Genomic DNA, 144179 nt, shown 5'->3' on the forward strand with positions numbered 1-144179 from the left:
GACATGTAAGAATCCAAAAAAATGTCCAACTTTGGCACCTTGCGGAAATCATATTATGTGTGAAATTTCTGCAATAATAATACTACCTTCAAAATCTCATCGTAATATATACTCAGCTAAACTTCTTACAACTGTGGGAAGTACCGTTTCTGAGGTTTTAACCAGATCGCTGCGCTCTAAAACAGCTAAACGATCTGATATACGCTGTATTATGATCACTGTCCACCGCGATGTTGAATGCTGCCTGTGGCTCAGAGCAGGTGACGCAGTAAGGGAAGTACACTACTAACCATTAAAACTGGTACACCAAGAAGAAATGCAGATTATAAACGGGTATTCATTGGAAAAATATATTATACTAGAACTGACATGTGATTACATTTTCACGCAATTTGGGTGCATAGACCCTGAGAAATCAGTACCCAGAATAACCACCTCTGGCCGTAGCAACGGCCTTGATACACCTGGGCAGTGAGTCAAACAGAGCTTGGATGGCGTGTACAGGTACAGCTGCCCATGCAGCTTCAGCACGATACCACAGTTCATCGAGAGTAGTGACTGGCGTATTGTGACGAGCCAGATGCTCGGCCACCATTGACCAGACGTTTTCAGTTGGTGAGAGATCTGGAGAATGTGCTGGCCAGGGCAGCAGTCGAACATTTTCTGTATCCGGAAAGGCCCGTACAGGACCTGCAACATGCGGTCGTGCATTATCCTGCTGAAGTGTAGGGTTTCGCAGGGATCGAATGAAGGGTAGAGCCACGGGTCGTAACACATCTGAAATGCAACGTCCACTGTTCAGAGTCCCGTCAATGCAAACAAGAGGTGACCGAGACGTGTAACCAATGGCACCCCATACTATCAGGCAGGGTGATACGTCAGTATGGCGATGACGAATACACGCTTCCGTTATGCGTTCACCGCGTTGTCGCCAAACACGGATGCGACCATCAAGATGTTGTAAACAGAACCTGGATTCATCCAAAAAAATGAAGTTTTGCAATTCGTGAACCCAGGTTCGTCATTGAGTACACCATCGCAGGCGCTCCTGTCTGTGATGCAGCGTCAAGGGTAACCGCAGCCATGCTCTCCGAGCTGATGACCATACTGCTGCAAACGTCGTCGAACTGTTCGTGCAGATGGTTGTTGTCTTGCAAACGTCCCCATCTGTTGACTCAGGGATCGAGACGTGGCTGCACAATCCGTTACAGCCATGTGCATAAGATGCCTGTCATCTCGACTGCTCTTGATACGAGGCCGTTGGGATCCAGCACGGCGTTCTGTATTACCCTTCTGAACCCACCGATTCGATATTCTGCTAACAGTCATTGGATCTCGACCAACGCGTGCAGCAGTGTCGCGATACGATAAACCGCAAACACGATAGGCTACAATCCGACCTTCATTAAAGTCTGGAACTTGATGGTACGCATTTCTCCTCCTTACACGAGGCATCACAACAACGTTTCACCAGGCAACGCCGGTCAACTGCTGTTTGTGTATGAGAAATCGGTTGGAAACTTTCCTGATGTCAGCACGTTGTAGGTGTCGATGGTTCAAATGGCTCTGAGTACTATGCGACTTAGCTTCTGAGGTCATCAGTCGCCTAGAACTTAGAACTAATTAAACCTAACTAACCTAAGGACATCACACACATCCATGCCCGAGGCAGGATTCGAACCTGCGACCGTAGCGGTCACGCGGTTCCAGACTGAAGCGCCTTTAACCGCACGGCCACACCGGCCGGCTGTAGGTGTCGCCACCGGCGCTAACTTTGTGTGAATGCTCTCAAAAGCTAATCATTTTCATACCACAGCATCTTCTTCCTGTCGGTTAAATTTCTTCGTGGTGTAGCAATTTTAATGGCCGGTAGTGTATATGGGTGGAGCAGAGGCTAATTGGGAATCGTTCTAGCGACATAAGTGGCGCAAATGCGGAAATCCGCCGACTTAAGCTACTTTAATAATGGCCCAGTGTCTGGGAGCGTCGTAAGCATCGCCTGCTGTCGTAAGCATTTACGGAAAGAGGTTGAAGAATGCTGAAGCCACGAGTAAGCGGCAAGAAGTTCGACGTCAGTATCCCATCGCAGAACATAGGGACCGCTCTCTAAAGCATGATAGGCGGCGATCTGTGACAGATCTGACGGCTAAGTACACTGATGGCGGAGGCACAGGTGTTTTGGAGCTCACCGTTCAGCGCACGGCGTCGAACATGGTGTTCGGCAGCAGAGGACCCCTATGCGTTCCCATGTTGACCCAACAACATCTTCAGTTATGAATACAGTGGGCACGGGATCATCGCGATTGGACCGCAGATCAATGGAATCGTGAAGCCTGGTTGGATGAACCCCATTCATTGTTAAACCAGATCGATGGTGGTGTCCAGATAGCCCGCCATGCAGGAGAACAGCTTCTTGAATCATGCACCTTCCACGGACACAGTTCGGTGAGAGCAGTGTTATGTTGTACGCAGTATTCCCCTGAGTTTCCATGGGACCTGCGGTACTAATCGAGGGAATCATGACACTGTGGGCTATGTGAACATTATTGGGGACTACCTGTAACCCCTCATGCTTGATGTTTTCCCCAGCAGCGATGGCCCTTCCAACAGGATAACTGTCTGTGTCACAAGACCAGAATTGTGTTGCAGTGGTTTGAGGAGCGTGATAGTGAACTTTCATTGATGTCTTGGCCATCAAATTCGGTTTGACTGAATCTGATAAAACCCAATTGGGACGCTATCGGGCGCCAGCTCCGCGCCCACAAACCAACCGCCCACAATTTATGGGAAGTGTGTGACTTGTGCGCCTCGTGCCACAATCCTCTGGAAACCTATCCAGTACTTGTCGACTTCATTCACGTATAATCACTGTTGAATTGCGTTCCAGAGGTGGACCAATGCGCTTTCAAGCAGGTGATCATAATGTTTTGGCTCATCAGTGCATGTTCCAAAGTTTTGCAACTCGTACCGATTTTTGTAGCAACCAGTCCAAGCACTCTAACATTGACCTTTTCAGTTAATAGTGCAGTCAGTACTGAGTAAGAATACTATTTGTATGCGAACTCTTTTATCGCTAAAATGCGCCTATAGATGAGAAAGTGTCAGGCCAGTCTCTAGTTGCCCATCCGTTCCAATAGGTGTCAGGAATGAAACACAGAAAAAATTATGTTTTTTAAAAGTTATGCCACAGTGCCTAAAACGTTTTGCCACTCCAATGGAGATGGTACTCGGTGCAGACTTCATCCATAGCACGCTTCTACAAGCGCTTTTCGGAAAGTAAGATCCGATGAGGCAAATGGAAACCACAGTGAAAACGCGATGAAGCTTTGAACAGATGTGTTGGGCAGCGTCTCTCGTATGGCCGTCGATCGTGTCACATCGCTCATTTCAGTTCTGAGTGCACAGTGAGCACGAGAAGATGCTTAGAACAATAAGGTCTCTCGCCAGGTACGAGGGCCTGGTGTGAGATTTCGCCTGATGTCAGGCAGCCCACAATACATAACTGTCATCCTTCTGCATGACAATTCTCGGCCGCACTCTGAAGGGGCAATGAAGATGATCCTGCAGCATTTCCGATGGGAAGTGTATGATCATCCACAACAGAGCCCGTAATTGACTCTCCATGAGTTTCATCTCTGCTCGCATGAGCTGCTAGCTAAGAAGACATCTGTCTGGCACAGACAACGAGCTGTAGACAAGCGTAGAGAATTGGCAGGAAGCTTCCTTCTATGACAACGGTACAGGAAAGTTGGTACAACGCTATGACAAATGTCTAAATCGGAGCGGCGACTATGTAGAGAAGTAGCTGGAAGGTGTAGCTAACTGTTGCAAATAAAACATTTTTGATTTTCACTGTGGTTTCCATTTTGCGACAGATCGGACCTTACTTTCCGAGTACATCACTGAAATTATCCCATAACCTACTATCTGTACAAAAAAATACCATTACGGTTTTCTGTAGAACTCTTGGAGAGCTATTCAGAATTGCCATCACACAGTAAAACCTCGCTAATCCGACCTCGGATGGTCTGACTCTCCGCTTAGTCCGACCACCCTATTTCCGGTGTTTGTTTATGTACTCGGGTCGCTGCTACAGTCAGGAATGGACTTTTCGATGACTCATCGTCTTAAGATATGGATCAGTAGCAGTCGACCGTTTCTAGTGTGATAATTCGATCACTTTTGGTATGAAAGAACTCGTTTCTAACTGATCATTAAGTGTTATTCTGCACTCTTTTGTTTTATAAATTAGTGTCAGTGTTCTTCTTACGTATTACAGTGTGTAAAACTAAATTTTGGCACCAACTAAACGTAAACATGTGATGCTGCCTTTACCACCGGACATTGTGCCCATTGACATAAGTGAGGTGACATTGTCTGCACACGGGAGCAGAATTAACTGACGACCAAATAATTGACGTTGTAACTCTAACAACCGATGAGAACGATTAAGGTGATGCCAACAACGTAGACAATGACCATACGATTCGAGTATCACATACAAACGCTAAAAATGCATTTGATAAAGCCCTTCATTACATCGAACAAAGCACTACATGTAACCCAATAGACATCTTACAGATTAGGAAATTACTGAATATGGAGCAAAACAAAGGTTGTCGCCTGGTAAGCAAAAGAACATGACATATCTTTTTCGCCCTGATTAACAACAGAAATTTTTTTACCGCGGCCAGACGTTAAACCCTAATCTTCATTCCTTTTTTTATTTTTTACCGCATAATGTCTCATGTTTCACACTGTCAGTAGAATATTGTAAAAATGTATATACGTATGTTAAACTTTCACTCACAGTAACATTATCTTACCGTAAGATACAGATGTGTTTTGCAGTAAGAGCACTACTGTACATTACAGTTTCGTGTAAGATTATTTTTAGTATGTCGGCATTTTCTTTTCATATATTACTGTTTTAACATGGAACAATATTTCAGATGGTATTTCCAGCTGAAATCTGTAGTATATTGTGATATTATGGATCAACAGAAGCGTCCCCCTGATAATCTGATCCTTTTTATCTTACGACAGTGCTGTCGGTCCTGTAGCGAACGAATTAGTGCCTTTCTAATGTATTTTTTCGCTAGATGGCAAATATTTCCTTTTACGATATTACAATTTTGCGCGAGTACTATTATTTTCTACGTAAAATTCTGCAGAACTATTCAAATTTTGTGCAGTGAACTCTAGATATATCATATCTAACAAAAAGTCCGCAAAAATATATATTTCTCGAAAGTCGAGTGCCAACTTCAACAGAGTATGGCACAGAGACCGCGAAGTTAATACACAGCACCACTGGCGTTATCGAGCGAGATGGCACAGTGGTTAGCACGCCGGACTCGTATTTGGGAGGATGACGGTTCAAACCAGCGTCTGGCCATCCTGCTTTAGCATTTTCCGTAGTTTTGCTAAATCGCTTCAGGCAAATGCTGGAATGGTTCCTTTGAAAGGTCACGGTCGACTCCCTTCCCCATCCTTCCCTAACCCGATGGGACCGATGACCTCGCTGTTTGGTCCCCTCCCCCTAGTCAACCAATCACTGGCGTTAATAATTCTAGGGCGAGGGTTGGGGAGGGGGATGTAACGCGTGCTGTCCACATCAGCTAAATGTGCCCAGATATGGCTGTATTGTGTACCCAATGGTAGTCCATACCAGCATGCAGTGTATTGGGTCTGTACGACGGTAGCGAATGCAATCTGGATATGTTTGATCTCCTAGGAAACTCCGCCTCATCTGAACAGGCGACGTAGCGCCAGTACTACGTCCATTGTTGTCGTCGGGCGCAGCACTGTCACCGCGCCTCCCTCTGCTGCTGCGTCAAGGGAAAGCCTCAACAATGGTCGCCGTGCTGACCGTGTGGGTACTTGCCTTGCTGCAAACAATCCCACTTCCAGACTCGAGGTACTGCGCGTTTATAACTAAATGTAGCTACTCACTGATATCCAGTGTGGGCTGTCTACTTATCATACGGCAGCAAAACTTGATAGATATGCTAATGCGGTAATGTGGAACCGATTTGCACTGGGAAAAAATTAGTTCCAACTTTGATCACCAGGTGCAAAACAGGTGATGCGAATGGAAGAATGACGTATAGAAATGTTTCCATAGGTAATAACTAGGAACAGGTTGTTGGCAGAAAATGTCAAACAAGTGAGACAGGACGAATGTTGATTTTATTATAAACCGTTATGGCTTGTCAAAGGATAGCATGGATGTCATACTGTCGTACAGTGTATAGAGCAAGATTTGCAACTGGTGGCCAAATATCAATTTTTTTTCAGTGTAAATCGGTTCCGCACAAACGCATTAGCATATCTACCAAGTTACGTTGCCATACGACAATTACAGCCTACACTGGACCTCCATGATTAGCTGCACTTTAATTATAACCACCCAGTAAATGACATCCCTGTGCCTGCACGACCAGGAGAACCATCTGTCTGTCTTCGCGAGTGCTAGTAGCGCAGGGTCTCCGAGATTTGCACGGTTTTGAGTATGGACCTCCTGAACCCGTGGACACCACGTTCGCACGACATTCGGTGTATCCCGACCAATGAGAGCGGCAGTAATACGGAGTGGTAAACTGTTGTCCCTACTGGCCATACGATCCTGCTGCTGCCAAATTCCCACACGTTCCTCGTTCCTATACGAAGCATAACACCATCTTCTAACGGACAACCAACATTCAAATGCGATTTCTGAATGTGAAACTCACTGTACAGTCTCTCTTAATGTGCAGAACTCCCATTTATACAGTATATGTAGTTGTGCTGGAATACTAATCATAAGCGTCTTCAAGCACTTCATGTCAATCGGACGTGTTCCAACTATGGAGCTTAAACGCAAAGGGATGCAAATTACACAATCGTGATTCTGAGTAAATGAGCTCCAAAGATTGCATCAAATTTAAAATTCTAGGTTCATTTGTTACATTGTGTACAATAAACATTGTGTGCAGTGGCTATTAATAAAGGCATAGGTACAATACCAGAGAAGTAAATTCATAATCGTGTGTTCGGTAATGTTTTGACCAATAATCTAGTTAGCATTTACGTGCACCTGTTGCCAAGGATGTCTCTTATATCTAGAGTTGCTCTCAGCCAAAACTCCAGTTCGGTAGTTTTGATACAGCACATAAATGACGTTGTAAATAATAGGATTACCGACAGTATTGAAGGCATTTATAAGTGTAGGAAAAATAAATAAATGTGTAAGAGAAACTGGGAGGCGACGACTTCTCTCTGTATGCTTGTTTCTTTTGCGCATAATTGGACCGCGCACATCATTCAATGTTAGTCCATTGCGTATTTTATATCCTTACAGAATATAAATTGCAGTTTATAGGTAACAAAGATTGGTTGACGGTGAAACTTCTGCGCTTTTGTGTAAGCAAAGCAATTACTTTTGAACCTAGCGCAGTTTATATACACAAATACAAGAAATTCTTATACTATTAATGTTATTCTGTACTCAATAGAATATTCTTCGTCGTGATCATAAGCAAGAGTTTCCAGTTATTAGTCATAAAACCAGATGTTTGTTCATAACAGAAACCTGTTTTATAAAGGATCAACGAAGTACTGAAGCTATGTTTGACACATTTTTCTTTAGCATTTTTATTTATTTTACCTTTCACTTGAGTAATTTGGAATTTCTAGTGGTATATGATAAACCTGTATCGTTTTATTTCTTATTTTTACAACAACATCACTCTGTTCACGTTACAAATCGACAGTTATTGAATAAAACGTGAATGAAACATTCAAAATTTCAGTTTTACTATAAATACCGTTTATTTTTAAGTAACAGACAGGAGAATAACTATGTAAAACTAAAATGATCCGTAGGTTACACACCCGACCTCACTCAGTTTTTAGACTTTCACTGTTCCCAGTTCCTAGAGGAGTCTAGTAAGATACTGATCCATACGTAAACAAAGTGGTCAATATGAGGTAAGGCCCAATAGGTATGCAACACATGTAAATTACAGGTAATGCGTGTGCGACCTTAACAGATCAAGGCTACTAGGAAAACTACCATAATCTACGCTTGCTTACGATAGTCTATGGTAGCCTAAGGTAGTTTTGCAACTCTGCTTATGTCCCTTTCACTTCATTAACGTCAAGTCTGGAGTGAGCTGCAACAATGTAATCCAATATTTCGTCCATTTTCACGGATTACACTAATCCATTCACGTAACTTTTATTGATTAAACATGTAATGGGGTTACACAGAGAAACATAAATTTCTAAGCAAATCTTAGCACATACACATGCAAATAGTCCCATTTTTTTAATTACGGGAAATGTCTATTTTCAATACCATGTAGCGCCATCAGAAGGCACCACGTCATTAGCAGATTATGTGCCTGGTCCTTCACCTGCTGGAGATCTCCCATACAGTTCGGAAAGAGATGTTTTTGATTTGTGCTCAAGATTTGTATAGAATTGATGGTAAATTGGAAGGAAAAATGGAAATAACTGCTGAAGATTCTGTCATTTCCGTGTTGTTATCGCGTGTAGTGACAGTGCATTCAACTGTATTATCACCGAGCCTGGGCATCCACGGTTAGATCTTCTTAGGTTGGTCGTTCCATCAATGAGGACAGTGTTATGAAAATTCCATAGAGGAGTGGCCTGAAATCAAGAACTTGCGGTCAATGATCTTCAGTGAGGCGTGCTTTAAGAGATAGCTGCAAAGCTGAATGATGTTCTTGTTCTTGTCCCAACCTCCTGCATTGTTACTAAAAGCAATGAGGGTCGTTACAGACTGAGGAAGTTGTTGGAGAATACTTCAGTAAACCATCAGTATTAGCATTTTTGCTGCCTGTCTGTTCTTTTTCTTCATTCTTCTCAATATGTTCACCTCCTTCCAATCTTCCATTTTGATGTTCTGAGTGAAAAACACGCTTATAATCTGCCAAATTCTAATGCACCGAATCACCTGATCGCCCGCATCTCGTGGTCGTGCGGTAGTTTTCTCACTTCCCACGCCCGGGTTCCCGGGATCGATTCCCGGCGGGGTCAGGGATTTTCTCTGCCTCGTGATGGCTGGGTGTTGTGTGCTGTCCTTAGGTTAGTTAGGTTTAAGTAGTTCTAAGTTCTAGGGGACTGATGACCATAGACGTTAAGTCCCATAGTGATCAGAGCCATTTGAACCATTTGAATCACCTGATCGCAACAGTGTACAAAACTTTTGGAACTGTCAAAGAAATGTAGATACACTTGCATCCCATGGCATCCAAAGAGGAAACACTTCTTGTTAAGTAGTTCTTCAAATAACCGCTAGGAAACAGTTCAGATCACCCTGTATACCTATATACGTTTGTCATCGAACAGATGTGTTGTACCACTAAAGAGTGATGCACTTGTCTCTAAACATTCAGTTTTGTTAATTATACCACTAAGCTTCTAACCGCCTCAATTTTAATGACCAGCAGCGCAACTGCAACAGCAAAGAGAGCGTTAGAAATTAGAAAATGGAACGGTTATATGGATATTGTCAGCAAGAACAATCGCACACATTGCACATGCAAACTTGGCATGAGCTTGTGATGTATGTAAATACGATAAAGCTTGTTTGTGTTATGCTATCTTTACACAATTACGCTGACTCGGTGTGAGAAGAAAATTGTGTGTTCTCAGGTCTAATGATGGTTATTATGGACCGAAATTAATAACCTGGTAAAATATTTTGTGGCCTGTAACTGGAATAAATGTATAAATATCTTCCTGCATCACTCTGAATTCTTGCTGCTGCTGCTGTGTTACAAGTCGTGAAACTTATCTCTGCATGGGAGATGCGAAAACCTGTGTCAAGTGTTTTTCCCGCGCTTAGCGCTGGTAGAGAATGGCTGGCTTATCCGACACGTCTAAAAAAAGATGCGGTTGCTTGGAGCACCCGAATAAGAATGTTAAGTAATATAGATGCGACGGAAGCACGACAGGGGAGCCCCAGATGATAAATCGTCTGGCAATCATGTTAGCTATCGGAGATAAGGCGGGGGCACTGGAGAGGTGCGAGGTGTGGTGACAAGGCCTCTCGCACGGAGAAACGCAGCGCTTAACATGTACGTTTCTTTCCCTCCATAACAATTTATCTTGTCCCTGTAAACGAAACGCGCGTTAGCAGTGAATATCGCGGCTGCCTGCGTCCTCGGATCTGGCTTACCGAAAATCTGAAGGTTCATGAAGTATAAATGGAAAAAAGCGTAAATACTTCAGTTAAAGCTGAAAGTTGTGAAAAATGTGATTTGTTCATTAACAGTTAGGATTGGCGCTTACTACGAAGGTGAACTTATTCATTGTTTTTTTTTTTTTTTTTTTTTGATACTGTTCTCTATCGTTCTATCACCTAGCCTCGAACCCAAGGTTACAAAGTTCTAAGGAATTACAGGGCTCGAACGCCCATTATTTGCATGAAGGGATGTAATTTTCATAACGCCGTTTTGTGTGGTAATGTACTCGTATGTTGTGCACACTTGCCTCGGTTCCTCTGTTTATTTTCCCCAAGGGAAACTCAGTCTCTAAGTCAGACATTGCCTGTCATTCACCATGAGCCTTTACTGACCATTTTTCTCTCACGCTCCTTTGATACTGATCTAACTGAAGGTAAATGACACACCTCCAAATTGATGCATCATAATTTACATGCTTCAATGTATATGTAATTTCAGTTCTGGCCACCAGGTGCAAATCTGGCGCTATACACTGTACGACGATATGACATCCACGCTATCCTTTGACAAGCTGTAACGGTTTATAATAAAATCAACATTAGTCCTGTCTCACTCGTTTGACATTTTCTGCCAACATCCTGTTCCTATTTATTACCTATGGAAACATTTCTATACGTCATCCTTCCATTTGCATCGCCTGTTTTGCACCTGGTGACCAAAGTTGGAACTAACTTTTTCCCAGCGTAAATCTGTTCCACATTACTGCATTAGCATATCTACCAAGTTTTGCTGCCATCTGATAATTAGACAATCCACACTGGATCTCAGTGAGTAGCTACATTCAGTTATAACCGAGCAGTACCTTGAGTCTGGAAGTGGGATTGTTTGCAGCAAGGCAAGTACCCACACGGTCAGCACGGCGACCATTGTTGAGGCTTTCCCTTGACGCAGCAACAGAGGGAGGCGCGGTGACAGTGCTGCGCCCAACGACAACAATGGATGTAGTACTGGCGCCATGTCATCTGTTCAGATGAGGCCCAGTTCTGTGTACTGCGTCACGATGGACGTAAGTGTGTGCGCGGAGGTTCCTAGGAGATCAAACAAATCCAGATTGCATTCGCTATCGTCATACAGACCCAATACACTGCGTGCTGGTATGGACTACCACTGGGTACACAATACAGCCAAATCTGGCACGATTAGCTAATGTGGATAGCAGGGGTTACATCCCCCCCCCTCAACCCTCCACCCTCGACATATTAACGCCAGTGATTGGTTGACTTGGAGGAGGGGACAAAACAGTGAGGTCATCGGTCCCATCAGGTTTGGGAAGGATGGGGAAGGGAATCGACCGTGGACTGGCGGAATGTTACGTGATACCACGTTTGTGGCTATTACAGCGCCATCTATCACAAAGCGAAAAAAGTGGTCCAGGTAAAACATTCATATTTCTTTACGTACTACACGAATATGTAATAAAAAATTGGGGTTCCTATTTAAAAAAACGCAGTTGATATCCGTTTGACCTATGGCAACGCCATCTAGCAGGCCAACCATATGGCCATCTGGTTTCCTCCTTCAAGCTAGACAAGTTTCGTTCTTTGTAGTTTTTTCGTTTGATACTTATTTCGTGAGATATTTGGCCCGGTCACTATCAATGGACCACCCTGTATAATCTCCATACACTGGAAGAACTACAGCACAACGTTGATAGCGCTAATAACGCTGCCATCCCTCTGGCTGGGTTGCTATGTAGTTCTTCCAGTTTGCTAGATCATGCAGTGTGGTGCATCGATGTTAATGGTGGCCGTTCCCAGTATCGTCTGTAAAGAGCAATCCTTTTCATGCTCATCAAACAGTGAACTTGTTTCATGTCAAACTTGTAATCATTTTCTGGACCAGTTCCATGTTGGCTATTCCGTATCTGTAAAGTCTCTTGAGCAACAACTATTTTCTTTCGTATGAATGCATGGTGATGATGTTTAGTTTGTGGGGCGCGCAACTGCGCAGTTATCAGCACCCATCGATATTCCCAATCTTTACACAGCCCATCTCGCCTTTTGCACGAATGGTGAAATGATGAGGACAACACAAACACCCAGTCCCCAGGCAGAGAAAATCCCCAACCCACCCGGGAATCGAACCCGGGGCTCCATAATCCAGAGGCAGCAATGCAAGCCACTAGATCACGAGCTGTGGACTGAATCAATGGTGTCTGTTCTTTGGGACATGTTTGAAAGAACCGACACCAAACATTCATATAACTGATTCACCTCGATGGGCAATGAATCCACAACCTTCAGTGTGGATGCACGTTTACGATCGACCTTCAACAGCAATATAAAATTACCGAGCGTGAAGGTTCAAATGGTTCAAATGGCTCTGAGCACTATGGGACTTAACATCTGAGGTCATCAGTCCCCTAGAACTTAGAACTACTTAAACCTAAGGACATCACACACATCCATGCCCGAGGCAGGATTCGAACCTGCGACCGTAGTGGTCGCGCGGTTCCAGACTGACGTGCCTAGAACCGCTCAGCCACACCGGTCGGCTCCGAGCGTGAAGAACATGGACGGGACTACAGACAGGTGGTGCTAGATGGGGGTGTGGGTTGGCCGTGGAGGGTGCCGGAATAGTCCACGCATTTGCGATAAAAACTGTGTCCTGGCGGCACAGTGGTTAATGCAACTGCCTACTATGCAGTTTCCTGAACTACTAAAGTACTCAGTAGTAAAAAAGGGAGAAAGGGATAATGTAGACAATTTTAGACCTATTTCTATGCCATCAGTGTTTGCTAAAGTTATTGAAAAGACTGTGTATGTAAGAACAATTGATCATTTTATATCACATAATTTGCTATCAGATGTACAGTTCAGCTTTAGAAGTCGTTTAAGAAGTGAAAATACTATATTCTCTAGTCTCTGTGAGGTACTGGATGGATTAAACAAAAGATGTCGAACGCTAGGCATGTTTTTTTGTTTTGTTTAAGGTGTTTCTTTGTTTTTATCACAAAATATTGCTCCAGACGTTGGACCATTACGGAATACGGGGAGTGGCTCATAATTGGTTCAACTCTTACTTTAACAACAGACAGGAAAAGGTCATTATTCACAGTGTTGAGAATGGCTGTGATGTGGGGTAAGGTGAGATGGGGAGGGTGGGGGGGGCAGGGATCAGTGTTGGTGCCACTCCTGTTCCTTATTTATATAAACGATGTGCCCTCTAATATTATGGGTAATCCTAATGACACTATCTTGGTAGTAAAGGATATTGTGTGCAACACTGGCTCTGTTTCAGATAGTGCAGTTCATAACGTAAGTTCATGGCTTGTAGAAAATGAACTAAAGCTAACTCACAGTAAGACTCAGTTTTCACAGTTTCTAACACAGAATTCAACAGAATCCGTTGTTTTAATTTCACAGAATGGGCATATGATTAGTGAAACTGAACAGTTCAAATTTCTAGGTGTTCAGATATATAGTAAACTGTCGTGTGAAGCCCACGTTCAGGATCTTGTTCAGAGACTTAATGCTGCCATTTTTACTATTCGAACGGCATCTCAAGTAAGTGATCGTTCGACACGAAAATCAGTCTACTTTGCTTATTTTCATTTGATTATGTCGTATGGTGTAGTATTATGGGGTAACTCTTCTCATTCTAGAAGGATATTTTTGGCTAAGAAACGGTGTAAGTTCGCGAACTCTTGTCTGGGTATTTTGACATATCCCTCTGAGTATGTATATTCTTCACTGTCGTTGCTTGTTAACAATATCAGCTTATTCCCAAGAATTAGCAGCTTTCACTCAGTTAATACTCTGTAGAAATCCAATCTGCATTTGAATCGCACTTCCTTAACTCTTGTGCAGAAAGGCGTGCAGTATACTGCTGCATCCACTTTCAATAAGCTACCACAAGAATTCAAGAATCTTAGCAGTAATCCACGCACTTTCAAATCGAAACTGAAGAGTTTTCTCATTGACCACTCCTATTCTGTTGAGGAGTTCCTTGAAAAATTAAGCTGATTTTTATTGTATTGTTGATAGCGTTTACTTAAACTTATGGACTGACTTTTTTAAGGTCAATGAACGTTTACTTTTATCTGTTATTACGTTTATGTTGTAATTTCATGTACTGACGCGTTGCTCCTCAATTTGGTCCTACGGAAGTAGACGAGTAAATAAATAAAAAAATAAATAAACTGTATCTGAGTTCGTGCTTTGAAGTTATAACCTCTCCCACCTCTTTCCGATACTGAAAAGACAGGAAAAAGAACTCCAAGCGACAAAGATGCAGGGCTCAAGAGAAATCCTAATGCATTTTACATAGAAAACCCTGCGGCACAGAGTTCTTTCCCGTCTCTCATTTACCACGGATATCGGGCGCATTGTACTGTCTCTCGTGCCTGGTAAACACCATCGGTTTGTGATAGGCTACGTTAAATGCCCAGAATTTCGAAATCATGGAAGTTAGGAAACAGAGCAGACTGTCTTGTGGTATACAGGGATACTTTTATCGCATCGACTCTGTGGTACGGGTTATCGTGTCTGCACTTGTATGCAGATAGGCACTTTCCGTAACGGAAATGGGAGGAAAATCTAATATGTTTCATTTGCTGTCAGTGGCGTCACAGTTCGCTAGAATCGTATTGACCTTGAAACTGGCTAAACGCACACTGCCAACCTTAGTTGCGTGATGTTGCCGTAGCAATAAGTAGCCATTGTGAAAACAGTGTTGGTTCGAGCAACAACTATTTTCTTTCATATGAATGCATGGTATGAGGGTAAGGAGTCATTCCAATCCCGGGAGCGGAAAGACTTACCTTAGGGGGAAAAAAGGACGGGTTTACATTCGCACGCACACACACACACACACACACACACACACACACACACATATATCCATCCACACACATACAGACACAAGCAGACATATTTAAAGACAAACTCTGTGACCCATTAACCTGTTACATGTTCGATTATTTTGTAGGTTGTAAGTTGGCTGCTCTGTGAGAAGGAGGAGGCGGGGCTTGTCCCAGCAGCCAATGAGCCACGAGCCGATCGTAACCACTCGCTCCATGCATCTTTCGCTATAGAGTTATCTTACACAGTAGTCTGCCGTTACGCAGTGAAAGAAGCTCTCGCATTAAACTAGGGGACAGCGTCTGAACTCGAATAGAGTAAGTAATAAGAATTAAGTCTGATGCTAGACGTAACATCAAGGTTAATGATAAGTGTTGAGACTGCTTTGTAACAGATGCATCCTGTACACTCAGAATTAACTAGACACTCAATCGAAGTTTCTATCCTGTATACACTGTGCACGCTTTTGAAAACATGTAAAGAGCTGAAACAGGTGAATGAACCGCAGAAGCAGCAACCAACGTATATCGAAGTTTGTTTTTATCTCGATGCGGCTTTTCGTATTAAGCCGGTCGTGGTGGCCGAGCGGTTACAGACGCTACAGTCCGGAACCGCGCAACCGGCGGTCACAGGTTCGAATCCTGCCGCGGCATGGATGTGTGTGATGTCCTTAGGTTAGTTAGGTTTAAGTAGTTCTAAGTTCTAGAAGACTGATGACCTTATAAGTTAATTCCCATAGTGCTCAGAGCCATTTGAACTATTTTTCGTATTAACCATTCGAAATGTATGGAGGACATTTTCTCCTCCTTGTTCTGGTCTGCCGCCCGGGGTAGCCGCGCGGTCAAGGCGTCTTGTCACGGTTCGCGCGGCTCCCCCTGTCAGAGGTTAGTGTCCTCCCTCGGGCATGGGTGTGTGTGTTGTCCTTAGCGTAAGTTATATTAAGTAGTGCGTAAGCCTAGGGACCGATGACCTCAGCAGTTTGATCCCATAGTCCTTACCACAAATTTCAGTTTGTTCTGGTCTAGCAAATATTCGTGCACAATACGTGATTTTATCTTCGGGATACACGCCAGTTTGGTTACTAGTGCTGAGAATTAAATAATCTCATTTTTAATAGATATTGTACATTTCATTAGGGGCCTATTTCGTTGACTAGTAACATGAGAAAAAACATAGCGAACTGACTTACAGCGCCAATGGAAGCTTTTACAAACCGAAAAGACATCTGACATTTTCAGTTTTTAGGACGACAGTAGCGACGCCAAAATATTTTTAAGATTTCATGACAGATGATTATGTTTACACGTGCTACTGTATAGTCAATATAATTATACGCCCTGGCTTCGTCAGACTTTTTTTCTTCTTTTGCGAAGTGGCTGAGTGCCTTCCACTGCCCCTCTCTGGGTGCACCATTCTGCATGTTTTAAACAACTGGGAGGTGCATGGCAGAGGGTCCTTAACACGATACCACAAATTATGGTTTGTTCTCGTCCCAATCGAGCATGGAACGCGCGTAAGATGACGGCTTTCGTGCCTCTGCGAGTGCCGTAATTATTTTAATCTTATCTCTGAGATCCGTATGGGAGCGATACGTAGGGGGACGAAGAATCTCTAGATTCTTCACTTAACAATGGTTCTCCAAAATTTGCAAGTAGGTTTTCGCGTTATAATTGGCGTCTATGTTCATGAGTCTGCCAATCCAAGTTTTTCAGCATTTCCGTGACGCAAACTTACGAGACGTTCTCGTTTCTATAGCCGGGAGGACAAACAACGAGGGACGTGACACCTCGTATTTGCACCTGTTAAGAAAGTTAGGGCAACACGAAAGTTTCTCGGCTGGAATAGAGATTGCGTTGATGCTGCGACATTTTTGATCAGTTGTAACACGTCTTTAAAAAAAATGGCTCTGAGCATTATGGGACTTGACATCTATGGTCATCAGTCCCCTAGAACTTAGAACTACTTAAACCTAACTAACCTAAGGACATCGCACAACACCCAGTCATCACGAGGCAGAGAAAATCCCTGGCCCCGCCGGCAATCGAATCCGTTGTAGTATTTGGTAAACGTCGCACATGCAGAAAAGCCCATTTCTGCGATCGATTTCATAGTACACAGATTCACTATTTGAAAATCACTTGTCGATATTGACTAATTAGTACACTCATCTTTTCGTAACGGACGCTAGTAACAGGCACACGTCTGGTCTGTAAAAGCGATAAGCATCAAATCTCTCACCCGTTCCCCTGCCTGGGTGAAGCAGTTCCACTCGTAAAATGCAATACATTATGTCATCATTTATGGTGAAAAGCCATTTAAGTAATTTTATCAAAGATAAGCAGACTGTAATTTTAAATGATGTCCCTGACAGAATACCAGTTACTGGAATCATTATTATAACTACAGTGCGCAACACAATTAAACGATCACTTCTTTGAACCCCGCAATTGTCTCCTATTGCGATGCAGAAGTTTGAAATTTGGTTCAAAGGTGCCTTCGATCTTCTTCTGTAAGGGTGCAAAAGCGTGGCGCCCTGCAACGCCACCCTTCTTGGGCTCGGCGACGGTTCAAAGAGCAAGGTGTCTACATATCCAAATAGAACGCCAGAGCTCAGAAGATCGTGTGAGATGTAACGTGCATTAACGATTTCACACTGGATACAAACTTCACCACAATTCGGCCAACGCCATTGCGGACGTGTCACAGGATGGGAAGGTCGTTACACGCCCTCTTACCAACATTTCATCCCTTCGTTAAGCCTCTGCGATGGACGTCAGAACCGACGGTTTCCTACGGTTGGCCCAGGGATACGTAGAAACAGAATCAATACGAAAAAAGACCTCAGGAGTTGGCATAAAGCGTATCAATGAAACCAACCTGATACGTTATTTCTATTTTGAACTCCAATTTCCTTAACCTTTATATTAAAGGGAGTGGAAGGACTTGACCCATACAGTGACCATTTCATTTCAGCATATTTAGTTGCATCATAGATAAATCGTTAAGAGAATTACAATCATAAATCAGATAATAATTTCTTTAAGAAACGCCGTTCAGGCAAACTTTACAAACTGCTTGTTATATAAAACCGCAAATGAATTAATCTCTTTAAAAAAAATTAAAAACCCGCCACTCAGGGCAAACTGCTTGTTATATGAAACCACAAGCGAATTAATCTCTCTGCAAACATTTAAAAAACCGCCACTTGGGCCAAGTAAATCATTTAAAATAAACTTTACATCAAATAACCAGGAAATCAATTGTTATTTCCACGTAGATTAAAAACCGCCCCTCCCGGGCGAGATATTAGCAAACAACTTTACAAGGTTATAGACAGTTTGATCAATAAGAACCCAGTTATTTCCCCATCAAAATTGACATACGCCACTAAGGCTGAATTGCACCGCAATTTTAGAAAACGGTTTCAATTAAGACACATTCTTCTAGAAATCCCTCAAAATTCTTAAGACAAATATTTAAACCATTTAACGCCGGCAACCTTGCAGAGCCACCAGAAGTTTTAGAAAACTGCAGCTTATAAAATAACTGAGGCCCGAGATTGTGAGGCCGTGAATTGGCCACGAACTGTGGAGGCGACTGAGTACTTATCTTCGAATTAAGATGTGGACTCCGTTTGTACTTCCATCCCTTTCAGAACACCGAAATCGGAACCAAACAGCACACGCGAGCTCAGACGAAGTCCACCGCCCTTACGCCCGCTAGTAATTTAAAAGGGGAGGCCGTACACTTCGGTGGCCCACTGCTTCCGATCTCTGAAACATAAATCAGAAGCGACAACATTGAACCAAAGAACCCTTCCTTCATCTTAATACTCAAACTTTTACAGAAAACTACTTCGATAAAATTGACAATAATAAAACTGATTTTATTCTTTTAAGCAGAACCACCTACACGAATTATGCAGACGAAACTGGCTCATTAAAACACAAGCATCACATGGAGCACCTCATGTGGGCCTGTAAGGTAGCACACGGCAATCTTTAGACACGGAATATGGATCGTTCGGTAAGGCTGCGCGCACCTATCAATGTTTTAGACACATGCCAGCTGAAGTAAGAACAGTACTATTAAGGAGCGAAGCACACACTTAAGAGGCATGAAATGTCACATCACAGTCCTTGCAACGCTTTGCTGCCTCAAGAGCAATCATTATATTTCACTAATCGTTGGTAGGACTTGAATTACTTGATGCCAGCTGCTGGATCGATGTGGCTAAGACGCCAGACGTTGCTTAGTCCGATAGTAACAGCGTGTTCCTTCACGGAAGCGAGCACATGCATAGCTACACGAGGTTGCCAAGAAGCCACAGCGCCGGCCCGCTGTTACTGACCCCAGTACGATCAAGCGCTTAACTACCGCCTGTACTCAGGTACACCATGCTCGCTGTCGTCTCTCCAACGTCTCGCTAATACGCGCCCTTCCGCCGCTCTTCAGCCGAGTGACACGACAACTAAAACAAGAATAAAATAATACATACATAAGGAGATAAAAAAAGGGGAACATAAAACAGAGTAAGGGGAGAAAATGGAGGCAAAAATACACTGGCATGTAGACGTTCATTGGGGACAGTTAAAAAAGTCACCAGAAAGTTAAAAAACACAGTTGGCGATTCTTAAAACACAGAGAAGACACTGGATGCGCATACACAGGTTAAAAGTTGGCCACAGTAAAAAACACTCCGAAACAACACACTTAAAACCCACTTGGAGCACACACGACGAAGAATAAAACTACCTGGTGGGACCTGCCGAGGGAAAGGTCAGAGAGGATGGAAAAGGAGGGGAGAGCATGTGGCAGCTGGGGAAGCGGCGGGATGAAGAGAGGAGGGGCAACCGTGGGTTCACGAAAGGGCAGGAGACACATGGGGCGGGAGAGGAAAAGGGAAGACAGGGCAGGAGGGAGTGCAGAGACACTGAAAGAAAACACAAGAGATGGAGGGGGAGTAGGAGGGGAAAATCCGCTCAGAAGGAGGGGGGAGGAGAGGGAGCCCTGAGGAGGAGGCAGGAAGAGGGGGTTAGAGTTGGTAGGAAGGGTAGATGTCAGGGCGAAGCTCATCATCCGGGAGGGGTAGACGGTGGAAGTTGTATTGGGAAAGGAGATGGAGGGTGTGGAGATGGAGAGAGGGAGGGACACCCCAACGTTGTTGTTCCTTTTCCCTCCGTACTGCCCGCTATATCCTGAGCCGGCCCAGGCTCCAAAGACAAACTTCTGCCACAGGGAATCGATAGTGCGTAACCAAAGATAGCCCCGCCACGGCTCACACCCCTTCCATAGGGGCGTCCATTTTCATACCTTTCGCTCTCGAAAATGATACTTCACCGTGCGATGTAGAACAGGACAGCTTTCTTGACAAGTTTTGCCAGTGCTAATACCTCCTGGACAACTCAACCCTATTTTAAGCACATCGTGAGGCTGCAATCCCATTAAAGGTCATCTCACTCCTCTGGAGTGTAGTGCGAGCACAAGTTTTGCTTTCGTATACAGGGTGGAGCCACTAGGGACCGTTCAAAATCATTCGGCTCAATTTGAACGTGATCTGATGTAGAAAAAGGTGTTAATAGTTTTTCATCCCTCCTTTTTCGCGCCCTCCTGTGGCGTGTGCACGGAGGGTTGCGCCATTGGCATGCATATGAATGAAATGCCAAAGGGTCCATCTAATACCTCCCAGTTCAGGAACACACTTGGTGCCACTCAAGCACCTTTGCCTTGCGCACTTTAAAAATGTCCCCGTACAGAGATACTCATTCACTGATCACTATCTGCAGGCGAGACAAACAGTCCACTCCACACTAGCGCCTGCTGGCCGCTTGCGAAATCAGAGGTGTGTCGAAAGTGCTGTCCCTCTGGCTGGAGGGTAGATGCATCTCTCTGTTCACCGACCTTTTAAAGTGTCCAACGAAGGTGCGCAGGTGGCACCAATCGTGTTGCCAAACTGGCGGTTCGTAGAAGGATCCATCGTCATTTTACTCACGTGCGTTTCACTGTCGCATCCTCACCGTACACACGCCGCAGGAGGCCGCAAAAAAAGGGGGGGGGGGATGAACACGCATAAACGTCCTTTCCTGCTTCATGTTTCATCGAATGATTTTGGACGGTCCCTAGTAGTTCTGCATCGTACGCCTAAGCACACGCTACACTCTAGAGGGGTAGGATCATGTTGAGTGCGGTTGCGGCCTTGCGATGTCATTAGAAAAGTGTTGGATCGTCCGGAAGTAGTCAGCAGTGACAAAATTTGTCAAGAAAATCGTCCTAGTATACATCGTATAGCAAACTGTCGTTTTCGATCGCGTTTCAGAGAAACTAAAGTGGCATGATGTTGAGGATTATAAAAGAATCAGACTGTGCAAATAAGGAACATTACAAGTACTTGTGTATTTACGTAGTTTCCCTTGTATAGATATGTGAATGCACCAGTAAAACACTGGACTCTATATCTGTACACAGGTCCATTATAAAAATGGATGTGTGTATGTATATGTGTATGTTCTACATCTCCTCCTGAATCACTGGACTAATTTCAACTAAACTTGCTACTCAGATGCCTTATTGTCAGGCAACAATCGCTGAGGGGGTAAGAACCACTAATCCATCAGAGTTCAGGAGATATGATATCATAAACAATGAAATGCGTGAAAACTGCTGCATCATAAACTTATGACTTCTGTGCTACAAACTGTATTCATAATAAATTTTGTAGACAGTATCAACGTATGCCGCTAATTGCGACTACAGAATTAATGTTATGGTACCACGCATAATTCAGGAGGTATGACGTCATAAACAGTGAGATGCTTGAAAAACTACCGCGTTGTGCATGACGTTTAAATTTGTTACTTCTATGTTACTGTATTTGCAATACAATTTGCAGAAAATGCCCACATATGCCACTTAACGTACGCACAAATTATATAATTTTATGACACCTAGGTTGGAAGATATGTCGTAATAAACACTGAGATACGTGAAAAACTGCCGCATTATTTCTTCTTTGCTACTATATCTGTTCGCAAGATATTTCCTAGGCACTAGCCACATTTGCTGCTGAGTGTACATACACGAACATATCACTGTACGATACATAGTTTCAAATGTGACGTCATAAACACTGAAATGCGTGAAGAAATGCCACATCATGCACGAAATTTTAATACATTTATTCTTTACTGCCACGACACTGCTACAGTCGAGTCAACTTACGGAAATCCCTGAAAGCTGGCAGTGCTTTTGACAGCTAGGCGAAAACAATAGCCGTCTACAGAGCAATGAGGAGGTATTGCCATAGAGACATTTACAAAATCGTGCATTAGACATACAAAGCAGCTGCACCCGGTATACAGAAACTATCCAGGAACTTTGTACAACTGTTTCATAATTTCAAAGGTGTTTTCACGAGTGCAAGGAAATGAAATTTTTTAGATACTGATATTACACTACAACCATAGTTCATTTCTTATTTTCGTTTTAAACAGAAAATTGACAGAAAGTAATCTTGGAAATGCTGCATTTCTCAGCAAGTATGGATACAAAGCTTTTATTCACACACTGCACGATACACCTCATAATATATTCTAGTGCAAAATGCCTCTCACAGTCATGGGTATTCGACTCTTCCAGTAACAAAGTTAGCAGCGATCAAATTTGTGGCGGTGTCGCCACAGAGGCCACCACCTGCTCCCCCCCCCCCCCCCCCCCCCCAGGGTGCAGAGCACCGGATGGTGTGCTGTAAGGTCGACATCATCGAGCAGTGAGTGCTGCCAGAACTTGTAGTGGCTGTCTCCTAGATATGGAACACAGATGGTATGGCACGAGCCGTGGTGCGAGGTGATGAGGCCCGCCGTGGCATGAGGTACTGGGGGCTCGAGGAGATCTGCTCCTGCTGTCGATGGTGGTGGGCCATGTGGGGGCAGTGGAGGTGGTGATGGCATAGCCGTGGCTGGTGAGAGGTGTGGAGAGTTAGCTGGCAGGACGATAGTGAGTTCGCCCACTGAAGAAAGCTGGGAGGACACAGCAGTAGACTTTACAGTTGGCAGCAAGTGGAAGGTACACATCAGTTTGATAGTGACTAGCAGGGACAGGGAGTCTTGCCACAACCTCGTCTGGTCGAACTTTGTGGATGTTGACTGTAATAGACACTGGTTCAGTAAGTTGTGAGACTGTTAGGTGTGAGTCATCACAAGTGTCATCTTTCTGAAGAACAATTGGGTCATCCAAAGTGGAGAGGATCCACTCAGGTTTCAGCCTGATGATGGAGACTGTAATGAAAGTACCATTTACATCAGTGTTGATGGAGTGACTACCCCATTTTAACATCCAGAATGGTGTCATTGTGGAGCATGACATACACACAGACTGCAAGGTTCATGTGGATGAGTGGTTTTTGGGCCAAATGTGCAGATAGGGGAGTCATTAGAGAATTACAGATTCTTCATATGCTGCACCAACATGGGGTGTTCCATCAAATTGGGCCTGGGAGTAGGTAGAACGAATTCTTTTGGTCGTGTGAGAGTCCCATTGTAGAGTATTTCTGTGAGCGAGGCATGTAAGTCATCTTTGAACTCCATACAGACGGGGAGGAGCACCCACAGAAGGGACTCAGTCCATGCCACCTTCGTTTTGTCGTGCCATCGTTGCACGAGACCATTGCTTTGGTGATGATACATCTTGGTACGATGGCGGAATATGCTGCAGAACTTACTGAGGGCTCTGAAGAGCTAAGATTCGAACATACTGCCCTGAATGTTGTAGATGGTACCCAGGCAACCAAAACGTGAGAACCAAGCCATAAGAGAGGCTCAGGCCATGAATCCTGCTGTGATGTTTGTGACTAGCACAGCTTCCACTCTGCATAAACTGCGATCAGTCATGGAGAGATCCAGCAAGGTTCAAGTGCATGTGAAGGAAGTGTCCATGCGGTATGTCGAAGTTGCCAAGGAGTGGTTGTGTGTGGTGGCCCACCTTATTGAGGCATGCTGATGTCCGTGCTCGGCATAATGCCTAACGGCTGGGCAAACACAGTGCTCAGTGGCAAGCCAGATTGTTTGTCGATCTCCCAAATGAGTGAGGTTGTGGAGACAGAGATTGGACATTGCATCGATATGGAAAGGAGCAACTGAAGCCTTTGCTGGGACAAGTCTCAGAGGACACTGGCATCTGAAGTAGGAATTGATCAGCGTTCAGCTTTGAGCTGGGAGGAATTGTCATTAAATAAGACAGAAATTGTTGTGGGTTGACAGTCATTAATGAATGCAGACCATTTCATTTCAGAGGCTGTGAGTTTCTTGGGTGGTGAAGAAATGGAAGGATTGCATATCACCTGTCAGCTCTTGCTCCAGGGCTACCCTGATAGCCAAATTACTCGTGTCTGTCGTGATGGTAAGCTGGGTACCTGGTGTAGGGTATTCCAGGGAAACAGGCATCGTGAGACATTCTGTAGAACAATCAAACGCCGTTTGTGTCTCTGTAATCCAGACAAATTTCCGTTTCCCCTTTGTCTGTGGGTCCACAATGACGTCACTGAGGGTTGCTTGAACCTCCATGGCATGCAGTATCAGAGGTAAAACATTGTCGATGCCCAGGATCTGGTGAAGGTCATGGTAGGTTCGAGGTGGTGGCAGCTGGCAAACAGGTTTGGCATGGTGTATAATGTTAGTTTGATCCCATTAGCTCTGAGGGTGTATCCAAGAAATGTTACCTCTGGCTTCCATAACTGCGATTCTTCCTCATTGATAGTCATCCTTGTGTTAGAGAGGGCAGTGAGAATGAGTCTGAGACGTCATTTGTGGCTTTGAGAATCAGTGGAGAAAATTAAGATATTACCTAAGCAAGCATAACAGAAATCAAGCACCCCATAAATAATTCGTTGCCATGCTTGAGCTGCATTTTTGAGTCTACAGGGCATGACAAGAAGCTCTAACAGGCCAAAGAGTGTAATAATAGCCATCTTCATCATCTGGGAGCATGAGGATTTGATAACAGGTCTTTCGGCTATCGATCACACCCCGTGAGTGAGTGCATGAAGTCTTAGATGTTTGGCACAAGGTAGCTGTCATGAATCATGCAGATGGCACCACAGAGCTGGACAGAACCATCTTTCTCAGGGACCAATTTCATGAGAGAGGCTGAAGCACTATCTGAAGAATGAATGATACTGAAGTGCAACAGTTCATACACCGCCATCTTAGCTGCAAAAAGGATAGCAAGCACAAGCTGCCACACACTGTGATGAATGGGTCATATTGACGCAATGCTTCATACCATTCCTGACATGACATCAATAGAGCCTAACCCACAGTGTGTTGTGTGGGAGATTGGAATGTGTTAGCTGAATTGGGAGGAATGGGATGACCCAGAATGCACTGTGGGCAGCTGCTGTCACAGCGGGTCCTGCAAGGCTGCTTCATCAGGCCATGGCAAGCGGATGTACCCAGATGTTGGGGGCATGGTTCGATTGTCCATGGTAGTCACAGCATGTGATAGACATCAGAGTCGCTTGCATGTATAGTAGTGTGAGAGGCTATTCCTTTATTTATTGGCACAGGTCATCGTTAGCAAAGTGTAGCAGCTATGAGTCATAAACAATCACGTAATGGAAGCAGCAACCGAACATGATAATGTTACAATTGATGTGAAACCCATTCTCAGTAGAAATGATCATATAATTCTTGGAGTGCAACTAAGGAGCAAATTTTCGAAACATGTAATGTCACAGAAAATAAAATTTACAGGAGAAGCAAAAAACTTATACTGCAAAAAATAATTTATCAATCTTTTCGAATTTTACACAAAATGCTTATGTAGGGTTGTTGATAAAAATGTGTTTGTTACAGGGTAAATCTTTTCTTTTACTTCCAAGATGTGATGCCTTTTAGACGAATTGTGGTTCGTTGTTTACTATTGGACAATATGCCTTTTGGTGTAAGCTACTGTAGACACAGTGCATTTTGGTTAGTTTTCAGTAACATACAATGGAAAATACTTTTACTTTTTTGAAATTTCCCGTTTTATTGTTCAATACAGCACTTCAATATCAGAAGTAGAAACAAAAACATAAAGGTGCTTCATTTCCAATGGTTTTTCCAAGAACAGGCTCCTCCTCTAAACAATCACAAATAATATCTTGGGCAATGAGTTTTGTACAAGAAATGCTGCTAATATTGTTGGAAAACTTGTGTCTTGTTGTATCTCCAAATTTTTCCAAATCTGAGGATTACTTGTTTAATCCTGTTCAGAGTTGACACTTCAGATATATTATCAACTTTGTATAATTGTATTCACTTTGCCAAGTGGTAAAAAGACACTTAGAAGGATCATTAGAAAAGTCAATAATGTGAGTTTGATGTTCACGTCAGTTACCCTTTTACTATACTGTATTTCTTCAGATGAATCATTTTCTGACCACTGATCCTGTATATAGGCTTCAAATTCTTACAAAGGTTCTTTAACAAAGTATTTCCCAATCTTTCCCTGAAATCGTTGTTTTATTCATTTCTGCATAAACTTCCTGGCATGAGTTTGGATTCAATATTTCTGAAATTTTACAGTGTTTCTTTATACTTGGCCAAAATCTCAGTCCACAGGGAAAAGGGAGTGTCCTTGAATTGGAAAGCAGAGAAATACATCAGTCTCAGGCATGGAGGATTCTCTTCTAACTAAAAAAAAAGTGAAAAACAGTTTAAAAAAATATGCATCCATTCTTTATTATACTCTCCATCTAGACAGAAAAAAGTTTCTACATCTGATTTCAGTATATGTAACAGTCGGAATAAAAAAAATATATATAAAAAAAACAATACTTTAATATTGAAAAGGAATAGAGTTTGGACAGTTGACTGGCTTCACTTCAGTCCACCAGTCTTAAATTGCACTCAGCATTGCTTAATAACACAAATAAAATAAACCAATGGACTTAATGTGGTTTGATTCATTCATACTAGAGGAGAAAATGTTATTGTTGCATCTGCTACTTTTCAAAGTTCTTATTGAAGATTTTAAAACACCTTTTGATGGGATCTGATTGTAGAAGTGTGTACAGTGGGTCAGAAAATATGATTCAATATCAAACTCAAATTTGTCCACCAGTGGACTTTGCACACTCTGAAAAGTTTCTCCTCGTCTGTTGTTGAAAGCAGAAACAGTAGTGTGTAATAGATTGAGTAAAGAGCTGATCAGTGAGAGGGAAAAATTCAGCATTAAGAACAATGAGAATAACTATGGAAACCAAAATGATCTGAGATCTGAGAATAATGAGCTGAACTGTGAGGTCTACATAGTAAGAATAAAGGAACTAAATGAAAACCCAAAATCTGCTGCAGAAGAAGAACCCATATCACTGCAAATAAATCCAAATGCAAAACCAATGATGAACGGCTGCAAATTGACATCTCCACAGTAGACATGAAATAAATAATAATCCAAAAACTGTTGCGGAAGAAGAGTCAAAATCACTAGAATTTAACCCAAATATAAAACCAATGAAGCTGATACATAGCAACAGCTACATATAGGAGCAGGAAAAGCCAAGTGGAATAGTTGCTATGATAATTTCAGTAAACAGAAAGTTGGCACTTCTACATTTGGCCAGTGATTTTCTTTATGGTATGGACAAAGGAAGGAAAAAAGCTGGAAGTTAAACATTAGCAATAAAAAATATGGACATGATAATGAAATAGAGGCTGAATATTTTATAATTATGGAAAAAGAAATTAATTTCAAAATTCTGCAGTACCATTTGCAGTACCTTAGCTATAAAAAATTATAAACATTTACAAATGAAACATATTGAGACAAAATGATTGTAATTGAATATGGATTAAAAAAGAATGAAGTATGAAGTTTCACCATAAAGTATGTTCTTGCAAACTATTTCTGCAGATCAGAGTGTAAGGGTGGGGAAGTAATAATATTTGTCAAAACAGTTGCGAATTCTGATACTAATTTATATACTCTACAAACAGAATTTTCCAATCATTTTGGGCAACTATGTGAAGTATATGGAAGCAGGAACTCAGAAAGGGAAGACAGGAGAGAGAGAGATCCTATAATTTCAACCACAAAATGTTGGGGAAAGAACAGTGGGCAAACACTCTTCAAGCACAAGGAACAAAGGAAAAATACAGTGATTTTCAAGGAATTATAACACATTTCTTCACTATAGCATTTCCAAAAACAAAGACAAAAAGAAAAATTCTCTAAAATTATCAGTGGGTAATGAAGTAAATGACAGAACTGAGTGCTACATTAAGAATAATAAAATGATGGGAGAGTACTGAAATTTTCAAAATGTACCAGAAAAAGTATAGACAATTGATAAAAAAAGGCAAAAGCTAAATTAATAAACGTGATAACTTCAAAATCAACAAATAAAGTGAAAACAGATTGGGATGTAATTAGCACCAAGAGGGGTAAAAAAAATATACACAGAAAAAATGAAAACATCATAGATAAAACAGAAAGTGACAACATCTTGAATAATAACTACATACATACAGTAGAAAACCTAAAATATGGACATAATGGCAAAGGGAGTCATCAGATGACAGTTACAGAAAACCAAAGTCACTAGCTGTTCTTGAAACTAGGAACTAAAGAGGAAGTGGCAAAGGTTATGAAAAAGCTAAAGGCAAAGAAGTCTGCTGGACATGATGAAATGTCAGACTACCTAATGAAGGAGATAGCTTTCCCGATAAAGTATAATGTAATAACCCAAGCACAATATGGATACCAGAAAGGAAGATGAACTTAAACAGCAAATGAATCCTTAACAGAATTCATTAATTCATTGTTCATGTCTTAGATAAAAGGGTGGTAATTCCTAGAGTTTCCCGTGACTTATCAAAGCCATTTGACACAATTAATCATGCAATTCTACTAAAGAAATAACAGAATACTTGTATCTATGTGCTTGCAGCAGACTGGGTACATTCATCTAAGTAACATGAGGCAACAATGTATTTGTCAACAATGTACAGACATATGAAATAAAAATTAGATGTTCTTGCTGATATTATTGCGCTAAATGTGGCTAACAGTTGAGAGATTTGAGATAAACACTTTATATCTGTCGCTAATACAGCACAGCAGCTCATGGGGAATGAGCTAATTATTAATCTGAAAAAAACTTCATGCGTAGTTTTCAACAATAAACAAAATGAGGAACAATTGGATGTATTATTGGATGGAAGGATTGATGCTTCAGTTACGTGTTTAGGTATAATAAGAGATAATGAGCTAAAGTGGAAACAGCAGGTAAAGAACAAGTTAAGCCCAATTCTATATGCAAGATAACAGCTGACTCAGTACATATGTCAAGACCTCATGTGCACTGTCTGTCACAGATTTTTTGACCGTATATGCAATACGGAATCACAGTATACAGGAAAACTACCATCACAGGAATGAAAAGAATATTCAAACCACAGAAAAAAGCATTTAGATTATACTGAAGAAAAAAGCAAAAATAATCTTGTAGAAATTGTTTTGAGGATCTTAATATTTTAACATTTGCATCACTGTAAAATATTCAAGATCACTGTGACTGAATAACAAGATTCCACAAAATTGCATACCAATGATGCCATTTATTTCCATAAGACAAGAAACTGAAAACAGTTGCACTGGCCTTTCATACAGACTAGATTTTTTAAAAAGAATCTTGGTACTCCAGAATCAATACAAGCATTGCCAAGAGAATTATAAAGCATCAAAAGTGAGAAGACTTTCTGTGCAACCCTAAAAAAATTCTATCGTGTAGCAGAGTACACAAGCTGAGATAAAATTGCTTATTTGGCCAATGAATAATGAATTTTAGTACTGAGAAGTGAAGTAACATTAGGGTGACAGAGTACATGAGCTGAGATAAAGTTGCTTCTTTGGCCAGTGAATAATGAATTTTAGTAATGGGAAGTGAAGTAGTGTTAGACTTAACTGTTCTATTGAACCAGTCAGGTACAATCAAAGATGATAATACAACAGAAAATTATATTTTTTAAACCATTACATCATTATGCACTGGTTAACATTACATGTTGTGAAATACTGCATTATACAGGGTGGTCAGAAGTAGTCTGAATAGTTAGTATTGGTGTTGCTGGGTGGGTTGTACTGGGGAATAATTGTTAAGAAAAAAATTTGACACATTGCAGTGTTTCTGGGTTAATTAAGCACTTCAGTTAGCCAATTAGGGCTTTGCACACACAAATTCAAGCTGCTTGCCAGAGACGGTGTCGCCAAATGTGTCCTTTGTTTGGTTTCCTAAAACCAAATGACTGAATACAAAAATTAGACATTGGATGGTAGTAAGGATTGAACTCAGGCCAAAGGCTGAGCAGTCTCATGTGCTACCATCTATGATATGAGAACAACTACATTAATTGTATCTGGTAGGTCACTTTAATTTTTGACTAACTTCATTGCTAATTAATTCAAAAACAGTGCAGTACACTGAAATTTTTCCTTAAAAATTATTTCTCAGCACAACGTACCCTGCATCAGTCTTATATATATTAGATGATGTGCCCTGCATTCCAAGTACAGAGCAGTAATTTATGGGACCAAAAAATTAAAATCACAATTACAAAAATGCAGAATGATGAAATCATCTGTGTCATTTATGCCATGAAAATACAGTCTTCTATTTTGTTACAAATACTACATTATTGCAAGTTCTGATGAATTTGGTATGCCATCTTCATTTTTCCATAGTTTTACAAAATTAGGTCAGTAACTTAACCAAGCTCAACATTGTCCAATCTGTTTATGTGGATGGCAATATACACTCTAAGAAAAAAAATGTTACACCACCAAGGAATTATCTGAATGGGACAGAAATCAGTACATGCTATATATATGTACACACAAACAAATGATTGTATTTAGTCGATTTATTCAAGAGAAAGAGGGTCACAAGTTAAACCCATCAATAAGGGGCTGACCCACCTCTGGCCCTTGTCCAAGCAGTTGATAGAGTTGTTGGATGTCCTCCTGACAGATACTGTGCCAGATTCTGTCCAATTGGGTCATTAGATCATCAAAATCACAAGATGACTGGAGGGCCCTGCCCATAATGCTCCAAATGTTCTCAATTGGGGAGAGCTCCAGAGGCCTTGCTGGTCCAGGTAGGGTTTCGTAAACACAAAGACAAGCAGTAGAAACTCTCACTGTGTCTGGATTGGTAGTATCTTGTTGATATTTAAGCCCAGGATGGCTTGCCATAAAGGACTACAAAATAGGGCATAGAATGCTGTTGACATACCACTGTGCTGTAAGGTTGCTGTGTATGACAACCATGGGGGTCCTGCTATGAAAATACTATGCTCCTAGCTGTTGGGCTACATGACAGGCAACAGTCAGTTAGTATCCCACTGCTGTCCATGGCATATCAGGACACTTCATCAGTCTAGAATCTCAGTGAATGGAGTAGAATTTCTTCAGTGATAAGTCCCAATTCAAACTGAGCCCTGATGACCAGTGATAATATGTCTGGAGATGCCCTGGACAGTGGTGTACCACCAACCTGACTGTTGCCTGCCATATGGCGTAGCAACCAGGAGTGATGGTCTGGGGTGCCATTTCTATTCATAGCAGGAACCCTTTAGTAGTTATCCATTCAGTATACTGCACTGTTTTTGAGCTGTAAGTTGATGATATTCTATGCCCAATTTTGTTGACCTTCAGGTAAGCCACCCTGGGTTTACATTTCAGCAAGATAGTATTCACCCACACACATTAAGAGTTTCTACTGCTTGTCTCTGTGCTTGCCAAATCCTACATTGTCTAGCAATGTCACTGAACATATCAACAATTGAGAACATTTGTAGCATTATGGGCAGGACCCTCCAACTAGCTCAAGATTTTGATTATCTAATGTGCCAGCTGGACAGAGTTTGGGATGATATCCCTCAGGAGGACATCCAACAATTCTGTCAGTCAATGCCAAGCTGAATAACTGCTTGCATAGTGGCCAGAGATAGACCAATTGTTATTGACTTGCTCAATTTGTAAAGCTCTTTCTCATGAATAAATCAAGTTATTCTGAAATTGTGATCATTTGTCTGTTTGTATGTATATGTAACATCCACCAGTTTCCATCCCATTTGGATAACTTCTTTGTGATGCATCTTTTTTTGTCTTAACATGCACAGTGATGGTAAGAATAAATAATTACTGGTAATTTGGTGACATCTGAATGAACACAGCTATGGTTTGGTAGCAACTGACTGTAAATGAATATTGCTTGTCTGTGTCTAGCTTTGGTGGATGCCTACCAGTGACTGCTCTGTGGCACTGACAACAGTGCATATTTACAGAATCATTTAGAAAAGTTTCTACAAAATATTAAAAAAAAGAGCACTCATTTAATAATAATATAATAGATAGGAATTTTACAAGTGCTTCAGCCCCTTACACATCTGGTAATGACATTATTTTGTGTAATTATATGAACAGTGTACAAATAGCTCTAATGCTGGCTTCTGGTTTGATGAGCAGATTTTTGAGAATCACTATTTCCCCCTTTTTGATAATGAAACTACACAAGTTTTTTTTTTTTTGTAGAAACCAGAATGTTGTTTTTTCAGATATTTCCTTCAGTAACAGGTTTACTTAGTAATAGTAATAGTATACATTTTAGCTTCAGAAAAATTAAAGATTTCAATATGGTAATGTTGATTTTTTGAAATGTGTACCATTTGAAATAAGAATAATCTGACCAGTGATATTTCTTAAATGAAACTTTACAAGTATAATAGCCCTCTAATAAATGTCAGTTTTTGTCAAACCTCACATTTCATCACAATGAACTTCTCAAGAGGATAAATGCAACATAATTGTTCATTTGTATGACTATTTATTAAAACATTCTTGTAAGATTGTAGAATGAAGGCTTTCACGACCGGATGACATGGCTGTTGATATACTTTCCGGGATGTGAGGTCGTGGTCCAAGAACTTTTCTGCTCCTTACGTTTCGTCCAGGACTGCGCTGAGTCGGCAAGACTCAGCAGAGCAGCACCTCTGAGGAAGTCCAGCGCAGTCCTGGACGAAACGTAAGGAGCAGAAAAGTTCTTGGACCACGACCTCACATCCCGGAAAGTATATCAACAGCCATTCTTGTAAGATCCATACAAAGTTCAAGTTAATATTACAAAAAGTGAGAGCATAAGCAATTTATGTACATGATAAATATGTTATGCTGTAATTCTGTTCAGTAGTGATATAGCATTTTTAATGTACAGAGTGGGCAAAATAAATTGTTCAGAAAATATGTTTTTCAGTGTTCAAAGTTAGTTTTTTTAAATACTCAGTAATGAACATGTGCTGTGTAATTATGCATGAGCACCATTTTGTACTGCATTCAGCTGGTCACTGCACATGTCTGCTCCCCTGTCTCTCACTCAAATGTGAAATACTTGGGCCATAGTGTGCAGGAAATGTGCATGCACAAACAAGTGATGGGAACTGATTGGTCCATTGAAATCACTATTTCAACATTTTCTGTGATGAGCAGTTCTACAGTTCATTAACAAGGGTCAGTTCCATGTCAGTCTTATAAATATATTCTGGCCCAGTTTTATTATGCCCACCTAGTTGCGATTGTTTGAAACCCAGTTGACAGTATATGACATTTGTTTCTGATGTAGTTTCAGAGAGACAGTGAAAGACATGCCACCAAAATACAAATTATTTTACTTTCCAATCAGAGTTATTGCTGAGCCAATTCGATTCATTTTGGCATATGTTGGTGCTGAATATGAAGATATTAGAGTCGAATGGGCTGACTGGCCAAGTCTTAAACCAGGTAAACCTATGACATATATCCTGCAAATAGCAGTGAGTTTTAGCCTTTATACCAGTGTACTATGCAGTTGTAACATAATGTGTAAATTATTACAAAAGCCATACATGTTGATGTAAACAAATAATTAAAGTTTCATTGAAATAAAAATACACATTTCCTAGGAAGTTACTGTATCTCCATTTATAATAAAATCTTTGTTGTATCAAGATATCAAATCGGACAGTTTCTTGGTGTGTTTCTGCAGCATGAACTACCACACTGCTCCAGGACAAAACTTCAACTTACTCATCAGATCAGTGTGTAAAATGTGGGAGGTGATATAATGCCAAGAAAGTTTCTAAGTTGCAGTTAATATATTGTTGAGATGTGGATCCAGGAGTGAAAAGTACCCCAGATATCAAACCATTGTTTGTTTTTGTTGTCAAGCACAATGACAATTTCACTCCACGAAGTCCCAAATTATGTGCTGATACAAAACAGCTAGAATTAAATGAAAATAAGCAAAATTATCTCAGGAACTTGTCAAATTACCTATCAATGAACTGTTACTAGTGTTCATTATTGCTTGAGGAATTGCCAGATAAGGTTATTTTAGAAATGTTTTTCCAATTATTATATAGATCAAAATGCAGTCATAAATTAATGGGGTAAATGAATTATTATCAAATATCTCGACTGATACGAATTGGGAACAGCTTCAGCTGGGTCAGTTTTAGGAAGTTGTAGATACCAAAGACATCCTTCTTTAGACATTATGAATAAACTTTCAATCAGAAATTTTCTTGACTAAATGGTTATGGTAACTGTCACAGCACTTTTCCCAAGCACTACATTCCAAGGTCTTGTTTCCTTCAGTCAAACTATGATATTGCAGTGCCTGTGTTGTTAAGAAGAACTGTGCAATGTCCATCTAGACATGCATGCATGTCAAAGGAACAGGCACTACAGTGGCTACAGCCATTATGAAAAACATGAAATGTATTCACAGTTGCAAATATAAGCAACCATCAGCTGTATTGCGGAATGACAGCAATTAAAATTTGTGCCATACCAGGATTGAACCCAGATTTCCCCTTTACATGAGCGGTTGCCCTAACTACTTTGGCTGTCCTTCCAACACCTACAGCCAGACCCCCAACTTCCATACGTCATGATTTCTGCATCACAATCTGTACTTGTACACACTTTGTTTAGTTCCCATACAGGAGAGGACATCTTAATTGAAAATTGCTGCCTAATATCAATGGATAAATGCATTCCAGTGACTGTAGTGTTAAGAAGAATGGTGCAATGTCCCTTCAGACATAGAAGAATGGTGCAATGTCCCTTCAGACATGTATGCATGTCCAAAGAAACAGGAATTGTGGTGACTACAGTCACTATGAAATGCATAAAACGTATTCACAGTTGTGAATATGAACAACCATCACCTATATAAGAGAATGATGGCAGTGAAAATTTTTGCCAGACCGGAATTTGAAACTGGGTTTCCAGTTTTATGCCAGTGGTCATTTTAAACCACTTTGGATATCCATGCTTGTCCAAAGGAACATTGCCTCATTTTTCTTAACAACAGAATCACTCCAATAGTGTATTCATCTGCCAATACTGGGCAGCAACTTTCAACTAAAATATCCTCTTCTGCATGGGAATTAAATAGTGTATGTACAAGTACAAGTTGTGACACAGAAATGATGATGTATGGAAGTTTCTGCCTGGTTATCCATGCATGGGTAACCAAACCAGTTAAGGCAACCGCTTGCGTGAAGTGGGAAGTGCAGATTCAGTTCCTTATACAGCTAATGGTTATTTGTATTTGTAACTGCGCACATGTAGCAGCAGCTGCCGAGCTGAGAGGATGCGCAGCAGAGCAGCAGCAGCACTTGTCTGATAAACTGCAAATTAATTTAGTCTTTGTTTTTTGTTCACATGCTTCTGCAAAGAAATGAACTGTACGTGTGTATTTTACTGTGTAGATTAGTGGTTAGAAAATTAATCGTAGTTTTTGTTATTGCATAAATCTTGCGAATATCCATCCTAGTTGGCTTTCTAGTGTAAATTTTCCCATTGCCAGAAACTCTGTCATGCCACTGAGTTTTAATCTTGTGCTAGTAAGCAGTTTAGATCAGTGCATTCTAGTTTGACTATTTATCTCACGCAGTAACTTTATGGCGAACAGGATTTGTAATAACAGGTATCTGTAAATACATCAACATCAGTAGAGAAATTTATTTCTGTTTAATGGCATGTGGTCTCAGAGTACAGTGAGAAATCTGCACAGCAACTTTTAGTGTTACTTTATTCTCCTTCCGTATATTTTCAAACTCAGTAGCGCCATTTGAGACCTGGTATCTATTTTATACACAGTATGATACGGTTAGGGCTGTGCATGTAGTGAGTGAACACAAGGAGAGTTGGCTTCTGTCCATAAACAGCTGGAAGCTGCATTGGCTACCATCGACAAGCTTCTAACTAATGCTCAAAGTTGCGGTTAAGTCGGGGCAGCAGTGACGAGACCTGCGACACATTTGGTGCCACTGGGGTCCCTTGGTGGCTGGGACGTCACTGCGGTTTCCAACACGCAACATCTGACCGGTCCGTCCTCACTCCAGAGTGGGTGGTAGACAGTGGTGGGTTTGCGTATCACTGGGCGGAAGGCAAAAGAGGGAGCAGGCCATGCAGCTGGCTCCCTACATCTTAGCAACAGCTACGAGGTGCTACCCAGTGTTGATGATAACTCTGAGCCAGCACTGGATGTCTCTTCTGTTGGGCCAGCGGTCGATTTTCCTGCCCAGTCTGGACAAGTACAAAGGATGGGTATGCTAGTCATTGGGAGCTCCAATGTTAGGCAGCTGATGGAGCCCCTCAGAGAGACAGCAGGCAAGGCAGGAAAGAATTCCAATGTACATTTGGTATGTTTACTGGGAGGTCTCATCCATGATGTGGAGTAGGCCCTGCTGGAGTCTATCAAAGGCCCTGGCTGCAACCGGCTGCATGTAGTGTCATAAATCAGCATGAATGATGCCTGCCACTTGGGTTCTGAGGCCATCCTTGACTCCTTTTGTGGCTGGCTGATTTGGTGAAGGCAACTAGCAATGCATGCGGCATGCAGGCTAAGCTGTCTATTTGTAGCATCATACCCATGGTTGATTGTGGTACTCAGGTTTGGAACAGAGTGGAAGGTCTAAACCAGAGGCTCAGATGGCTCTGTGATGGTATCGGATGCGAATTTATCGACCTCTACTATCAGGTGCAAAATTGTAGGGTTCCCCTTAGTAGGTCAGGCATGCACTACACACAGGAAGCAGCTGCTAGGTAGTGAAGTACATGTGGTGTGCATATGGGGCTTTTTTAGGTTAGAGAACACCTCCCTTGGGAGTAAAGACTAATTGTCTGTCAAATCAGCCACAGTGACCTCAGAGAATCATGGTCCTCACAGATCAGAGATAGAAAAGATTAATATGATTTTAGTAAACTGCAGGAGTATCCAAGGAAAGGTCCCAGAATTAGTATCGCTTACTGAAGCTTATAATGCACAGATAGTATTGGGAACAGAAAGCTTGTTGAAACCAGATGTAAATGACAATGAAACCCTAAGTTCAGAGTGAAATGTTGATCATAATGATAGGTCAGTCGCCAATGGTTGTTGTTGTTGTTGTGGTCTTCAGTCCTGAGACTGGTTTGATGCAGCTCTCCATGCTACTCTATCCTGTGCAAGCTTCTTCATCTCCCAGTACCTACTGCAGCCTACATCCTTCTGAATCTGCTTAGTGTATTCATCTCTTGGTCTCCCTCTACGATTTTTACCCTCCACGCTGCCCTCCAGTACCAAATTGGTGATCCCTTGATGCCTCAGAACATGTCCTACCAACCGATCCCTTCTTCTAGTCAAGTTGTGCCACAAACTCCTCTTCTCCCCAATTCTATAGAATACCTCCTCATTAGTTATGTGATCTACCCATCTAATCTTCAGCATTCTTCTGTAGCACCACATTTCGAAAGCTTCTATTCACTTCTTGTCTAAACTATTTATCATCCATGTTTCATTTCCATACATGGCTACACTCCATACAAATACTTTCAGAAACGACTACCTGACACTTAAATCAATACTCGATGTTAACAAATTTCTCTTCTTCAGAAACGCTTTCCTTGCCATTGCCAGTCTACATTTTATATCCTTTCTACTTCGACCATCATCAGTTATTTTGCTCCCCAAATAGCAAAACTCCTTTACTACTTTAAGTGTCTCATTTCCTAATCTAATTCCCTCAGCATCACCCAATTTAATTCGACTACATTCATTATCCTCATTTTGCTTTTGTTGATGTTCATCTTATACCCTCCTTTCAAGACACTGCCAATTCCGTTCAACTGCTATTCCAAGTCCTTTGCTGTCTCTGACAGAATTACAATGTCATTGGCAAACCTCAAAGTTTTTATTTCTTCTCCATGGATTTTAATACCTACTCCGAACTTTTCTTTTGTTTCCTTTACTGCTTGCTCAATATACAGATTGAATAGCATCACGGAGAGGCTACAACCCTGTCTCACTCCCTTCCCAACCACTGCTTCCCTTTCACGTCCCTCGACTCTTATAACTGCCATCTGGTTTCTGTACAAATTGTAAATAGCCTTTTGCTCCCAGTATTTCACCCCTGCCACCCTCAGAATGTGAAAGAGAGTATTCCAGTCAACATTGTCACAACCTTTCTCTAAGTCTACAAATGCTAGAAACGTAGGTTTGCCTTTCCTTAATCTTTCTTGTAAGATAAGTCGTATGGTCAGTATTGCCTCACGTGTTCCAACATTTCTACAGAATCCAATCTGATCTTCCCCGAGGTCAGCTTCTACCAGATTTTTCATTCGTCTGTAAAGAATTTGCATTATTATTTTGCAGCTGTGACTTATTAAACTGATAGTTCGGTAATTTTCACATCTGTCAACACCTGCTTTCTTTGGGATTGGAATTACTATATTCTTCTTGATGTCTGAGGGTATTTCACCTGTCTCATACATCTTGCTCACCAGGTGGTAGAGTTTTGTTAGGTCTGGCTCTCCCAAGGCTGTCAGTAGTTCTAATGGAATGTTGTCTACTCCCGGGGCCTTGTTTCGACTTAGGTCTTTCAGTGCTCTGTCAAACTCTTCACGCAGTATCATATCTCCCATTTCATCTTCATCTACTTCCTCTTCCATTTCCATAATATTGTTCTCAAGAACATCGCCCCTGTATAGACCCTCTATATACTCCTTCCACCTTCCTGCTTTCCCTTCTTTCCTTAGAACTGGGTTTCTATCTGAGCTCTTGATATTCATGCAAGTGGTTCTCTTTTCTCCAAAGGTCTCTTTAATTTTCCTGTAAGCAGTATCTATCTTACCCTCGTGAGATAAGCCTCTACATCCTTACATTTGTCCTCTAGCCATCCATGCTAGGCCATTTTGCACTTCCTGCCGATCTCATTTTTGAGGCGTTTGTATTCCTTTTTGCCTGCTTCACTTATTGCATTTTTGTATTTCCACCTTTCATCAATTAAATTCAGTATCTCTTCTGTTACCCAAGGATTTCTACTAGCCCTCTTCTTTCTACCTACTTGATCCTCTGCTGCCTTCACTATTTCATTCCTCAAAGCTACCCATTCTTCTTCTACTGTATTTCTGTTCCCCATTCCTGTCAATTGTTCCCTTATGCTCTCCCTGAAACTCTGTACAACCTCTGGTTCTTTCATTTTATCCCGGTCCCATCCCCCTAAATTCCCACCTTTTTTCAGTCTCATCAGTTTTAATCTACAGTTCATAAGCAATAGATTGTGGTCAGAGTCCACATCTGCCCCTGGAAATGTCTTACAATTTAAAATCTGGTTCCTAAATCTCTGTCTTACCTTTATATAATCTATCTGAAACCTTTTAGTATCTCCAGGGTTCTTCCATGTATACAACCTTCTTTCATGATTCTTGAACCAAGTGTTAGCTATGATTAAGTTATGCTCTGTGCAAAATTCTACCAGGTGGCTTCCTTTTTCATTTATTAGCCCCAATCCATATTCACCTACTACGTTTCCTTCTCTTCCTTTTCCTACTCTCGAATTCCAGTCACCCGTGACTATTAAATTTTCATATCCCTTCACTACCTGAATAATTTCTTTTATCTCATCATACATTTCATGAATTTCTTCATCATCTGCAGAGCTAGTTGGCATATAAACTTGTACTACTGTAGTAGGCGTGGGCTTTGTGTCTATCTTGGCCACAATAATGCATTCTCTATGCTGTTTGTAGTAGCTTACCCACACTCCTATTTTTTTTTATTCATTATTAAACCTACTCCTGCCTTACCCCTACTTGATTTTGTATTTATAACCCTGTATTCACCTGACCAAAAGTCTTGTTCCTCCTGCCACCGAACTTCACTAATTCCCACTATATCTAACTTTAACCAATCCATTTCCCTTTTTAAATTTTCTAACCTACCTGCCAGATTAAGGGATCTGATGTTCCACTCTCCGATCCGTAGAACGCCAGTTTTCTTTCTCTTGATAACGACGTCCTCTTGAGTAGTCCCCGCCTGGAGATCCGAATGGGGGACTATTTTACCTCCGGAATATTTTACCCAAGAGGACACCATCATCATTTAATCATACAGTAAAGCTGCATGCCCTCGGGAAAAATTACGGCTGTAGTTTCCCCTTGCTTTCAGCTGTTCGCAGTACCACAACAGCAAGGCCGTATTGGTTAGTGTTACAGGGCCAGATCAGTCATTCATCTAGACTGTTGCCCCTGCAACTACTGAAAAGGCAGTTGCCCCTCTTCAGGAACCACACGTTTGTCTGGCCTCTCAACAGATACCCCTCCGTTGTGGTTGCACCTACGGTACGGCTATCTGTATCGTTGAGACACACAAGCCTCCCCACCAACGGTAAGGTCCATGGTTCATGGGGGTGGTTTGTTTATCACAGTAAAAAAATTCAATAAAATCTAGTTAGGTTATCATGGATTCTGAATGTGAATTAATCTGGATGAAACTGAGTATCAAAGAATGGTTGCAAATGGTGATCAGATGCTTTTATAGACCACCTGGGTCAGGCTCTGTAGTTGTAGAGTGCTTCAGACAGAACTTGCAGAACATCATTAGTGATTTTCCTGATCATGCTGTTGTAATAGGGGGTGACTTCAACATGCCAGGTATAGATTGGGAGTGTTATACCATCAAAACTGGTGTCAGAGATAGGGAATCATGTGGCATTGTTCTGGATGTCTTGTCTGAGAATTTCCTTGAGCAGATAGATAAAGAACCAGCTCATGAGCGTAACGTCTTAAACCTCGTGGCAACGAATAGACCTGAACTTACCAAATCAGTTAACACAGAGGAAGGTATCAGTGATCATAAGGCTTTGACAGCATCTATGACGTCGGGTCCTACAAGGAATGTTAAAAAAGATAGGAAGATATCTTTGCTCAGCAAGGGCGACAAGATACAAATTTCAGAATATCTCAGCAGTCAGCATCAAGTACTCGCCAATGAGGATGAAGATGTGGAGAACAACTGGAAAAAATTCAAAGGCATCGTTCAATATGCCCTAGACAAATATGTTATGAGTACGGTTTTAAGGGATGGGAAAGACCCACCATAGTGTAATAGCCATATCTGGAAAAGTGCTATGTAAACAAAGAGCACTTCATCGCAGATTCATGAGAAGTAAAAACCCAGCTGACAAACAAAAGCTGAATGAAGTGTAAATGAGCATAAGGAGAGCAATGAGAGAAGCATTCAATGATTTTGAAAGTAAGATGTTATCAACTGACCTGAGTAAAAACCCTAAGAGATTTTGGTCATATGTAAAATCAGTAAGTGGGTCAAAATCATCTATTCATTCTCTTAGTGACCACACTGGCACCATAATGGAAGATAATAGAGAGAAGGCCGAAATACTGAATTTGGTCTTCCGAAGTTGTTTCACCGTAGAAGATCGTAACACTGTCCCTCCTTTCAATCATTGTATGAACATCGAAATGGTATATATTGAGATAACTGATCACAGAATTGAAAAGCAGCTACAATCGCTTGGTAGTGGAGAGGCTTCAGCACCAGATGAGATACCTATAAGATTCTATAAAGATTACGGCAAAGAAATTGCTCTCCTTCTATCAGTAATTTATCGTAGATCATTTGAGCAATGAAAGGTACCTAATGACTGGAAAAAAGCACAAGTCATTCCCGTTTTTAAGAAAGGCCATAAGACAAATCCACCCAATTATAGACCTATAACATTGATGTCAGTTCTTGGAAAATGAACATCTCCTCTATAAAAATTAACATGGATTCCGCAAACAGAGATCCTGCAAAACTCAGGTCACTCTGTTCCTCCACAAGATCCACAGTGCAGTGGACAACAACGCTCAGGTTGATGCCATGTTCCTTGATTAAGGAATTTGCCGTTTTAAAGAAAAAATGTGAGATAATGGAGTAGTGGAACAGACCTGCGATTGAAATCAACACGCCACTCTTAACCGAACTAAATCGACAGGTGTAAAGGTAATATCTGGGGTACCACAGGGAAGTGTGATAGGACCTTTGCTGTTTACAATACATATAAATGGTGTAGTAGAAAGTGTCAGATGCTCTTTAAGGCTATTCACAGATGATGCAGTTGTCTATACCAGAGGAGCAATGCCAGAAGATAGTCATAATTTGCAGAATGACCTAGAGAAAATTGATGAATAGTTCTGCCTCTAGCACTTGAGCCTGAATGTAAACAAATGTAACATATTGTGCATACACAGGAAAAGAAATCCACTATTCAGCTACGCTATTGATGACAAACAGCTGGAGACAGCATCTGCCATAAAATATCTAGGTGTAACTATCCAGTGGACCTTAAGTGGAATGACCATATAAAACAGATAATGGGAAAAGCAGCCACCAGATAAGATTCATCAGAAGAATCTTAAATGTAACTCATCCATGAAAGAGGTGGCTTATAAGGCATCATTTGCCTGATTCTTGAGTATTGTTCATCTATCTGAGATCACTATCAGGTATGACTGATAGAGGAGACAGAGAAGATACAATGAAAAGTGGCACATTTTGTCACGGGATTGTTTAGCTGGGAAGAGAGTATTATTGCAGATGTTACAAGAGAGGCGTTCTGTATCACAGAGAGATTTAGTATTGAAATTTCGGACAGCACTTTTCAGGAGAAGTCAGACAACTTATTACTTCCCTCCCACATACATCTCGTGTATTGACCACGAGGAGAACATTCGAGATACTAGATCCAAACAGAGGCTTACCAACAATCATTCTTCCCATGCACTATTTTCGAGTACAAAGGGGTTGGAGGAATCAGATAGTGGTACTGAAAGAACCCTCAGCCACACACCATTAGGTGGCTTGTGGAGTATGATGTAGATGTAACTACAAATGCAATTCACGTATTTCACAAGGACTGTAGCCACACCAGGACTCGTTTCTTTTGCTGAGTATGCTTGTACAGCGGGACATTCCATGATTCTTCTTTACAGCACAGGCATTGCTATATTGTATTTATCTGCCAATACCAAGCAGCAGCTTTCAATCAAAACATTCTCCCCAGCATGGAAATTATGCAATGTATGTACAAGTATAGGTCGTGATTTAGGAATGATGACATATGGAATTTTGTGTCTGGCTGTGGGTCATGCTTGGATAGCCAGAGCAGTTAAGGTGACTGCTAGCGTAATGTGGGAAATCTGGATTTGAGTTCTAGTCCAACAAAAAGTTTCATTGTTATTCCCTTATACAACTGACTGTTGTTCATATGCACATTTGTGAATACATTTCATGTATGTCAGTCAATGTAGACTGCAAGAGATGACAAAAAACAATTCTGACTGTCTGTTGTGACCTATCTAAACTATTCTTTCATTGCATTACAGCTTAACAGATAATTCATTTTTATGGCAGTAACTTTGATATAATGTCCTAAATTTTTAATCATCACCATTGGCCACAACTGGCATCAGTTTTAAACTATACTGTTGCTGATCTCATTATGATGAAATCGTTTTACTCAGCAGTATGAAAAATAAGTTGTATAAAACAAAATTATGAAGTATTTATGAAAAGAAAATATGATACAATGCTATTTGAGAAACTATGATATTTGTTCAATAAAACATTGTTCATTAGCAGTAAAAGGCCATAACAATTCATCCATTTTTGTCTGGGCATTCTAAGGCCTCTGCCAGCATTCCTCCATTCTCTAACTGTGAATCACTTTGTTCTCTTCCTCAGACTACTTTATGCTACTGTTATTCTGTTTGCTGTATTTCAGTCCTCCATTTATAATTCTTCCTTCCTAAGAGTTGTTGATTCTGTCACTACTTGTTCTCCTACATTGTTTTTTTTCCAAAAATTTCTATGGTTTGCCTCTTTCATTTGAGCAGTCGTCTTTTTTGTGCAAATGTGCTTTGTAGTCTGCCTGGCTAGACTTTTGCCAGTCATTCTGAATGTATGTCCAAAGAATTATCCATTTTTCTGCATCCTTTTTTAGTATTCTGGAATATTTCAGCTTTACTTTTTATATTTTAACCTACTAGTACCTTCTTTATAAATCCCCTTCTCAGTAATTCTAATCTATCTGCCTTACAAATTCATATGACACTGAAGGGGCTTGAGTAATACAAATAATAGGAAGAATAGTGTAACTGTATAGATTAAAAAATCTACTCACAGAAGGAGAACACACACATATAAAGGTTAAGGAAATCTGCAAGCTTTTTGAGCCAGTGGCTCCTTCTTCTTGGCAAAAGGGTTTAAGGGGATGCAAGAAGGATAAGGGAAAAGGACTGGTAAAGTTTAGGAAATGGGGAGAGTTTGGAAGAGTTACCCAGAACCCCAGGTCAGGAAAGATTTACTGGACACAATGAGAAGGAAAGACTGATTCTTGGAGACTGCATCAGATGAGATTTAACCTATGAGCTTAGAGGTGGAAGATAGGGTAATAGGCAAGGCAGAGATTACTGACAAAACATTAAGCAAGAGTTAATAAAATCATGTAACAAAGCAAGTGGTTGACTTCCATCTCTTATGTTTTTCTTCCCCCCAAAGTAATCTCATTTCTCTCTCTCTCTCTCTCTCTCTCCTTCCCCCCCTCCCCCCCCCCCCCCCCCCCCTCCCTGGATTATCATTTACACGGAAAGTGCACGGCACATAAAAATCTTGAATACTGAATCAGGGCTTCTCCAAATTAGCTTTATTATCTGTTACATTCCTTTGGTTATTTAGGATCTGTTAGTGTGATTAGTTTGCCTGATAGCTGTGATAATCAGAAAATACCAGTAATTTAAAATAATTGTTCATATGTAAACATACACCCAATTTCTAACTTCACAATAAAGTAGATCAAAAAGGTATATAAATAAAAATTCCTACAGCTGATGATGAAAATATTTTAGCAACATTTGCACTCATTTAATTTTAGAGTAGCTAGCTTCTCCAGTTAAAACATTGTTACTGCAATAAAAGCCAATATTTAGGCAAAATAGTTTGCATAATTCAATAGAAATGATTTCTGTATCTAAAAGTGCACGTTAAAATGAATATCTCTCTACTGTTTGGGTATATAGAAATGTAAATCTTTAATTGTGATGTATAAAAGTCAGTGAACACCAATAGCTAAAGTTAAGTCTAATAATTGTAAATTTATAAAGAAGCTATTCCAGTCAGACTGTGGAATGTTATGAAATGAGCCAGGTCTGTGTTCAAAAATACAGGGTAATGTACCACAGACACATTAGTACAAGTGACAAGTCAAAAAATGTGCTGAGTGTTATCTACATTCCATATCTGGGAGATTAGTCAATGATTCAGTGACTGTTTTCAATAACAGACTGTGAACTTCTAATAGTTACTTAATGTATGCATCATTTCTGTATCTATTTGACTGTTAGATCCGAAAGACAAAATTTTAAGAGTATTATTCTGTGACTGTGTTGGTTATTTGCTTGTCACAGGCAAAGTTTTTGTCATTTTAGTGTTACGTTACTGCACTCATCGTGTTATAGGACATGAAATGAGTGTGGTATGTGGCAAATCTAAGGTGAGACTCAAACTGACCATAAGCAGTAGTTCAATCAACATCTACATGCAATTAAAATACATGACCTGCAAATCTGGTATGGACCACATTGTTAGTGGAAAATTGTTCCCACCATCAACTTTCCAGCCAGATTCAATGGAGGTGCAGCTACCAAAGACATATTAGTAAAGGTAATGATCATGCCACAAGTAGGAATCTAAGGGCACTGCATGTGGCAGAGGTAGCAGAGGGAGGAAATATACAGGGTAGAAAATAAAAGACATAGAAAACTAAAAATGAGTGCAGAAAGGAATAGTTACTGAGAAGAAATGCTGAGACCGAAGAAATTGACAAAAATTAAGACCAGGTGGGTAGTAAAAACCAAAGACACATTGTAATGCCAGTTCCCAACTGCAGAGTTCTGAGAAGCTAGTGTCTGGGGGAAGAATTCAGATGCCTTGTGTAGTGAAACACACACTGAAGCCACAACTCGCATGTTGTAGAGCATGGTATGCAACAAGATATTGTGTTTTGCCAGTGTACACCCTCTGTGTATGTTCATTCATCCTGACTGATAATTTGGTGGTAGTCATTCCACTGTAAAAGGCTGAACAATGTTTACATAACAGCTGGTGTCTGACATATCATTTCACAGGCATCTCCCCCTTTGATAGTGTATGTTTTGCCAGTTAGAGGACTGGTACATGTGGTGGTAATAGGGTGCATAGGGCAAGCCTTGCACTGGGGACAGGCACAGGTTCTGACCTGTCTACCCCTGCCCCTCCTGCCTCTCACACATACAATGCACTTAGTTTTCCATTCTTATTAACTATAGCATTAAGGTATTATTGTTTTGTAATGACCTCCGTCTTGCTTATTGCCCTTTCTTCCACCTCTAAGCTCTTAGGTTTTAAAATCTCATCTGGTGCACTCCCCAGCTACCAAACTTCCCTAGTCATTCCATCTTGTAATTCCCCTCTGACTTGGGTTTCCAAACTCTCCCAATTTCCCAAACCTCACCAGTTTTTTTTCATCCATCTTCCTTCCTCTTCAACACTTCTGCCAGAAGAAGGAGCTGCTGGCTCTAAAAGCTTGCAAATATCCTTAACTTTCATATGTATGTGTTCAGTTTGACATCAGTTATTGATTTTCGTACTCAGGTGGTACATGACAGGTAGATAATGTTTTTATAGACCAAGATAAATTTAATCAAATAAAAGCTTTTCCTGTTAGGTATGGTCTGTCTCATCATGATGCACAGCTAGCTTACAGTATCACATAGCTCCATTCAGTAATGCAAAACAGTCCTCCAAAATAGTGTGTTCAGATAACGATTTAACAATTTCAGATTTCAGGGAAAGTTTGCAACAGTTAGACTGGGTAGAGGTGTATGGGAAACCTGATGCTTAATTAAAATTTAACCTATTTCATGATACCTTTGTGAGTATTTGAAAACAGTTTCCCTAAGAAAACAGTGAAACATATTGTAAGAAACCATCTAAAAAGCCATGGCTTTCTAAAGGGATAAAAATATCTTGTAAACAGAAAAGGGAAATGTATCTTATAGCTAGAAGGAGTAATGATCCAGAGATAAATATTATAAAAACTACTGCAATGTATTAAGAAAAGTTATTAAAAGTCCAGAAGTATGTGCATTATATCTGAGATTAGCACCTCTGATAAAATTAATCCAGTCTGGAATATTGTTAAAAAGGAAACATGGCAACTGAGAGCACAGGAAGACTGTACTTCCATCAAACAAAATGAAAAGTTTATTAACAAAAAGTCAGAAGTAGAAAATATTTTTAATAATCATTTTCTATGGTTGTAGAGAAAATAGGATCCAGCTAGTCATTACAAAATACTGTATATGGAAGAGGCAATACCTATGCAATTTGATAAAATTGAAACTCAGCCCACCTCTCCTACTGAAATTAGGAAAATAATAAATTCACTCAAAAGTAAAAGCTTGCATGGAATTGATAGTATTTTCAACAGAGTACTAAAAGCTTGATCCCAATAGATAAGTAGGATTCTCGGTCACATATGTAGTAGGTCACTGAAACATGCCATTTTTCCAGGTAGACTGAAATATGCTATTGTTAAGCCATTGCATAAAAAAGGTGACAGGTCTGATGCTAACAGCTATTGCCCAATCTCAGTTCTGACAGCTTTATCCAAAATTCTTGCAAAAGAAGACTAGTTTCACATATCTGTAAAAATGTAGTACTAACAAAATGTCAATTTGGTTTTCAGAAAGACTTTCAACAGAAAATGCTATATATGCTTTCACTGATCAAATATTAAATGCTTTGAACAACCAAATTTTTTGTGATCTCTCAAAGGCTTTAGAGTGTGTAAATCATGAACTACTTCTAGATAAGCTTAAGTATTGTGGTATGAATGGGACAGTGCACAAATGGTTTAATTCATATTTAACTGAAAGAATGCAGAAGATTAAAATTAACAGTAAAGATAGTCTGCAAAAATTAGCAGAGTTCTCTGACTGGGGAAGTATCAAGAATGGGTCCATTATTGTTCTTAATATATATTAATGACTTGCTACTATATATTCATGGAGATGCAAAGCTAGTTATTTTTGCTGATGATACAAGTATAGTAATCTCACCCAACAAACAGGAATTTGCTGAGGAAATTGTAAATGTCTTTCAGAAAATTATTAAGTGGTTCTCTGTCAATGGACTTATTAAATTTAGAGAAAACACAGTATATGCAATTCTGTACAGTAAATGGCATAAAGCTGTTGGTAAATATAGACTTTGAACAGAAGTCTGTTGCTATGGCAGAATATTCAAAATTTCTGGGTGTGTGCATTGATGAAAAATTGAATTGGAAGAAACACATTGATGAACTGCTGAAACGGTTTGGTTCAGCTACTGATGCTGTTAGGGTCATTGCAAATTTCCGTGATAAACATATTTCAGTAAATTTGCCTAATATGCCTATTTTCATTCATTGTTCCATACAACATCATATTTTAGGGTAATTCATCATTAATAAAACAAGTATTCATTGCACAAAAGCATGAAATCAGAATAATAGCTGGAGCCCACCCATTGTGACTTACCAAACGAGAAAGCGCTGGTAGATAGACACAATGAAAAACACACAAACACACACACACACAAATTTCAAGCTCTCGCAACCCAAGGTTGCTTCATCTGGAAAGAGGGAAGGAGAGGGAAAGATGAAAGGATGTGGGTTTTAAGGGAGGGTAAGGAGTCATTCCAATCCGGGAGCAGAAAGACTTACCTTAGGGGGGAAAAAGGACAGGTATACACTCGCACATACACACATATCCATCTCTGCCCAACCTCTTTGCCTTTACATATGTGTGCCTGTATCTGTATATGTGCGAATGGATACGTGTGTGTGTGTGAGTGTATACCTGTCCTTTTTTTCCCCTAAGGTAAGTCTTTCCTGATGAAGCAACCTTGGGTTGCGAAAACTTGAAATTTGTGTGTGTGTTTTTTTATTGTGTCTATCTACCAGCACTCTCTCGTTTGGTAAGTCAGAGCATCTTATATAAACATTCCACGTGGGAAAAATATATCTTAAAACAAAGATGATGTGACTTACCAAACGAAAGCGCTGGCAGGTTGACAGACACACAAACAAACACAAACATACACACAAAATTCAAGCTTTCGCAGCCAACGGTTGCTTCTTCAGGAAAGAGGGAAGGAGAGGGAAAGACGAAAGGATGTGGGTTTTAAGGGAGAGGGTAAGGAGTCATTCCAATCCCGGGAGCGGAAAGACTTACCTTAGGGGGAAAACAGGACAGGTATACACTCGCACACACACCCATATCCAACCGCACATACACAGACACAAGCAGACATTTGTAAAGGCAAAGAGTTTGGGCAGAGATGTCAGTCGAGGCAGAAGTACAAAGGCAAAGATGTTGTTGAAAGACAGGTGAGGTATGAGCGGTGGCAACTTGAAATTAGCGGAGGTTGAGGCCTGGCGGATAACAAGAAGAGAGGATATACTGAAGGACAAGTTCCCATCTTCGGAGTTCTGACAAGTTGGTGTTAGTGGGAAGTATCCAGATAACCCAGACCGTGTAACACTGTGCCAAGATGTGCTGTCCGTGCACCAAGGCATGTTTAGCCACAGGGTGATCCTCATTACCAACAAACACTGTGTGCCTGTGTCCAGTCATGTGAATGGACAGTTTGTTGCTGGTCATTCCCACATAGAAAGCTTCACAGTGTAGGCAGGTCAGTTGGTAAATCACGTGGGTGCTTTCACACGTGGCTCTGCCTTTGATCGTGTACACCTTCCGGATTACAGGACAGGAGTAGGTGGTAGGGGGGGCGTGCATGGGACAGGTTTTACACTGGGGGCGGTTACAAGGGTAGGAGCCAGAGGGTAGGGAAGGTGGTTTGGGGATTTCATAGGGATGAACTAAAAGGTTACGAAGGTTAGGTGGACGGCGGAAAAACACTCTTGGTGGAGTGTGGAGGATTTCATGAAGGATGGATCTCATTTCAGGGCAGAGCCACTTCCTCATCCCCTCAAGCCCAGAACCTCCCAAAGAAGTACCACAAAAGTGTCCTACTTGTGACAGGGTACTTTCCGGGACTGGATCAGACTCTGAATGTGGCTCTCCAGCAGGGATACGACTTCCTCAAATCCTGCTCTGAAATGAGATCCATCCTTCATGAAATCCTCCAAACTCCACCAAGAGTGTCTTTCCACCGTCCACCTAACCTTCGTAACCTCTTAGTTCATCCCTATGAAATCCACAAACCACCTTCCCTACCCTCTGGCTCCTACCCTTGTAACTGCCCCCAGTGTAAAACCTGTTCCATGCACCCTCCCACCACCACCTACTCCAGTCCTGTAACCCGGAAGGTGTACACGATCAAAGGCAGAGCCACGTGTGAAAGCACCCACGTGATTTACCAACTGACCTGCCTACACTGTGAAGCTTTCTATGTGGGAATGACTAGCAACAAACTGTCCATTCACATGAATGGACACAGGCAGACAGTGTTTGTTGGTAATGAGGATCACCCTGTGGCTAAACATGCCTTGGTGCACGGCCAGCACATCTTGGCACAGTGTTACACCGTCCGGGTTATCTGGATACTTCCCACTTACACCAACTTGTCAGAACTCCGGAGATGGGAACTTGCCCTTCAGTATATCCTCTCTTCTCGTTATCCGCCAGGCCTCAACCTCCGCTAATTTCAAGTTGCCGCCGCTCATACCTCACCTGTCTTTCAACAACATCTTTGCCTCTGTACTTCTGCCTCGACTGACATCTCTGCCCAAACTATTTGCCTTTACAAATGTCTGCTTGTGTCTGTGTATGTGCGGTTGGATATGGCTGTGTGTGTGAGTGTATACCTGCCCTTTTTTCCCCCTAAGGTAAGTCTTTCCGCTCCCGGGATTGGAATGACTCCTTACCCTCTCCCTTAAAACCCACATCCTTTCGTCTTTCCCTCTCCTTCCCTCTTTCCTGAAGAAGGAACTGTTGGTTGTGAAAGCTTGAATTTTGTGTGTATGTTTGTGTTTGTTTGTGTGTCTATCGACCTGCCAGTGCTTTCTTTTGGTAAGTCACATCATATATATATATATAATAGAGCAAAACATTCCATGTGGGAAAAATTTATCAAAAAACAAATATGATGTGACTTACCAAACGAAAGCGCTGGCAGGTCGAAAGACACACAAACATACACACAAAATTCAAGCTTTCGCAACAAACTGTTGCCTCATCAGGAAAGAGGGAAGGAGAGGGAAAGACGAATGGATGTGGGTTTTAAGGGAGAGGGTAAGGAGTCATTCCAATCCCGGGAGCGGAAATACTTACCTTAGGGGGAAAAAAGGACGGGTATACACTCGCACACACACACATATCCTTCCACACATATACAGACACAAGCAGACATATTTAAAGACAAAGAGTCTTTAAATATGTCTGCTTGTGTCTGTATATGTGTGGATGGATATGTGTGTGTGTGCGAGTGTATACCCGACCTTTTTTCCCCCTAAGGTAAGTCTTTCCGCTCCCGGGATTGGAATGACTCCTTACCCTCTCCCTTAAAACCCACATCCTTTCGTCTTTCCCTCTCCTTCCCTCTTTCCTGATGAGGCAACAGTTTGTTGCGAAAGCTTGAATTTTGTGTGTATATATATATATATATATATATATATATATATATATATATATATATATATATATATATATTCCTTATGAAATTTGTTATTAATAACCCATCCCAACTCAAAAGTAATAGTGAAGTGCATAGCTACAACACTAGAGGAAAGGATGATCCTCACTATTCTGAGTTATATCTGACTTTGGCACAGAAAGTGGTGAATTATGCTGCCACTAAAATCTTTGGTCATTTGCCAAATAGCATTAAAAGTCCAGTCCTTGTCCTCATTGAATTTTTAGATATGAAGTAGTATATATATTGTACAATGAAAATTTATGTGAAACAGAGACATTCCACATCATTGCTAAATGTACAGAACAAGTATTAATGTTATCAATGTAATGTAATGTCTCCTGCCACCAATTGATGAGTAGATTTTTTTATCTATTCAGTTACATTATATTTATATTTTCAGAAATTGTTTATTTTCAATGAAATAATAAAAAGAGTAAAGGTTATGACACACCTGATATTTGAGGCACTCCAGAGCTGACAGGTTGAAAACATTGCTGAGCTATTGGATAACATCCTTATTCTGAACTAACGTGTGCATGCAAGACACACACACACACACACACACACACACACACACACACACACACACACACAGGCATGTTGTAATGTCTGACTACATTGTCTGGACACTGCATATTGACTGGGATGAGAGGTTTGTCAAGTAGGTTGAAAGAGAGGAGAAAGGAGGTGAAGAGGAGGAGGGAGAGCTAGCTGAGGGGTGAGAGGGAGAGGCAGTAAGGCGACAGGGTGAGTATGTGGCACTGGTGAGCTTGCTCAGCCACAAAATGAAGTGATGGAAAAGATTGGAGTGGGGATAGGGGGTGATAGAAAACAGCAGTGAGACTTGCAAAAGAGAAAAGATTGAGTACAGATTGATGTGGTGATGTGGAGACTTGGGGACAGAAATGGAGGTGCGTGTGACACAGAGGATAGTAGAGGCTGAGGCCAGGAGGATTTCAGGACTGATGGATTCTGATGTAAGAAATTGAGAGACGCCAGTACTGGGGTGAGGATTTAGATGGCCCAAGATGTAAAATAATCATTGAGGTCAAGAATGTCCTGCTCAGCAATATGTCTCAACTCCGTTCTTGGTTTCTGTTTGGGCTCACCATTCATTTTGGTGGATAGCTGGTTAGTTAGTTAGTTACACATTCCATGGATCATTTTGCACAATAGATCATAATAATGTGGAACATGCGATTTTACATTCATGCTGCAAATTAATTTGTAGATATGGTTAAATTCAGAACATTTCTAAGATTTAAAAAAAAATAAAATAAAAAAAGAGAGAGATAACAGATATACAGATATGAGTTAGTAATTCCTACTCATCACCTTTTACACATTACAATGATAGAAATTCTGCTACAGAATATGAGTTGTCAAGGAGAATTTTTGATCAGTTACCCAGTGATATAAAATGTCTGAGAGTCTGCAAAGTAAAATTTGATAACAAACTGAGAAAGTTCCTCCTTGACAGCTTTTTCAGTTTGTTATCAAATTTTACTTTTCAGTCTGTGAGACATTTTATATCATTGGGTAACTGATCAAAAATTTTTGTTGCATCCTTGTGCACTGCTTTTTGTGCTAAGACAACCTTAATGTGGAGTAATGAATGTCTTTTTCCTTCTCATATTGTAGTTATGTACCTCATTGTTCCTTTTGAACTGTAGCGGATTATTTACAATAAACTTCATGAGGGAATAAATATACTGTGAAGCAGAAGTCATAATGCCCAATTGCTTAGACAGATGTCTACAAATGATCATGGGTGAACATCACATATTAGTCTTATGGCATGTTTTTGTGCAATGAAAACTTTCCTTCCTCAAGATGAGTCACCCAGAACATTATTCCATATGACATTATTGAATGAAAATATGCAAAATATGTGATCATGGCCATAAAAAGGCTTTGCAAAAGTTACAGCATAACTTGTGTGTATACTATGCATTTGCAGCCATGGTACATTACTATACTAGAGTGTTTTAAGATATCTAGATAACCATCTTTTAATGTATGTGTTCTTAGTTATTGCATATAACCTTTCCATCTGTTCATTCTTTTCTCAATGGCAAAATTTATATGTTACTCATAAAATTTAAATTCATTTACTTTCTCTATGAAGAAAGAAACATTGTTTTTATACTTCATATTTTTCCCCTACTGGATTGCTTAACTTTACTGTGTTATCTATCTCTTTTAGAAGATTTATTTGCATCATTGCATCTCTTAGGTTTCCTGACAGTATGTGAAAATCATCCGCTAATGACAGTTTCATTTTTGATGATAAAGTCTTCTAAGTCATTACATCTTGTCATAGACATCTTCAAACTTCTTCAGTGCTCAACATTTTGATCACTCTCCTGTGATCTTCTTCAGGGTTCCACTTGTATCACTTGATGGCTGAATGCTGTTGTAAGACAGAAAGACATATCACACTCACTTCTAAAAGGCTATTTTCTCACTTTTTCCCTCCCTTAAAGATGGAAGCTGGTAGCTATAATCTCTATTGAAACTTCACTCATTCTCCAAGTTTTTGACTGCTTCATGGACTTCCCTTCTATAAAAATCACTTTCTCTGACTAGCACATATCTGTCCTTAAGACCTATAACCTGGTCAAATTCCTCTTGGTGCTCTTATACCACCGAGTTCACATTTCGTTTTAAATGTGTGTGTTGTTCATCCCCTTTAACATATTCTTTTGTGTCCTTCCAGTTTTGGCAATTCCTACTTTGTCACAACTACACATCACGCTACACATTCCCACAGTGGGGAGGCAGTCAGGCACATCCATTATAGATTCTTTTGTCTTGTTGTGACTGAAAAATGTAGTCCTTTCGGTACTCTTCAGAAGGATGCTGCCTATGTGATTAGTTACCCTAATCACAAATGCTAACCCACTGAAGTTCCAGGAGGTTCTTCATGCTTCTTGTTTGCCTTATTATTATTAATACTTCATTTGAAGGCTCTGTTTATGGGAAGGTCATCATAGCCATATCCATCAGTAGCTCCCTAAGGAACTCTATCTCTGATCACAAGCTCTTTCTTGTATCAGTGATGTGGAAAGCACCTGAAGACAGAATGTTTAGAGTGGCTTGCTTGTGGAGTGGATGGTGGTAAGAATCAGTGTCAAGGTAAGTATTTGTGTAGGTAGGTATACTATAAACTCTGTGACATAAAGCATTGTCAGCTTTCTGTAGATCAACACATCTAAAAATGGAAGACTGCCATCACTCTCCACCTTCATGGTGAAGCTAATTTTCAGATGAATGTTGTACAGAAAAGTATGAAATTTATGTAGCCCTTACCTGTTGTGTGGCCATACAACAGATGTGTCATCCATCTGTTGATCTACAGAAGACATGATGATACTACAGTGCACAGAGTTTATCAGGAACCTACCAAGACCTAGTTGCCATTTGACACCACCATCTATCCAAGCCACTCTGAACATTACATCTTCGCATGCATTCCACATTAGTGACAGAAAGAACATGTGGCCAAAGCTAGACATTTCATTATGCAATTGAAACCATACACTTTGAAGCTCAGGAAATGAATTTGAAAATAAGATCAGATTGTTAATCCAAAGCTAGATTCTTCTGCCATTGGGGACTGGTATACCTGCAATCACATACATACTCAAGGTTTCTTGTAAATGAAATGAAATTAATGAGTGGCATTGAGGCCGGGAGGCCTCGTTTGGGAAGTTTGGCTGCCGGGTGCAAGTCTTATTTCAGTTGATGCCACATTGGGTGACTTGCACTTCGGTGATGATGAGAAGATGATGAGGACAATACAACACCCAGAAAATCTCCAACCCAGCCAAGAATCAAACCCAGGCTTGTTGCATGGTAGGTAAGCATGTTACTACTCAGTTAAGCAGGTGGACAAGGTTTTTTGTTACTACATGTCACTAAACGAGATTGTAGTATAAAATTAATTAGCGGCGATGGCTCTTGAAACACTATACCAAGTTATGTACATAATGAAATTTTTGTTCCTGACATTTCAAAACTACTGGAACTTAGCATCACAGTCACATGACCAATGTCCTTTCTTTCATACAATTTTGTCCATTATTTCCAGTATTTTCCTTTATTATCCATCATTCCCTTAAAAATATCTGTATCGAAATAGCAGATTTATTAAGCTACAACTTAATCTTTTATGGAATAAATTTTATGTGCAGTTGGGTACTGTTTTGTTATGGTTAATTGTTGTCTGTGTATGTTACAAAATTAAACATTTCAGCTATTTGCTGAACAATAATTTCTTATTTATCTAATTTCGATTATGTTTTTAAATCAAGTAGAGTGTAATAACATGCAGTATCCATTCCATATGGAGTTCTTTTTCATAAGAAGCTATTGATGAAAACATGACAACAGCTAGTCAAAATATATTAGACATATATTTATAAATTTTTTATTAAATAACATGAAACATGTTGTTAAAATGAAATATTATTCATTCACCTTGAAATCATGTTATTTACTATTGTTTAATTTACCATACTAATAAACAGAAACTATATTCCTGTAGATACACCGTATGGAACATTACCTGTCCTTGAAATTGATGGAAAGAAACTTGGTCAGTCCATTCCCATATGCCGCTACCTAGCAAAGCAATATGGATTACTGGCTGAAAATGACTGGGATAATGCACAAATTGATGCAGCAGTTGATGCTATCGATGACTTGAGATGGTGTAAGTTGACATTTTTATTTCAAATTTTAAATTTCAAAAAAATTGATACTAGCATTGGCCAGATGTATTTAGCTTCTTATACCCATTGTATCACAAATTTAACACCACCAAAGTAAAATCTACAGTGTACTGAAGAACTTCAATAAATTAATAATATGCTGATCTATAGGAAAAACGTGCTGTTGATAGTAATAATTTGTGTAAGAATGAATACAGCCAGGGTTCGAATTGTAGCTATGAGACTATAATGAAATAAATAAATAATAATCTTTTTTGATTATGTTGTTATTAAGAAGTGACTTAAAATTTTAGTGGAAGTATGGAGCCTTTTTTAAACTTTCAAACTTCATGATATGAAGATGTCAAAAGACTTGTTAAGTATGGAGTGTAATATTGATAGCCAGAGTCTAACTAACCATCTCAACTACCAGTTGTATATATTAGTTCCATGGTCAACATCCAGTCAAGTAATCTTAACTTTTTCTTATTGTTTACATGACTATTATATATTTTTTTTGGTCATCAGTCTACTGACTGTTTTGATGCGGCCCGCCACGAATTCCTTTCCTGTGCAAACCTTTTCATCTCAGAGTAGCACTTGCAACCTACGTCCTCAATTATTTGCTTGACGTAGTCCAATCTATGTCTTCCTCTACAGTTTTTGACATCTACAGCTCCCTCTAGTACCATGGAAGTCATTCCCTCATGTCTTAGTTGATGTCCCATCATCCTGTCCCTTCTCCTTATCAGTGTTTTCCACATATTCCTTTCCTCTCTGATTCTGCGTAGAACGTCCTCATTCCTTACCTTATCAGTCCACCTAATTTTCAACATTCGTCTATAGCACCACATCTCAAATGCTTCGATTCTCTTCTGTTCCGGTTTTCCCACAGTCCATGTTTCACTACCATACAATGCTGTACTCCAGACGTACATCCTCAGAAATTTCTTCCTCAAATTAAGCCCGGTATTTGATATTAGTAGACTTCTCTTGGCCAGAAATGCCTTTTTTGCCATAGCGAGTCTGCTTTTGATGTCCTCCTTGCTCTGTCCATCATTGGTTATTTTACTGCCTAGGTAGCAGAATTCCTTAACTTCATTGACTTCGTGACCATCAATCCTGATGTTAAGTTTCTCGCTGTTCTCATTTCTACTACTTCTCATTACCTTTGTCTTTCTCCGATTTACTCTCAAACCATACTGTGTACTCATTAGACTGTTCATTCCGTTCAGCAGATCATTTAATTCTTCTTCACTTTCACTCAGGATAGCAATGTCATCAGTGAATCATATCATTGATATCCTTTCACCTTGTATTTTAATTCCACTCAATCTTTCTTTTATTTCCATCATTGCTTCCTCGATGTACAGATTGAAGAGTAGGGGCGAAAGGCTACAGCCTTGTCTTACACCCTTCTTAATACGAGCACTTCATTCTTGATCGTCCACTCTTAATATTCCCTCTTGGTTGTTGTAGATATTGTATATGACCCGTCTCTCCCTATAGCTTACCCCTACTTTTTTCAGAATCTCGAACACCTTGCACCGTTTTATATTGTCGAACGCTGTTTCCAGGTTGACAAATCCTATGAAAGTGTCTTGATTTTTCTTTAGCCTTGTTTTCATTATTAGCCGTAACGTCAGAATTGCCTCTCTTGTCCCTTTACTTTTCCTAAAGCCAAACTGATCGTCACCTAGCGCATTCTCAATTTTCTTTTCCATTCTTCTGTATATTATTCTTGTAAGCAGCTTCAATGAATGAGCTGTTAAGCTGATTGTGCGATAGTTCTCGCACTTGTCAGCTCTTGCCATCTTCGGAATTGTGTGGATGATGCTTTTCCGAAAGTCAGATGGTATGTCGCCAGACTCATATATTCTACACACCAACGTGAATAGTCGTTTTGTTGCCACTTCCCCCAATGATTTTAGAAATTCTGATGGAATGTTATCTATCCCTTCTGCCTTATTTGACCGTAAGTCCTCCAAAGCTCTTTTAAATTCCGATTCTAATACTGGATCCCCTATCTCTTCTAAATCGACTCTGTTTCTTCTTCTATCACATCCAACAAATCTTCACCCTCATAGAGGCTTTCAATGTATTCTTTCCACCTACCTATTATATTACCATAATAATAATAATAACAATAATGTGAAAGTATTATTGTTTCCAATGTTGTTATATACACAAGGTGTCCCATCTAGCTTTTCACCACCAATATCTCTGGAACTCAACAGATATTGACAAATAGCTTCCGTGGGTATGAATGTATCATAGAGTCTTACAAAAGTAAGTACTATGAGACATTCCAAATCATGTGCAGATATTGGTCTCATCACAAACTTATGTATTTTTAAATGGACACCCCATATTATTAGATATGCAACTAGTAACATGAGAAATCACAATAATAATGGCATTGGTTGCATCGCAATACATCAGTTACATCCCAAGAAATTGGAATACAGATATGAAACATGAAATGAATGAAACAAACTGCTATTGAAGGTTCTGTGATGCAATCGTGAACCGCACATTGCATGTAACTGTAATGTGATTGACATATGTGTTCTTACTTTCAGTGTTATCACAAGTGCTGAAAGTAATAATTGGGATTCATGCCACAATTATTTATGTACAGACTACAGGGAAAGTACCAGCCAGTGCTCCTTACATCACTCGGGAAAACCCTTCACCTCTGCAGTTGTGTACAGGAATGGACCACAATCAGTGCTGTGTGTGGGAATGGCTCACTACGAAGTAGGTTGTTCTGTGTGGAAGAATGTACACGTACTCAGCACTGGTGTACTGTACACTGTAACTGGTGTCACTGTTATAATCATGATATTAATTTAACTGTTCATCCACTCTAGGGATTTGACATGGTATTCACAAATGATGAAATGTTGGATGTGACATTACTGTACAGAGAAAGTCACCAAAATGGCACACATACAGCACAGGTCTATGACAGCGGTACCCTCATAGATGTCATCCAACCTGCCCTACCTTCATGAATTTGTTAGAAGGCTTCAAGTGACAGGACAGCTGTCTCCACAACTATGAATCCATCGCAGAGGCATAACACATGAAGCAGCAGAGATAGCTGTTCTGGCCACCACTGCAGTAAACCCTCATGCAAATATTCATGAAATGAGGAGACAGGTGGGAATCCCTTGAATAAGTATCCACCCATATCATGTGGCACTACATCAAGTTTTCTGTGGCAATGACATTCACAATCATCTGGAATACTGTTAGTGGGTTCTGTGGCAAGGCATGACTTTATGCATAGGGTAATGTTCACCAATGAGGCTACATTTACAAACCATCAGAATGTCAACTTACACCACATGCACTACTGGTCAAACCCACAATGAATTTGCCAGGTTGAACATCAACATCCGTGGAGTGTCAGTGTATGGTGTGGTATTGTATTACACCACATTATTGGCCCATAATTCATCAATGGCAGCCTTAGTGGGTGACAGTATGAGTGGCTCCTGAGATGTACTTTACCTGGTCTGATGAAAGACCTATCACTTCATTTGCATCAAATACTGTGGTATCAGCATGATGGATGCCCTGCACATAATGCCATGGTGGCACGACAGGCACCACATTATTGGCCCATAATTCATCAATGGCAGCCTTAATGGGTGACAGTATGAGCGGCTCCTGAGATGTACTTTACCTGGTCTGATGAAATACCTATCACTTCATTTGCAACAAATACTGTGGTATCAGCATGATGGATGCCCTGCACATAATGCCATGGTGGCACGACAGGCACCACATTATTGGCCCATAATTCATCAATGGCAGCCTTAATGGGTGACAGCATGAGTGGCTCCTGAGATGTACTTTACCTGGTCTGATGAAATACCTATCACTTCATTTGCATCAAATACTGTGGTATCAGCATGATGGAAGCCCTGCACATAATGCCATGGTGGCACAACAGGCACTAAACAAACAATTCCCACATCGATCAACTGGATGGGACAGTCCCATTCAGCAATTTCTAGTGTAGACACTGGACTTCACCCCCATGAACTTTTTTCTATGGGGACATGTGAAAGATGTGATGCATCAGCAGATTCCAATAACAATGGCCAACATGGAAGCCTGTATTGCCACTGCATGTGCTGCAATAACAGCACAAACACTGACAACTGTGAATGGATCCATGGTGGAGTGTGCACATTGGTGTTGCCAAGCAAACGGCGATCTCTTCGAACATACTTTGTAGTGTTTCATCTGTGAGACATGTGATTGCACACTGGCATACATTTTGTGTATTACAGAGAAGATGTATCTTGGTTTTGTTGGTACTACTGCACATTAATGTATGCATTGCACAATCTGCAACGATTAAATTATGTTGTAGCCATTAAAGATGTTCAGTGACTTGTCCTGTACATGGCATGTACCATTGTGTAATTGATGTAAAACTATGTGCAAATAGCATGTACCCTTCTGTGCTACCCTTTGACAGGCACTAATTTTGCTTACTCTGGCCAGTGGTTATCAGTATTTTGTTACCTTTATGTACATTGTAGTGCTGTCAAAAAGTTCAGTAAAGCACTTATGACTTTTTCATGCATCAACTTTGCATTCTAATTTCTCATGATCTAACTGAAATATTGTGATGCAACCAACACTATTTATTGTGATTTCTCATGTTATTGATTGCATATGATATAATATGCTGTGTCCATTCCAAAAAAATATATAAGTTTGTGCTGAAACTGATATTTGCACATGGTTTAGAATGTCTCATAGTATTTGCTTTTATGAGCATCTGCTGTACATCCATACCTGTGAAAGCCATCTGTCAATATCCATTGTGGTTCCAGAGATATTTGTGGTGATAGGTTTAGATGTGACCTTTGGAAGTTGTATCTCATAGATCATCATAGTTTCATTTTTTGGTGATGGAAACGGTGTTTTTTTTATTTACGGGTGGTATTGTAGTTTTGTCATATTTTTGTGGTGTTTCTTGAATTTGTGTTTCATTTCAAAATGGCATTTAATGTTTTGTCAACATGGTAGCTGATGTGTGTAGTTCATAAAGTTTTTACAAAGTAGCAAATTTCCATAGTAACTTGACACTGTAGCAGTCTAAAAGATAGACAAAGGCTGACAAAAGATAGCAAATTTAAAAACTCAGTGGTGAAGGAAATTGGGGGACTTACACAATCATAATGAGAACTATCTTAGAATGTCATGAAATCTTTGATGTCACAAATGGTGAACTGCTTAAGCCAGAAGGAAACTGATGAAATTACAAAACCAGCCTTGCTAAACGGACCAAGGCTAAGGCAAAGGCAAGAAAACAACGAATTCTATCACTTGACACCAAACCTTTACATTGTGTTGGAGACTGCAAAACTGCTAAAGAGATTTGGGATAGTCTAGTAAAATTTATGATGTTCACTCACCCAAAAACATTGATCTGCTTCAACATAAATTTCATAACATTATGTGGGAAGAATTTGGTGGTATACAAGGCCATTTGGCCAAATTTGATGAAGTACAAACTCAGCTTTCATTGTTAGACAGCCAACTGATGATGATGACCTCTGTGCCTGATTTTTGCAAACTTTGCCCAAAAAGTTCAATTACATTTCTATTTCATGTCTTGATTTATCTGCTGATGAGGAGATGTGAAATAAGTTATGAAAACAGTGTTAAATTAGGAAATGAGAATAACACATCATGATGACAAAACTGTTGCTACAGCATGTAACCTCCCACCTATTTCCAGTATTGTCCACAATAAGCAAACTCTTTTACGAAAAATTTGAGAGAAGTGAAGATTACAAAAAATTTTCTAGTTTACATAGCTTTTCGTGTAGAGTTGCCTCCAGTTCTTCTTGTTTAGAGGTCTGATTCTTGAAGCTGAAATTTTAAAATTTTAGGTCCTCATGGTTGAATTGACCTAAATAAACTTGAAGAGTGTTGTTGCAGAATTTTTGTTATTTCGTTTATATATTTCGTCACATTTCAGTATGTCATACAGTCTTATGAATTTTCACATTGACAGAGCTGAAATTACATTGTTCACTCAAAATACAAAAATATGTCTGATCACATTAAAGGCATGCTTACTACTACCTCACTCTGCAGTAATAACAGTATTCCAAACAGTTTAACATTTTTCTCGACAAATGACTTTATATTAGTTTTGATTATTATTTCGTAAATGAATCCAAAAATAAAATTAATAAACAGTACTAGATTTCTTAATTAAGAATAGAAATGTTAACAGTGCCAAATAATTCATAATTTCAAATGTTAATGAAGAAAACAAATTTAACTGCACATTCAGAACTAGTATTTATCGATTATAATATTCAAAATGCAATAAGTCCTTTCCATAAATTTTAGCTTCAAATATAATATATTGTGCACAAAATTATATAAAAGTTTTCAGGAAAGTAGGTGAGATAATATTTAACAATACAAAATATGAAAAATAATACTGGTATTGACAACTACTGTTGAGGAAAAGTAATGCTAGATGAGGATGTCCCATTAGTAGCAGAGATGTTGAAAATGAAGATTAACAACCAAATGCTATTATTCTTGGAAAATATTAAGCTGCATGCCAGATGTGTATCTTTGATGTCAGTTTATTTCAATGGTGGAGCAGAGTGGCTTCAGCCTTTTTACGGGCATCACTTCTATGGGCATCTAACTAGTATGCTGCACCTCATCAAAATTAATGGGTCACAGAGTCTGACATCTCCTATGAAGATTAGTTATACTGTGAACATACTTTGCAGAATGATGGAGCTATTTTAATGTTTATTTCTGTTGCATGTTTTTCAATACCTAATCTGTGTTCTTTAAATAATCTCAGACTATATATATATGTATATATATCGCTGGCAGGTCGATAGACACACAAACATACACACAAAATTCAAGCTTTTGCAACCAACGGTTGCTTCATCAGGAAAGAGGGAAGGAGAGGGAAAGACGAAAGGATGTGGGTTTTAAGGGAGAGGGTAAGGAGTCATTCCAATCCCGGGAGCGGAAAGACTTACCTTAGGGGGGAAAAAAAGGACTGGTATACACTCGCACACACACCCATATCCATCCGCACATACACAGACACAAGCAGACATTTGTAAAGGCAAAGAGTTTGGGCAGAATGTCAGTCGAGGCGGAAGTACAGAGGCCTGGTGGTTTCCCACCTCCAGAAAGGCAACTCACTGACCCTTCACAACCTTTCCAGCAAACCTCAACCTCCTCTCATTGCACACAGACCCTGTCTCTCCCATCTACTCAATCTCCCACTTCCAGCTCCACTCCCTCTAAAACCTCAAAATTCCAATCAATACAATCTGGAACCACAACACCCTAATTCAGTAGTTAACCTTTCCTCCAAACCTCTCTCCCAATCCGAAACCTCTGTCCTATCCAAAGGCCTCACCTTCAGCCCCACTCCCAGATTCAACCAAACAGCCCTCATCAAAGATTTACTGTTCTACACTTGTACTCTCTGCTGGAAATATCACTTTGCCACGAAGAAAAATGATCCTAATCCTACTCCTAATGATCCAACTCCCCAAGACACTATCCAAATTGAACCCTGCCTGGAACAGTTCCATCCTCCATCACAGCAGGCCCCACATCCTCTTCCTCAAAATCACCCTCTCCAAACCTTCCAGGAATTTCTGACTTCCAGCCTTGCCTCTCAATCCTTCTTAAAAAACCTTAATCCTACTCCCAACATCACCACTGCTGAAGCCCAGGCTATCTGTGATCTGAAGGCTGACTGATCCATCGTCATTCTTCCGGTGGACAAGGGTTCCATGACCATGGTACTTGATCGTCGGGAGTATGTGGCTGAGGGACTGCATCAGCTTTCAGACAACACTACATACAAAGTTTGCCAAGGTAATCCCGTTCCTGATGTCCAGGCAGAGCTTCAATGAATCCTCAGAACCTTAGGCCCCCTACAAAACCTTTCACCTGACTCCATCAACCTCCTGACCCCACCGACACCCCGCACCCCTACCTTCTACCTTCTTCCTAAAATTCACAAACCCAATCATCCCGGCCGCCCCATTGTAGCTGGTTACCAAGCCCCCACAGAATGTATCTCTGCCTACATAGATCAACACCTTCAACCCATTACATGCAGTCTCCCATCCTTCATCAAAGACACTAACCACTTTCTTGAACGCCTGGAATCCTTACCCAATCTGTTACCGCCAGAAACCATCCTTGTAACCATTGATGTCACTTCCTTATACACAAATATTCTGCATGTCCAGGGCCTCGCTGTGATGGAGCACTTCCTGCCACCTGCCACCCTACCTAAAACCTCTTTCCTCGTTACCTTAGCCAGCTTCATCCTGACCCACAACTTCTTCACTTTCGAAGGCCAGACATACCAACAATTAAAGGGAACAACCGTGGGTACCAGGATGGCCCCCTTGCATGCTAACCTATTCATGGGTCGCTTAGAGGAAGCCTTCTTCGTTACCCAGGCCTGCCAACCCAAAGTTTGGTACAGATTTATTGATGACATCTTCATGATCTGGACTCACAGTGAAGAAGATCTCCAGAATTTCCTCTCCAACCTCAACTCCTTCGGTTCCATCAGATTCACCTGGTCCTACTCCAAATCCCATGCCACTTTCCTTGACATTGACCTCCATCTGCCCAATGGCCAGCTTCACACATCTGTCCACATCAAACCCACTAACAAGCAACAGTACCTCCATTATGACAGCTGCCACCCATTCCACATCAAACGGTCCCTTCCCTACAGCCTAGGTCTTCGTGGCAAACGAATCTGCTCCAGTCCAGAATCCCTGAACCATTACACCAACAACCTGAAAACAGCTTTTGCATCCCGCAACTACCCTCCCGACCTGGTACAGAAGCAAATAACCAGAGCCACTTCCTCATCCCCTCAGACCCAGAACCTCCCACAGAAGAACCCCAAAAGTGCCCCACTTGTGACAGGATACTTTCCGGGACTGGATCAGACTCTGAATGTGGCTCTCCAGCAGGGATACAACTTCCTCAAATCCTGCCCTGAAATGAGATCCATCCTTCATGAAATCCTCCACACTCCACCAAGAGTGTCTTTCCGCCGTCCACCTAACCTTCGTAACCTCTTAGTTCATCCCCATGAAATCCCCAAACCACCTTCCCTACCCTCTGGCTCCTACCCTTGTAACCACCCCCGGTGTAAAACCTGTTCCATGCACCCTCCCACCACCACCTACTCCAGTCCTGTAACCCGGAAGGTGTACACGATCAAAGGCAGAGCCATGTGTGAAAGCACCCACGTGATTTACCAACTGACCTGCCTACACTGTGAAGCTTTCTATGTGGGAATGACCAGAAACAAACTGTCCATTCACATGAATGGACACAGGCAGACAGTGTTTATTGGTAATGAGGATCACCCTGTGGCTAAACATGTCTTGGTGCACGGCCAGCACATCTTGGCACAGTGTTACACCGTCTGGGTTATCTGAATACTTCCCACTAACACCAACCTGTCAGAACTCCGGAGATGGGAACTTGCCCTTCAGTATATCCTCTCTTCTCGTTATCCACCAGGCCTCAACCTCCGCTAATTTCACGTTGCCGCCGCTCATACCTCACCTGTCTTTCAACAACATCTTTGCCTCTATACTTCCGCCTCGACTGACATCTCTGCCCAAACTCTTTGCCTTTACAAATGTCTGCTTGTGTCTGTGTATGTGCGGATGGATATGTGCGTGTGTGCAAGTGTATACCTGTCCTTTTTTCCCCCTAAGGTAAGTCTTTCCACTCCCGGGATTGGAATGACTCCTTACCCTCTCCCTTAAAACCCACATCTTTTCGTCTTTCCCTCTCCTTCCCTCTTTACTGATGAAGCAACTGTTGGTTGCGAAAGCTTGAATTTTGTGTGTATGTTTGCGTGTCTATCAAACTGCCAGCGCTTTTGTTTGGTAAGTCAAATCATCTTTGTTTTTAGATGTATTTTTCCCACGTGGAATGTTTCCCTCTATTATATATATATATTTTATGTGTTACATTTACATGAAGTAATGCTCAATGTGCTATAAAAATTAAATCGAATGTTTATCTCACCCCTCTTTCATTTTATCTTACACAGCTATAAAAGATTTCTTCTTTGAAACAAATGAATCAAGAAAAAAGAATCTGAAAGAAAAACTAATTAAGGAAACAGTACCATTTCACTATGCAAAATTAGAGGCAATGGTGAAAAATAATGGTGGCTATCTTGCAGGTGGTAAGGTATGTGAAAGTAATGGATTATCAGTTAGTATTCTGTTACAAAAGCCAGCTTTGACATTATTTTAAGGTAGTTATATCTCAGATTCATTTCACTGAAATCTTTACTTGGTTCACAAAAGTGGGCACACAAGCAGATGTGATATTTCTCTCCTTTGATTAACGCATCTAGAAAGAAATCCATATTCAATGAACAGCCAGAACATTATGACTACACACCAACTCTCAAAATAAATGCATTCAGGGTATAGCAGGGTCACCTGGTGAGGCATTACTACTAATCAGACACATGCACAGTGCATGGTGGTATCAGTGACCATGCTGTCAGTGTGTAGAATGGGGTAGGTGTGCAATCTACCTTTGTTTGATTGAGGGCAGATTGTGATGGTCTGGTGGCTTAGCATGAACATTTTGGAAACAGCACGACTTGTAGGGTGTCTGAGGAGTGCTATGATGACCGTCTTCAACACACACCAAAACCAAGTTGAAACCACATCCAGACGTCGTGCAGTTGGGTGGCTAATTACAGATGTCAGACGTTGTAGGCTGGACAGACTGATAAAACAGGACAGGCAGTGAACAGTTGCAGAACTAACATCAGACTTTAATGTTGGGGAGAGTACAAGTGTGTCTGAACATACAGTGCACCAAACACTCCTAATGGTGGGCCTCCACAGCCAACAAAACATGCATGTGCCAGTGTTAACACAACATCAGCAACTATGAGTGAAATGGGCTTATGACCATCAGCACTGGATGTTGCCACAGTGGCTGAGCATTGATGGTCTGATGAATCCTGATACCTTCTTCATCATGCTGATGGGAGGGTGTGAATCCATTGTCTTCTAGGGAACAGCTCCTTGATACCTGTACTGGGGGACGGGCAAGCTGGTGGTGGCTCAATTATGCTCCGGGGGACATTCAAAAGGGCATCTACAGGTCCAGTGGAGCTTGCGCAAGGCACTATGATGGCCAAGGAGTATTGTACACTGGTTGCAGACCGTGTACACCCCTTCATGACAATCATGTTTCCTGATGGCAGTGGCATTTTTCAACAAGATAATGTGCCATGTCACAGGGCCAAGAGTGTCATGAAGTGGTCTGAGGAACACAGTGGCAAGTTACAATTGATTTACTGGCCATCCAACATGCCAGATCTGAACTGGATTCAACACATCTGGGATATGATTGAATGTGGCATCAGAGTTCATTGCCCCCCTCCCCAGAATTTACGTGTATTTGGTGACTTGTGTATGCAGATGTGGTGCCAGCTCCCTCCAGCGACCTACCATGGCCTCATTGCTTCCATGCCACAACACACTGTTGCTTTTATCTGTGCCAAAGGTGGACATACCAGCTACTATGTAGGTGGTCATAATGTTCTGGCTGATCAGTGTTTATTATAATCAAAGACTTACCAACACATTGTTCTGTGATGTAGGATTACACAGTGGAGGAAATAGAATGTTTAGTAAATTCATTCATCTAGCATACTTTAAAATTACAATGACTCATTGACTTGGGCATGAGATTCAGATATCCGGTGTTTTCAAGTCAGAGGACCTTCTCCTGGAATTGAGAAGAAAGAGAGAGAGAGAGGGGGGGGGGGGGAGAAGGGGGAGAGAGAGAGAGAGAGAGAATCCCACAAAAGAATATCACAAAATGGCTAACATGACAGACTTCATTAAGCCTAGAAAGCAGGTTATTATAAAAGGTACACTAGCCATTTAGCGGCTCACAATAACTCGACAATAATCCATATGTAAACAAGTAATTGAGTTAGAACTTGCAGGACCCATGTCTAAAAGCTGTCAGCCAGCCAGCAGAGGGTGTGGCCAATAGGCTGTGCGCATATCAATGAGTGGCTGTCTCTGATGGTTATTGAACTTACGGCTGCATCTGCTGACTTTCATGGTGTGCCTTACAACTATGTGTTTGTGTTTGTGTGTGTGTGTGTGTGTGTGTGTGTGTGTGTGTGTAAGAAAGAGAGAGAGAAGAGTGAACATTTTTGGAAGGAGAAAGTTCTTCACTGATAAAACAAAATTCTGACAGACAGGAAAAACTATGATATGCTCAGGCCACGGCTGCACTCTCTATTTGATCACATCCACTCCTGAGCACACAGTTGGTGCAATGGATATTTTATATATTCTTTTTATGTGTTTGGCAAGCCAGCATGGTGTCAATTCCTATGAGTGGAAAGTGTTGGTTCAAATGGCTCTGAGCACTATGGGACTCAACTTCTGAGGTCATTAGTCCCGTAGAGCTTAGAACTAGTTAAACCTAACTAACCTAAGGACATCACACACATCCATGCCCGAGGCAGGATTCGAACCTGCGACCGTAGCGGTCTCGCGGTTCCAGACTGCAGCGCCTAGAACCGCACGGCCGCGGGAAGTGTTCTCGTTGTATTTGTGGAATGTATATGTATTAAGAAGAATTTTCTGAAGATCTGATGACAGCAAAATTCTGCTGAAACCACTCATTGTGAAAAAAAAACTAAAAATACCAAGTTTTCTTGGCTGCAGAAGATTGTCCTATTCGCCAATGACTTAAGAGCATGTGCACTCTATATTTTTTACTATCTATTGAATCACAGTTCTCAATAAACATTGTGCAATTAGTCATAAGTGTCCTCATTTGAGTAGCCTGAGATTGGTGGTTTGTAACAACACATTACTCACATTTAAGTTAGTATCAGTACTACTTCTTTAAAGTAAGTTTCTTACAGTCTTATTCATGCCATTAAGTTTATTTTGCAATCAATGGCAAGTAAAAACGTGTGGTACAATGTCGGCACACATGCAAAAATAGTGGAAGTCAAAAATACACAATGTGAAACAAGATTTCACTTTATGATTACTCTTTTCTTACCGTTCTTATTATCACACATTAATTAAAGGAAAATAACACATTATAACATAAGTAACTAGAATTTGTTCTTTGTTAGAATAACAGTTAAATTTTGTTTTCAAATAACTATTTTACATTTTCAGTTGACTTGGGGTGATCTGTACTTCACAACTATGCAAGAACTTTTCGATCATGATCTTGAATTTGAAATAACCAGAGACTATCCACACCTTGCAACACTAAGGAACAAAGTTGTGAACATACCATCAATTAAATCATGGATTGAGAAACGACCAAAAACAGATCGATGAGGCATATTTTGATGATGTATACTTTCATGTGATACAGGAATATTTGTGCTTATGTGTGAAAACTTACTGACAGATATTAATTATAACTTTATGAGGCTTAAACCACAAGAAGTTTTACTATTCCTATGTTTTATGCCACAAAACATATGGTAATGCCTTTGTAATGAAAGACACACATAAAATTTTGTTATTATGCCATGTATTCAAAGTAATTCAATAAACTGCACACTAAATCTCAACTGTGAACTAAATTTTTTTCTCATAGATCTGATGTTGACCCTGTCTTAAGAAAAGAGATATAAATCAACCTGACTCAAGTAGTTAACTGTTTCACAATGGATTAAGCCTCACAGTGTTATTGTTCATTTGTTATGTGTTATACTAACCTCTCAGTCCACATAACCAGTCTGCACTGGAAACCTATGGCTTCAGTGAATGGCAGACACATTGACTGCCTACATAAATATCTTCTCAAATAAAAAAGTCTACTGGCACTGAAAGATGCTTCACAAAATTTTTACATTTGCAGTAATATGCAAAAAATGTTAATAATTAAGTGAATAGATAATGTGTGAAATGGAGAATTGCTAGACATGAAAAGATTGTCATAAAATGAGAAGCAATGGAATGTGACACTGTAGCAACCAAGAGACAGAAGAAGGCCCTGTAAGTAGGCCTATACTGCAGAAAGTGTAACGTCAAAGTATTTATTTCACGTAACAGAAAACCAGGAGGGAATGATGATGACATTATGAAAATGATAGATTGCTACTCACCATACAGTGTGACTGAGTCTGAGACATAGACAGTCACAGCAAAACGACTGCTATACATTTGAGCTTTCAGCTAAAAGGCCTTCTTGTAAAGTGGGGAACACACACACATTCACTTAAGCACAACTCTCTCTCTCTCTCTCTCTCTCTCTCTCTCTCTCTCTCTCTGTTACACACACACACACACACACACACACACACACACACACACACACACACGACCCCCGTCCATGTGTGTGTCACACACACACACACACACACACACACACACACACACACACACACACACGACCCCCGTCCATGTGTGTGTCTTAATTACTTCAGAAGAAGGCTTTTAGGATGAAAATTCAGATGTCTAGCAGTCTTTTTGCTGTGCCTGTCTGTGACTCGAAGTGTCCTCTATATAGCGAGTAGTAAACTATACTTTTAATAATAATGTATTTATTGCATGTGACATGTTTTACATTGTCACCGGAAGAAGGTAGAAGACATTCACATGATGTCACATGTGATTGGATTTGCCATTTCTGGATAGATAAATGCCAATAGAGATCAAATCATCACAAACTTTTGTTGATACGTCCTAGCTGCCTCAATTATGTGTTCTTTTTAAGAAGATTGTTTTAATTTTTTTAAATAATGAGTCAGAGACAGAGGTTACTTTTGTTTTTTGTTACATGAATTTTACCATTTATGGCGCCTGAATAGCTAATATTACCCACACGTGGTCAGGTTAACTGCAAAACATCTCCACAATGCTTTATAGAAACTGTGTAAGATTTTGAGCAGACTGTTGCAGAAAAAGATAGTAGTTTGAGGCAGGGGTTTAATTACAGCTGTGGGAATCCCATAGCAAACACATAATGTGGTGCCTGACACTCCCTCCCTCCTGCCCACCCTCTTCCCAACTCAACATAATGTCATCCACATGTCATCTCTCACAACCAGCTCCTCCCCACCACCCCCTCCCTCCCTCCTCCAATCTCCCCTCATATACTCACACACTGCATTATACCATTCCCTGTATACTTGAGGCAAAAAGTGAAATAAAGTTAGATAAGAAAAATAGTCTACTTCATTTTAAATAATTTGTTAAAGTGAAATCGAATGTCAAGAAGTTTTCCCTGTTCACTCCATAAATAAAAAGAGCTGATCTTCCCTGCATCACTGCCCATGTAACATACTGCACACCACTTCAAGGTACATTTTAATTAAACATAAAAACATACTGTTTCTTATGAGTTTCTGTCTTTAACTAATAAGACATCTTATTACATTCAGAACAAAAAATGTTAAAAATTAATTAACACCATCAACAACGCCACAAAAAGTGAAATAATGTCATGTACTGTGCTGTATGATAAAACAGGAACAAACAGATAATTTGAAGAAGTTCATTGGTTTGAATAACCTTGTGAGACAGTAAACTGCCAATGAACTGTTTGTGCTTAGTGACCCAAACTTTTTGTTTTACTTGAGTGATCAATCAGTGCAGGGTTTCATGGCTGGTATTTGCATAGTTGGGAATTTTTGTTTAATATGCTATAGGCATTGATTCAAAACATTCTATTCCTTAATGTTAGAGACGTCACGAGTGGTGTAAACACTCAGGTAACAATTTCATCAGGCTATGACATCATCAGACCACAGACTGCAGAGTCATGTCAGCATTGTTACAGAGGTCATAGTGGGGAAGAACTGTCACTGTTTGTTTTATTTCATGCTAAGGCCCATAACCTGTCTCGTTTCAGTCATTCTTTTCTGCTAAAGTTGTTTCTGTTCCTTTGAAGGATTGAAATTAGACAAGTTGTGGGTCTTAGTGCTAAATAAAGCAAACACTGCTGACTATTTTTCGCTAGAAGCACCTTAACCCAAGTCAGTACAACTCTGTTGATGGCTCGAGCACAACTTGTTTTGCTAATCTTGTTTCTGTTTGAAACTGTTATTCAAGTCTTTATAGCCTCAGATGATGTATCCATCATTAAAAGACGAAAAATTAGGCACAAAAACGTGCCATGGACTAACACCTGATGCCCATAAAAGAAAAATTAATTAAATAACTTTTTCCTAGTTCTTGGATGTACAAAATTACAAAATATTTTCAAAAAATCAGTATTTCTTACTCTCTAATTTTCTACATAAATTTATACTCCTGCATCTCCATCTTTATTCTGAAAATCACTGTAAACCACTTGGGAGAGAATATTTTAATTGAATCATACACTAAATTCTGTTTCAGTTTCATTTGTGAATGGAGTGTGTTAAGAAAGGTTGTTCCTTCCTGTTTTTTCTAAAATATTTGAAAAACTTGTGGTAAAACAACTAGAAAATTTCCTTGTAGTAAATGACATTATTTGTAAAAAATCAGTTTGGTTTTCAAAGAGGAAAAAGCACCATAAATGCCATCAGAGAATTTACAGAAAAAATAAGCACATCACTAGGCCAGGGTACAAAAGCCTCAAGAATATTCTGTGATCTTACAAAAACCTTTGACTCAATGAACCACTCATTGTTACTTCACAAACTGAAGAGCTATGGGATCAAAGATACTGCATTACAGTGGTTCAACTTTTATCTGACAGAAAAGAAACAAAGAGTTATTTTAACATCAACTACCACTTTGAATGGAAAACAATTTCCCAAGGAGTTCTACAGACTTTAATACTGGGGCCTTACCTGTCCTTGTTGCACATAAATGATTTATCATTAAATATTGATGCTCATTCAGTCTTGTTCACAGATGACACCTCAAATCCTGACAGAAAATGATAGAATAGAAAAGATTCGAGATAGTATAGAAAATGTTCTGGGGAAACTGGAATCCTGGTTCCATAAAAATGGACTAAAGCTCAATGTCACTAAGACCCAGATAAAGCAATTTTTCTCTAAATTGCCAGCAATATGTCCTGTACAAATGCCCACAATAACCAGCTGATGACAGAAGTGAGCCATATGAAATTTTTTGGCCTAAACCTTGATAAAAGTTTAAATTGGAGGACACGTAAAGACTTCCTGGCAAACAAATTAAATTCCCTAGCTTTTGCAATTTTTATTTTATCTGGTGCCACTCATATGGACACAAGAAAGACAGTCTACCACAGTTATTTTGGATCTGTTATTTGGTATGGGATAATTGTCCGGGGGAACTCTAGAAGCAGTACAAGGCTACTAATTCTTCAGAAGATAATCATTAGAAACATGAGTGCTGCCCACAAAAATGAGTCATGTAGAGGTACGTCTACAGTACAGCATGTGCAGATGGAAGAAGTCATGGAGAAAGAGATAGCCACTGCCTATATACTGTATACTGGTGCACTATCGGGGTAAATAGGACGAATATTGAGGAAACACCAAGTAGGAACTGTCTTTTGCCCACCAAATAAAACACAATCATTATTGGGAAGTGTCAAAGACAATCTCAGTTTGCAGAAGGCTGGCATATACCAGATTCTGTGTCAATGTGGGAAGACTTATATTGGATAGACAGTGCACACCATCAAAGATTGTTGCCAAGAACATCAGAGGCACACTCGACTGGGCAACCCCAACAAGTCAGTGGTCACAGAGCACTGTTTGTCCAAAACTCATGAAATGGACTACCAACACACCAGGGGGTTGGCACAGACATCTAAATACTGGGTCAGCGTCATTAGAGAGGCTATCGAAACTCGTACCAGGGACGGACTCATCAACTGAGATTGCGGCTACAACCTCAACAGGGCATGAGAACCAGCATTGAGTCTAATTAAAAAGATGCTCAGCAAAGGAAATGAACAGGCAACTAGGGCAGACGAGGCAATTACACCGACACTACCACAGACGCCAACGCCAGCATCTCAACCACCGCTGACATGCAGGTGCAGAAAGAATGCCTCGCGAAGGGAAGGGATTGAAGACGGACGCCTGCCCTCAGGAGTTCAGTTTGTCAGCACACCTAATGATGGCAACATGTCTGATCGCCGAAATATTGTGTCCATTGGACACTATGGACCAGCAGTACACCTGTGGACAGTTTGAGAAATCTGAATTTTGCGTACAATGGAACCATGTTAAAAACAGTCGGACCACTTGAATATTGTGTAAATTGGTACCATGTTCAAAATCTTAAACATATTGACAATACTGGTGTAACTTACAGTATTTCTGTGTCTGTATTATTTATAAAAAATGCATAAGCTTCAACTGAATTGTATAAATTGGTCCCATGTACAAATACATGTAAATGATCATAATTTTTTATTGAAAATATGTAAAAGTACTTTCTTGTCTATATTATTTATCAAAAATAAATATGCTTAATCAGCAGCACACAATGTTTATTGGTTTATTTATTTATTAATCAACAAGTAATCATGTACATAATTTGGTTTTAGTCAACCAAATGCACATTTTTGGATACATATGTATGTGATGAATATACACAATTTTGTAGATTCCTACATGCACACACTTTTACATATGCAACACAATATATCAAGTATATATACTCCACTAAAAGTGAATCATACATCAATTACAAGGTGATATTGCTATTTACAAGATGAACAAACACAGGGAAATTACAATGACTGAAAAATGAAACATATAGATTCATCTTGATCACAGCACAGTTCTGTAATATTTATGCATGAGCTATGTAATTGAAGTAATGATCGAGATTTTTGTTTAGGAATTCTAAGTGCTGCAATGTGAAACAAGTCAGATTAATTGTCTGTAGGATTGCTAAGTGCAAGATTTTAAATAGTGTGAAAAGTGGCCTACAGTATTCATACTTCTTTTTAAAAGATGGTATTCTCACTGCATGCTTCTGTAATTTAAAAATGCTAATAGATTCAGAGCTGTTTCCCAAGGAATACAGGCCTCAGCTAATAACAGACTGAAATAGGGTATGGTCTATAAAAAGGCTGATGCATGAAGCACACAACAACTTCCACCATCATACCTTTGTGGTTTTTGCCAAGAAAACAAGAAAATCTGGTCCTGTATAAAATGACTTAGCAATTCGAAGGCTTCTGTGTAGTCATTATTCGACCAGTCTAGTGTGGTAATAGATGACAACAAAATGAACACTGAAGTTTTAAATTTGGCATTTAAAAAATCATTCAGACATGAAGATCACACAGGCATACCATAGTTTGAATACTGCACAGACTCTCATATGGAGGACACAGAAACAGACATCCCTAGCACTGAGAAGCAACAAATAAGTTGCCAGTTCAGATGAAATACCAATTCAGTTTTACAGGGAGTGCTCTACAGCATTGCATTTATTATGAATATGTGGCCCAGTGTCAAAGTCCTAAGTGACTGGGAAAAGGTGAGGATGACTCCTGTATATAAGAAGGGTAAAAGAACAGACCCACAAAATTATGGAACAATGTCGTTGCTGCAGAATTCTTGAGTCAGAAAAGCATCTGTCCTCAAGTCAGCAGAGATTTAGAAAGCATCACCCATACAAAATTTAGTTTGCCCTTTCCTCACATGATATCGTTAGAACCAAGGACGAAATTAAAATTTCCAGGCTATTAGGCCATTCATCAACCACAGCCTAATAGCCTGGAAGTTTAAGTGAGGTAAAGTCCATGTACCTAGATTTCCATCAAGGATTTGACATAGTGTCCTATTGTAGAATGTTAACAAAGGGTGGCACGTGGAGTAGGTTCCCAGATATATGAGTGGCTTGAAGACTATTTAAGTAATAGAATGTAATATGTTACCCTTCCTGGCAAGTGTTCATGAGATCAGCAGCAGTACCCCAGGGAAGCATGATAGGAAAGTTCTTGGGAATGTGATTGGCCTACAATTTGCTACATCTATTTTCCACTTTTTAAAATATTGGTAGAATTTTTGCAATTTTTAGATGGCCAGGGTATGGTCCCTCCTCAAATGATGCATTTATGATATCAGAGACATAGTGTGAACACATTTCTAGCAAAAAATGAGGGATTATGTCATGCATGGCAGGCATGACCTTTTTCAACTTTCTTCTTATAATATTTTCTATTAGGACAAGGGAGTTCACGAGAACATCTGTGATTAGAAGAGTGAGTACAGTGTTCTTAGTGTCATGCAATAGTTTTTGTGAAATCTCTGACAATTATCCATTAAATTCATTGGCAGTCTCCTATGTGCTATTTTTTATTTTTCCATCCATATTAAATGTAACTCATTCATCCGCAGCTCACTTCCTTCCAATCTGCTTATTGAAGTTTATGTCAATGTTATTTCCATATCGATATTATTTCTCAAAAATATGTAAACACCCACCCACCCACCCACACACACACACACACACACACACACACACACACACACACACACACACACACACACACACAGAGTGATTATTTCAATGTTGTTGTCACATCAAGAATGCCTGTATTATTGTCCTATAAAATGCATGTTAGCTAAAATAATAAGTCAGCTACTGGACGAGAGAAGTTACGTACCTTACACTGACACCTAAATAATGACCATGCACTTTCATTTTAGGTGCCATAATTATAACTTCCATGTCTAAATTACTCTACAACAGTACAAACCACTATAGCTAAAAATAACACGTTGTAGTAATAGTTGACAATTCCTCCTACATCTAAATGAGGATGTGTTGCCAAAAACAAAGGTGACCAAGAACCATTTTAGGAGGGAAAAGGATAAATTTTCAAGAAAAATATAATTAACATTATTGAATGGCCACTATTGCTTCTTTTATTATTTTTGGTCTTGAACTTACCTGTGCTAGCATATTTAGCCACCAATGTCACATTTTCCTACATTTCGTCAGAACAAATTTTACTACAAATGGTGTTTTGACAAGATATTTAATGTGTTAAATCACTTAAACTGCATATTTTTCATAATGCACAAATATAGCTTCATAAAACACCAAATGAGAAATGCAAACAGAACACAGTCAAAGTTAATGATGGAAAAGTTTCTACTCAGAAGAGAAAGTTCTATGTCTATAACACATGCTCTTTGGACCAAAATGAAATTCTTTGTCAAAATACATAGATTTCAAGCACAACACACATGCAGTTTAATGTGCTAGTAAAACTAAAGATCTCTGATCCAAACGAAAATTCAATCATTGCACCAAAACAAAATTGTCTGTATTATTTATCTAAATGCATAAGGATTTTGAGTACAAAACACACATGGAACTAGTGATGTAACTTGATTGTTCTATAAAATTATAAAGTAATGCACACAGCTGGCATATTAACATTGCTGATGTAAGTTACAAGTTAAACTGCACCTGTCAACAAATGTAGTTCGTCATCTATGTACCACACTTCTTGCAAGGCACAATGGACAAAAATGTAAACACAAAATGGTCAATGGCAATGATGGAAAAGTTGCTACACGGAAGAGAAAGTTCTATATCTATAACATATGTTCTTTGGACCAAAATAAAATTCTTTGTCAAAATACATAGATTTCAAGCCTAACACATAATCAGTTTAATGTGCTAGTAAAACTAAAGATCTCTGATCCAAAGGAAAATTTAATCATTGCACCAAAACAAAATTGTCTGTATTATTTACCAAAATGCATAAGGATTTTGAGTACAAAACACACATTCACATACTCATTCTAAAACACAAGAAACCACACATGACATTACTGATCTAACTTACAGGTTAAAATAACTTGACAAGAATTGACTTATGGTGACACACACTACAAACTACATGACATCCAGCAGCATTAATACACAAGTAACAAATTGCATCATACATCACCTTTTCACAGATAAGCATTAGTTACCATTACCTTGATCATGGTGAGCCCAATTACGCTGAATCCAATGGGAGCAACGATGGTTGGTATGGTGACATCCATTACGCTAACATGGTGACTAGCATTATCCTGAACATAATGGGACAATGATGTTCAGTTCACTTGGTGACTGCCATTATTGTGATCACAATGACTACTACCACCCGAATGCAGTTGGGGCTATGACAGTCACTAGGTATGGTGACTGCTATTATCCTGATTATAGTGACTACTATTACTGCAAACACAACTGGGACAATGATGATCAGTTGACATTGTGACTGCCATTACCCCTCAACCATTGTGAATATCATCATTACCACAAATGCAATTGGGGGAATGATGGTCAGTTGACATGACGACTGCTGTTACCCCTCTATCATGGTGAGTACCATTTGCATGATGTTAGTCTATGTGCCAGAACTTGACAGTAGATGTCAGCTATTGGACCTTAAAATGGATCATAAAACCAGAGGCTGACAGTGGATGTGCCATAACCTGACAATGGGTATCAGCTACTGCTCCTCAAATACAGGGTGTCGCACTCGAAACAGGTCCCACAAACAAACATTTACTTAAACTATGCTTAAAGGTTTTGCATAAAAATCAGGAAATTAAATTAAATGATCATGTCATACCTTGTTTATGGAGAAATATATGTGAATCGCAAAATGTGTTGGAAGTGACCGCCCTTGACTTGTAAACATAGTTGAAGTTACAGATTCTCAAATTCCGCTGCCAGAACTTCTGGTGTCACTACCTGGATTTCACAGATGATGTTCTCTCGTAAATATTCCAAGCTGTGAGTTCTTATAGACTTTGCCTTTTAGGCTAACCCCAGAGGAAAAAGATAGACGATGTTAAATCAGATGACCCTGGGGGCCACAGTTCTTTTGAAATCACTGTGCCAGTGAAAAATGATTCGACCTCAGCCTGGTCCCTTGAAAAGTGCAGCATGTGGTGCCAGCCTGTTGGTGCCAGCTGAGGGTAAGTTATTGATCATCCAAGTGGTTTACAAATTCCCGGACTATACTGATGTGAACTGCACTTGTCACAGTAGACTTGAAAAAAACTGGTCCGATGATGTGATGCTATGATATTGCACAGAACACACGAATCTTTTGGGAATACAGGGGGTGCTCGACCAATGCATGTGGATTTTCATTACACCACAAACGTGTATTCTGAGTGTTTATATAGCCAGAGAAGTGGAATCATGCCTCACCATTGAGCCATTTGTACTGTAGTATTCCTGGCCTCTGAGCAATAAACTGTTGAAACCAACAGCAAAGTGTAATGTGCTTGTCTTTGTCATTGACATTCAGTTCCTGAACAACTGTAAACCTACATGGATACAGATGCCTGCTTTCTTCACGGCTCTGTGACATGTGCTCCGTGACATTGCACATTCCTGAGATAAACGTCAAACGCACTCTGCAGGAGAGGGCAACAATCGTCGTTTCATGTCAGTCAGTTTTTCTTCCAATAATGGCTGCCGTCCCCCGCCTTGAAGATCCAATACTGTTCCACTGCTGCCCACTTTGTTCTTTAACTTTTAACATTTAGACGGTATATGCTGGTCGCCAAATCATTCAACAAACATTCGCTGACATGTCTTAATGCAACCAATAACCCAATATTGTTTCACAGGAAACACGAACCCTTCAACATAACAGCAATACATTGTCACTAAACACTGAACACCGAGCTCCAGCCACATCGATTCACAGAGACACACTGTTGTGTCTAGTGGTGGGGAGCTCATGAATCAGTCGTTCAAATGAACGCTTCACTCCAGTGAAGTGTGAACTAACCACTCAATTTCAGTGAACTGGTACTTCAAACCCTCCACAGATAGCACACTCCACACTTTTTTTCTAGTTCGTTCACTCACTCTCTTCCCCTCTCCCTCTCCCACTACATTGGCGCTACGTCACTCATTCTCCCTTCACTTCAGTCCTCCCTCTACTGCCTGTCGACGAATCGCGCGGTGAAATACACTTACAACAACAGTTGCACTTTGCTTTCCCATCACCTAAATCGGCGAAGAAACCTCAAATTTCACTACTTCTACGCGATCGCGAGTTGCTAGCCATTGTATAAGCGTGAACAGACACAAAAATTGCTTTCCGAATAAAATAAAGAGGGATTTTACCTGAAATCGTACCAATGACTACAGGTGACAGTTTACGTTTTGAATTTAGAGGGTTATTATTCTCAACAAAAATAAAATCTACAGGAAAACTTCTGAATAATTACTTAACGTAGGTATATAGACTTTGTGACAGTGGTAAACATACTCATTCTATTTTGGATTAAATTTTAAAAGGAACATAAAATTGGACTTAATTTCGTTAGTAGCCCTAGTTTTCAGTCCATAAACACAACACATAAGGTTTCACTTGGCAGATGAAGACTCTTTTTGGCGCTTCATGAAAAAATGTCGAGCAAGGTTGAACGTAATACCTTCTTTATATGTGACAGGCTTCTCTATTTACCTTTCCTTTGTCCCCTTCGACCATGCTGTATTTAAGTTACCTCAGACGCTGTAAAGGCCGGTTCCCACTAGAGCGCGGCAGCGCGGCGTGCGGAAACGGCAGCGGCAAGCGTTTTCCGCGTTGACGCGGCGGCTCGCGGAATTGGCGTTCCCATCTGGAAGCGGCAGACGTTAGCGGTAGCCAATGACGGACAGCCACTGAGGTACGGGGCAGGACCCACTGAAACGCGCGGTGCGTTTGATTAACTATATCTTACACCTACATGAAGGAAAGACGAAGTTGGGTGAAGACATACCAATTTTTCATTTTCTGTGCAATGTACTCTTTCACATATTTCATTATTCATGTTTTCTCATTTCACCATAAACAGATTTCATGACTACCGTTCACGATTGTTCACTATCTCCTAACACATTGAAACAATGTACAACAAGAGAGATTATTCAGACAGTTAAGCGAGACAAAAATTAAAAATGTGGTACGGTAGCAGGTACACGAAAACAGTAAGAACACAAAGGCTAGGTGGAAGGGATGAAAGTGGAAGCCACCTGATAGAATTTCCCACAGAGCATAATGTAATCATCGCCAGCACCTTGCTTAAGAATCACGAAAGAATAATATATATTTGGAACAGTTTTCGAAACCAGATTTTAAATTGTAAGGCATTTCCTGGTGCAGACGCAAACCTGACTGAAGACTGTCAATAGTAAGAAAAGCGTTCTGAAAAAGAAAATTTGTTCACACCGAATATAAATGCTAATGGTTGGATACTATTTTACAAAGGTATTTGTGTGGAGTGCAGCCTTGTATGTAAGTGAAACGTGGACGATGAACAGTTCTGTCAAGAAGACAATGGACGCTTTCAAAACGTGGTGATTCATAATAATGCTGAACATTAGATACGAGGATCGTGTGACTAAAGAAGAGGTACGGAATTAAATAGAGGAGGAAGAGGAAATTACGGCACAACTTTGACAACAATAGGGGTTAGTTGACAGGACGTATTATCGGGCGTCAAAGAGTGAGGACAAAGGGGTTGGGTGATAGTATTCTGATAATAATCATCTGTTGAAATACTATTCTACTATTTTATCTATTAATGTAAGCAGTGAATTTACTTTTCCATGCACTCCTTAAAACATTTAAACCAAAACTGAAATCAGCTGAACACCAAATCTTTCAACCACTGTCTGACAACTACTGGATTCACTTTCAACTTTCTATAACTATCACTGGTTAGCCACACACACATACAGATATAAGGAGAACAAAAATAAACAAACATTAGTTTTCAGCATATAATTCTGCAGGTTGGCAACATGTACATAAACAAACCAGACAGGAAGGGACATGAGGTGAACACACTGTAGTTACGACTTTAAATCAGAGTTTTCGGTAAAACGTCTACTGCTAGTGGCAGAAGAAAAAAGAGCGAACATGAAAATGTGCTTATGTTCCATAATCTAAGTTTTAGTTCAACCTCCAGCATGTGACCAGGTGAGGGGAAACGTATATGTCCGCCAAAAACTCAATTCACTGTAAGTAATCAGTCATTCACGTAAAAAAAGATGTGAACTGTTTTATAATCTGCAAGTATCACAGATCAAAACAAAACTGAGTCATTCTAGATTCCACCGAAGATGCCTTAAAGTAAAAGGCGAAACACGTCTTGAATCAGTAAAGTACACTGGATAAAGAAAAAAGAAAGGAAATAATCAATAGCTCTACATATTTAGTAAATTACATCTTATGACATACCAGCAAATTAGTTTCGGTTTAACTTCTCATTCGACATGCTATTAATGCCATTTAAAAAAATTCATCTATCCCTTCTGAAAAACTGTAGTTACTTTCATATCTCGGTAGATAAACAGACTTAGGATATTTATCATGCGACGAAATACATGACTTTCCACAAGTTATCGTTTGCAAAAAACAAAAAAAAAACACATTTCGATTTCTTGAACCGTTTACGAAATTTGCGGTTGATACAACCACATGGTTTACGACGAGCAGGACGAAGTACCGGTCGCGTCGCGAGCAACCCGTGCGCGGTGACGGCACAGCCCGTCCGCCGACATATCAGTCAATATCTCGAGAACGGTGATAGCTATCGATCTGCTCTCAGCTTTAAAAACAAGTGTGTGTGTTTGGGTTTATGGGCGCTCAACATCGAGGTCATCAGCGCCCTGACACACATTAAAAGGAACGAATGTGGAGAGACCTAATAAAACTGAAAAACACACTCAAAGAAAACAGGAAAAGAGGGAAATTACTACATAAGAAAGTATAACCGAAGGGAAGGGAAAACAGAGCAACAAGAATGACACAGGAATGTGTCATTGGCTGGCCACTTACAGAAAAGATGGGCGAGCTTGTCACACAGTGAGCAAATTAAAATCCGCTCCCTAAAATCTTTGTAAAAACATTTGACAAGGCACAGAACTTTAAAACTTTAACCACATTCGTCCGAGTGTTGCCTAAAAGAGTTGGCAGGTCCGCTGGCAAATCAGCCGAGGCCCGCTGGTCAGAAAATAAAACACAATCCAGTAAAATGTGGCTCACAGTGACCTGGACGCCGCAAGCACCACACAATGGAGGGTCTTCTCGCCGGAGCAGGAAGCCATGCGTCATAGGGCTGTGGCCTATTCGAAGCCGAGTGAGGAGAACCTCGTCCCGTCGATGGGGCTGAAAGGAAGTACACCACACACGCGTTGTGGGCTTGACTAGACGGAGCTTATTGTCAGTCACTTCCAGCCACTCATCCTCCCACCGACACATGACTCTGGAGCTCAACAGCGAGGTGAGTGCGTGCAACGGGATAGGACACTGAGATACGTGTGGATCAAGACACGCCTCCTTGGCTGCGAGATCTGCCCGTTCATTCCCAGCAATGCCGACATGCCCCGGAACCCAGCAGAAAGCTACAACCTTCCCTAGTCGCTGTAGTCGGAGGAGGGCATCCTGGATGGTCTGGACTACTTTATTCGCCGGATACAAACGGTGCAAGGATTGAAGGGCACTGATTGAATCGGAACAGACAAGAAATTTAAGAGAGGAAGAAAGTCTCATCGGCTCCAGTGCCCGCAAGATCGCAGACAATTCTGCATCAAAGACAGTAAAAGTCTGAGGCAGGCGGACCTTGAGGACACGATCCGGAAAAACAACTGAGCAACCCACGGAATCCCCTTGTTTCGACCCATCCGTAAAAACAGCTACATAGTCGTGGTGCTCAGATAAAATAGCAGAAAATGCTACATTAAAAACGGTGGCAGGAGTGCAATCTCTCTTGTACTGCAATAAATCTAAAATCACACGTGGCCTCGTCAGTAACCAGGGTGGCAGGCGGTTAAAACCCAGGATTTGGGGTTGTACAGACTCCACATCGAGGGACTCAAGCACACGGTGCACTCTGATCCCAAACGGCAATGTAGCCCGGGGACGGCGGGAAAAAAGGCGATCCAGAGGTGGATGGGCAACAAGATGGTGAGCAGGCGAGCTGGGAGCTGCAAGAAACTTACAAGCTTGGCGCACCAGCAGGAGCTGCCGCCGGATGGTAAGTGGCGGTTCGCCAGCCTCAGCACAGAGGCTGGGTACGGGACTGGTCCGATAAGCACCCGTAGCCAGTCGAATCCCAGCATGGTGAACAGCGTCAAGGATCCGCAAATAAGACGGCCTCGCTGACCCATATACTGTGCAGCCATAGTCCAGCCGTGAGCGCACGAAAGCTCGATAAAACTGAAGGAGACGCGCCCTGTCCGCTCCCCAAGACCTGTGGCTGAGGCACTTGAGGATGTTCAGTGCCTTCAGCGTTCTGGCTTTCAAGTCACGTAGGTGTGGCAACCACGACAACCTGGAGTCAAAAATTAGGCCGAGAAACCGCACTGTGTCTTCAAACTGTAGGACAGTATCCCCCATATGCAAGGCAGGCAACGTAAAAAGACGATGAGAACGATTAAAATGAACACAAACACACTTATCGGCAGAAAACCTAAAACCCGTCTTTGCAGCCCACTCCTCTAACCGCCGCACCGTTAGTTGCAATTGACGGCTCGCGGATGCAACACTAGAGGAGGAACAGAAAACAGCAAAGTCGTCCACAAACAAGGAGCACTGTACTGGACTCCGCACTGTAGACGTTATACTGTTGATTGCTATGGCAAAGAGGGTAACGCTTAAAACACTGCCCTGGGGGACACCGTTCGCTTGCTCAAAGCGATCAGACAGTGTGTTACCAACGCGGGTCCGAAAAAACCGCTGAGACAGGAAAGACCGAATGAAAACAGGGAGGCGGCCACGAAAGCCCCATTGATGCAGTTGTGCAAGAATACAGTGTCTCCAAGTAGTATCATATGCCTTACTGATATCAAAGAAGATACCGATACAGTGATGCTGACGGAGGAAAGCCTGCTGAATAGCCGCCTCGAGGAGGGTCAGGTTGTCAACTGTGGATCGGAATTTTCGGAATCCACACTGAAAGCGGCTAAGAAGCTGTCTGGTCTCTAGCAGCCAGACCAGACGACGGTTAACCATCCGTTCCAGGGTCTTTCCGACACAGCTTGTCAAGGCGATACTACGATAACTACTGGGACATGTGCGGTCCTTTCCTGGTTTGAGGAGAGGGATGAGGATTGCCTCCCTCCACGAGGTTGGGAACACTCCCGTGTGCCATATGAGATTAAAACATTCAAGGAGGATTTCCTTTGACGCCGCTGGAAGATGTCTAAGCATGGAGTACCGGATGCGGTCGTAACCTGGTGCAGTGTCAGAAGTCTCAGTAAGAGCCGACTCAAGTTCCCACATGGAGAAAGGGGAGTTGTAGGCCTCAGAACCGTTCGACCGAAAGTTCAAATTCGCTCTTTCGACAGTCGCACGGTAGCGACGAAACGCCGGATCCTGGGTTGCAGTGGCAGTACTTTGTGCAAAATGCTCTGCCAGCGACTGAGCTATGGCGCTGGGTGTCGTTTGGAGGCATCCCTGGTTCAGGACTGCAGCTATTGGTAAACGGCTGCGTGTACCGGAAATCCTCCGGATGGCTTCCCATACCTTTGTGGAACAAGTGGAACGGTTGATGGAGTCCAGAAACTCCTGCCATGACCTTTTCTTGCTCTCTTTAATGACACGGCGTGCCCTGGCTCTCGCGATACGAAAGGCGGTAAGATTGACCGTTGTTGGGCGGCATTTAAATCTGCGAAGAGCCGCACGCCTGTCACGGATGGCTGAACGGCACTCTTCTGTCCACCAAGGCACAAGGCGCCGCTTAAGAGTGCCAGAAGACTGTGGGATGGACAGGTCAGCAGCATGGTGGATCACAAGCGTGATGTGATCCACCCATTCCTGTACGCTGGTGTGGCGGTCAAAGACAGCCAACCGAGTGAACAGTGGCCAGTTAGCCCTGCCAATCATCCACGATGGTGGCCGCTGCTCCAGCAATACACCATCCAGGAGATGAATGCGGATAGGGAAGTGATCGCTGGAATGTAGGTCGTCAATGACCTCCCAGTGAACGGAGTCAGTGAGGGTTGGAGAGCAGAAAGATAGGTCAATGGCTGAGAATGACCCCGTAGCACTAGAGAAATGAGTCGGAGTACCTGTGTTGAGGATGCACAACACTTGAGATGTTAGGAGGCCCTCCAAAATCCGACCTCGAGCGCAAAGAGAAGTGGAGCCCCACAGGACATGATGGGCATTGAAGTCTCCCAGGAGGAGAAATGGGCGGGGGAGTTGGTCGATAAGGTGTGTGAGAGCCTCTAAGTTCACTGCATCCAGAGGAGGTAAATAAAGGGAGCAAACGGTAAGCCTCCGACCGGAATAAATTGCAACTGCAACTGCTTGCAGGTCAGTATCCAGGGGGAGAGCAGAGGAGTGGTGGTCATTATCGACAAACACGGCGACTCCGCCTTTGGCCCTGTCTCCAGTCAGGTCATCTTTGCGATACAACCTATAGCCCCTGAGTACAGGAGCATCAGATTGTTTGAGATGTGTTTCCTGTAAACACAAGCACAGGGGGCGTTGCTGTGCTAGGAGGTGCAGTTCCTCCACATGTGCCCGGAATCCATTCATGTTCCACTGAATAATGGGAGCCATCTATCAGGGCGGGAGTACCTTCAGGCGCACTTTCTGTCGGGGAGGAGAGCCCACAACAGGTGGAGGCTCAGTTTTGGGGCGAGACGATTGCCCCAGTCTGACATCTACCTCCATCGCCTCAGAAGAGGAGTCGAGAGAGACGTCAGAGAGAATGACATCCACATCAGCAGACTGTAGAACTTCAGTCTCCTTTAGTGGGCGAGTCTTCACCTTTGTCTTTGGCTTCGATTTTCTGGCCTGAGGTGGCATTGGAGCCAAAACCTCAGAAGCAGTAGGGGGTGTACCAGCACTAGGCAGTACACAAGACTGGACCCGGGAAGGGGCAGGAAGTTCCTTGATGTCAGCTACCACAGCCTGGTCAGAAGGCCGGGAGGGAGCAGCAGGCTTCACAGGAATGGCAGCAGCACATGTACACTGACAAACGCAGGTGCTAGTGCTGACAGTAGCAACCTCCGTTTGGGTAGCGGCATCGGTTTTCAAGATAGGCTGTTTCAGAACGGAAGAAAAGGAGGCAGCGAACGTGGGCGGCTGCATGGACTTGTAGATTTTCTTTGCCTCACCATACGGGATGCGTTTAGTGGTTTTAAGTTCCTGGATCTTCCGTTCCTCAAGGAAAACTCTGCATTCCCTACTCCACACAGGGTGATCCCCAGAGCAGTTCACACACTTGGGAGGAGAGGAGCAATCAACTCCCTCATGAGCGGCTTTACCACATTTCCCACAAGTGGCTTCCCCTTTACAGCCGAGAGTAGTGTGGCCAAAGTGTTGGCATTTAAAACACCGCATGGGGTTGGGGTAATAAGGCCGTACACTGAGACGTAGGAAACCTGCCTTCACATGCTCTGGCAATTTGGTGCTGTTAAATGTAAGAATAAATGAGTCAGTTTTTATGAGAGCACCATCCACCCGTTTCATAACGTGTTGCACGTCCACAATTCCTTCCCGGGACCATTCAGACTTCAGTTCGTCTTGGGGAATGTCGACGAGATCTCTGCAAGTCACAACACCCTTGCTGTAGTTCAAGGTGTTGTGAAAGTCCGTCTCTATCGCAAACTCCCCAAGAAAGTGTGCCTTCTGAAGGTTCTGGACTTGCTGGAAGCTAGATGTTTCAACCAGCAAGGTGCCATTGCGCAGGCGCTTTACAGACTTTAACGTGCCAGCAATACCCTCTAAGCCCTTCTGTATATAAAATGGCGAAACTTTGTCAAAACTCCCATCTTTTCTTTTAATTATGAGAAACACATTCTGAGAAGCAGAATGCGTTCTGTTACTAGTACCTGAATCAGGAGGACTGGCTACACGAGCCCTCTTGTTAGATTGGGTGTTAGAACCTACCAGCGGCCCACCCTTTCCGCTGGGAGGAAAAGAAAAGTTCGAGGGTTCCATCTCGATCCCACGAGCAGCTAGGGAACTAAAGGTCCGCTCAGACAGAGCCCCGCATGCCTGAGTAAGCCCTATACAACTGGGGTGCGGCAGGTGCCCCAGAGGTTGCCCGCATGCGACTGTTCCACCTCAACAGCCATGCATCTCATAGGCGCGGAGCACACCGGAAGATTGAGGGGTTTTTTATAGAGGTTTGTTCCATCCTCGCGATCCGGGCGGCCAAGCCAAGATCCCCATTCCCTGAGACACACAACATTCCACCGCCGCGCCGCACGGTGGTCGCTGAAGTGTACTCAGAGCTTACGGTGATGGGGGACAGGTGGCGCTTACCAGTCCCCAGCTCAGGAACCCCGGGGTCGCCAAGCCCGTACCCAGCAAATGAATGCTGAGCCCCTGGGGGCTTTAAAAACAATTTCGATATGTTGACTAAATTTCATACGCAATAATGTATTACCTAAAATGAACTGTACGCAAAGTCCACGCAATGCGTTTTTACCTCAGCACACTCATTAAAATTTCGTGTAAAGGTTTACGTAAATGCGATACAGCAAGTAACCACCACGAATAACGAAAAGAAATTCGGTTCTTTATCGAGAGAAGATATCAGGCTGTAACATGCCCAAGAATCAAATTTTTCTACCGAGTAGTTTCCTTGGAATCGGATGTTAAGTATTTCATAGCTGCCGCCGCGTCCGCGCCAGCGGTTCGGCGAAAGTTCGCGTGGCCCGGGGTTCCGTACCTGACGTCACGCTCAGCGCGTTCTGTGATTGGCGGCGCGCACCTGGAGCGCGGCACGCGGCAGCGGAAGCGGTTCGACATGGTCAAACCGCGACGCAGAGCCCGCCGCGCCGTGCCGCTGACGCCGTTTCCATGGCAACCACGCCGCTGACGCGCGGTTTTGACGCGCGGCAGCCCTAGTGGGAACCGGCCTTAAGACGCAAAACGTTACGTGGACGTTACTTCATAGTTCGGACATCTGTTGGTAAAATTATGAAGTATTACGAAGCTTCATTGTACGAGCGAGGCGAAGCGAGCGTAGCCGCGGCTGAGCGGCGAACTGGACAACTTCGCCAGGCTTCCGTACTTCATGAATGAACTACTTCATTTGAACGCTTCACGGCAAAGAGTGAAATGAATGAAGTACTTCACGGGAATGAACGAGTTCGACCCATCTCTAGTTGTGTCAAATGATGTCGCAGAGCGCAGCGTTGCCACGTCAAACGTCTCGAATTGCACGGTGCAATTTCAATATAGTTCCACGCGTTTGAGGGGCCTCTTTCAAGCGGGACACCCTGTAGTATACTAACACCAGACACTGACAGTGTAGGTGCCATAACTTGACAGTGGATCTTAAGTAGTATTCTTATAGGGTATAAGAAGCTGATAGTTTATGTGCCATAAGTTGGCAGAGTGCATCAACTACTGCCTCTTAAAACGGGAATGTAACATCAGAAGGTGACAGTGTATGTGCCACAATTTGCCAATGAGTGTCAGCTACTGGATCACAAACTACCTCTGGGCATTGTCACGTTACAGTAATCTGTAACAAACTGCTTCATACAATAACTGCACATTTTCGCGATTTTGACTGACAAGGGGAGGCCGCCAATTGTGAAATTCAGATTCGATTCATACTGCGCATAACAAAAGGTCATGGCCAGATGTGTAATGTGGCAAAGCACCAAGATGCACTTCTCAGCCATTGTCGAGAAAATCGACAGTTAAAAGAAACAGTTGCAGTGAAATACTCTCAACGATTAATAATCTTCCACAGCGTCGTGGCGCAGCGGCAAGCGCTCGGGTTTGAAATCCGAAGGTCGCCGGAACGAATCTCGCACCATGCAACTTTTTTTTTAGTATTTGCTTTTCGTAATTCAGATATATATATATATATATATATATATATTCCTGGCAATCAGTTGCAACAATTATGCATATTATAAGTTGTTGAAAGTCGTTTGTCGTGGAAAAACTGGCGACTTCGAACATCATTATGTTTTCCGCAAACAAATATGTATTTCACAAATGTTATTAATTGCCTTCATAATGTTAACCACGTATAGTTAACGGAAGACGTAGAAACGAATACGTATAACGTAAGTCAAACGTTCGAATTAGAAATGAGACCCCACGAACACAAATTCGCTGTGGCAGGTATGAAATACACTCCTGGAAATTGAAATAAGAACACCGTGAATTCATTGTCCCAGGAAGGGGAAACTTTATTGACACATTCCTGGGGTCAGATACATCACATGATCACACTGACAGAACCACAGGCACATAGACACAGGCAACAGAGCATGCACAATGTCGGCACTAGTACAGTGTATATCCACCTTTCGCAGCAATGCAGGCTGCTATTCTCCCATGGAGACGATCGTAGAGATGCTGGATGTAGTCCTGTGGAACGGCTTGCCATGCCATTTCCACCTGCCGCCTCAGTTGGACCAGCGTTCGTGCTGGACGTGCAGACCGCGTGAGATGACGCTTCATCCAGTCCCAAACATGCTCAATGGGGGACAGATTCGGAGATCTTGCTGGCCAGGGTAGTTGACTTACACCTTCTAGAGCACGTTGGGTGGCACGGGATACATGCGGACGTGCATTGTCCTGTTGGAACAGCAAGTTCCCTTGCCGGTCTAGGAATGGTAGAACGATGGGTTCGATGACGGTTTGGATGTACCATGCACTATTCAGTGTCCCCTCGACGATCACCAGTGGTGTACGGCCTGTGTAGGAGATCGCTCCCCACACCATGATGCCGGGTGTTGGCCCTGTGTGCCTCGGTCGTATGCAGTCCTGATTGTGGCGCTCACCTGCACGGCGCCAAACACGCATACGACCATCATTGGCACCAAGGCAGAAGCGACTCTCATCGCTGAAGACGACACGTCTCCATTCGTCCCTCCATTCACGCCTGTCGCGACACCACTGGAGGCGGGCTGCACGATGTTGGGGCGTGAGCGGAAGACGGCCTAACGGTGTGCGGGACCGTAGCCCAGCTTCATGGAGACGGTTGCGAATGGTCCTCGCCGATACCCCAGGAGCAACAGTGTCCCTAATTTGCTGGGAAGTGGCGGTGCGGTCCCCTACGGCACTGCGTAGGATCCTACGGTCTTGGCGTTCATCCGTGCGTCGCTGCGGTCCGGTCCCAGGTCGACGGGCACGTGCACCTTCCGCCGACCACTGGCGACAACATCGATGTACTGTGGAGACCTCACGCCCCACGTGTTGAGCAATTCGGCGGTACGTCCACCCGGCCTCCCGCATGCCCACTATACGCCCTCGCTCAAAGTCCGTCAACTGCACATACGGTTCACGTCCACGCTATCGCGGCATGCTACCAGTGTTAAAGACTGCGATGGAGCTCCGTATGCCACGGCAAACTGGCTGACACTGACGGCGGCGGTGCACAAATGCTGCGCAGCTAGCGCCATTCGACGGCCAACACCGCGGTTCCTGGTGTGTCCGCTGTGCCGTGCGTGTGATCATTGCTTGTACAGCCCTCTCTCAGTGTCCGGAGCAAGTATGGTGGGTCTGACACACCGGTGTCAATGTGTTCTTTTTTCCATTTCCAGGAGTGTATAAACTCCGTTACTCGCTCGTTACACTTGAAGGACAGATGTTGAATGGGCCGAAACGAGCCGCCGCATAACAGCGTAGTTGCCTGCTAACTTCGAAAGAAGGTAGATGCGGTCCCTAGCGCAACTTATAACATCGTCGAAAATCAGTGCGGACGGGAGAGTTTTGGTACACCCTGTTAAAAAAACGGAAAAATGGAGGCCGTACAATTGGAGAGCGATCCGCCTTCACCAACATGCATAAGCAATTCATTAATAGTTTATATTACAAAAAACTAACAATAAAAAAAAATTGCATGGCGCGAGATTCGATCCGGCGACCTTCGGATTACGAACCCTAGCGCTTACCGCTGCGCCACGACGCTGTAGAAAACCATTAAGCGTAGAGAGTATTTCACCGCAACGGTTTCTTTTAATTGTCAATTTTCTCGACAACGGCTGAGAAGTGCATCTTGGTGCTTTGCCACATTACACCTTCGGACTTGAGCTTTTATTATGCGCAGTATGAATCGAATCTGAATTTCACAATTGGCGGCCTCCCCTTGTGAGATAAACTCACACTGCAGCGCTCTTCTTCAGCATACCATCCCAGAAGTTGGCACAGAAACAACTAAGTGAAAAATCCGTGCAATTAATACTTTTATTTATATGTAAAAGACGACTTCGAAATTTTCCTTTGTGTGAGGCCGCATGTGCAAGATTCATGTAAAGATTTAAAATTCTAGATTCGCTTATTTTACTGTTTGCATCGCTTCTGCATAGTCTTTCATTGATTGTATGGCTACCAATTTTTATTGTGATATAGCGCAAAATTTTAAACGTTCACTACTGGCGCAATAAACTCGTACTGTTATCGTTAATTGTAGACTTAAACTTATTTGTGCTCTTTTAAAATATTTGAGAACAGTAGGCCTATCCACGTCCAAACCAATCTTTTTCTAATTTGGTTGCATAATAACGTGAAAAAAACGTTATTTATGAAAATTTTCAGATGCTTGCAAAACTATATTTTCATGAGTTACCGGTGTTGAGTGTTTTGGATAACTTATTTCTTTGCAAATCAGCGTTTGTGATTCACATAGATAATCCGGAATTTGATTCTATATCAACACAAATAAATGTGCAACTTCAAGAATTTTCTGCAATTACCATTGACATGTACAAATGTAATTTGTAGGAAAATGGCGTTTGTGATTTAGTTACTGTGCCAGATACTGTAACTAATATATTGTGTTAGATGTAGTTTTCCCTTTAAAAAAAAGAGTATATGTTGTCTACATTTATCATAAATTAACTCTATTTTCGAGTTTGCTGACAACTATAATTAATATTGAAAAGTTTTTAAAAAACTCGTTTTGTATGAATTCATACAATGAATTAGTTTTTTTTTTTTTTTTTAGCTCAACAGTTCAAAAGATACTCGGCAGGCTTAGTATAAAGTTACTTGTTCCCTGGCCTGTAATACATTGCACAAACCAAAATGCAGCCCACTGTGGATGCTGTCCTCGAACATGGGATGAGCTGGTTGACATTCGTAAGCAGCTGGAAATCGGCTTGAGTTTGTGAAATGATTGGCAGGTGCTGCGAATCGCTGTGGTGGTGCGGATCCAGAGAGATACCTCAAGTGCTATCCTCTTCTGGTCCTGCCTTCTCTGCAGAAAGTAGGAGATCTGTCATTACTCGTCCACTTGACTGCGAGTGGGGTTTCAGTATTAGGTCTATGCATTCTGTACAGGATGAATGGGGACCAGGGAGGACTCAGGGTATTATAATGATTCCCCTAACCAGCAAATTCGGAGTGCTGTCTTTCACTAAAGCGGGAACTGTGTCAATGGGGCTCAGTTCACATGTTTTGGGCAAACCTGTGTTGACTCATGTCAGGACAGGAAAGGACTCTAGGTGTACTCAGTATGTATGCCTGGGGGCCTTATTGAACATGGTGAAGAGGCTATTCCAGCAGCCATTGAGGGAACAGAGTGTAACCAACTGAAGAATGTGGCACACGTTGTAACACATGATGCCTGTCATCTGGGCTCTGAGGTCATACTTGGATCATTCCAGCAACTGCCAGAAACAGTTGAGAAGACCAGCCTTGTGCATGGAACTTCAACGAAGCATACAATTTGTAGCATTGTCCTCAGAACTGATCGTGGTCCCTTGGATCTGAGTCGAGTGGAAGGACTCAACCAGAGACTTTGAAGGTTCTACGACAAGCTAGGCTGCTACTTCCTGGACTTTCACCATGGGTTTGAGCACTGTAGGGTCCCCCTAAACGGATCAGGTGTAAACTATACATCAGTGATTGATACGCAGGTGTGTGTGGGCTGCACGCGAAGTTTTCTTTTAGATTAGATGACTCTCCATCCAATCGAGATAACGATAGCTGTAGGAAACCCAGAAGTATCAGTATAAGACTGACAGAAATTCCTCTCACAGATGAGAGTATTAAAATCCTAGTGGTTAACTGCTGAAGAATTCGCAACAAAGTGCCTGAGTTTGCAGTGCTCATGAAAAGCATTAGGGCCAGAACATGGGGCTTTGCTTTGATTTGCTTGCCCCTCATAACCTTAATATATTGAAGATCCCTCAAACTAAATAATTGTGTTTACTTGTTGGAAGAAAGCACTGGGCATACCCATTTGCAAGAAGGGCAGCAGAAGTTGTCTACAAAACTGCTGCCCGACATACTTTCATCCCTCTGTTGTAGAATCATAGAAGATATTCTGAGCTCAATCATAATGAGATGTATCGACAAAATGACTTGCTCCATGCCAACCAACATGAATTCCGAAAAACAATGATCGAGTGAAACACAACTTGCACTTTTCTCACATTACATACTGAAAGCTTTGGATGAAGGCGGACAGATAGATACCGTGTAGGTGTTCTCAACTGTTTTGAAACACAGGGATGTTTAATGATTAGCCTCTTAGACACTCCATCGCCTTTAAGGAGTGAATTTAAGTTGTGACTTCATGCACATCGACTTCATTCTATTTGTTCAATTAACTGATATTCGTATCATAATGCAGACTGATCTTTGACCCGCAGAGGAGAAGAATGATTCGCATATCCTTACATCACAATGTTTTGCAAAAGAATCTTTCATTATTTTAACACAGCGAAAGACTTCTCTTGATTAATCGATTATACGAATTTTTTCCCCTTTCTTTCACATCTTATCCTTCGGGGAGGGGGGGAGGGGCTGGGGTTGCAATGCCCCGGTCGACTAAGCCCAGGTATGCCCTTACTGTTATCGATAGATCGTTGCGGGTATCCTCTTTGAGTAAACAAACATATCGCGGAGTGCTTCAGGTCTCAACAACGGAAGTGTATCCGCTGCGGCCCACGCCGCAGGTTTGAGACGAGAAGACTGGCGATCAACACGAACGTTGCCGTCCCCATTCAGCAAAATATTAAGAAATCCGTGAAACGCAGCAAAAGTGCGGAGCAACGATAGGAGTCAGAAGGTGAGCCGTCAACCAGAACCTGAGTTCTGCCAATCCGTGGCGCCTAAAATACAGACGTCAGATTGATTTCACCTTCGTGTGGACCCGTAAGATAAATTCTCACCGGCATGTATGTTTAATGAATACAGAAACCGTCGATACTGTAGTGCCTATCACATTTACTTAATTTTACACGCTGGTAATCCAAACTGTTTTTTGAAGGTTTGTCTGAAGCAGTTTTTATTGGAGCAGCACAAGTATTATAAAACTTATAGTTACAGATAAATCAGAATACTGCAAGTTATACATTCTGCTACGAAGTTTCCGTGCCTAGTGCTCCCAGTATTCGCTCATACAGATAATGTTTGGCAAGTCGAGGGTGTCGGTGGTGTCTTGAACATACGTCTTCCATCCACATAGCACAACAAAAACAATGAGGTGACAAAAGTCATGGGATAGCGATATGAACATATACAGATGTTTGTAGTACCGCGTGCACAAGGTAAAAAAGGGCACTGCATTGGCGGAGCTGTCATGATTCATGTTAAAAGGTTTTCGATTTCATAACAGCCGCAAGACGGGAATTAACAGAACCTGAACGCGGAATGGTAGTTGAAACTAGTCGCGTGGGACATTCCATTTCGAAAATAGTTAGGGAAACCAGTATTTCCAAGATCCACAGTGTCGACAGCGTGCTGAGAATAGCAAATTTCATGCATTACCTCTCACCATGGACTTAACGACAGAGGTCAGCGGCATTTACGTAGAGTTGGTAGTGCTAGCAGACAAGCAACACCGAGTACAATAACCGCAGAAATCAGTGTGGGACGTACGACTAACGTATCCATTAGGATAGTGTGGCGAAATTTTGCGTTAATGGGCTATGGCAGCAGACGGTCGAGACAAATGCCTTTGCTAACACCACCACATCGTCTGCAGGGCCTTTCCCGGGCTCATGACAATATCGGTTGGACTCTAAACAACCGGACAGCCATGGCCTGGTCAGATGAGTCTTGATTTCAGTTGATAAGAGCTGATGGTAGAATTCGAATGTAGAGCAGATCCCACAAAGCCATGGACCCCAATAATCAACAAGGCACTGTGCAACCTGGTGGTGGCTCCATAATGGTGTGGGATGTATGTACATGGAATCGACCGGGTCCTCTGGTCCAACTGAACCGATCATTGACTATAAAAGGGTATGTCCGGCTGTTTAGAGGCCATTTGCAGCCATTCATGGACTTCATGATACCCAGCAATTATGGAATTTTTATGAATGACAATGCACCAGTTGTTTGCGATTGGTTTGAGGAACATTATGGACAACTTTTGCAAATAATTTGGCCACCCAGATCGTCCGAATGAATCCCATCGAACTTTTATGGGCCATAATCGAGAGGTCAATTCGTGCACAGATACCTGCACAGGAGGAAGAGGAGGACGGGGGGGGGGGGGGGGGGGGAAGGAGGAGGAGCAGATTAGTGCTTAACGTCCCGTCGACACCGAGATCATTATAGACGGAACACGAGCCCTGATTAGGCATGAATGGGGAAGGAAAGCGGCCGTGCCCTTTTAGAGGAACCATCCCGGCATTTGCCTCAAGCGATTTAGGGAAATCACGGAAACCCTAAATCAGAATGGCCAGACGCCGGCTTGAACCGTCGTTCTCCCGAATCCGAGTCCAGTGGGCTAACCACTGCACTATCCTACTCGGTTCCTACACCGGCAACAATGTCACAATTATGGATGGCTGTGGAGGTTCTAACAACACCACCACTTGCAAAGTAGGTTAGAAATCAGATTAACAATGTTGCTCACGCAGCATATGTTCGCTTTATCGGGCAACAACAAAGTTATTGACTGTGGATGGTATCATCCGAATGGAAATAATGAAGTCACTGTAAAAAAAGTCATTAATTTTGGCACTTATCTTGAATGGATTTCCACGTAGATTTCGTCGAAGTTGTTATGGCTCATCTTGTTGATTCTAGGGTGATTCCACTTTGACTGCTAGAAGGTCCAGATCTGTATTTTTAGCAATATTTGAAGACCGAACAAATACGTTTTTCAGGAAATTCTTAATGATCAAACAATCCCAGATCAGAACAATGGTATAGTAGAAATAATTTTTGACTTGGTGTTCGCCGGCCGCGGTGGTCTAGCGGTTCTAGGCGCGCAGTCCGGAATCGCGCGACTGCTACGGTCGCAGGTTCGAATCCTGCCTCGGGCATGGATGTGTGTGATGTCCTTAGGTTAGTTAGGTTTAAGTAGTTCTAAGTTCTAGGGGACTGATGACCACAGATGTTAAGTCCCATAGTGCTCAGAGCCATTTGAACCATTTTTGAACTTGGTGTTCACGATCCACATTTTTATTAAACTTCTTGTAAATTCACATATACTTCTTCTTAATTGTCACATCATCAACAAAACAGATTTTGTACCAATCTTCATATATTTAATTTCCACTTAAATCAAACACAAGACTTGACTGTTCTTTTACAAAGCGAAATGACAACTTAACTTCTGCAAAGTGAAACAAAGACTGCTCTGTGCGCATTCGCGCCAAAACGGTTACAAGTAAGACAAAGATTATGACAGTCTCACAGAAATGAATACACACAAGAATCATATCACTGTAGTACATCGATACATCGGAGTACCTATACATTAATAAAACCAAATGTGAATATTGTCACAAAAATATGTTTGTTACTTCACAGAAAAGTAGTACGATATTACTGGTATCGAGAACTGGGGTTGGACTGCCGTAATGGTCACGTAAATAAAGAACCATTGCAAGGTATCATGGCTCAATATTTTTTAAGGGACTTCCAGCGACTTGTCCATGCCACGCCGAGTTGCTGCACTGCGTCGGACACAATGAGGTCCGATACAACATTAGGAGGTATACCATGACTTTTGTCACCTCAGTGTAATGCATTTTTATAAGATTTTCTATTGCTCTATAGACGAATTTCAAATACTTATCTTTATTTTTGTGAGAAAATTAATTTGCCTTCTTAATCTTAGGCAGTTAAATAAGGCATGTCAGCGCTATTCTCTTTGTGTTAGTGCAGTACGTATTCCCAAACCCAGCACAGTGCTATCACGTTTTCCTAGCTTCTCGTAATCCTAATACTGGACGAGTAGAGGACGCTGGAATTAGAGCTGCTCGTACTCTGCCTCCTCTCACTGCCAACCTTGGCGATCAATCGATACTGTGCGCAACAGCCTAGGCACTGGAGTTGCCACTGTTTAGGGCTGTGTCATTTCAGTGAAAAGTAAATAATAGCAGTGTCGTTTTATAACATCTCCCTTCCTCGCTGGGTGGTAGACTAATTAAAGAATTACCATGTTATTAATGGTTTGATATTAATTTGGAATGAGGCATCGAACCCGAAGTGGAAGCATTACCCGGAAAAAGTCGGTTGCTATCATAACTGGATCGTTATTGTGCGATTTACTTTGCGCAGTAACGATCGGCAGAAATAAAAAATGTACAAAATAATATGGAAACCAGCTAGTGAAATTCTGGACCGAAATGATGATTAATTTTGACTCTGTTTGGAAACTGCTGTAAATGAACGGTCGCCAGCTCGCTTAATTGAGTGAAATGAATTAAAACTCTTGACTTTGAAATTAAATTACGCTACTGTTGTAACATATTGACAGGCATGGACATTCGTAAAGGCACTGATCCAGAAAAAAATGGTTCAAATGGCTCTAAGCACTATGGGACTTAACATCTGAGGTCATCAGTCCCCTAGACTTAGAACTACTTAAACATAACTAACTTAAGGACATCACACACAGCCATACCCGAAGCAGGATTCGAACCTGCGACCGTAGCAGCAGCGCGGTTCCGGACTGAAGCGCCTAGAACCGCTCGGCCACAGCGGCCGGCGATCATCCAGAAAAATTTCAGTCATGGACAAAAGCAAACATGCAAATACTTCATGAAATTAATTACTAGTTCTTTACACTACCAGTTACGTAACAAATGAACTGCTTTTCTCACTGTAATGCTAATTGCTGTTAAAATGTTTTGCAAAAGGTAAACTTTTTGACAAGAATAATTTTAGTATTTAAATTGATCTAAAATAATAACTGGTTTTTAAAATGATGAAGGAGTTCGCTACTCTGAGATATTGTTACGTAAATTACTTCTCATGCGTATTTGTCTGAACGTGAAGTATTCTTAATTATACTGCTTTGTCAAATTATTTGTGAACAATCAGCACTTAATTAGCAAGTCCAAAAAAACTAACTTTTTTCAGTTCATTAATGACACATTCGGTTAGTTATGGCTACGGAGAGGATTCTGTCAGGCAGTTGTTACTGAGGATTACACACCTTAACACACTTAAGATGCTAAGTGTTTGTTATTGGGCGATTCACAACCAACGCTGGCAAGCCTTTTACAATTCTAAATGATAAAGTGTTCGGGTCTTACTTCGTAGCGGTGCGCACGGTGCGGCCAGGCCCATTATACCACGACAATGTACGGACACAGGCTCTTCACCACAATTAACTTTGGACCCCTAGCGCTCTTCTTAAACACTGGTTAACCTTGATGTTTTGCGCTGTGTCCATTTACTTCTCCACATTATGCCAGGCGATACCGTACGTGGGATTCTGCAGTGAAACGTCTTGCGTCCTCTCGCAGCAGAATTCCTCCTCTGCTTCCTACATTCTCATTCTCTGAGCTCATACTGTCATTACCACCTGGCAGGCACTGTCAGACAGCGCCGCGATCATGCGCCCAGCGATAGTAAGACAATAACACCAACATCTTTGGTTTACGTAATGATGTTCCCTGACTTGTCCACTTCGTCTAGTATGATTCTTCACATTCTCTTTCACTGGTTATTTCGCACACAGAAAATTATTAAAACATGTATACACCACAATAACATACACAACATATTTATACACTTCATTTATATGTACATAGTTAATAAAGCAGGAAAAAAATTATATGTGGGCACTGTGTTGTGTTACAATAAGTACACTACTGGCCATTAAAATTGCTACACCACGAAGATGTGCTTCAGACGCGGAATTTAACCGACAGGAAGAAGACGCCGTGATATGTAAATGATTAGCTTTTCAGAGCATTCACACAAGGTTGGCACCGGTGGCGACACCTACACCGTGCTGACATGAGGAAAGTTTCCAACCGATTTCTCATACACAAACATCTGTTAACCGGCGTTGCCTGGTGAAATGTTGTTGTGATGCCTCGTGTAAGGAGGAGAAATGCGTACCAACACGTTTCCGACTTTGATAAAGGTCGGACTGTATCCTATCGCGATTGTGGTTTATCGTATCGCGACATGGCTGCTCTCGTTGGTTGAAATCCAATGACTGTTAGCAGAATATGGAATCGCTGGGTTCAGGAGGGTAATACGGAACGCAGTGCTGGATCCCAACGGCCTCTTATCACTAACAGTCGAGATGACAGGCATCTCATCCGCATGGCTGTAACGGATCGTGCAGCCTCGTCTCGATCCCTGAGTCAACAGATGGGGACGTTTGCAAGACAACAACCATCTGCACGAACAGTTCGACGACGTTTGCAGCAGCATGGACTATCAACTCGGAGACCATGGCTGCGGTTACCCTTGACGCTGCATCACAGACAGGAGCGCCTGCGATGGTGTACTCAACGACGAACCTGGGTGCACGAATGGCAAAACGTCATTTTTTCGGATGAATCCAGGTTCTGTTTACAGCATCATGATGGTCGCATCCGTGTTTGGCGACATCGCGGTGAACGCAATTGGAAGCGTGTATTCGTCACCGCCATATTGGCGAATCACCCGGCGTGATGGTATGGGGTGCCATGGGTTACACGTCTCGGTCACCTCTTGTTCGCACTGACGGCACTTTGAACAGTGGATGTTACATTTCAGATGTGTTACGACCCGTGGCTCTACCCTTCATTCGATCCCTGTGAAACCCTACATTTCAGCAGGATAATGCACGATCGCATGTTGCAGGTCCTGTACGGGCCTTTCCGGATACAGAAAATGTTACACTGCTGCCCTGGCCAGCAAATTCTCCAGATCTCTCACCAATTGAAAACGTCTGGTCAATGGTGGCGGAGCAACTGGCTCGTCACAATACGCCAGTCACTACTCTTGATGAACTGTGGTGTTGAAGCTGCCTGGGCAGCTGTACCTGTACACGCCATCCAAGCTCTGTCTGTCTCAATGCCCAGGGGTATCAAGGCCGTTATTACGGCCAGAGGTGGTTGATCTGGGTACTGATTTCTCAGGATCCATGCACCCAAATTGCGTGAAAATGTAATCACCTGTCAGTTCTAGTATAATATATTTGTGCAATGGATACCCGTTGATCATCTGTATTTCTTCTTGGTGTAGCAATTTTAATGGCCAGTAGTGTACATAACCTATTAAGTCTTGTGTACCACCTAGTCTGATGCAACAAGTATTAATGTTTATCTGAGAAGACTCTCGGAGCAGTGAGTGACGGGAATAACCCTTTCGATAGAAGTCAAAAGACTTTGTATGACTTCGGACTCACATTCGTATGTTTCCAATTGATGGTCGCCACCAGTCATTCAATGTTGTGTGTAAAGTGTTATGCCGTCACCAAAGTAGCCCTGCGGGCTGGCAACACATCTAACACCACGGAGAACCGAGGTTGTCTATACCCAAGGCGTACGCAATGGTAAACATCGGCTGTTTTGGAAACAGACATTCCACCGCTTACTACTTCCTGCAGAGGGAGTTCGATATGGCCTGCAGGGAGTATTATTACACCAACATCTGATTGGCTGGCCAATACTATTTAAAGACTACAACCAGCCCCGAACGGCAGTTCACGCCGAATACAGACCTCAAGGACGTCTCCACGGAAGACTACGTCTTAGCCATCGGAATAAGACTTGGAATTAAGTGTATGTGTGTTACCTCGGACTCTTGCGGGAAACTTAGAAGTTACCCTTTGTAGCCTCTAGTAGGAAATTCTCACTGGCTTTGTGATTGTGACTTTCCGTTGTTATTTAGTCATTTCCATGTAGACTTACGTAAATAAAAGTTGTGTTGTAAAAACTTTCAAATTGTCAGTTATACCATAAAGAGTATCTTCATTGAATGTATCAATGAATTAAACCATTTCGAATTCGATTACATATAATTTTTCTGTGATAAACTCCACGTGTTACGATTGCTTTCGATAACGAGTAAATAGTAATACTAGCTGAAGTTATTACTCATTTCAGTAATACAGCTAAACATCTGACACAATGTTCATAGTTCGGTGTTTGCAGTAGCAAACTGTCTCCACAACTAACTTGTCTAAAGTCACAATGATTTCTAAATTGTGACACATAATCAGTGAGGAATGTCAGACATTGCTTTTATCTTCCTGCGCACAGATATGAAGACGTGTCTGAAATCAAGTGATAAAAAGTTTGACACCTTGAGCGCGGAGCCGATTTTACTGAATTTTCCGCTGGGGTGATAGTCTCGCGTGCGGCAACCACTTCACGTGTTAGCGTATAAAAGGACGCCTGATAGTGCGCCTGTACGCCGGCAACCCATCCTACGTTTGCGCATTACTTGTCATCTTGTACACAGGCGTTACCGTGGAAAAAATTCATGCGGCAACTGCCGCCAAGCCGAGTAAGTAAGGAAAGTAAGTACCCTACTTGATGCTTGCTGAGTTGGCAAATAAACGTGCATGGTGTGGTAAGAAGACACCCTCCAAGTGACGACAGGTTAGAGAAAGCAACAGTTGTGCAAGGACGGACTAGTTTCACAGCAGTTATTATCAAAAAGGTTCGTCGTCTATACTAGCAAGTATGTCGCAAGGAGAAGACAGTGATTCATAGAGTGTGCTATTTTTACCACGCAAACGTCGTCGTATAATGCAGTTGCCATCGTCCGACAGGGAGAATCGTCTGATGGTTCAAAAAGTGATCAAAGTATGTGGCTTTGATCATAGAGGCAATCAGAAACACTGCGCAGTTTACGGTGTCCATGGTGCCAAAGTGAGTGATGAGAATGTGCACAGCTGTAACGAAGTCTAAGATTTTTTATTTTTACAACTAGTTGGCTGTATTATACAAATCAGATTCGTGTACAGTTGCTGACTCACAGCTATGTTTCAAATTGTTCAAGGTTTTTATGAACTCTATGTCACACATCAAATATTTTAACACATCACTACAAACGTTTGAGTCAAAGGGTGCCAACAAATACGGATGAAACAAAGGGGCTGTTTTTATTGATTTCTGGACGGGATCGGTGAAGCGTCTCTCCATACACTAATATTTGTCGCAGGATCCACTGATTATAAAAAAATATTTCCACGAAAGCTAATGGGTAGAGATTATATCGAAATTCTGCTGAGAATGCTGCATTTTGCGGACAACATAATGGCTGCTGCTTTAGATCTCAGAAGTTCAATTCATTGTCGACGAACTGAAGAAAATTTAAAAAAATATTATGATCCTGCCGATATACTGTGTATCGAAGTCTCTAACGCCACTGCGAGGAAAAATTATATCCAGGGAAAATTTCAAACAAGTGTGGCATCGAAATGCTTAAATTGATTTGAAATAGTGAAAACTGCTACAGTTTCCTAATTTACGCTGGCAAAGTCCTGCACGTGATAAAAGAAATACTACACCAACAAATAATGTGATGAATTTGTGTCAAGATGTGCTCAAGAAGGGCCATACATTCTGTACCGATAATTGGTATACCAGTGTAGATTGGTAACCTAACATAAGCATACGCTTTTGGTTGGTACCCTTCGACTAAATCGTAAAGCACTTCTCAAAGGAATTTTAGCGACCAAATTTAATTGCGTCGAAGTGATTGCAAAAGGGGGCAGTCAACGAATTACGGTCCTGAAATGGAAAGAAAAAAAGAGACATTTGCTTCTTTTCACTAAATATTTAAGTTAAATGGAAAATGTGACAACCAAACGAGAGATTACTGAGAATCGAAAATCGTTACTGAGTATAATAAGGGAAAAACTGCTATTGATCTTTTGTTCATGTGACTGCATATAGCAGTCCACTGAGAAAAAAATTATGCCGAAAGCTAACATTCTATCTTTTTCTGAACATCGGTGTTGTGAATACGTTGTATGTAATCCAAAATGTGACAAGAAGGGAAATGTGAGTCTCAATATTTCGGAAACTGTCTGCAGATGCGGTCACACGGCATTCCCGTGCAGGAATCCCAGTTAGTGCCGATGCAAGAAGTACACACCAGTTGAAAACAAAGGAAGGACAGGTGCATAAAGTGCGTGGATATATGGTGTCAGGAAGAACTACGCTTAGAGCTGGTAAAATTGTTGTTTTTTAAAACACGACCGGTTTCGCAGCTATAAGCCGCATCATCAGGTAAACCTACGTGGTAAAAAGCAAACTACGGTGTCACCACATTTTGTGGATATTAAAATTAGTAAAGGAATGTCTAAAATGTACTCACAACGTCAAAAGATCATAGGTGTACCCACCGCTCCTAGTCAAAATTTACTATTCAGAGAATATCGTCAAATCTATGGCGAGCGAAAGGTAACAAGAAGTGCCCCATTCTATAAAATTTGCCTGCATTTAAAAAGGAAGAATAAAATATTTTATAATGAGCGGACTATTATTTTTTTTTAAATAAAGGCTGGATTGGCGATAAGGAATTTTCTCTACTAACATGATTAGTCGGGACACACGCAAATTACAACGTGGAAATAATCACGTGGTAGTGTCTTACCAGTATGACAGCAGGGCAGCTCAGTGCAGGGCAAGGCAAAAGCAACCCGCACGAACGACAAAGAGAGACTAGCCGGCTGGCTAGACGGACAGTGTGACGTCATATACTTATCACTAGGAAAGCTGCGTCGCTACCTTTACAAGCGATAATAGTACAGATGCAGGCAAATTTTAAAGAATGGGCCCTTCTTCTTTACCTTTATCTCGTGTAGTATTGACGATGTTCTCTGGATAGAGAATTTTGACTAGGTGCGGTGGGTACACCTCTGGTCTTTTAACATTGTGAATATATTTTAGACATTCCTTTACTAATTTTAATATCCGTAAAATGTGGTGACACTGTGCTTTGCTGTTTACTGCGTAGATTCACCTGACGATACGGCTTAAAGCCGCGAAACCCGTCGTGTTTTACTAAGCTAGAATTTTACCAGCCGTAAGCGGAGTTCTTCCTAACACCACTCCGTTCAACAGCTGCAGTTGCTCGGAATACACAATAGTGCGTGGATATAGCCAAACGCGAAAACATCTGGGCACAATGTAGCTACAGTCGAGACGGTGTAAGATGACTCCTGTCAGCTCGCTGCGCTGCTGCCAACTTTCAACTGCGAAGCACTGACGGCTGCAGGCGAAAACAGTAGTCGTCTACAGAGGTTTGACTACACTGAGAAGCTGCCATAGGCACGATTACAAAATCGCGTTACGTTATTGGTTGACGCAGACCCACGAAGCTGCCTCTCCCAGCCCACTGCAACTTTCAGGGATCAACTTACACCGACTCAACTACAGGAAAATAACTGAACAGGTGGTTACCCGAATACGTCCAAATCTAAACGCCATATTTGTACTGAATGTTTTGATAAACGTCATTAAAAATACATTTGTTTTTTAACCTAGATACTGCCGTTCCCATGCACTGATGTCTCCAACACGAAAAGTGGACTGTCAGTCCCCACCGACTGGCTTCATCGAGAAGAAAAGTACCGTGTCAGGCATGGGGGACTGACGGAATGGGGAATAAATGGATGACATTCTGGATGTAATGTAGCATGTTCAACTCAGGTGAAAAGGTAGGCAAAGAGAGTTACAAATTTGACACTGTCGATTAAGTGTTCAGCATAATGTCCCGGTGGCCTTGAGAGTCGCGCAGTTTTGACCTTGGGCACTTTCTCGAGCCATTGCGAGTCCACCGCCCTCGTCTTGAGCATGCTGTGCTGGTAGCATAGTGCTCCCGTTGTAGGCGCTTCCCAGAAGCACAGTGCTGACTTGCTAAACAACGACACCGTTCAAGACAAAGACAGACACAGAGTGAAAAACTTTCAGTACAAAAACACTTAACAAGAAAAATGGCTAACATGAGACGGTGTTATGGTCCTTCAAGTACAACGGCAGAGACGTCAGAAGGAAATCAAACTGCTGTTTCGATTAAAACAATGATAGAGCTGCATAAGGCACTTACTGAAAAAGTCTAAAACTGAAATCTGTAAATAGTTTGGCACTGATAACTCTACAGCGCCGATAATTAAAATCAGATTCAAATTACAGCTTTGTTTGAGCGCAATATGTACGAACCCAAGGGAAATAATACGAAAACGGCTGAACATAAAGACGTAGAGAATGCAACGCAACACAACGCATGTTGCTCAAACAAGTCAGGCTTCAGAATGTACTCATATCAAGATTTTTGTTTCTGGAAAGAGTTGGTGAACTTCCAGAACAAATGGTTATTGAATATTCTGCAAGTCAAGCTAGTCGGAATGATTCTAAAAAAGAAACGGTACGTTTGCGGAGAAGCTTACGAATTATTAGTTGTTGCACGAGCTGCAGACGGTGCGGTGTGAAGTGTAACCGCCATTGGAAAATCTTCCACACAGTTTCCAGCGGTATTCCAAGTTCGTCGCTTGCGCGGACCGTTGATTTTTTGGTCCAAATGTGTTTGAGTTTCTAAGGGACCAAACTGTTGAGGTCATCGGTCCCTAGACTTACACACTACTTAAACTAACTTATGTTAAGAACAACAGACACACCCACGCCCGGGGGAGGACTCGAACCTCCGACGGGAGGGATTTTTTGGACTGTGGCGAAACTTTCCCTCTCCACGGTTGCATGTGGCTTACTTGGTCGACAAGTTCTTTTCTGTTTACAGAGAAAACCAGTGCCCCTAAATTGTAGACATCTACGCACAATGCTCTGTTAATATGCCGGTTCTTTTCCGCAATTCCTATTGAATGCACGCAACACTATCGTAGCAGATAAATCTCTTGCGTATTCCAAAACATAAAAACTCTTTTTTTCCTTTGTCACCATTTTGTCAAGACACTGGACTCGTACGTCAGCTGATGGGCAGGACTAAAACTTGTGCGGTAGTGTTCTCGCTTCCCACGCCCGGGTTCCCGGGATCGATTCCCGGCGGGGTCAGGGATTTTCTCTGCCCCGTGATGGCTGGGTGTTGTGTGCTGTCCTTAGGTTAGTTAGGTTTAAGTCGTTCTAAGTTCTACGGGACTGATGACCATAGATGTTAAGTCCCATAGTGCTCAGAGCCATTTGAACCATTTGAACTAAAACTTGATGAGCTTGCGGTTCTATTCAGTCATCAATCATATCTCTACATGTAATACTTTGGCAAATATATAACTTTGAAAAAATGAGTCATTTATAGTACCCGTATGTTATGTATATGACTGCTTGCAGTGATTTTTCTGCAACCGTTTAATCACACAATAAGGGGTAGAACTCCGAAAGCGAATGAATAATTTATACCAGGCCCGTTGGTTGGTGGCAGAATGATCGTTCCCTAGTCTGTCGCAAGCGCGGATCCTCTAAACTTTCTCAATAGTTAGTGAAGCCTCACATTGTCAGGAAGGTGGCAGGGGTCTTAATGTAAGTTACTGACTAGGTTCTGTTGCGTTCAACAATCATCTTCAGATCGCGCAAATCGTAAAAACGAGCTGAACATGCATTAAAAACATCATCACCACCAACAGTCATGCAATGACATGCCAACAAGACTAGGACAGTATGCTGTTAATACCATCATCGAGAGCGAGCAAAGCTACACTTCTGGCGATTAAAATTGCTACACCACGAAGATGACGTGCTGCAGACGCGAAATTTAACCGACAGGAAGAAGATGCTGTGATATGCAAATGATTACCTTTTCAGAGCATTCACAAAAGGTTGGCGCCGGTGGCGACACCTACAACGTGCTGACATGAGGAAAGTTTCCAACCGATTTCTGATACACAAACAGCAGTTGATCGGCGTTACCTGGTGAAACGTTGTTGTGATGCCTCGTGTAAGGAGGAGAAATGCGTACCATCAAGTTTCCGACTTTGATAAAGGTCGGATTGTAGCCTATCCCGATTGCGGTTTATCGTATCGCGACACTGCTGCTCGCGTTGGTCGAGATCCAATGACTCTTAGCAGAAAATGGAATCGCTGGGTTCAGGAGGGTAATACGGAACGCAGTGCTAGATCCCAACGGCCTCGGATCACTAGCAGTCGAGATGACAGGCATCTTATCCGCATGGCTGTAAAGGATTGTGCAGCCACGTCTCGATCCCTAAGTCAACAGATGGGGACGTTTGCAAGACAACAACCATCTGCACGAACAGTTCGACGACGTTTGCAGCAGCATGGACTATCAGCACGGAAACCATGGCTGTGGTTACCCTTGACGCTGTATCACAGACAGGAGCGCCAGCGATGGTGTACTCATCGACGAACTTGGGAGCACGAATGGCAAACGTCATTTTTTCGGATGAATCCAGGTTCTGTTTACAGCATCATGATGGTCGCATCCGTGTTTGGCGACATCGCATATCACCCGGCGTGATGGTATGGGGTGCCATTGGTTACACGTCTCGGTCTCCTCTTGTTCGCATTGACAGTACTTTGAACAGTGGACGTTACATTTCAGATGTGTTACGACCCGTAGCTCTACCCTTCATTTGATCCCTGCGAAACCCTACATTTCAGCAGGATAATGCACGACCGCATGTTGCAGGTTCTGTATGGGCCTTTCTGGATACAGAAAATGTTCGACTGCTGCCCTGGCCAGCACATTCTCCAGATCTCTCACCAAGTGAAAACGTTTGGTCAATGGTGGCCGAGCAACTGGCTCGTCACAATACGCCAGTAACTACTCTTGATGAACTGTGGTATCGTGTTGAAGCTGCATGGGCAGCTGTACCTGTACCCGCCATCCAAGCTCTGTTTGACTCAATGCCCAGGCGTATCAAGGCCGTTACTATTGCCAGAGGTGGTTGTTCTGGGTACTGATTTCTCAGGATCTATGCACCCAAATTGCGTGAAAATGTAATCACCTGTCAGTTCTAGTATAATATATTTGTGCAATGAATACCCGTTTATCATCTGCATTTCTTCTTGGTGTAGCAATTTTAATGGCCAGTAGTGTATGTCTGCGATGAACACTCGCCGCCCACGACAACGTGCTTTAGAAGCCAGAACCAAATCCTCGATTCACGACCGAACAATACTGTACTTCCTGCTCGGCTGCTTGAAGCTGCCTGCTTGTCAAAGTGACGAGAGCAGAGTGCAGCCTGCCAGAACATTCCGCGCTAATCTCGGCACGCGGTGTCTGCTGGCGCTGCACACGGGCTGCTATCGCGGTGGGCGGGAGGTGAGCAAACTCTCTGAAGGATTCTTTTTTTTTTCAGTAGTGTTGAGTAACATCTCCGCCTATCTCACAGCGTGGGAACAGCTGGCGAGACTGGAACGCGTACGGTCATGTGAAGGCTGTCGGCTCGCTGATAAGCCACCATGTTAAGTAACAGAGATTCGCCAGAGGCTCGACTGAGGGGCGTGGCGATAAGGATTCCACGGCCACGGGCAGCGACTCGCCCGCATCCGTCGTCCCAGGCTTTCGGCCCGCGCGCACTAGCGGCGGGTATAACGTCTTAAGTACCTCCTAAAAACAACCAAATAACACGGTTAATTACACTACTGGCCATTAAAATTGCTGCACCAAGAAGAAATGCAGATGATAAACGAGTATTCGTTGGACAAATATATTATACTAGAGCTGATTACATTTTCACGCAATTTGGGTGCATGGATCCTGAGAAACAGGACCCAGAACAACCACCTCTGGCCGTAGTAACAGCCTTGATACGCTTGAGCATTGAGTCAAACAGAGCTTGGATGGCGTGTACAGGTACAGCTGCCCAAGCAACTTCAACACGATACCACAGTTCATCGAGAGTAGTGACTGGCGCATTGTGACGAGCCAGTTGCTCGCCCACCATTGACCAGACGTTTTCAGTTGGTGAGAGATCTGGAGAATGTGCTGGCGGCGGCAGCAGTCAAACATTTTCTGTATCCAGAAAGGCCCATACAGGACCTGCGACATGCGGTCGTGCATTATCCTGCTGAAATGTAGGGTTTCGCAGGGATCGAATGAAGGGTAGAGCCACGGGTCGCAACACATCTGAAGTGTAACGTCGACTGTTGAATGTGCAGTCAATGCGAACAAGAGGGGACCGAGACCTGTAACCAATGGCACGCGATACCATCACGCCGGGTGATACGCCAGTACAGCGATGACGAATACACGCTACCAATGTGCGTCCACCGCGATGTCGCCAAACACGGATGCGACCATCATGATGCTGTAAACAGAACGTGGATTCATCCGAAAAAATGACGTTCTGCCATTCGTGCACCCAGGTTCGTAGATGAGTACACCATCGCAGGTGCTCCTGTCTGTGACGCAGCGTCAAGGATAACCGCAGCCATGGTCTCCGAGCTGATAGTCCATGCTGCTGCAAACGTCGTCGAACTGTTCGTGCAGATGGTTGTTGTCTTGCAAACGTCCCCATCTGTTGACTCAGGGGTCGAGACGTGGCTGCACGGTCCGTTACAGCCATGCGGATAAGATGCCTGTCATCTGGACTGCTAGTGATACGGGGCTGTTGGGATCCAGCATGGCGTATTACCCTCCTGAACCCACCGATTCCATATTCTGCTAACAGTCATTCGATCTCGACCAACGCGAGCAGCAATGTCGCGATACGATACACCGCAATCGCGATAGGCTACAATTAGACCTTTATCAAAGTCGGAAACGTAATGGTACGGATTTCTCCTCCTTACACGAGGCATTACAACAACGTTTCACCAGTCAACGCCGGTCAACTGCTGTTTGTGTATGAGAAATCGGTTGGGAACTTTCCTCATGTCAGCAAGTTGTAGGCGTCGCCACCGGCGCCAGCCTTGTGTGAATGCTCTGAAAAGCTAATCATTTGCATATCACAGCATCTTCTTCCTGTCGGTTAAATTTCACGTCTGTAGCACGTCACCTTCGTGTTGTAGTGTATTTGTTTGTTTCGAGGTAATTGTGCAGTTCTGCTACACACGAAATCTTCGCTCCACAGTACATTTGTACACCGCTAGAGGGACCAAAACGAAGGAAAGTCGAGAATCGCAAGTTAAAACCGCAAGAAGTTTTGGTCTTATGTGAAACCAGTAAACGAATCGAACCCATAAGCCCAGACACTCTGTCATCATAATGACAATGAAACGGACGATGGCATACCGGCTGTCTCTCCTAAGCCTCGTCAGAAGCATTGTCTCCTGTGTTTCGGCGGATATTTGTAAATTTCGTTCTTGCAGTGTGTAGCTGGAGCCAGCTCAAACAATTACTGCTCGTCACGCCTTTCATGTAACGAAATGAGCGTATGGCATTGTTGGCCGGGAGGCCCCATTCGGGGGAGTTCGGCCGCCGTATGGCTAGTCCTTCTTAGGTGACGCCACATCGGCAACTTGCGAGTCAATGATGATGAAAATAAGGATACACAACACCCAGTCCCCTGCCGGCAATCGAACCCGGGCCCCCTGCGTGGCAGGCGGTAACGCTACCGCTACGGAGGCAGACACGCCTTTTGATGTGAAGCCTAATGACAACAGACAACAGACAGCGCTGCAGAGAAAATTATTTTGAAATCGGAGTTTTCCGTGTCCATTCGATAGTGCGCTCCCAAATTAGTCTAGTCCAATATTCGTTTTATCGACGTGTATTAAAGGCGACAGTAAAACGCGAAGAATAAACAGAGATTCAGTAGAGCTACGTGCTTGGCGGTGGCAGTTGGCGCGCGCCAGGGCAGTGCTGTCACTGCTGGATTACTGGTTATTCTTCGAACTTTACTGTCTCTGTTAATACACGTAGATTGAAAAATTATCGCACTAGACTAATATGGGACTACTCTGTTTGTAACGGGAAATTTTCCGTCGGCATTAGGCATCGCATGAAAGACATAAAAAAAGCACCCCGTCTTCAGGTCACAAGTGGCCCATCGGGACCATCCGACCGCCGTGTCATCCTCAGGTGAGGACGCGGATAGGAGGGGCGTGTGGTCAGCACACCGCACTCCCGGTCGATAATATGGTTTTCTTTGACCGGAACCGCTACTATTCGGCCGAGTAGCTCCTCAGTTGGCATCACGAGGCTGAGTGCACCCCGAAAAATTGGCAACAGAGCATGGTGGCCCGGATGGTCACCCATCCAAGTACGGGCCACGCCCGACAGCGCTTAACTTCGGTGATCTGACGGGAATCGGTGTCTCCACTGCGGCAAGGCCGTTGCCGCATGAAAGACGTGATACGCACTATTTGTTTGGGCTGGCTCCAGTTATACAATGCGACAATGAAATTGTAAACATCTGCTGAAACACCAGAGAAAATGCACCTGACGACTCTTAAAAATGGTTCAAATGGCTCTAAGCGCCATAGGACTTAACATCTGAGGTCATCAGTCTCCTAGACTTAGAATTACTTTAACCTAACTAACCTAGAAACATCACACACATCCATTCCCGAGGCAGCAGTCGAACAGGCGACCGTAGCAGCCGCATGGGTCCTGACTGATCGCCTAGAATCGCTCGACCACAGCGGCCTGCACGACTCTTACATTAAACACCATGTATACCGAGTGGCTATAATTACGGTGCAGCTACTCATAGAAGTCCAGTGCGTGCGGTAATTATAGTATGGCAGTGGAACTTGGTATGTATCCTTATGCGTTAATGCAGAATCGATTTACACCGGAAAAAAGTTAGTTCCACTTTGGGCACCAGGTGCAAACCTAGCGCTATGAATTCGAGAGGACGTATAGAAATGGGTCAGGAACGGGACGTGGCAGAAAATGTGAAACAGGTGAGGAAGGGATAATGTTACTTTTATTATTAATCGTCGCTTCAACATGCATCGGTGAAACGACGTGATCAACAGTTGCTCGCAGCAGTTCCGGTGGAATCTGAGAAACATGCTCCCGTATAATTGCCTTCAGATCAGGTAGAGGTCGAACGTGTCCCTGGTAAACGTGTTCTTCTAGATATCCACAGAGCCATGTCACATGGATTCAGATCAGGTGATCTCGCAGGCCATCTGTCTGGTAAACCTTTTGAGATAACGTGTTCGTGAAATTTTGCATTAAGCAGATCTTTCACTGGGCGAGTGGCGTGAGGTATTTCCGCATCTTGCATGAAATCAGTGGTTTCCACACAGTTGTGCTCTTCCAAAGCGGGTATCACTTGCTGCAGAAGAGAGCTCGATAACTTGTAGACGTCACTACACACCTGACAGACGGAAATCGACAACAAATAGTCACATGGCGAGCACAATGGCTCTTCGTATACAACATGCTGTTTAACAGTACCCCAAATTCGGCAAGCTCTGTATATTTAATGATCCCGTAGTGCAAAATGTGCCTCATCACTCAATAGAGTATTGCCCAGCCACATGGCATCATCTTCGACCCGTGCCAGAAATCGATGGGCAAATTGAGAACGTTGGTGGGGATCAGAGGTTTCAGTTGCTGCACCGTCTGGATCTTGCACGGATACCAATAGAAGATAGGCCGCAAAACTTTCCATATTGTTGACTATGAGATGGACGATTCTCGTGACAGTGCACGAGCACTAGCTCTGCTCGGGGCACGTACTGCACTGTCAGTAACTTCTACCGAGATTCGACGTCGTCCTCTTCCAGATACAACACCAAGCTCAAGCATGTTTTCGAATTTCTTTATCACCTACTTTAAACCACTTACTGACATAGAGGCTCTCCTCAGACCTTTCAGTCGGCGATATTCTCTCAGTGCAGCACTGTAATTGCTGCAGTTGACATAAGACATTTCCACTAACAGTGCACGGTCTCTCTTTTCGACAGCCATACTGTTCACTCACGTTATGAGATTGAGACCGTGGATGCCATACTGGAGACAAACGGCGTACAGCGCTAGACTTGCACCTGGTGGCCAAAACTGGAACTAAACTTTTTCTTGCGTAAATCGATTTCGCATTAATGCATTAGCATGTCTACCAAATTTCGGTGCTATACGGTAACTGCAGCTCACACTGGAGATCCGTGAGCAGCTGCACTTTAATTGAAACCTCCCAGTTCTATAGGCCGAAATACTAAACGCCTTTTTTCATAACGATTTCGCAGAGGAAGATCGGACTGTAGTTCCTCGTTTCAATCGTCCCACGAACGACAAAGCGACAGTTATCGAAATAAGTGACCATGAGACAGAAAACAACTGGAAGCGTTCCTAATGGTTCAAAGAAAAAAGAAAGCACAGGTCATTCCCGTTTTCAAAAAGGATCGCCGAACAGACGCACAGAACTGTAGGCCTAAATTTCTGACATCGGACTGTTGTAGAATTCTCGAACATGTTTTATGCTCGTGTATTATGATATTTCCACAGACCGTAAATATCCTCTGTAGGAATCAATATGGGTTCCGAAGACAACGATCGTGTGAAACATAGCTCGCTCCGCTCGCCCATGGGCCCAGAAAGCAGTAGATACACACGCCCAAGTAGATGTCTTGTTCCTTCACTTCCGGAAAGCGTTCGATATACACTATGTGATCAAAAGCATCTGGACGTCCCCAAAACACAGATTTTTCATATTAGATGCATTGTGCTACCACCTACTGCCAGGTACTCCATATCAGCGATCTCAGTAGTCATTAGACATAGTGAGAGAGCAGAATGGGGCGTTCCGCGGAACTCGTGGACTTCGAACGTGGTCAGGTGATTATGTGTCACTTGTGTCAAACGTCTGTACGCGAGATTTCCACACTGCTAAACATCCCTAGGTCCACTGTTTCCGATGTGATAGTGAAGTGGAAACATGAAGGGACACGTACGGTAGAAAAGCGTACAAGCCGACCCCGTCTGTTGACTGACAGGGACAGCTAACAGTTGAAGAGGGTCGTAATGTGTAATAGGCAGACATCTATCCAGACCATCACACAGGAATTCAAAACTGCATCAGGATCCACTGCAAGTACTATGACAGTTAGGTGGGAGGTGACAAAAGTTGTATTTCATAAGCCACACATCACGCCGGTAAATGCCAAACGACGCCTCGCATGGTGTAAGGAGCGTAAACAGTGGACGACATAACAATGGAAGAACGTGTGGAGTGACGAATCACGGTACACAATTTGGCAGGGTGTGGGTATGACGAATGCCCAGTGAACGTCATCTGCCAGCGTGAGTAGTGCCAACAGTAAAATTCGGAGGCTGTGGTGTTACGGTGTGGTTGTATTTTTCATGGAGGGCGCTTGCACCCCTGGTTGTTTTGCGTGGCACTATCACAGCATAGGCCTACATTGAAATTTTAAGCACCTTCCTGCTTCCCACTGTTGTAGAGCAAATGGGGGATAACGATTGCATCTTTCAACACGTTCAAGCATCTGTTCATAATGCTCGGCCTATGGCGGAGTGGTTACACGACAATAACATCCCTGTAAAGGACTGATCTGCACGGAGTCTTTATCTGAATCCTATAGAACACCTTTGGGACGTTTTGGAACGCCGACTTCATGCCAGGCCTCACCGACCGACATCGATACCTCTCCTCGGTGCAGCACTCCTTGAAGAAGGGCTGCCATTCCCCAATAAATCTTCCGGCACCTAATTGAATGTATGCCTGCGAGAATGGAAGCTGTCATCAAGGCTAAGGGTGGGCCAACACCATACTGAATTCCAGCATTACCGATGGGGGGCGCCACGAATTTGTAAGTCATTCTCAGGCAGGTGTCCGGATACTTTTGATCACATAGTGTAGTTTCGCACTGCCGCCTAATAAACAAAATACGAGCACATGGAATATCAGACCATCTGTGAGATTGGACTGAAGGGATTCTAGCAAACAGAACACAGCTGGTCGTTCTCAACGCAGGTAAGTCTTCACACGTAAAAGCGACTTCGGACGTGTCCCAAGGGAGTGTTACAAGACCATTACTTTTAACAATGGATGTAAATAACATAGTAGACAACATAGGAAGTGTCATAAGGCTTTTCACTGATGATGCTGCTGTACACAGAGAAGTCGCAACGTTAGAAAATTGTAGCGAAATGCAGGAAGTCCTGCAGAGGATCGACGTTTGGTGCAGAGAGCGGCAATTGCCTTCAACGTAAACAAATATGAGGCATTGTGTATACATAGACAGAGTGTACACTGATCAGCGGGAACATTATGACCACCTACCTAATAGCCGGTGTGTCCGCCTTTGGCACGGGTAGCAGAGGCAACGCGTCGTGACATGGAAGCAATGAGGTCTTGGTAGGTCGCTCGAGGGAGTTGGCAACCGTCTGCACACACAAGTCACTAACTTCCGTAAATTCCGGGGAGGGGGGCGATGAGGTCTTACGCCACTTTAAATCACATCCCAGATGTGTTCGATCTGGTTCAGACCTTGCTAGCTGGAGGGGGGGAGGGGGGGAGGACATCAGCTGGAACACGCCATCGTGTTCTTTGAACCACTGCATCACACTCTGGGTCTTGTGACTTGCCGTCTGGAAAGATGATCGTCATGAAGGGGTGTACGTGGTCTGCAATCATTGTACGATACTCCTTGCTCGTCATAGTACCTTGCACGAGCTCCACTGGACATATGGATGTTCACGTGAATGTTCCCTAGAACATAATGGAGCAGCCGCCAGCTTCTCTCCATCCGGCGGTACAGGCGTCAAGGAGCTGTTCCCCTGGAAGAAAAAGGATTCGCGCCCTTCTATCAGCCTGATGAAGAAGGTATCAGGATTCATCAGATCATGCAACCCTCTGCCACAGCACCAACGTCCTGTGCCGATGGTAACGTGCCCATTTCCGTCCTAGTTGCCGATGTCGTGCTGTTAACATTGACACGTGTGTGGGTCATCGACTGAATGCAGAGGACTATCGTTAGGAGTGTTTGGTGCACTGTGAGTTCAGACACACTTGTACCCTGCCCAACATTAAAGTCTGATGGTAGTTCCATCACAGTTCGCTGTCTGTCCTGTTTTACCAATCTATCCATCCTACGACGTTCGACTTCTGTAATGAAATGTGCCGGTCAACCCCACGACTTCTGGACGTGGTTTCACCTTCGTTTCGCCACGCGTTGAAGACATTACAGCAGCACTCCTCGAAGACCCGACAAGTCGTGCAGTTTCCAAAATGGTCGTACAGAGCCTCCTGGCCATCACAATCTGCCCTCGATCAAACTCGGATAGATGGCGCGTCTTCCCCATCCTACACAAGGACAACACGTTTACTGATACTACACACACTATGTGTGTGTCTGACTAGTAGTCATTCCTCGCCAGGCGACGCTGCTATCAACTGAAAGAGTTTATATCGATAGCAGGTCGATGGTTATAGGGTTCTGATTGGTCAGTGTATATAACATCTTTTGCTTCACTTATTACATATATTCAGACACTTCTAATTTTTTTTTGTAAGCTTTATCACGGGTGAGTCTGTGTTAATACATATTACGGTGTTAGTCCATTGCTCTGGTCATTGACTCATCGCATGTATGAATGAAATACATGGTTTTCCTAGCGCACCGACGAACTGCCATAAAATACTAACCCAAACATTTGGTAGTTTTGAAACTTACCATAATGAGATTCTAGTGTCCTTATGTAGTTTAAAATGATTCAAATGGCTCTGAGCACTATGGGACTTAACTTCTGAGGTCATCAGTCCCCTAGAACTTAGAACTACTTAAGCCTAACTAACCTAAGGACATCACACACACCCATCCAGAGGCAGGATTCGAACCTGCGACTGTAGCGGTCGCGCGGTTCCAGACTGTAGCGCCTAGAACCGCTCGGCCACCGCGGCCGGCGAAATGTATTAAAAAAAAGGTACAACATACTTGTGTATAAATAAGCAGTAGCCAAGAGGCGAAGGATGATCACCAATCTGATTGTAATTGATATACAGCCTCTCATATTAATACATCTTACCAATTCTCGGACCATCCGCTTTCATAATATATCCAAAATCGTGTTTCGACACTGTAGTGAAATTATGGGAAAGGTATGTATCAAGCATCAGTTCAGGATTTTAATTTTCGGAAGCCATTCATTTCTTTAAAAAAAGAAAGCATTCACATAGGCTGATTTCTCTATTACCTGCTAATATTTTCCTTCTGGAGTGAAAAAGTAGGAGAGTGACACTCAGTTCGACTAGTTGGCTTTCGTCCGGACTGTAGCAAAACTGTGCCGATGTGAACAACTCTGGCCCGGAAATATATTGCCGGAAACACTGACGGGTAATGGTAATTGTGGCTGATAACGTCGCTGCTTACGTAACTGCAATTCATGCGGTGCAGTATTGCCGGGCCATATTATCGCCAATATAAAATTTTTGTAAATGTACCCATGGGCCATTCGTGTTGCAGTGGGTGGTCAGCGAAAACGCGATTCCTTTTGCCTTGCCGAAACATGAACATTCAGCCAATTATTGACTTGTATGTGGTGCTCGAAGTGTGCTAAAAGAAAACTGCGGCTTCAAAATCCAGAATTTGGCTGTAGTTGATCTACATTCTGCCAGTGCCCATAATTAATAATATTAGAGGCTTGCAGCAATATTCTGTGAGCCACGTGTGTACGATTCTGTAACGTCGTGCGGCAACCGTGCCATTCATATCTGTCACACGATAATTCAATCTAAAAGCCGTAAATTCAACTAAATACCTAGGTATTACAATTACGAACAACTTCAATTGGAAGGAACACATAGAAAATGTTATGGGGAACGCTAACCAAAGACTGCGTTTCATTGGCAGGACACTTAGAAAATGTAACAGACCTACTAAGGAGACTGCCTACACTACGTTGTCCGTCCTCTTTTAGAATACTGCTGCGCGGTGTGGGATCCTTACCAGATAGGACTGACGGAGCACATTGAGAATGTTCAAAGAAAGGCAGCACGTTTTGCATTATCGCGAAAAATGGGAGAGAGTGTCACAGAAATGATACACCATTTGGGTTGGACGTCATTAAAAGAAAGGCGTTTTTCTTTACGACGGAATCTTCTCACGAAGTTCCCATCACCAACTTTCTCCCCTGAATGCGAAAATATTTTGTTGACACCGATCTACATAGGGAGAAACGATCAACACGATGAAATAAGGGAAATCATAGCTCGCACGGGAAGATATTGGTGTTCGTTCTTTCCGCGCGCTGTAAGAGATTGGAATAATAGAGAATTGTGAAGGTGGGTCGATGAACCCTCTGCCAGGCACTTAAATGTGATTTGCAGAATATCCATGTAGATGTAGATTGGAAACTTTTCTCATGTCAGCACGTTGTAGGTGTCGCCACCGGCGCCAACCTTGTGTGAATGCTCTGAAAACCTAATCATTTGCAATCACAGCATCTTCTTACTGTCGGTTAAATTTCGCGTCTGTAGCACATCATCTTCGTGGTGCACCAATTTTAATAGCCAGTAGTGTAAAAAAAAAAAAAAAAGAAAAAAGTTGTCGAGACTGGGGCAGCACAGAACTCAAATTCCAAGCTTGTAACAAGTGGTCTGGCCTTGTCTCCTAACTCTAGACGGTATCTAGTGTTATGTTTTCCACTGACGTGCAGTAAACACGGGCTCGTTCTAGATAATACTCGAAAGAGCTCACTAATGCGGCTAGGCAGATATTACACCATGTTCCGCAATTCAGAGTCGAGCTATTCGTTCAATTTTGTTCTCTTCATTCCTTGTTTAGAAGGAACGCATGAGTTTTCTGACCTTGCACCATTATTTCGCATTAAATATCATACCTGAAGATGAGCGTTTCAACTATCATAACGCGTTGTTGTTGGAAGTGAAGAACAATCTACGTGGAGAAAAGATTCACATCCAACTTTTACAACAATATTTCAAGAAGCCATTCGGGCGAGAGTAATGCAATATCAAATAGTTGTTCCGCGTGCCGAAAAAGCCAAACTCTGCAATTCGGTGCGGTGATTCCGGAATTTATGCTTAAAATCGAGAGGTCCGAGAAGCAAGTAAATGACCCAGCCACGATATTGGGAAATAACGATGTCGTCATGGGAAAGGCACAGGTAACCGCAGCTATGAGTAGATTCGAGGATTACGCCAAGTCACTAAGTTGCAAAGAATGACGTCAAAGCTTCGTGCATCTGGATTCCACAGGATATGATGCAGCAAAAAGAGCAGACCAGGTATACGTATCACAAGAAGACATTTGATCTTAATAATGGAAACAGGGGCTTTTCTGGCTGCTGGAGGTGATTTAATGTACGATTAGTCTTAACCTGCTAAGTCAGACTCTGCTACTAAACGTACAGCAGTACATTGCTTTCCCTAAGCAGAAAGAAATTCTCGCCTCCCATTACTCGGAAAATAATTACGTACAGGCTTTAGGGATACATGAGGAAAATTTATCTATCCGTTTTTATTTTACTTCACAGAGGCGATCACTGTTACCCACACAAAGATCGTAAGATCGTCGACAGGCTGCATCTGCATTGAAACTACCATTTTTCCTGTGTCACGAATTCTTTTTCTTTTCCTGAAACAGGCACACACGCATAAATGATTCCTTTGAGTGTACAGATCCATTACTCTGAATAAGACTGAGAGCTTATTGTTTTGCCGATTCAGGCACATCGCTATTTTTGGAGTCTACCAATAATCACACACAGCACAGTACTTCAGTGAAACTGCGTTGCCATTCACATGGATCTGTCTATTAGAAAGCACTAAATAAGTATCATATTATTTTATTATTATTATTATCTCCTTGGAGATATGGTCTCTGCACGCAACTAAATAAAAGCTGTTTCTTTTTATGCAATAAACGCCTCGTCCTTTTCTTTAAGAAACATCCCCAGTGGTGGGTTTTTGGAATCTTTTCACCACATATTCTGGAATTATACCACGCTGTCCTGCATACACCAGTACACCTGGTTTTCAGCATTTGCGAGTACTTTCACTGTTTCTTTTTTAAACATACGTTTACTGTTTAAACACCAGCAAAATTCATTTAAAGAAATATTAAGTGGAAGTGGAATTTTTAGGTGATATGTACTCTCATACGCTGAAAAACGGACATCCAAGTGTACTTAGAACGACGAGGTAAAATTCCAGGGCGACAGTTACGCGACAAAAAGATCCCAAATAATCGCCACTGACAATGCTTTGTAAATGAAAGGAAGCGAAACGAGAGTGGCATAAAAACACAAATCCCACTGTTTAGCTGTGCAGGAGAATAGTACCTCCAAAAGGTAATATTAATAATATCAATTAAAGAAGGGATTCTAAGATGCAATACCTCTCAAAAATATAACTTTTTCCAGACAGACAGGTCAATAAATGCGTTTGGGGACATGAAATGAAGCAAAATAAGCACAGTTTGTAGCACCTTTTCGTAACGTTACTGCATTTTGCACATTTTCCCTTCTGTTTCACGCCTAAGCACCTTTTCCCCGATTTTTATCTGTATTTTTAATGGACTAGAGGTACACTATGTGATCAAAAGTATCCGGACACCTGGATGAAAGTGACTTAAAAGTCCGTGACGCCCTCCATCGGTAATGCTGCAATTCAATATGGTGTTGGCTCACCCTTAGCGTTGATGAAGCTTCCACTCTCGCAGGCATACGTTCAGTCAGGTGTTGGAAGGTTTATTGGGGAATGGCAGCCCATTCTTTACGGAGTGCTGCACTGAGGAGAGGTATCGACGTCGGTCGGTGAGGCCTGGCACGAAGTCGGCGTTCCAAAACATCCCAGAGGTGTTCTATAGGATTCAGGTCAAGACTGTGTGCAGGCCAGTCCATTACAGGGATGTTATTGTCGTGTAACCACTCCGCCACAGGCCGTTAATTATGAACAGGTGCTCCATCGCGTTGAAAGATGCAATCGCCATGCCCGAATTGCTCTTCAACAGTGGGTAGCAAGAAGGTGCTTAAAACATCATTGTAGGCCTGTGCTGCGATAGTGCCACGTAAATCAACAAGGGGTTGAAGCACCCTCCATGTAAAAGACGACCACACTATAACACCACCGCCTCCGAATTTTACTGATGGCACTACACACGCTGGCAGATGACGTTCACCTGGCATTCGCCATACCCACCCTGTGCCATCGGATCGCCACATTGTGTACCGTGATTCGTCACTCCAGACAACGTTTTCCCACTGTTCAGTCGTCCAATGTTTACGCTTCTTACACCAAGCGAGGCGTCGTTTGGCATCTACCGGCGTGATGTGTGGCTTGTGAGCAGCCGATCGACCATTAAATCCAAGTTTTCTCACCTTCCGCCTAGATGTCATAGTACTTGCAGTGGATCCTGATGCAGGTTGGAATTCCTGTGTGATGGTCTGGATAGATGTCTGCCTACACACATTACGACCCTCTTCAACTGTCGGCGACCTCTGGCAGTCAACAGGCGAGGTAGCCTGTACGCTTTTGCGCTGTACGTGGCCCTTCACGTTTCCACTTCCCTATCACATCGGAAACAGGGGACCTAGGGATGTTTAGAAGTGTGGAAACCGCGCGTACGAACGTATGACACAAATGACACCCAATCACCTGACCACGTTCGAAGTCCGTGAGTTCCACGCAGAGCCTCAATCTTCTCTCTCACGATGTCTAATGACTACTGAGGTCGCTGATATGGAATACCTGGTAATAGGTGGCAGCACGGTGCACCTAATAAGAAAAACGTATGTTACTGGGGATTTCCGGATACTTTTGATCACACAGTGTAATTTTTATCTCTTCTGGAACAGAATTTTAAGATTTTGCTTGATCAGATATCAACAATGGTCAATAAAAATTAAAATATAATTTATGGGAAGCGCCAGTAGCTATTCATACCTCAGCAACAAAGGCTAAACTCAGCAACAATTGTCAACCTCAGTAACGATGATCAACCTACAGCTGTGAAATCAAACAAAATTTATACATCGATGCTACAACAGTTGAAACCTAAATTCATTTAATTCAGCGGCTCCTCTTTGTCTACTGTGTACTGTCTTATTGGCCATGTTAGTGTTTCACCAGAACGGATTTTTGGCAACAAAATCATGCTGAAAGTTAAGAAGGTGTAGTTGTGTGCAGCAGAACGGTCATTTAGCGCCCTTAGACGTCTGAAGTAATATCTCCGATGAACAATGGGACAGAAGCGATTGAACAACTTCATGCCCACCGAGATGTTTTGGATGAATTGGATACCTGACCATTCATCAACGACTTCATATTCAGTAAGCCAGTCAGAAGATTCGGCATTTCCACCATTCTAAAGATGCTCTAGCCCTAATAATGGCATTTAGAGCAATATTAAAAATCTTTATAAAATAGAGAATTAAATACATAGATAATGTTAAATTTACAGTTTCAAAATATTAGTACTAGTTTAGTACTGTATTACTATATTACTATAATACTGTATTAGTTATTTTCAAATACTTAAATATTTGTAGGGTGTAAGACCCAATTAAAACCCGCTATTTACATACTTTTTGACTGAAAGTATTAGGCATACTGTATTAACTTTATTGACTGTATTAAAGCATTAACTTTGAGATATTGCTTTTATTTCATGAACCCTAAGCCTTATTCAAAGTAATTTTAAATTAGCTATTTCACTTATTAATTTAATTGCTATCACTGGGCAGCAGCAATATTTTATGTTTTATTCTTTTAATGATAGTTTAGGATTTATTTAAATATAATTTCAGTCTTTTCAAAGCAATATATTCACTGCTCTGTAATAGTCTATAAGCTTGATTATTACTGTAAATTAAATTAGCTTTTTACGAAAATACCATGCTTGTTTATGTTTTGTTTCTGTTTTCATAGCCAAAAAGTGTGTCAGCCTTGTCGAGTTTCCTGGAGTGTCGAGTTATCGAGAGTACAGTTTTCGGGGTTCTAATGTTGATCATATGGCTCTAAAATGCTTAAAAAAACTTTAAAACTCACTATTTTTCATCTAAAATTTAAAAAATTTCCCGGTCGAGACCCCCAATACGGACATCCCCAATATTTTTTATAAGCCATCGTCTCTGGTGTCAACAAGGGGAGCGGCGGGTTCAGCGGCGTTCGCGGCGCACGAGGCGGAGGGTCAATGTGGAGGCTGGCCTTGTGGCATCGCCCGCTCTGCCTGTGAATGGACATGTGGCCGCTCCTTCAGCAAGGTCCGAGCAGGCACACGGGGGGAGGGGTTTATTAGTTATTGGGAGCTCCAACGTTAGGTGGGTGATGGAGCCCCTTAGGGAAATAGCGGAAAGGTCGGGGAAGAAGGCCAGTGTTCACTCTGTCTGCTTGCCGGGGTGTCTCATCCGAGATGTGGAGGAGGCCCTGCCGGCGGCGATTGAGAGCACTGGGTGCACCCGACTGCAAATTGTTGCTCATGTCGGCACCAATGACTCCTGCCGTCTGGGTTCAGAGGTCATCCTCAGTTCATACAGGCAGTTGGCGGAGCTGGTGAAGGCGGAAAGTCTCGCTCGTGGGGTGGAATCTGAGCTAACGATTTGTAGTATCGTTCCCAGAACCGATCGCGGTCCTCTGGTTTGGAGCCGAGTGGAAGGCTTAAACCAGAGGCTCAGACGATCCTGCGGAGATTCGGGGTGCAAATTTCTCGACCTCCGCTATCGGGTGGAGAAATGTAGGGTCCCCCTGAATAGGTCAGGCGTGCACTACTCGCAGGAAGCTGCTACAAGGGTAGCGGAGTAGGTGTGGAGTGCACATGTGGATTTTTTAGGTTAGAAAATACCCTCCCTAGGCCCGACAAGACGCCTCCTGAGACGCGGAAAGGTAGTAGTAGGCTAAACCCAACAGGGAATAACAATATTGATGTGGTAATAGTAAACTGCAGGAGCGTCTATAGAAAGGTCCCAGAACTGCTTTCATTAATAAACGGTCACAATGCCCACATAGTACTAGGGACAGAAAGTTGGCTGAAACCAGACGTAAACAGTAATGAAATTCTAAAGTCAGATTGGAATGTATACCGCAGAGACCGGCTGGACAGTGAAGGGGGAGGCGTGTTTATAGCGATAAAAAGTGCAATAGTATCGAAGGAAATTGACGGAGATCCGAAATGTGAAATAATTTGGGTGAAGGTACGGTTAAAGCAGGCTCAAACATGGTAATTGGATGTCTCTATAGGCCCCCTGGCTCAGCAGCTGTTGTGGCAGAGCACCTGAAGGAAAATATGGAAAATATTTCTAATAGATTTCCCCGCCACGTTATAGTTCTGGTTGCAGATTTTAATTTGCCGGATATAGACTGGGAGACTCAAACGTTCATAATGGGTGGCAGGGACAAAGAATCTAGTGAAATTTTTTTAAGTGCTTTATCTGAAAACTACCTTGAGCAGTTAAACAGAGAACCGACTCGTGGCGATAACATATTAGACCTTCTGGTGACAAACAGACCCGAACTATTTGAAACAGTTAACGCAGAACAGGGAATCAGCGATCATAAATCGGTTACTGCATCGATGATTTCAGCCGCAAATAGAAATATCAAAATAGGTAGGAAGATTTTTCTGTTTCGCAAAAGTGACAAAAAGCAGATTTCAGAGTACTTGACGGCTCAATACAAAAGTTTTGTCTCAAGTGCAGATAGTGTTGAGGATCAGTGGACGAAGTTCAAAATCATCGAACAATATGAATTAGATGAGTATGTGCAAAGCAAGATCGAAAGAGATGGAAAAGAGCCACAGTGGTACAACAAACGAGTTAGAAGACTGCTGCGGAAGCAAAGGGAACTTCACAGCAAACATAAATATAGCCAAAGCCTTGCAAACAAACAAAAATTACGCGAAGCGAAATGTAGTGTGAGGAGGGTTACGCGAGAGGCGTTCAATGAATTCGAATGTAAAGTTCTATGTACTGACTTGGCAGAAAATCCTAAGAAATTTTGGTCTTATGTCAAAGCGGTAGGTAGTGACCAAAATGGTACTGAAACAGAGGATGACAGACTAGAGCCCGAAATACTAAATGTCTTTTTCCAAAGCTGTTTCATAGAGGAAGACTGCACTGTAGTTCCTTCTCTAGATTGTCGCACAGATGGTAGATATTGAAATAGACGACAGAGGGATAGAGAAACAATTAAAATCGCTCAAAAGAGGAAAGGCCGCTGGACCTGATGGGGTACCAGTTCGATTTTACAGAGTACGCGAAGGAACTTGCCCCCCTTCTTGCAGCGGTGTACCGTAGGTCTCTAGAAGAGCGTAGCGTTCCAAAGGATTGGAAAAGGGCACAGGTCATCCCCGTTTTCAAGAAGGGATGTCGAACAGATGTACAGAACTATAGACCTATATCTCTAGCGTCGATCAGTTGTAGAATTTTGGAACACGTATTATGTTCGAGAATAATGACTTTTATGGAGACTAGAAATCTACTCTGTAGGAATGAGCATGGGTTTCGAAAAAGACGATCGTGTGAAACCCAGCTCGCGCTATTCGTCCACGAGACTCAGAGGGCCATAGACACGAGTTCCCAGGTAGATGCAGTGTTTCTTGACTTCCGCAAGGCGTTCGATACAGTTCCCTCAGTCGCTTAATGAACATAGTAAGAGCATATGGACTATCAGACCAATTGTGTGATTGGATTGAAGAGTTCCTAGATAACAGAACGCAGCATGTCATTCTCAATGGAGAGAAGTCTGCCGAAGTAAGAGTGATTTCAGGTGTGCCGCAGGGGAGTGTCGTAGGACCGTTGCTATTCACAATATACATAAATGACCTTGTGGATAACAACGGAAGTTCACTGAAGCTTTTTGCGGATAATGCTGTGGTGTATCGAGAGGTTGTAACAATGGAAATTTGTACTGAAATGCAGGAGGATCTGCAGCGAATTGACGCATGGTGCAGGGAATGGCAATTGAATCTCAATGTAGACAAGTGTAATGTGCTGCGAATACGTAGAAAGAAAGATCCCTTATCATTTAGCTACCGTATAGCAGGTCAGCAACTGGAAGCAGTTAATTCCATAAATTATCTGGGAGTAGGCCTTAGGAGTGACTTAAAATGGAATGATCATATAAAGTTGATCGTCGGTAAAGCAGATGCCAGACTGAGATTCATTGGAAGAATCCTAAGCAAATGCAATCCGAAAACAACGGAAGTAGGTTACAGTACACTTGTTCGCCCACTGCTTGAATACTGCTCACCAGTGTGGGATCCGTACCAGATAGGGTTGCTAGAAGAGATAGAGAAGATCCAATGGAGAGCAGCGCCCTTCGTTACAGGATCATTTAGTAATTGCGAAAGCGTTACAGAGATGACAGATAATCTCCAGTGGAAGACTCTGAAGGAGAGACGCTCAGTAGCTCGGTACGGGCTTTTGTTGAAGTTTCGAGAGCACAACTTCACCGAGGAATCAAACAGTATATTGCTCCCTCCTACGTATATCTCGCGAAGAGACCATGAGAATAAAATCAGAGAGATTAGAGCCCACACATAGGCATACCGACAATCCTTCTTTCCACGAACAATACGAGACTGGAATAGAAGGGAGAGCCGATAGAGGTACTCAAGGTTCCCTCCGCCACACACCGTCAGGTGACTTGCGGAGTATGGATGTAGATGTAGAGTAGATGTAGATTGTAACGAGAACAATCTCTGTAGACGATAGTGTTATGCAAGTTCGTTGTAACACACAGCAGACCAGAATGGAGCCCAACATTTACAAGAAGAGTCCGTGCAGGCTACGGTAGTCGATGCGCAGAGACCAATTTTCGTCCTGCGCGCTGGGCGAGTTCATTCATTTGTTTGGAAGGAGAGGTCAACAATGTCTGCCCCCTTTCAGCCGGTCGCGATGATCGAATCGGAGTGCACTCTCTGCAGTCTTCCTTTAATGAATTTTCGGAAACTACTGGGTACAAATATTTCATTTTTGCGTTACTTATAGCTTTATACGTCAGTTTCAAGATGATGTGCCAATCATTTCGTTAATGATCATAATTACTGTGATATTTGCTTAGAAGTAAGACACTGAGCGAAATTCTCGAAAGGTTGCAATGAAACATATGGGTCGCTATGGTTTTGCGTTTGATGCATATTAAATAATATGTTGTTCCGTATGAAATTTAGCTAACATATTGAATTTTTCTTCACATTTGGGTGGAGGCCTCCGTCACAAATCTCGAGAAAACTGATCTGATGTAGCGCATTCATTTGCGATCGCGCGAGCCAATGATAAACCCAGAATGAAGTATTCACAACATTCCTCACATTTCAAAACCAGTCTGAGATATCTAAATGATATTTTGTCAAATGATAGTACACAAAGAGGAGAATATTTTGCCATATGGTCATTATGCAAAACTTCACTATCTACCACGTTATTCCAGTAATTGCGGACTTTTTTGGTGAAAGAATGTAATTTTGAAGGGCCATCGATAGCTGATGAAACGAGAAATGCTGTGGATTGTGGAACAACATAACTGAGGACATTACACGTTTATTTTCGTACTAAAGATGTACTTACTAACCTTACTTTTCTTCATTTCCTGACTTAATGAACCACTGTTTCAGAATTCTCTCGCAACTGCGACACCACAACATGGTAGTGAGGTGACACTGTAAACCCCGCTGTCTTTTGGCAAAAGAAGCAAATTTTAACATGGCAACAAGAGAAATGTCTAGGTTGTACTCATGACGCTTCGCTGAAAACTACAAATGGTTAACAAGCAAGGCGAAAAAAATTGCTGCTTTTGTTGCATTTTTGGCGGAATTCTTTTTAGATACTAACAAAAGCGGAGGTGGCGTTTTTGAATGGTCTCCATGCAAGTGTGGGTGTGGAGGGCCTCCACTTAATATTGTGGAGGCTTCAATTTAGAGCAGCACTCAGCATTTCCCCCACCACTACTGCTCTCCCCATGCTTGCCCTCCCGACTGCGTTTCTACCGGCCATGTTATCCTTCACGGCCTCTACTTGTGTACTACTTGTTCACTTTATGAAGAGTTACAGCGCAGTGGCTGATGGGAAAATCTCTTCCAATAGAAACATGTCTTCGGACTGATATTCCCTTGTTCCCTATCACTACCAACTTTAGCTTTCAATAACTTGAAAGAAGAGTTCCTTCGTTGAGCATATCAACAAGTTTAAACCATTTCAAATTCAGTTATGTATAACATCTCTGTGATCTCCGAATTTCGTGTGTCATGTCAGCTTTCACTTAAGAGTATGTAGATGCACTGAAATCCCTATGTTAATGTCTTAAAAATCTGAAAAAAGAATCGATGCTCCTGCTTATGAGTTAAATAAAGTAAAATAGAAATTATGTGTTTCATATATACTGGTAACTGGAGACATTTTGTAAAAGAAATGTTCATTATATGTGTAGTCAGACTAAACCTAGCAACAAAGATAATGGAATTTCGTAGGTATAACCTTGTGTGCTTTACTTTCCCTACTCTTAGCACTAGAAACGTGCGACAAATCCTTGAATGTAAAAGTTGTAATGGCTCTGAGCACTATGGGACTTAACATCTATGGTCATCAGTCCCCTAGAACTTAGAACTACTTAAACCTAACTAACCTAAGGACAGCACACAACACCCAGCCATCACGAGGCAGAGAAAATCCCTGACCCCGCCGGGAATCGAACCCGGGAACCCGGGCGTGGGAAGCGAGGAAGCTACCGCATGACCACGAGATGCGGGCGTAAAAGTTTTAAACTATGTCAAAGTTGCAATGAAAGTTCTAATAATTATTCATTAAACATAAATGTGGATTCCAATTCACTAAAGTAGTGAAGCAATATATATTTAAAACAAAGTAAGTTATTTGTAGTTAAAGAAAGAAAACTGGAGAGATCTGATTATGATACACATTTTCGACGGCTGAAGACGCTGAACTTCCGCATGTAGTGGACGTTTTGTTCGCCAAAATGCCACACATAACCAATTGGCACGAATCACATATATCTCTATTTTACTTCACTTAACTCACAAGTAGATACGAAAAGAATTGCTTGTTTAAAAAGAGATTAATTTTCTCGTTTTTTCTGTTGTAGCACCTGAAGATGGCCAACGAAGGCCGAAATGGTAATGATTGTATCTTATAATGTGACTGTGTTTGAAACAAAGAGGTCCACAATATTCTTCAAACAGTCGAAAATTCACACAATATTTTGTCAATGATCGATTACTTGTACTGCTTTAAAAATACACTGTTGTGAAAAACTTAAGGACTGTTATGTCAGATGGCCACTTGTTAGCAGCAGACACAGTGGCTGCGCCAAAGACTGAGACGGCGTGGAGTTTTACAATTATTTATTGAGCTTTCTTTACAATTTCTCCCTCGTCGTCGGTGCCCAGCCCTGTGGATCCTTCCGCCTGGCTGCTACTGTATAGATTCTCCGACAATGCGCGCAATGCGCGCCACCAGTGCTCCACTGAAATCAGGATGCCCTGTGGTTGAGATGAACTTGTCGCCGCTCGGCGGCCCAGTATGGCACCCCGACGGAGCCGCGTCGCCGCGAGGTCAGCTGCCGCCGCCTGCTGCACCGACAGCTGGGAAGCCGTCAGTCGCGATGTCCGCGAGGTCCCGTCATGGACGGACCACGCGCCGTGGGGCCGGGTTGCCGTGGAGTCCGGGCGTCAGTCCCCGGCGGCGCCTGTGACCAAGACCGCGCTGCGGCCGGTCCTGCTGGGAGTTCTCGCTGTAGTCAGTCAGCCATGGTGCCGACCGAACTTGGGCCGACCTCTAGAGCTGAAGTTGACATCTGGCGGCGAACGGATGACTCCTGTCAGCTGGAACAGACTTCCGGAATCGTCACCTACGAAGATTGAACATTCGGACACGGACCACGTCCGTCCTCAGATCCGAACTGCTTCCTAATGGCTTGTGTCCGTTGCTGCCTGTGCTCCACTATTTATATCCGGCAGGAGGACGTTTTCTACCCTCCGTGGCAGCTTCTTGTTATTACTCCCGCAGTATATTGCAGCGTAACTTAGCGTGCTGTCCTCACTTCGCTTACTCAGCACTCTCCAGGCTTCGCTCGGCGCTCGGTCTGCGTGCTTCCTTGCGTCAGCCGGTTGGTAGACGGCAACTGTCAGCAAGGATATCTGTGCCGCGATTACTCCGCAATAACGCGATCGCCGGCTGCCTCTGTTTTGCCATTCTCCACTGCGTGAAGCCACGCTTACTAAATGTAGCCGCAACAGGACTCATGTAACTTCCGCATGATGTGTCAATGCGAAGTGACGTACCTTAATAAAACTTGGAACACTCTAACAGAAAGAACCACTACAGTGTAGAAAGAGATATGCAATGAGGTGAACAGAAGTGTCACTTCTATTCAAATACAACAATTACACCGAAGTGACAGCGATTTATGATGGTCCCCTGGCCATTACAAACGGTGGGACGTGGCTCTCAATAGTGTGCTTGATTACTACGGACAGCAATGTATGCTCTGCAGCGTGCTCACATGCTAACCACAGCCCTACGGGTTTCTTGTGGTAGGGCGTTACATCTTTCCACCACCGCTGGATGATCGCTGGTGCTTTGGATGTGCTGCAATACGTTTCACCAAAGCGTCTCACACATGCTCGATGCGAATCCGGGGAGTAGGCACACCAGTCCGTTCATGGGATACTCTTTCCAAGAGCTCTTTCACCTGCGCGGTTAGACGGGGTCGCACATTATCATCCATAAAAATAAATTCGAGGCCGAAAGCAGTCTAGGAAAGACGCACATAGGGAAGAAGTACAGTGAACAAAAACATTGACAAGCGAGTGTATCGTTTTCAAAGACCATACAACATTATGCCTGCCTATACCGTAACACTTGGACCACCAAAACGATCAGTTTCGGCAATGTTCCTGGTATCCCCATATCGTGAGAGATGGAAACACGCAATGCAGCCAGGAACAAAGTCGAACATGGTCGTTTTGGTGGTTTTGTTTTTATGATGGAGGAGTCATAATGTTGCATGGGTGTCCTGACCTCCAAATATCTGAACGTGGCACATTCACTGGCCAACGTTACTGTAACACTGCATTTCTTCGCCATGTGCGTCTTTTTTTGGGTCTATTCGGCTCTGACTTCATTTTTATGGATGACAATGGGCAACCGCATAGAACTTCACAGATGAAGAGGATATTAAGCAAGTGGACTAGCCTGCCCATTACCTCGACTTAAATCCCATTGAGCACGTGTGGTGTGGGTGAGGAAACGTGTTGCTGCAGCACGTCCACATGCGCCAACAACCATCCAGCAATGGTCAACCGCACTGGTGAAGGAATGGAACGCCCTACCACCAGAACTCCTTACCAACTTTGCGGTCAGTATGGCAGCACACTGTAGATCTTGCATTACTGTCCGTGGTTATCACAAAGGTTATTAAGAACCATGAGCCGTGCCCACTCCCCCAACTACGCGTTTTCGTGAACTTCGCTGTCTATCTGTGTTTGGTTTCCCGCCCTTGTTGGGGTTACGTCGTGGTTCTTCTTCCTTCTACGTGTGGCAGCAGTGATCTGTTTCGATATTTGCGCCATGTACCATCTTTGGTTTGGTACATATAGTTTCCGGCTACGGGGTCTGCAGGCAGTCGGTCGGTTGTTGCGGACGAGGGAAGTTATCTCCGCGCGGTGGAGTCGGCTGGGTCCGCTGGCAGCCCCTGCACAGTGTCGGAGCGTGTGTGGAGCTGTCCGATCGCTACGAGCTTCGTGGTTCACCGACCCAGGACGTCAAAGTTGAGTAGTAGTTTCAACTACCCAAGCCACGTCCATTAATGTTGTGGTGGTTCGTTTCGCTGGTTTGCTGTTGGGAAGGTTTTCCTGTGAGCAACACCGAGTGTTTCTACTGCTGAAATGTAGCCGCCCTGCGGTGCAGTTAACTATTTGTTTGACTACAAATCGAGTGCACCACTGGAATTATCTGCCTTGTGGCCAATAGTGTTCTGGTTACCTGCCCTGGGCACTGACGTAAATTCAGGCAATGTTCTTTTGGGAGCAGTTAATTATCTTACCGTGTTTCAAATTTAAGTGTACCAGCGGAATTTTCTACCTAGTGGCCGTTAGTGTTCCGGTTAGCTGCCCTGGCCACTAACGTAATTTCAGGCAGCGTTGTTTCCTCACCTGTTGCCGCTGTCCAACATGGTGTGTAATTTTGACAGCTAATACATACTAGATTGTGGATTATCACGTTGGTAACCTTTGGGTTCTTATGTACCGATTGATGGGAAGCAAGTCATTGTGTCGGTCGGTCCGTGGCTGTCCCCTGGTTGGGTTCCGACGGATCAAGTGTAGTTGGGCTCACCGCCTGCCTCGCCTAAGTGAACGAGGGCAGACCGACCTCCCCTTTTTTTTTTCTTAAAAAATTTTGCAGAATTAATGCTTAGATTTCTTTCAAGTTTAAACATTGCGGCCTTCTGCCTTTAAATATTGTGGAAATATATTTTAAAATTCTGAAACTTAGTTGTGGCCTTCAGCCAATTCTATTGTACCTTGCATTTGTTTGTTCTGTCTACTTTGCGGTGATGTTTCTTTAATTGTTTTATTGCTATCTTAATTGGATTTTTATCTCGTTGACTTCTTAAGATTTCTTGTTTGGAGGCCTTCAGCCGTGAAACTGTTGCATTCGGCAAAGGTCCGGCTATGTGTCGCTTTGGTTGTAAAAGTGTTGTTAGATTACAATAAATTATAATTAGAAGATGAAACTGACCCCAACCTATTTGGCCCTTTCCGCAATCCTAATTACCTGTTCTGCCCAGCGGGTTTAGGGGGCGTATCAAACTTTGTTCCGCCTTTTGTAGTGTTCAGGGTAAAATCACGAATCGTGTTACTTTCAGTGTAATTATTGTCTTTGAATAAAAGTGTTATTTCTGTTCGTCTCATTGCATACTTAATTTAGTTACATTCTTTACTATGCTGTAGCAGTTATTTTTATGTTTGGAACAAGTCTATACGTAAACTTGTGTTACATGACAGTGTCATATCATACAAAAGTTTCCTTAATCTTTAAAATTTTGCTCACTATTGTACAACACAGTCACACGCATATAATTCTAACGATATTATTATTTTCGACTGAAAACTAATGCCAGTTAATCCCCACCCCGTCCAAAAAAAGAAAAAAACCTACGTAGTCCGACATCTTGGGGTCCGTACCACGTGCTACAGGCTCTGTATGGATAAACCGGCTCAGATCTACGCAAACTCCTCTAGAAGTATTCTGTTAGCGTAGTTGCTTTCTCTTCTCTAGCACGCAGAAGCCAATACACATACATCGCCAAGGAAAAAAGAGTACTGCGGGTCGAACTATTTCCATGTCTCACTGTCACAGAGAGGCTCAGCTTACGAGGGCAATAGTGCTCGCGTAGGAACGAGCAAGAACGGGAATGACTGAAAGGTGCTGAACCATTTTACTAAGGAAGTAAAGCTATCCAGTACAACGCACTGAGCAGCTGTCATGCTACTCGCTACATATATTATGTTACCAGAAGCACTTGTCCATAGAGCCTCCGGCAAAGATATATACGATGATTTTTTTATCATCAAGTCACAATAAACTATGTTCGTTTGAGTGTGACTTGAAATTGGCTAATGTATGGATTGTTCACCAATAAATCTGACTTCCACATTTTTATGTTCTCCATCGTTTCATAATTATTTCTATATTATTATTAGTAGTAGTTAAACGACTTTAAGGCGAAAACTACGATCAGAAAATAAGGAAAAAGGTTCTAAAAATACATTACAAAAAGTGCAAAAACGAGGAGCTCATGGAAATTACCTTATTTAAGTTCGAATAATCTACTTTCAAGTTTCTTTGCCCTATTTACAGAATTCTGTTACACTGTATTACACATATCATTTACCTGTTATTGACACTAACAAATGAGTCGCTGGTGCTTTCAGCTCAGTAGCTCCTTACCTACGGAGAAACTCCGCTCGACATCTACAAAAACTGTAGCATATCTTGTCCACTCCCGTAAATAGGACTGCCATATCTAGCTGGGACGTCATCGGGAACTCTGAGATGGTGGTGTGGAAATGAAGTAAAAGATTTACTAACGTAATTACTTTTTATTTAGAACAGAATTACATGGAACCTGTTGCTGTAGGAGTAGTTGATAAACCATATTTTTGGAATATTTCATCTCTATCAGCAAGTCTTTTTTCCCTTTTATGTATTTATAAAACTCCATGCAATTCAGCTTGTAGCCAAACTGGCACTGTAAAATTGATTCCGAAGTCCCTGGCAGCAATAGATTTCTTTCGTCTGTCCACTGACCCGACATCAGCGAAAATACTCTTTCCACAGTAGAGTTGTGTGGGGGAACAGACAACAAATACTCGAATAATTTTAACAATTGGCATTTGCGTTCAGGATTTTCGGTTTCCTTAAGAAAGTAAATCCATCTTTCTTCCGTAGATTGTTTAGACTTCCATTTTTCCGAGTCGCCCTTAGTTTCTAAAAAGCTCTTCAGACACATATACTCCTGAAAACAACCGTCGCCTGAGATCTTCACACAATTTTTACTCAGGTATGTAATAGTGGTTTCAATCATCACCCAATCTGGATTTCAGGTAACGTCATCCATTCAAATACATGATATTTAGGAAACGAAGTAGCCCATTTCTCTACGAAATCAAATGCTATTGTATTGAAAGCCATTGTCTCTTCAAAATTAATTATTTCTTGGTTAGGATTCTCATTCTTTAATTTGTTCATTTCCTCTTGGTTTGCATGCCAACAAAACTGGCAGTCTTCCTTTCATTGAGACATGTTTGAGAATCGAATAATACATTTCTTATACCAGTTATGGAGACTTTATTCTTCTCAACGCTATATATATATACAGGGCTATTACAAATGATTGAAGCGATTTCATAAATTCACTGTAGCTTCATTCATTGACATATGGTCACGACACACTACAGATACGTAGAAAAACTCATAAAGTTTTGTTCGGCTGAAGCCGCACTTCAGGTTTCTGCCGCCAGAGCGCTCGAGAGCGCAGTGAGACAAAATGGCGACAGGGGCCGAGAAAGCATATGTCGTGCTTGAAATGCACTCACATCAGTCAATCATAACAGTGCAACGACACTTCAGGACGAAGTTCAACAAAGATCCACCAACTGCTAACTCCATTCGGCGATGGTATGCGCAGTTTAAAGCTTCTGGATGCCTCTGTAAGGGGAAATCAACGGGTCGGCCTGCAGTGAGCGAAGAAACGGTTGAACGCGTGCGGGCAAGTTTCACGCGTAGCCCGTGGAAGTCGACGAATAAAGCAAGCAGGGAGCTATTTTCATCTTTCAACAGGATGGTACTCCACCGCACTTCCATCATGATGTTCGGCATTTCTTAAACAGGAGATTGGAAAACCGATGGATCGGTCGTGGTGGAGATCATGATCAGCAATTCATGTCATGGCCTCCACGCTCTCCCGACTTAACCCCATGCGATTTCTTTCTGTGGGGTTATGTGAAAGATTCAGTGTTTAAACCTCCTCTACCAAGAAACGTGCCAGAACTGCGAGCTCGCATCAACGATGCTTTCGAACTCATTGATGGGGACATGCTGTGCTGAGTGTGCGAGGAACTTGATTATCGGCTTGATGTCTGCCGAATCACTAAAGGGGCACATATCGAACATTTGTGAATGCCTAAAAAAACTTTTTGAGTTTTTGTATGTGTGTGCAAAGCATTGTGAAAATATCTCAAATAATAAAGTTATTGTAGAGCTGTGAAATCGCTTCAATCATTTGTAATAACCCTGTATATATATAAAAAAACAGAGCCAAGTTTGAGCACAGAAACATGAAGTAAATTTCACAGATCGGACTACTGAAAATATCTGAAATTATTTTAGGTGGCCTGTCTTTGGCGTCAAAAAATTGTTTTAATGGAATCCAAAACTTAAGAACTCCCTCAACTGCGGGCATTAACGACAGCCATCTTGCTTTTGAGTGAGATTGAAGAGTGTAATGATTGTCTTCAACGTATAAGCAGAACTATTCCAGCTTCTCTGCCTGTAAGGTGTATATTGAAAAATAATTAAATGTTTTCGTGACTATTATTTCAAGGTCGACAGTTAAGACTCCAGCAGCGGTTGATACAGTATTGTGGAGAATCTGGGCAGGGCTTCTAATTCTTTCTACATTTTTTCCTAGTGCTTCTTTAATTTGGTGAAACATATTCCGCTTGCCGAGTCGATGAAGTCCTCCGAAGTCGGTATTGGTACTGGCTTCACGAAGATAGATTAATTTGTCTAATGTAATTTGCAGTTATCTTAAGGTGTGTCTCGACAAAACTTTGTAATTGCCTCCAATGTTTCGTTATTCAGCGAATCAAACTTTAACAGTTTCAGGAAAGTATTGAACAACTAAAGGAAACATCTTTTCAGACTTGCGGTTCGATACGTCGGTATTTTGTATACAAAATTCCATGCAGTTGTGGACAAGTGTATATTAGAACAACGAAAACAAGCGTAAACACCCGCTTAGCCGAACATAAAAGAAACTGTCGCTTAGGACACGTCGAAAAATCGGCCGTAGCTGAGCATGTTTTCCGAGATGGAAACCACGAAATTAAATTTAATGAGACAAGCGTTCTAGCGCGAACATTCCATTATCATGCACGCAGGTATAGAGAAGCAATAGAGATTCACAAACACCATAACAATTTTAATAGAAAAGAGGAAGTTTTAAAGTTAGACAAAATATGGATGTCGACATTGCGCCAGCAGAATGACAATCGATTGCTCTTAATCGAGAACGATGACGCCTTCCAAAGATAGGAATACCGTCGGCATCATGTGACTAATGGTGGTGCCCTGTATGCGCTCTATAAATGCCAGAGTACCCGGAGCCTCAGCGGCAGTAGCCGGACGACCTCAGAAGATGTCTCCCGCAGATGGAGACGAAACGTTAGGTGGAAATTTTATACATCGACCACGGCCTCTCAGCCCGGAAGTTTCAACTAATATTTATTACTTATAAAATGCAATTTATATTTCGTAAGGATATGAAATACACAGCTAAGGTCATTCCCGCATTACATGCACATTGGCTGTATTGCACACCTATCAGGCGTTATCTCATAACGGTCACTTTCTTTAAATTTGTGATCAGAAGCAGTTAACTGTCCAGAAACTGAGTGAGTGTATATGAAGCAACGTTTTTTGTTCTGCATAGTATCTGGTTACTTAAGAATAAACGGTATTTATAGCAAAACTGAAATCGTCAATATTTAATTCAGGTTTTATTTTAAAAAAAAGTGTTGATATGTAAGTGAAACAGAGGAATGTTGTAGTAACATTAAAAAAATAAACCCAATTTGTCATATAATGCTATAAAACTCAACTTCAACAAAGAAAGTAAAATAAAAAAACCGCAAAACAAAAATATATCAAACATCGCTTCAATACTTCTTCGAACTTATATAAACATGTTTCTGTTATTCGTAAACAACTTCCGCATTTATCCATAATAATAGTACATTATTGCCTTCGATCATGATGAATTACGTTCTACTGAGTACAAAATAATAACAATAATTATATTTTTTTCTGTTCGTGACTGTAAATTGTACTTGCATCAAAAGTAATTGCTTTGGTTGCATAATAGTGCAGAAGTTACGTGATCAACTAATTTTTATTACTTATAAAATGCAATTTATATTTCGTAAGGATATAAAATTCACTATAGTCTATCACTGAATGATGTGCGGTTCTAATCAAGTACAAAACCAACAACAACAACAAAAAAGAGAGAGAGACAAGTCGTCGGCTCGCATTTCCTCTGTTACATATTCATTTACGTTTCTTTCTTTACCAGTTCTACCAATACTACTGGTAATCCTACCAGTTACTACGTCATTTATTTAGTGTATCAAAACTACCAAACCGTTTTTTTTTTGTTTTTTTTGTGGAATGCAACTCTGTCACGTATATCTGCGCGTCGTACTAGTCCGGCGATAACATGGTAAGTATCGAAAGGCTGCGCTATAAACCGTGGACTGCATTGTTTCTGCCCTGTACTGGCGGACAAATGCCGGGATGGTTCCTTCCAAAGGGCACGGCCGACTTCCTTCCCCGTCCTTCCCTAATCCGATGAGACCGATGACCTCGCTGTCTGGTCTCCTTCCCCAACAACCAACCAACCTGTACTGGCGGACATTGAAATTCTTCCGCCGACAGGCACAAAACACGACGCGCCACGGACACACATACAGTTACGAGCCAGTAGTTACTTCAGTTGAGTACCTACAGTCATCTCAGCACAGTACTCTGAAGATTACCTTGTCAATTGGCAACCGCTACTTATGAAGGTGGAGGAGATTAGTGTTTAATGTCCCGTCGAGACTAAGCATTGATTGAGAATGTTGACGAGATACAAGGTGTCTATTGAACAATTCTGTATGACTGACTTAACATTGGTAGGCTAGGAAGTCACATTCTACGTATTATATTACGTCTCTAATCGGTCGTGAAATGTAACATACTTTCATACCTTTCTACACCAGATTTGTGTTGTAATTTATAAACTTTGAAAATGATGCGTGATTTTGGAGATAATAAAATGTTTGGTCAAGATATCAGGAAAGTTATTACAGTGCATCAAAATGGCCGCTTCGTCTATAGCATTTTCATGCAAACTGCAAAGTTTAGGTACTACTTTATAAGATACTTTTAATAAAATAATATCTCTTTTCGTATTACCATATTTCCATCATAGTGGTGCCCTGTCAGACAAGTGAGCAATTAGCCACCTTTAAGGTGACAAACACTTTTCTGCTACCGGTACCATAGACATTTGGGCTGAATTAATGGCAGCAAAGAGTTACTCCATTCACAACACAACATCTAGTTTTTGTCTCTTGAGTACTCTTTATTATGTTACCAGATAAAAGTTCCAAATTGAAAATATATTGCATCTGTTAGCGCTTAAATTAGTGAGATACGTTTTTTGACAAAGAAGTAAAATAATTTGTTTAAAAATTTTTCTTCATAGTAAGTAGTACAGCAAGAAATTTGTTAAAAGAAGGTGGGATTTTTCCACTTCTGCTCTATTTATTTTGTTGGTACAAGACTGGTTACCGTCTTTTATACCTGTTTCAAGTGATTCTCTGTGTAAAAGAGAGCGCACTACATCACCTGCACGAAAAATCCGATGATATGAACGTCACGTATTTGAAAGATAGTTACCTGCAGTAGAAAAATGTGTGTTTCTGTCCGTGGAAAGTAATATAGTATGCTTTCTTCCACTCAGAATACCATTCGAAATGACCTAAAAGACAAAAATTAGTCGTGTAATAATAAAATAAACACGGCAGAACAGGAAAAATACTACCTTATTTTAATGTTTACTAAATCTGAATGCAATTTACTGAATACAGGATTCACAGCTCAATGTTTACTATGTGCCCTGTACGACGTCAAACCGGCTCTGGTGTAAATACAGAGCTTTGTTGAACTCAGGCGATGTATGTGACGTAGGGAAGGAGGGTAATAAAATGTGATTTGAATGAGAAGGCGAAGGGAACTTAGCATGACGCTTTATCGTACATAATCAGATGAATAACACGGGCGACTCCCTTTTCCTCTCCCCCACGTCAATCAACAACGCAAAGCTATCGAGCATTTTTGAACTAAGTCTGTATCCTGAAACTCGGAAAATCTTCTCTTTCCTGTTGACATAGTACTGTTTATTTCTAGAACGGATGAACTTTTCAACAACGAGTGGAAGAATTTCACAGTGCAAGTTTGACATCACCGAGGGCAGAACAGGTCGATAGTTCTAATCTGTGAAGGCTATAAGAACTAAATAATATGTAATGAACACATTGAGAGGGAAATAGTAAAAATTAACGGAATTATGCAAGAAGAAACGAGTAGATGTAACGTGAAAGAAAACACGAAAATAATGAAAACGGCCTGCAATGCTTTTGATAAGTATTATTGAAGCTTTTGGTTGTTTGTTGCCAGGTAGCAAAAAGGATATTTTTAGTAGGTTACGTAATCCTAAGGGAGAGTAAGTAATTTGACATATTTACTCCTGGAATACATAAACACCAGGAAAATTTAAGCCACACTGTCTTACATTAAACCGACAGTTGTACCAAACAGTGGAGAGAAAGCAAGCTGATATCCACTCGCAGTTTGGCCGGAACTTGAGCAAGCGGCAGTCTTAAACCGGCTAAGACGGCTCCCCGGTAGTGTAACATTACCTCTACGTGGTCTGGAAGACGGCCAAGAGCGGATACCAGTGAAATACAAGCCAAGGTTCACTTCTTGCCCGCATGACTCACAACGCTCTCAACTGAAAGATGCTTCGGCAGCTTACATGTCCGACGTCATGCTAGTCCAACGTCCGTACCTGCGTGGGATGGATAACTAGTGTGTTGTACTGGGTTCTTACGGATGAACGAGGAATGTAAAGAATGAGTGCAACGTGCGCGTGGTTATATAACATAAACAGTGGAAAAGTAGCAACAGATTCTGTGAGTTTAGCGCCCGTATCCAGCGGACGGAACACTCTCCCTCTCCAGTGAACCCAAGAAGAGAACTGTAATTTGTTACAGAACGTTATCGTCGCACAGTCGCAATCCCTGCTCCCATTAGCAACGAAATTGTGGCGGTAGAAGTTTGTTTCTGCGTCGCAGGGACTTACTGGTCGTACTCATGGATGAGGGAACTGTTGGGCCATAATCGCTTGTCTCTCCATTGTCATGTCCGCTTCTTTTTCTTTCTTACCTTCTCCCGTTTCACTGCGGAGTCGTCAGTATTGTATGGATTGTGGCAATGTTAATGTCAAGTGGCGGCCGGATATCTTTCATGACGCCACCAATCCCTCCCTCTCCCCCCCCCCCCCCCCCCTGGCCCTGCCCCCTCCGTCCAGGACGGAATCTGTGTACCCCATTTGTCTGGATCCAGAGTAAATCTCATGGTCAAGGGTTAAAACTTTCTATAAATATTTGCGTTGCGTGTATATGAGGCGTTACGCGGGTACCAGCCCGGTATTCATCTAGCTGGATATGGAAAAACACCGAAAAACCACATCAAGGTTGGCCGGCTCAGCAGCGTCTTTAATCCGCGAGGCATATTCGATCCCGGAAGCTGCTCTTGGTTATATGGACGAGCTATTGCCATGTCCGCTTGATGCAACAGTTTTCTAATATTCATTGGAAAGAATCGTAGTGCAGTGATGAGAAAATGAGCGAGGTTAAAACTCTTATCCGACTATTGCAGTTTAGGTTTATAGTAGTTTCTAGTCAACACGTCATCCAAATTCTATGCTAGTTTCTTCAGCAGGGCTCTCTCCACACGTTTTCCAAGGCAATATCTAAAGATGCCCAAGCAGACGGCATTATAAACTCTTACATTTCTTTCTCAAATTATTTCAGCTGTTAAAGAACTACTTGCAAATTACGAATTCCTACTAATATTCTACATTTGCACCATTCAGCTTTTAATAGTTCCTGACAGTTTCTTACATTTACGTATGTTTGAATTGTTTGCTTTTGCAGTACTTGTAGTAAGCTGAAGGTGAAACGGTCTGACAGACTTAAAAAGTAGTAAAGAAAATAGGGATGGAAAATTATTGGAAGTGATCAGAAAGAGGATAAAATTTTGGTCGGGACGTACGTGGGTAGGAATTGACTGCAGTTAAGAGTTACGGAACGAGAAGTGGAAGGAATGAGAGGAAGAGGTAGGAAGAGAATTGGAATGATGGATGACATTAGAAATGCACGAACATACAAACAAATGAAGGAAGATGCTCAAAATTAGACACGCTGGAGAACCTTTTCTATGGCGGATACGCTAAAGAGGAATAAGTATTTTATTGAGCTAAGTAAGTAATAATATTATTTCCGTCAGCAGCGTCTTCTTAATTGCTGTTTTATTGTCTGAAACAAGAGGAGTTTCGAGGTTTTTTCCTCATTTTAATAGCTTCCTGATTTTACGTATATGTTCGCTGTGAGGCTTATTAGTCAGCTGATGCTGAAAAAAATTAAATGCTTACGTTACGTGACGATGGTGCGTAACAGAAAGTTAGTGGTACATCTCCCTCTACTGTCTGCAAACCATTGAAGTGTGTGGCAGTGTAATATCACATTTTATTACGGAAATAACTGTGTCAGATATTGTGCTGTGCGTAACCAAAGACGTTACTCGTCGCATAAGAAAAGCGAACTTTATCGTTGCATTGTCTCTGCTTTTTATTATCTCTGTTGTTGAATGTAATGTTAATGACTCCGATTTTGTTCTTGTTCTGAGAAGGACGAAGGGAACTTATAATACTTATAATTGTGAATATTACGTATTACAACTCAATAGTAAAAGTTATATT

The 144179-nt window shown here is 42.1% G+C and overlaps 1 protein-coding gene and 1 pseudogene across 2 annotated transcripts; one reads left to right on the plus strand and one right to left on the minus strand.

Annotated features, from left to right (window-relative positions):
• Window positions 1-15219: 15219 nt before the first annotated feature.
• On the plus strand, window positions 15220-70529 carry LOC124595420 (glutathione S-transferase-like). Of its 2 annotated transcripts, none has more exons than XM_047134151.1 (5): window positions 15220-15375; window positions 33714-33871; window positions 56686-56853; window positions 66987-67129; window positions 70123-70529. In XM_047134151.1, exons 2-5 carry the CDS (start codon window positions 33736-33738, stop codon window positions 70288-70290), a joined length of 615 nt encoding a protein of 204 aa, XP_046990107.1. In that variant the 5' UTR covers window positions 15220-15375; window positions 33714-33735; the 3' UTR covers window positions 70291-70529. The 2 variants fall into 2 exon arrangements, with proteins under 2 accessions (XP_046990107.1, XP_046990108.1); XM_047134152.1 differs by lacking the exon at window positions 15220-15375 and adding an exon at window positions 33474-33601.
• Window positions 70530-113083: 42554 nt separating this feature from the next.
• Window positions 113084-113201, minus strand: LOC124596815 (annotated as a pseudogene).
• Window positions 113202-144179: the final 30978 nt, after the last annotated feature.

This window comes from Schistocerca americana, chromosome 2 (genome assembly GCF_021461395.2).
Source record: "Schistocerca americana isolate TAMUIC-IGC-003095 chromosome 2, iqSchAmer2.1, whole genome shotgun sequence".
In the NCBI taxonomy this organism is placed as follows: Eukaryota; Metazoa; Arthropoda; class Insecta; order Orthoptera; family Acrididae; genus Schistocerca; species Schistocerca americana.

Bases quoted from the DNA above. Each gene is read 5' to 3' on its own strand.
- LOC124595420 (XM_047134151.1), top strand. From the start codon at position 33,736: ATGCCACCAAAATACAAATTATTTTACTTTCCAATCAGAGTTATTGCT. The intron at 33,872-56,685 runs GTAAACCTATGA...ATATTCCTGTAG, and splicing joins CTGGCCAAGTCTTAAACCAG to ATACACCGTATGGAACATTA. The intron at 67,130-70,122 runs GTATGTGAAAGT...TTACATTTTCAG, and splicing joins GCTATCTTGCAGGTGGTAAG to TTGACTTGGGGTGATCTGTA.